Raw genomic sequence first — 104,957 nt, 5'->3', positions numbered from 1 at the left:
CGGATCTCAGACATAACCTGAGGACCTACTGTACCAGGTGGAGCAAAAGTAGGTTTACAACTGTTCATATGGAAAATAATACAATAATGAATAAGTAATAATACAAAAATAAACTGTTTCTCATACTCACAACCCTAAACTTACTTTCCCCCACCCTGTTTATTAGTATATGTTTTGTTTGGTTTTTAGTATATGTTTTACATATGTAATTTCTATGTTTATTACCTCTGTTTCCACCACAGCTTGAGGGTGGGGGTGTCTGTCCATCCAGGTTACTGCTGGGGCCTCAACACGTAGCCCATGGCCTGGCCCACAGTAGGTGCTCAACAAACAACTCAGTAGGTGCCACAAAAAACCTGTGAGATGGAAAGAGAACTTGTTGCCTCACAGCGGATAGATGGGTGGTGGGGGCCACAGACCCTCTTCTGTTTGATCTGGTGTCTGACCTCCACCATGGCCACAGCTGGTTCCCCTTGAGAAGGGGGTGTTTTACTGCGGGGCCCTGGATTCCTCGACCTTCCCCCCTCCTCCATGAGCACAGCCACAACATCAGCTCTCCACCTGGGTCTCCGTCCCCAGCCCAAGGTCCAGCTACCACCTTGTTGCCCCTGGAATGTCCTCCTGGTCCTGAATTGATCCTGCATTTCCCCACCACTGGCTTTTCCGCCCCAGCCCTTGCCTGCCCGCAGCCTCCATTGCCTTTCTTACCAGGGTCTGTCTTACCACCTCCTAACCTGTGTCCCAGTTGTCCTCATATTCCCAAAAGCAACATGATAGTCCTGGCCATCTGCAGACACGCTGCAGCCAGCTATCTCAGACCAGTGACCTCCCCTCTCTACGCTTCATTCTCCTCATCTGCCGAATGGGGCATGAGAACTAGTGCCTACTTCCTAGGGGTTGGGAGGAGGAAGTGAATATGCAGAACACTTAGAACACTCCCTGGCACCAGCAATTGCTACATTAGTGTGGGTTGTTATTGCTATTGTTTATATATATACTAGAGGCCCGGTGCATGGATTTGTGCACCGGTGGGGTCCCTGGGCCTGGCCTGCGGGCATCTCGCCCAGTCCCAATTGGCTGGACCCCAGCATCAAGCTAACCTACCAGGTGGAATATCTGCCCCCCGGTGGTCAGTGCACGTCATAGCTACCAGTCCATCGGTCAAACAGTCGAATGGTTGAATGGTCGCTTAGGCTTTTATTATATAGTATATATATATATATATATATATATATATATATATCCCATATGTATATATGGTATATATATATGTGTGTGTGTGTGTGTGTGTGTGTGTGTATTGATTTCAGAGGGGAAGAGAGATATGGAAACATCAATGATGAGAAAGAATCATTGATCGGCTGCCTCCTGCACTGAGGATTAAGCCTGCAACCTGGTAGACCGGGAATCGAACCCTGACCTCCTGGTTCAAGGTCGACACTCAACCATGAGCCACTCTGACTGGGCTGCTCTTGTTTTCATTCTTATTCCCACCACTGCCCTCCCAGGTCAAGCCCCCATCACCAGTGTTCCCTGGTTCCTGGCCTCCTGGCTGCCACCTCTGACCCCTCAAATCCATACAACAGCAGGAAGAACACATCTATTTATAAAATTATTATTTTCTTTTTCAAATGATACTAAACTTCATTTTATTTACTTTAGGCCAGCGGGCCTAAGCTGTCAGTCGGGCCTATCCTGAGGGCTCCCGGACTGTGAGAGGTCACAGGCCAGGCTGAGGGACCCCCCAAGTGCACAAATTTCATGCACTGGGCCTCTAGTCGATAATTAAGGTTAGTTTTATGTGTACAACATAATAACTTGGTACTTGTATATATTGCAAAATGACCATCACAATAAGTCTGGTTGACATCTGTTAACTAAAAACAAAATATTTGTTCTAAATATAAAATTATTTTTTAAAAATAAAATAAAATAATTATATATAAAATTATTTTTATGAACAATTTTCACCACACACAAAATTATTTTTATGAACAATTTTCACCACACATTAAAAAACCTAGAGCAGCTCTATCCACTAGAAACATCACGTGAGATATAATTTTCTTTTTTTTTTAATCTTTTTTTAAAAATATATTTTATTGATTTTTTAAAGAGAGGAAGGGAGAGGGATAGAGAGTTAGAAACATCAATGAGAGAGAAACATCGATCAGCCGCCTCCTGCACGCCCACCACTGGGGATGTGCCCGCAGCCAACGTATATGCCCTTGATCGGAATCAAACCTGGGACCCTTGAGTCCGCAGGCCGACGCTCTATCCACTGAGCCAAACCGGTTAGGGCAAAGATATAATTTTCAATATTCTAGTATCTATGTTAAAAAAGTATAAACAATTCAATTGAAAAATGGGCAGAAGACCTGAACAGTCATTTCTCCAAAGAAGACAAAGAAGATGGCCAACAGGTACATGAAAAGGTGCTCAGCATCACTGATCATCAGGGAAATACAATCAAAACCACACTGAGCCAGCAACTCACACCTGTCAGAACGGCTGTCATCAAAAAGGCAAGAAGTAACAAGTGTTATCACTTAGCATAAAGCCCTCAAGTTCCATCTATGTCAGCGGTTCTCAACCGTGGCTGCACATTAGAATCACCTGGGAATCTTCAAAATCCTGATTTCTGGGCCTCATCCTCCGGAAATTCTGTTTCTTTGTTATGGGGTGGGGCCACAACATTAGTAACAAAGAAACAGAATTTCTGGAGGATGAGGCCCAGAGATCAGGATTTTAAAAAGATTCCCAGGTGATTCTAATGTGCAGCCACGGTTGAGAATCACTGATATATGTTGTCACAAATGGCAAGATTTCCTTCTTTTTTATGGCTGAATAATTCCATTATGTATAATGGAATATATATATATATATTCCTTACCTGAGGATATGTTTTTTATTGATTTTAGGGAGATAGGAAGGTGGGGGGGGGGGGGAGAAACATCCATCGGTCACCTCTAGTATGTGCCCCAATCCGGTATCGAGCTCTCAGCCTTTGGTGTACAGGATGACACTCCAACTGATTGAACCACAGCCAGGGCTGGAGTTTCCATTTCTTTACCCATTCATCCACTGATGAGCACTTAGGTTGTTTCCATATCTTGGCTATTGTAAATAATGCTGCTGTGATTATGGGGGTGCAGATATCTTTTTGAGATAGTGTTTTTATTTTCTTTAAATATATTCCCAGAAGTGGAACTGGTGGATCATATGGTATTTCTATTTTTATTTTTTTGAGGAAGCTCCATACTGTTTTCCATAGTGGCTGCACCCATTTACATTCCCACCAACAGTGCACAAGGGTTCCCTTTGTCTACATCCTCGCCAACCCTCATTGTTTCCTGCTCTTTTGACAATAGCCATTCTGACAGGTGTGAGTTGATATCTCATTGTGGTTTTGATTTGCATTTCCCTGATAATTAGTGATGTTCAGTACTTTTTTTTATGTGCCTGTTGGCATTCTGTATGTCTTGTTTGGAAAAATGTCCATGCAGATCCTCCAAAAAGACATATTGAAGTCCTAACCCCAGGTACCTGTGGCTGTGACCTTATCAGTGGTTCTCAACCTTCTGGCCCTTTAAATACAGTTCCTCATGTTGTGACCCCCAACCATAAAAATTACTTTCGTTGCTACTTCATAACTGTAATGTTGCTACTGTTATGAATCGTAATGTAAATATCTGATATGCAGGATGGTCTTAGGCGACCCCTGTGGAAGGGTAGTTCGACCCCCAAAGGGGTCGCGACCCACAGGTTGAGAACCGCTGCCTTATTTGGAAATAGGGTCTTTGTCAGTGTAATCAGTTAGGATGAGATCGGATTGGGTTAGGGTGGGCCCTGAATCCAAGATGACTGGGTGCCCTTAGAAGAAGGGAAGACAGCCCTAGCTGGTTTGGCTCAGTGGATAGAGCGTCGGCCTGCAGACTGAAGGGTCCTGGGTTTGATTCCGATCAAGGGCACATGCCTGGGTTGCGAGCTCGATCCCCAGTGGGGGGCATGCGGGAGGCAGCCGATTAGTGATTCTCTCATTGATGTTTCTAACTCTCTCCCTATCCCTTCCTCTCTGAAGTCAACAACAAAAACAAAACAAAACAAAAAAAAGAAGGGAAGACAGTTAGAGACCTTCACAGGAAGAAGGTCCTGTGGCCATGGCGGCAGAGACTGGGGTTATGTAGCTGCGGGTAAACCAGATGCCCATGACCACCAGAAGCTGGGAAGAGACAGGGAAGGGTTCTCCCCTCTCCTCTGGGCCTTCAGAGAGAGCGTGGCCCCAATGACACCCTGACTTTGGAATCCGGCTTCCAAACTGTGAGAGAATCCACTCAGTTGGTGGCGATTAATCACAGCAGCCCCAGGAAAGCAGTGCAGCCTGTGGAGCCCTCCTCCCATCCGTGCCTCAGCTTGCCTTTCACCTGCTCCAGGGCCCATCCTGACCGCCCGCTCGGGCCAGGCCTCCTTTATGTGTTCTCAGGCTTCCCTGGACCATGAGTGTAATAACACCCAACCACCTGTGTCACCGCTTGTCAACCCCCGTGTCCCCTGTGAGAGTGAGAGCCGCACGAAGATGAATGACAGCTGTCCTGTGGCCACTGTTCTTTCAAGAACACCCATCATCCCTTGCAGCACGCCCACACCAAGGCTCAGCAATGCCAAGGAGAGAAAACAAGCTGCACCTGCTCCCCATGCCGCTTGTGTTGAAACACGCAAGACGCACAATAACCGTTTGTTGAATGACTAAATAAATGATAACGGAACTTAGCTGTCCTCAGAGCCTCCTCCCAGCTGTTTCTGAGTCTCCACAGCTGACTTCTCTAGGGCTCCAGACCAACTTCCTTGAGCCTGGCCTTACTGGCTTGATCTGTCTTAAGTCATTTAACCCTCGGCACAACCCCCTAGGGTAGGTACAAGTAAGATCCCATTTTACAGATGAGAAAATAGAGGCTCAGATATAGAACGCTTGCAGTAAGGGAGGTACTATTTTTCCCCTGTGGTAATCTTCATCGTCACCACGCATTTACAATTCAGAAAGCATCTCAATAAAAACACGGGCCAAAGATTTGAACGGACTTTTCACAAAAGAAGATACCTGGATGCCAGGCAGCACATGAAAAGATTCTCAACATCATTAGCCATAAGGGAAATTCAAAATAGCGTGGTAATCAGATGCCACTGCAAGCCCCTTGGAACAGCTAGAATGAAGACTGACCTTCCCAAGGATAGAGAGGAACTAGAACATTTGAAGTCCATGCAGTTTGTCGTATGTTGTGATAAAATTGAAAGACAACAGCAACAATTCAGTGTGGCGGGCACCGATGAAAACTTGTACTGAAGTGAAACTCTGTAAGGTGGGATTGTCTTCTGGGGATTGTATTTTGGCACCATTGCATGAATTTTATCATGGGTCTCTCAGCAATTCTAAGAATGTTTCCATGCCTCTCTACCCAGTTCCCATGCCCCTTAGTGAAATAAATCAAGCCCTAGAAATTCCTTCCAGACTAAGCAGTTGCTAGAATAAACTACATCCTCTTGAAGAAAACGTAAATATGTGGAGAGATGCTTTCTCACGATAGTTGAGACTTTCCTTGCCCAACTTCCTTGCTTGCTTGGAGCCACTTGTCCTCTGCCTGTCACGCCTCTATTGTACTGAGAGTTGTGTGAGAGACTGCTCTAGAAGTGAGCTGCGCTCATTGCTGCTTTTTTGGCTGAAAGTTTGCAAAGCTAATTTTTTCATTCAACAAATGCATCTTGAGCACCTACTATGGGCCAGATTCTGTGCTAGATTTGGGGCTGCAGCGGTGGATAGCATAAATACTGTTGTCTCTTGGGATCTTGGAGATAGAATGTGGGAGATAGATGAAGAACTCATTACATAAATAATTACATAGTTACCAGTTTAATAAGGGTCATGTAGGAAAACACAAGCTTACAATAGGGGGAAGTAATCTAGTTTGGGGATTACAAGGGTCAAACCCTTGACCCTTCAGTCCAATCTTTTTTCTAGGAGGACTTCTCTGAGGAAGCTACGTTTTTTAAAAAATATATATTTTATTGATTTTTTACAGAGAAGAAGGGAGAGGGATAGAGAGCTAGAAACATCAATGAGAGAGATTGACCACCTGCCTCCTGCATAACCCCCACTGGGGATGTGCCCACAACCAAGGTACATGCCCTTGACCGGAATCGAACCTGGGACCCTTGAGTCTGCAGGCCAACGCTCTATCCACTGAGCCAAACCGATTCGGCAGGAAGCTACGTTTAAGATGGGCTCTGTATTAGTCAGAATAGGTCAAGTTTCACTGCACTAACAAGCAAGTCCAAAGAGCAGTGGTTTAACACAACCGAAGTTTATTTCCCCCTCATTATACTCCTACATGGGTTGACAGGGACTCAGCTCCACACAGTCATGCGTGGTCTATGCTGACAAGGCACCCACCATCTTGTAGCTGTACCATTTGGAACTCATCACCTCCATTGCCATTGAGGGACAAAAGGGAGCCTGGAGAAGTGTGTGTGGGGTTTTTGGGTGCCTCTGCTCAGAAGTGAGTGACATGTTCATCTCTACTCCCATTCAAATGGCTGAAATTAGTCAAGGGAGCCACTTAATTCAATGTAGTTTTTCATTTAATAGATAGTGTGCTACCCTACAAATGTCTATCATGGGGCCTAAAAGATGAGTAGGAATTAGCCAGGAAAAAGAGAGGAGGGAAGTGCATTCCTGGCAGAATGAACAACACATTCAAAAACAGTGGAAGCAAAGAGACAATGGGTCTTTGGACTCAAAATTTAGACAATAGAGGACTTCCAATTCATACTGCTATTTCCAGCCAAAACATTGATCAAATGTAAGGAGCAAATAAAGAGATTTTAAAACATGGAAGGTTTCAAAAATGTTACATCCCATGCTCTTATATTTTCAGAAAGTTACTACAGGATGCACCCCACCAAAACAAGGTGGTATAGCAAGAAGTAAAGAAAAAGGCTCGATATTGAGGAAATGGGTCCCGATGTAAGATATAAAGAGAATTCCCAGGAGGGTGAGAGGAGGAATCCCCCCGCAGAAAGAAGCCAGGGGAAAAACAGAATTCTACCTATAGATTATCTGGCAGATTTGATCATTTAGAAAGTTGAATTGAGATACACTGTCAGAACTTCTAAGAAAGACAAGTAAAGAAAAAAAAGGCAATTAACTCCAGCTGGAGAAATTATACATCATCATAATTACACTTCTCAATTGTATCCTTCAAAGAAAAGAGAAATTACATTTCCATAAAAACAATGAAAAGAATGTGAGCCACCAAGACATCAGGTGAACGCATGTCTCAGCCTGTTGATTACTCAGTGGCACCACGTGATGGCTGAGCTGCATCTTAAACCCAGTCTGCCCCAAAATGAACTTCCCAAATTGAACTGATCTTTCTGCAGCTCTTGGGCCTTCCAGTTTCTTTCTTTCTTTTTTTAAAATATATTTTTATTGATTTCAGAGAGGAAGGAAGAGGGAGAGAGAGAGAGAAACATCCATGATGAGAGAGAATCATGGATCGGCTGCTTCCTGCAAGTCCCCCACTGGGGATCGAGCCCACAATCCGGGCATGTGCCCTTGACCAGAATCAAACCTGGGATCTTTCAGTTCCCAGGCTGATGCTCTATCCACTGAGCCAAACTGGCGAGGGCAGGCCTTCCAGTCTCAGCTGATTGAAATACAACCATGATATTTTGAATTTCCCTTATGGCTAATGATGTTAAGAATGTTTGCTTCCCACATGCACCCCGGGGCCAAGGATCGAGCCTGCAACCAAGGTACATGCCCTTGACTAGAATCAAACCCTTGACCCTTCAGTCCAAGGGCCCACATCCTAACCATTGAGCAAAACCGGGTACGGCCAGTTGTTTTTTAGTTGAATTTAGTTGCTGTTGTTTTTTTTTTTTCTGGAACTTCCAACTAAAAAAGTCCTGATAAATACAGCCCCTGCCCTAGCCGGTTTGGCTCAGTGGATAGAGCGTCGGCCTGCGGACTCAAGGGTCCCGGGTTTGATTCCGGTCAAGGGCATGTACCTTGGTTGCTGGCACATCCCCAGTAGGGGGCGTGCAGGAGGCAGCTGTTCGATGTTTCTCACTCATTGATGTTTCTAACTCTCTATCCCTCTCCCTTCCTCTCTGTAAAAAATCAATAAAATATATTTAAAAAAAAATACAGCCCCTACTCAAGGCCAGGCATTGCACTAAAGACTTAACATAATGGTCTTGTTGAACCCTGTGAGAGAGGGAATAATTATGATTCCTATTTAGCTGGCGAGGAAACTGGAGCTCACAGAGGTAAATCCATCTGCCCAAGATCATCAGAGCCAGGATTCCAACCCACATCTTTCTGACCCCATGACCTGTCCCTTTTGACCGTGAGTAGTAATTGTCAGATTTGGAGATTCAGAAGCAGGAGGTATGGTATGGGGAGAGGAAGGGGAAGGGGAACAAGAGCCAGATGCCAATGCACAGCTCCTCCAACTTTCTTCAAAGGGCACCAAGGAGGGATGGAGGGTTATAAGCAGGGGAAAGACAAGAGGAAGGGCGTACCGCAGTGTGGACGACGGGATCAATAAAAATAGTAACAGAAAGTGTTAACTATCCAAACCACAATGAGATGTTACTTCACACTCACTTAGGCTGGCTATAATAGAAAATAGTGCAAAATAACCAGTGATGTGGGGAAATCGAAACCGCAGTACATTGCTGGAGGAAATGTAAAACAGTGCAATCCTTTGGAAAACAGACTGGCAACTCTTCAAAAGATTAAACATAAGGTTACCATATGACCCAGCAGTTTCACTCCTAGATTTCTACCCAATAGATATGAAAACATATGCCCACATAGGAAAACCTGTACCATCATTAAAGATGTTTTTATTGATTTCAGAGAGAGGGAGAGATAGAAACATCAATGATGAGCCCTGGCTGGTTTGGCTCAGTGGATAGAGCGTCAGCCTGCGGACTGAAAGGTCCTGGGTTCGATTCCAGTCAAGGGCACATGCCTGGGTTGTGGGCTCAATCACCAGTAGGAGGTGTGCAGGAGGCAGCTGATCAATGATTCTCTCTCATCATTGATGTTTCTATCTCTCTCTCCGTCTCCCTTCCTCTCTGAAATCAATAAAAATATATTTAAAAAAAAGAAGCATCAGTGATGAGAGAGAATCATTGATCAGCTGTCTCCTGCATGCCACCCACTGGGGAGAGAGCCTGGAACCCAGGCATGTGCCTGTTAGATCTGTGCCAACAGGAGCCAGGCCAAGAGACGTTATGAGAGTTTAAGAAATATTTATTTTATTTATTTAGTCCTCACCTGAGGAGTGAGCATATTTTTTTTCATTGATTTTTAGAGAGAATGGAAGGAAGGGGGGGGGAGGGGGAGAGAGAAACATCGATGGTGAAATGGAATTTTTGGACTGGAACACGTGTGTTCCCCGGGGCAGGGTGTCCCAGATTCTTTGTCCACCAGAGTCGAAGAATGAATCCATAGACAGAAGGTGGTATAGCAAAGGTGGTATAGAAATTTATTGAAGAACAAGCACAGACTCCCACATGGGGAAGGTGAAAGAGTCCCCGAGTCTAAGAAATGTTATCACTTTCTCCCGCAGCGGCTGAGACCAGCGTGTCGGTGTCAGCACCAAGGGCGTGTGTATGTTTTCTTCTCTAGGGCCAGGGTGGCACCAGCCAGCTGGGGCAGCTGCCTAAACAACGACCTTGGAAGACAGCAGGGTGTCTGGTGGGCGCAGGACTCAGGCAGAGGGAGCGCCCGAGTCGGCTGGGGAGTGTGTCTTATCTTCCGCAGGTTCAGGCTGTTTGCCTCAGGTTATGGAAAACAACTTATGACAATATATTTCAGAAAACACGTCCAAACAGGAGAGGCCAGGGGTAGTACTTCCTAACAGTGCCCTGACCGGGAATCGAACCGGTGACCTCCGGTTCATGGGGGGACACAACCGTGGAACCACACAGGCCAGGCAGAATGTGTACTTTAATTGGATGAATTGTATCATATGTGAACTATACCCCAGTAACACTGTTCACAAATAATACTTGACTTTTAGTGAGTGGTTAGCTCTGGGCCAGGCGATGATTGCATTAACACTGTCAAGATCACTGTGAAAAAACAAAAAGACTTTCATGACAGAAGTCAGGGAGGTTAAGCAAGTCACACAGTGAGCCCGTGGTCAGAAAACCGGAGGCCTGACATTTAAGGCCCCTCCAGACCTGACCCATGCCCCACACCCAGCTCCACCCTCCCTCCACTTTCCTTCCCCTTAAGGCAGGGATGGCGTGTCAGCATTTTGAAAAACCCTAACTTAACTCTGGTGCCGTGTCACATATAGAAATTTTTTGATATTTGCAACCATAGTAAAACAAAGACATATTTTTGATATTTATTTTATATATTTAAATGCCATTTAACAAAGAAAAATCAACCAAAAAAATGAGTTCGCGTGTCACCTCTGACACGCGTGTCATAGGTTCGCCATCACTGCCCTAAGGCCTAAGCCAGTGGTTCTCAACCTTGGCTGCACATTAGAATCACCTGGGAATCTTTTTAAAATCCTGATTTCTGGGCCTCATCCTCCGGAAATTCTGTTTCTTTGTTATGGGGTGGGGCCACAACACTAGTAACAAAGAAACAGAATTTCCGGAGGATGAGGCCCAGAAATCAGGATTTTAAAAAGAGTCCCAGGTGATTCTAATGTGCAGCCACGGTTGAGAACCACTGCCCTAAGCCAAGTTCCTGCTTAATTGACCTGATTTCTGTTTCTTTTAAACACAGCCTCCAGCCTCCAGGCTTTGGCATGTGCTGATCCTATACCTGTGCCCAGCTGTTCTTTTCCCTCCCAACATAATCTGTGAAATGAATGTCTAAGTGTGAGGGGTAAGACTCCAAATTTCCAAGCCTATAGCCCGGGAAGGAAGGAGTACAAGGAAAGGACACCTAGAGGGCTGCTTGGGAGGAAAGATCAGGGCCTGACTCCAGAGGATTTGGCCCCTGACCCATGCATTTGGAGCACTAGGCCTGGTTTAACCCAAGGTGTAGCTGGGGACACTGGAGGGAAGATCAGGTCCGATCTTCCCCCTCAGGGGTTTGCCAGGCCTGGGTGAGTAGGTGAGAGGAGAGGTGTGGTTCTGCCAAATTCTTGCCCAGCACCTCAGGACCAAGCGATACCCGCCCCCCACCCCAAGCTGCCTTCTCCTCCCTTCCCCCCTCCCAATTCATAACCTCTTCTTAAAACCTTTTAGGATCTTTCATAAGAAGTCCTCAAATAAAATGGAATGCCGCCTCAGCCATATAAAGATGTAACGTCCTGATGCCTGCTACAATGTGGAAGGACTTCAGGAAACATTATGCTCAATGAAAGAAGTCAGATCCAGCCCTAACTGGTTTGGCTCAGTGGATAGAGCGTCGGCCTGCGGACTCAAGGGTCCCAGGTTTGATTCCGGTCAAGGGCATGTACCTTGGTTGCGGGCACATCCCCAGTAGGGGGTGTGCAGGAGGCAGCTGAAAGATGTTTCTAACTCTCTATCCCTCTCCCTTCTTCTTTATAAAAAAATCAGTAAAATATATTAAAAAAAAAAAGTCAGATCCAAAAGGCTACAAACTGTGCGATAGGGCTTAAGTGCCCAGAACAGGTAAACCCTTAGAGACAAAACTCGGATTGGAGGTTGCCAGGGGCTAAGGAGGGGGTTGGGGAATGACTGCTTAATCGGTGTGGAGTGTCCTTTCGGGAAAATGAAAATGTTTTGAAATTAGATAGAGGTGGTGGTTGCATATCATTGTGAATGTACTCCACGCCACTGAATTGTTCCTTTAAAATGATTAGTGTTGGCCCTGGTCAGGTAGCTCAGATGTTTAGAGGTTTTCCCAGTGCACCAAGGTTTTGGGTTCAATTCCTGGTCAGGGCACATACAAGGATCAACCAAATGAATGCATGAATAGGTGGAATGGTAAATGTCTCTCTCTCTCTCTCTCGTCAATAAATAAAACTTTAAAAACAAAATAATTAACTTCGTTATGTGAATATCACCTCAATTTAAAAAACCAAGATAGCCCTGGCCAGTTTGGCTCCGTGGATAGAACATCTGCCTGCAGACTGAAGGGTCCCGAGTTCAGTTCCAGCCGGGGACACATGCCCCGGTTTTGGGCTCGGTCACAACCGAGTGGGATATAAAAGAATTCCTGATGCAGGGCGTGCAGGAGACAGCCAGTCCATGATTCTCTCTCATCATTGATCTTTCTGTCTATCTCTCCCTCTCCCTTCCTCTCTGAAATCAATAAAAATATATTTAGCCGAAACCGGTTGGCCTCAGTGGATAGAGCGTCGGCCTGCGGACTGAAGGGACCCAGGTTCGATTCCGGTCAAGGGCATGTACCTGGGTTGCGGGCACATCCCCAGTGGGAGATGTGCAGGAGGCAGCTGGTTGATGTTTCTCTGTCATCGATGTTTCTAACTCTCTATCTCTCTCCCTTCCTCTCTGTAAAAAATCAATAAAATATATTAAAAAATATATATATATTTAAAAAAACTAAGATAAAAGGAAGTACACTAGGCCTTTGCTCATGCTGATTCCTTTGCCAGAAACACCCTTCCTATAGCTTTCTTGTTATTCTGATCTCAGCTCATTTCATGTCTTCAAAGAGGCCTTCCCTCCTCTCTGAATCTAAAATAATCCCCAGTCACTGGCATATCACATTATGATATTTTATTTGTTTATAGCAAATATCACTATGCGGAATTATCTTCTTTTTTTATTTATTGACTTTAGAGAGAGCGAGAGAGAGAGAGAGAGAGAGAGAGAAAGTTAGGGAGCCAGAGAGAGAGAGACATCAATTTGTTGTTCCACTTATTTATGCATTCATTGGTTGGTTCTTTTTTTTTTTTTTTTTTTTTTTTTTTTTTTTTTTTTAAATATATTTTATTGATTTTTTTTTTTTTACAGAGAGGAAGGGAGAGAGATAGAGAGTTAGAAACATCGATCAGCTGCCTCCTGCACATCTCCCACTGGAGATGTGCCCGCAACCCAGGTACATGCCCTTGACCGGAATCGAACCTGGGACCCTTCAGTCCGCAGGCCGACGCTCTATCCACTGAGCTAAACCGGTTTTGGCAGTTGGTTCTTTTTTTAAAAAAAGACTTTTAGTTGATTTTTTAGAGAGAAGAAGGAAGAGGGGAGGGAAAGAGAAACATTAATGTGAGAGGAAAACATCGATTGGCTGCCTCCTGCACGCCCCCTACCGGGCATGGAGGCCTCAACCACAACCCCGGCTATGCCCTGACTGGGAATCCAAGTGACACCTTTTGGTGCCTGGGACAATGACCAACCAACCGAGGCACACCAGCCTGGGCCATTGGTTGATTCTTGTTTGTGCCCTGACTGGAGATTGAACCTTCAACCTTGAGGTATGCTCTACGTCTAACCGACTGAACTATCCGACCAGGGCCAGGGCGTTATCTCCTTCTGTCGGGGTTCCTTTTATATCCTACTAAAATGTGAGCCTCTTATGGGCAGGGGACAGCTGTGTTCCCATTTTCAGATGAGGACCCTGAGGCTCAGGGCAATTTAGAAAACTGACTTTCCTGCCACCTGTCGGCTCCAGAACCCACGCTCCTGGCATCTGCACCAGGCGTCTGAAACTCAAGTCATCTCAGGGGCCAGGCTGGCGCTGCAAATGTCCAAGGCCGCCAGGTGGCATGGCCTGGGAGTCCCTGCCCCCTTGAAGACCTCTCAAGCAGACATTTTAACCTTTTTAAAAAAAATTAATAAACTTTATTTGTAGAGCAGTTCTAGGCTCACAGTAAAATTGAGCAGAAGGTAGAGGTTTCCCATATACCTGTCCCCCCCAATCTTCCCCACCATGGACACCCCACATCACAGGGGTGCACTCGGTACAACTGATGAGCCCACATCGGCACATCACCACCCAGAATCCACAGTCCACATGAGGGGTCACTCTTGGTGTTTGCACATTCTGTGGGTTTGGATAAATGTGTAACGACAGGTATCCACCATGGCAGTATCATACAGAGTCGTTTCACGGCCTAAAAATCGCATGTGCTCTGCCTGTTCATCCCTCCCCACCCCTAACCCCACCAACCCCTGATCTTTTTACTGTCTCCGTAGTTGTGCCGTTTCCAGAATGTCACAGACTTGGAATCCTGTGGTGTGTAGTCTTTTCAGATCGGCTTCTTTCACTTAGCAACATGCATGTATGGTCCCTCCATGTCTTTTCATGGCTCGAAAGCTCATTTCCTTCTTTTAAACATTTTTATCTTTATTGTAGAAAGTATTGCAGATATTCCCCCCTTTCCCTCTGAAAGCTCATTTCTTTTTAAAGTGGTTTTTAACTTATTGATTTTATTTTTATTCTATTTTTAAAAATTGATTTGACATATGTAATACCCTTTGTAATACTTATTATAATATTTTTTTAAAAAAAGAATAAAATAAAAATAAAAATAAAAATTGATTTGAGAGAGAGAGAGAGAGAGAGACATGGTTGTCCCACTTACTTATGCATTCATTGGTTGATTCTTTTTAAAAAATATATACTTTATTGATTTTTTACAGAGAGGAAGGGAGAGGGATAGAGAGTTAAAAACATTGATGAGAGAGAAACATCGACCAGCTGCCTCCTGCACACTCCCTACTGGGGATGTGCCCGCAACCAAGGTACGTGCCCTTGACCGAAGTCGAACCTGGGACCCTTGAGTCCGCAGGCTGACACTCTATCCGCTGAGCCAAACCAGTTAGGGCCATTGGTTGATTCTTGTATGTGCCCTGAGTGAGGATTGAATCTGCAACCTTGACATAGCTGGACAGTGCTCTAACCAAATGATGTACCTGTCAGAGCAAAGCTCATTTCTTTTGTTATTGGCTAAATAAATATTCCATTGCCTGGATGGATGTGCCACAATTTAGTCACCCACTCCCCTTCGGAAGGACAGCTTGACTTCTTTTAAGTTTTGACAATTATGGATAAAGCGGCTAGCACACCACGTGCAGGCTTTTGGGTGGAAGGCACCACGCGCAAGGAGAGGGGAGCTTCGCTCCACCACTTAAGGGAGGAGTCTCAAGAATTTGTGCACAAAGATTAAGGCTACTTGCCCTGACTGGTTTGGCTCAGTGGATACAGCGTCAGCCTGCGGACTCAAGGGTCCCAGGTTCGATTCCGGTCAAGGGCATGTGCCTTGGTTGTGGGCACATCCCCAGTAGGGGGTGTGCAGGAGGCAGCTGATCGATGTTTCTCTCTCATCGATGTTTCTGACTCTCTATCCTTCTCCCTCCCTCTCTGTAAAAAATCAATAAAATATATTTTTTAAAAAGATTAAGGCTACCAAGGTGACTAATAATATTCTGGGGGAGAAACTTTGATGCTATGCAAATGTCCTGCTTCTCTTTAAAGTTTGGCCCATTACCCTTTCCGTTAATCAGTAGAGTCTATGTGCAGCGATTATTATAGTGGTGCTCTGATGTTCATTTTCTTTAAAAAAATATGTTTTTATTGATTTTAGAGAGAGGGTAAGGGAGAGACATAGATAGAAACATCCATGAGAGAGAATCATTGATCTGCTGCTTCCTGCACGCCCCCCTCCCCTCCCCCCCCTACTGGGGGTTGAGCCCAAAACTCAGGTATATGCCCTGACCAGGAATCTAATCAGTGACCTCTTGGTTTATGGGTCAACCACTGAGTCACCCCAGCAGGGTCTAATGTTAATTTTCTATTTTCATCATTCATTTTACATTTCTATATTAGAATTCTGCTCTCGGGATAATTTGTCCCTTCTCCCTCATTTTAAAATCGATTCAATGTCTTTAAATCAGTATGAACTGTGCTCATTTATTTTATTATTTGGGTTATAATTCAAGACTGTTGGTATTTATTTTCTTGTTCAAATTGTCCCAGCTGTGGCCAGTGGGAGTTCTTTTATGCTGGCTCCTATGTCCTTTGGCTTTTTTCTTTTTTAAAGCACTTTCTGGCATTGGAAGATGCTCCAAGATCAGTTTGCATTTTCTCTGACCCAACCCTAGAATCAGCCATTTCTCTGAGGAGCCCTGGTTCTAGAAATCCAGATCTGGGCGCTGAGTTTATTCATTGCTACTAGGATGTCACTGCTTTGGGGGGCAGACAGAGCTAGGAAATATGTGTGTGTGTGTCAGAACCCATGCATGCACACATATCTGTATTTATTTTTGTGTCTATTAAAAATAAACATGTCATGCTGATAACCCCAGTCTAGCACCACATCACTTATTTGTAATGTGGTTACCCAATAGCATGAAATCTGGCTGTCAGTGTCTACAGCATGGGTACTATTTGTTCAAGGCTCGCATAGAAGTAGATCCAGAACTGTTAACCCCTGAGAAACAAATTTACTGACTGTCGTAGAGTCCACTGTTTCTGTTCAACTCAGAGGAAACCCCTAAGCTGAGCAAACAAACCTGTGGTTGTGAGCTGGAGTTGGCCCTCTGGCCTCCACTCTGAGACCCTCATGCCTGCTCTGGTTGTCAGTTCACACCCTGGTGCAGCCATGTTCCCGGCCTCAGGACGGGTTGGTGGAGGGTGGAGAAGGCGGGTGGGGACCTCTGCTGCAGTCCCCTGATTCTCTCCATGGGTGGGGGTTGGAGAGGAGCATGAGAGGCATTTGGCCCTCTCAGAGGTGCAGACACGGCTCAGTGAAATGGGTGAAGACTGGGTGAGGCGTCCTCTCCAGGCAAGAGCCCTGGCAGCAGAACCTGCCAGGCGAGTGTGCCGGCCCAGGCATGCATTAGGCCAGTGGGCTGTGGCAGGATTTCAGAGGCCAGGGCTGCCTTTTCCTGAGCAGGGACCAGGCTGGGCTGGGGTGGGTGTGGTTTGGGTAGCTGGTGTTGCCTGGGGCCCTTGATGGGGCCTGGGCTGATCCCCTCCTAAGGCCTCTGTGAGGATACAGTGGTGAGCAATAGCTCCGGAGCTAACGTTGGGCTCTTACTGCACATCCCAGTTCTGCTCCCGTCGTCGCTTTCATCCTCAACAACATGCAGAGCGGGTGCTGTTACATCTCCATTTTACAGATGAGTCCACCAAGGCTCAGAGGGGCATCACTTCAGCTGAGTCTGGCTCCAGACTGCCAGCCCTTAATATTTACATGAGAGCTGGGCAGAGAGACACACAGGGTCCCTGCCTCCCTGGAACTGGGGATCTAGGGCACAGATGTACCAGAAGAATAAACAAATAACCAATGTAGCCCTAGCCGGTTTGGCTCAGTGGATAGAGCGTTGGCCTGTGGACTGAAGGGTCCCGGGTTCGATTCCAGTCAAGGGCACAAGCCCAGTTGTGGGCTTGATCCCCAATAGGGGGCATTCAGGAGGCAGCCAGTCAATGATTCTCTCATAATTGATGTTTCTCTCTCTCCCTCTCCCTTCCTCTCTGAAATCAATAAAAAAAATCTTTTTAAAAAACCAATGTAATTTCAGATGGTGCTGTCATGTGAGATTGGGGAGGAGGGACCAGCCTGGAGGGGCTGAAAGAAGGGTGATTTGGGCAGACTTCTTCCCAAGTGCCAAGGTCTTGGAGTATGTGAGGAACAGGGGGAGGCCAGTGGGGCTGGGAGTAAGGGGGTGGGAGGGGGGCAGGGGAGAAGGAAGGAGGAGAGACTGTGCAGGGCTGGGTGTTTACTCAAAGCGACATGGGGAGCCGGGGGAGAGTCTGGAGCAGGGAAGGGGTGTGATCTGAGTTTTAAGAACTGTTGGCTGCGGGTATGGAACGGGGTGTCGGGTTGGAAGCACAGATCCTCCAGGAGGTTCCTGACATCTGGTCCAGGCTTGGGAGCCCCATTCCCTAGGGCCCCAGAGAAAGCAGCGCCGGGAGGAGGCAGGAGTGGGAGGTGCTGGGCCCCCACCCACCGACCGACCTACCGCAGCAGGAAGAGCCTCCCTCCACTGCTGAGCGAGCCACTGGAGGTGAGACCGCTGCCTGGGAGGTGTGAAGCAGCCACCCTCCCGCCAGGCTGCGGCTTCCCCTTGCAGAGGGTCACTATGGAGCACCTGCTGCGCGCGGGGCTGGTTCTGCTGCGCGCGGGGCTGGTTCTGTGCGCGCGGGGCTGGTTCTGTGCGTGCGGGCATTCTTCCAGGCTCCTTCCAGCCAGCTAGGTCGCCAGGCTGTAGGCACTCGCTGTGCACAGCGTGACCCCCACCCCCTACCGGCAGTGCCCGCTGTGCTGCCCGCGTGCTGTGACTGGTCAGAGCGGGCAGGAGCGCCCTGTCTCTCGGAGGAACAGCGGGGACAGGAGCCCGGGATTCTGCCAGGGGCTCCCTGGGGTCGCGCCCTGGCCTGCGTGTCCCTCTCCGTCCCTTACCCGGAAGTCTCAGATCCACCCCATTCTTAGCCCCCCTTTCAAGTTCATCGCCCCTGTGGCCGGCAGAGGCTGCAGCAGCCGAGGCAAAGGGCACGGTCCTGGGGCCACCGGGCCCAGCCCCCCTTCCGGGCTCTGGCCTCTGGTCTGAGGGTGAGGGAGCTGGGCCCGGCCAGGGAGCTCCTGGGAACGGGGGGTTGGGGGTGCGGGGCCAGCTGGGACTGGCCCGCAGGAGGAGCGGAAGCCTGGAAGAGGCGTGGGAAAGCCACACACACACACACACACACACACACACACACACACACACGGCTGGAAACTGGGAGAGCAGCAGCGAGAGACACACAGAGAAAGTGTGCAAGATACCCATTCATTCTCTCTCTCACTCACTGGGGGATACAAGACGGACTCGAATCCCTGCGCCCTGGGGCTGGCAGTTTGGTGGGGACTCAGCCCAGAGGAACCATAGATGAGTAAGTCCCATTCTTAGGAACAGTAGGGGTGGGGGGTGGAATAACCGGGGGGCGCACGACCCACATCCTCCTTATAGGGGTGGGGGGCCGGATGTTCCCACAAGAATCCTTCCTGCGCTGCCCGCCCTCCGGCGCCCCAAGCCCGGGTGGAGCTCCCGGGACCTATGTGCCGGGGGAGGGGACTCAGGTCCGGGCCGCCCCGCAGGAGCCGCTTCCGAACCCGCGCTGCCCGGGTCCCTCCCGACCCGGCGTTCTCGGGTGCAGTTCTGCAGGGTCCGGTGGAAGGTACGCGGGAAACGGGAGGGACCAGCGTCCAGGAACCCAACCACCGATGGGGTCCCCCTGCGGTGGCGACTGGGGAGGGGGAGGCGGTGAGAAGAGGCTCAGGCTGCAGCCGCCCCGCTGGGAACCCTCCCGCTTCCAGGGTCTCCAGGTCCTCCCACGGCGACGGAGCGTCTCTGAGCGTCCCAGGTCCGGAAGGGGCAGCCGAGGGCTCGCCGGTGCCAGTCGCCGCCGGGACGCGCTCTGATGCTGGAGCGGATGGCACAGGCTGGCAGCCCAAGGGGCGGGGCAATTGCTGGCGACCGCCTTAGCTCGGCTTTGAGGGCCAGTCTCCCCCCACCCCCACCCCTCTTTCCGCCAGCGGTCTTCAGTCCCGCCCCCACGAGCGGCACCCGAACTCTGGGCTCCAGGCTGCGCGACTGCGGGGGGCGCACGGACAGGGCGCTGGGTGAGTGTACAGCACTGGGCCCTTGGGACGCGCAGGGCTTGGTCTGGCCCGGAAAGGTTGCTCTGGCCACTCCGCGGGTCCCCTTCCTTGGAGCTGCCGGGCCTCTCCTGGAGGCGGAGAAAGCCAGCGACGTTGCCGGTGTCGTTGCACGGATGCTGGCGCGGGATGGGGGTGGGGGTGGGAGGAAACTCTCAGGCCTTGTCCTTTCTGGCCACTCCTCTGCAAGTTTCCCTACCTGAGGACCGCTGCCTGCCTGCCTGGGAGGTGCGGGGGCTGTGAGCCTGTTTACAGAGTCCCGGTCAGAGAAAGGGCAGCCCGTGTCTGCGTGTGTTTGGTGCCCGCTCCCCGCAGCGGGACGGAGCCCCAGCCTCTCCGTGGGTCTGTATTTGTGCCTGCTTCCCTGTGCACAACTGAAGCCGCCTGGCAGGCACTGGACCCAGCCAAGTCCAAACAAGTCGGCTCCCCTCCCCAGGCCTTAGTTTTCTCATCCGTGAAGTGGGACCTGCGCGACTGTGTGTGTAGCTGTTTCTGCGTGGCTGTTTGTGTGGGAGCATGAACACCTTTGTGTCTGTTTCTCTGCGAGGCACTTCTTTTCCGCCTCAGTGTCTTCGTCTGTACATGGGGCTATGGTGAGAGTCGTCCAGGGGATGAAAGGGCCCAGTCGCAGGGGATCATTATCATGCTTTCATGACACGCGTGCCTGTCTGCTGGAGCCTACGTGTGCTTTGTGGGCTTGTCGGTTGCCCTCGGGCTCTGGCTCTGTGAAATGGGCCGATGGCTCAGCGTTCTCACGGGTTTTTGCGGTGGGTGAAAGGGCAGGAACAAGCCCTGTGTGCAGCTCAGGGCTCCAGGCTGAGCATGGGTGGAGGTTGTGAAATTGTGGCCTGCACGTGGCTGTTGGTATTGCTGTATGCCTCTGCCTGTGTTGCTTTATCTACGGGTGAATGCATTTCTGTGTTTTTCGGATGGGATCTGACCATTTTTGCCCTCGTTTGTGACCGTGTACATATATATCCTTGTCGGTGTGTCACTGTATTTGTGTGTCCCTTCCTATGTGGCGGCTGCATTTGTGTGCATTCTGTCTGTTTATGATTGAATATGCCTCTGGTTATCTCGGTGATGTGTGAGTTATGAGTACCCCTCAGGCACTGTGGGACTGTGTCACCCCGTTCCCTATTATTATTTCTGTGTCGGCCTGTCACCATGGCCATCCCCCTTCCATCTGGAACTCCCCCTGCTCCCCAGTGTACCTGGGAGGTGGAGGGGAGGGGGTTGGGGCCCCTCGCCCCTTTGGCAGCGAGGATGGTTCGCGCCAAGCCTGACACTGCACCGCCTCTCCGCAGCCTCGGGGCGGTGGCCCATGGAGTCGGGGCTGCTGCGCCCTGCGCCGGTGAGCGAGGTCATCGTCCTGCACTACAACTACACCGGCAAGCTCCGCGGCGCCCGCTACCAGCCGGGCGCGGGGCTGCGCGCCGACGCCGTCGTGTGCCTGGCCGTGTGCGCGCTCATCGTGCTGGAGAACTTGGCTGTGCTGTTCGTGCTCGGACGCCACCCGCGCTTTCATGCGCCCATGTTCCTGCTTCTGGGCAGCCTCACATTGTCTGACCTACTGGCGGGCGCCGCCTATGCCGCCAACATCCTGCTGTCCGGGCCGCTCACGCTGCGCCTGTCGCCCGCGCTCTGGTTCGCAAGAGAGGGCGGCGTCTTTGTGGCGCTCGCCGCCTCGGTACTGAGCCTCCTGGCCATCGCGCTGGAGCGCAGCCTCACCATGGCGCGCCGGGGACCCGCGCCCGCAGCCCGAAGGGGGCGCACGCTGGCCCTGGCGGCCGCCGCCTGGGGCCTGTCGCTGATCCTCGGGCTACTGCCAGCGATGGGCTGGAATTGCCTGGGCCGCCTGGACGCCTGCTCCACCGTCCTGCCGCTCTACGCCAAGGCTTACGTGCTCTTCTGTGTGCTCGCCTTCCTTGGCATCCTGGCTGCCATCTGTGCGCTCTATGCGCGCATCTACTGCCAGGTGCGCGCCAACACGCGGCGCCTTCGAGCTGCTGGGGGCTCCTCGAGCCGGGCACGCCGCACGCCGCGCTCTCTGGCCCTGTTACGCACTCTCAGCGTAGTGCTCCTGGCCTTTGTGGCGTGTTGGGGCCCCCTCTTCTTGCTGCTCCTGCTCGACGTGGCGTGCCCGGCGCGCGCCTGCCCCGTGCTCCTGCAGGCCGACCCCTTCCTGGGCCTGGCCATGGCCAACTCTCTTCTGAACCCCATCATCTACACGCTCACCAACCGCGACCTGCGCCACGGGCTCCTGCGCCTCGTCTGCTGCGGCCGGCGCCCCCGTGGCCCGGGCTCGGGAGCCTCCCAGCGATCCGGGAGTGCCGCTGGGGCTTCGGACGGCCTGCACCACTGGCTGCCCCCCAGCCTGGATGGCAGCTCCATCCGCTCTGAGCGCTCATTGCCCCAGCGGGACGGGCTGGACATGTGCCTCTCCGCCGGCGCACCCACAGCCCCAGGGACCCTGGTACCCGCGCCAGCCGCAGAATGACCCCCTCTGACCGGCCATTGCCCTTCCTAAGAGCTGTTTTGAAGACGTTTTCTTTTTTAAATAATGGACTCTAATAGGAAACCCAGCCGAAGATGGTGGAGAAAGAAGACGCAGGGAAAGGTATTTTATTGGCTGGTGCGAAACCCCACAACAGTGAACAAAACTGACAGAAACCACTCTTTATGGAATTGACGTCCTGGTGGGGGCACAGGAGATAGTGGCGTGAAGAAATCATGGAGATAGTTCCCGTGACAATAGGTGCTGTGATGGTGTCAGAGGAGGCCTCGCTGCAGAGGCGGTGACATGTGCTGTGAACTGAGACATGATTGAACACCTGAAGCAAGAGCGTTTCCTGTGAGGGGACAGCAGGTGCCAAGCCCCCGAGCGGGGGCGTGCCCGTGTGTCTATGACAAGCAGGGGCTCAGGGGTGGCTGGAGCAGCGGTGGGCGTGAGTGGGGAACACCAAGGCGGGGAGGTGACTGGCCGCATCACTCAGGGCCCGTGGGCTCAGGGGAGGACTGTACTTTTGCTCTAAGTGCGGTGGGAGCCACGGAGAGTTCTCGGTGAGGGAAGGGCTTGACTTGGTTCAGTGTTCACAGATTTCTGTGTGAGGCCAAGGTGGTCGTTGGAAGAACAAGGTGGTGGCTGCACTGGCCACGGAGAGTGATGATGGGGACTCTGACCACCTGGGTTCTGGATAGATTTTGGCAACAGACAGAATTACTGAGGAATTGAGTGTGGGAGCGAGAAAGGAGTCCAGGACAGCTCTCCCTCCAGCTTAGAGGCGAGAACACCAAAGACAGGGCACCCTGCAATGGGACTCTGGGAGACTCAGCCAATTCTGAGCTGAAACACGATTTGAGCGTGTGTCAGATCCTTCATAAAAAATAAAAATGTAATAAAATAATACGACCAATTACAACTTACTGTGCCTGGCTAGTCATCCCACAGTGGTAGGTCCAGGACACACCTGTTACTCACCCTCACTGCAACCTGGCAAGGTGAGTTTCCCCACCCCCGGTTTACAGGTGAGGGAGCCCTAAGCAGTGAGTCCCTTGCGTTCGCCCAAGCTGTCAGGCTCCTAGGCCTGCAGAGGTGCAGGCTGGGTTTCTGGCTCCTCCGGAATAGGGGGCAGTTCCAGGGCCCCGTTTGTGCCCATAAAAGGCTCCAGACTGCTGGCCAAGGTCCCTGGCTGTCCCAGGCGCATTCCTGACTCCTATGAGGTGGGGCCCGATTGGGGAACTTGTAACTCAGACTGTCACACGCCTCCTGTCGGGAGATGGAGGAACTGCAGGCAGCTGCAAAGTGTGTTTTGGGGGCACTCACCCAGCCTAGGGGGCCCGAGTCTCTGCGGGCCATGCTCAGGCCCTCCCGACAGGCCAGGCACACAGGAAACCAACCTATTTCTTGGAACACAAACATACTCACGCCTGGGGTCATGACCAATTCCCAACCCAGCCTAACACTCCTCGCCCCAGGCTCCTTTAATTTTCCAGGGCAGGCTGAAGCTCACCCCATTGTTCAGTTGTTTAATGATGTGATGGCAGATTTATTTGTTTGTTCACATTTTACAAAATTCAAAAAGTGCTAGTTACCTCATTGGCCATGATCACTGTGGAGGTTCCTGGGAAACTTCCAGAGCTATCTATACTAATAAAAGAGTAACATGCTAATTAGACCAGGAGACCTTCCGGATGTCCTTCTGGACAAAGCCGGGGGCTTGGCCAGCCTGCAAACTGCCCCCAAACGGCCCCTCAGTTCCTCACCCAGGCCGGCCCCCCCCCCCCCCCCCCCGCCGCAGGGACCCTCACCCCAATGGGGGCATGGCCAGCCTGCAAACAGCCCTCCCCTTACCCAGGCTGGCCCCGCCCACCCTGAAGGGGGTGTGGCCAGCCTAAAAAACGGCCCTCAGCCCCTCACCCAGGCTGGCCATGCCCCTCAAGGGGACCCCCACCCTGATCTGGGACCCCCTTCAGGGCAGACCAGCTGGCCCCCACCTGTGCACCAGGCCTCTATCCATACTAATAAAAGGGTAATATGATAATTAAACTGGGAGACCTTCTGGGAGACCTTCCCAGACATCCCTCCAGACAAAGCCATGGTGGCGGGGTGAGGCAGAGGCGGTTAGGAGCAATCAGGCCAGCGGGGGGGGGGGGGGGGGGGGGCGGGGGGGGCGGGGGGGGCATTTCAGGGCAAGCAGGCCGGCAGGGGTGGCAGTTGGGGGTGAGCAGGCCGGTGGGGGGGGGCAGTTGGGGGAGAGCAGGCCAGCAGGCAGAGTGGTTAGGGGCAATCAGGCAGGCAGGCAGGCGAGCAGTTAGGAGCCAGCGGTCCCAGATTGAGAGAGGGATGTCCTGGCAGTTGGACATCTCCTGAGGGGTCCCAGATTGGAGAGGGTGCAGGCTGGGCTGAGGGACACCCTTCCTGTGCACGAATTTTGTGCACTGGGCCCCTAGTCTGTGAATAAATGAGCTGAAATGTAAATACATCTTCTCTCTTTTTATACAATTTTAGCACTGCTCTGTGTCTTGTTTTGTTCACTTAATAGTAGATCATGGAAATTGTTGCCCATCTACAGATTTTGGCTGCGTTAGTCTACTCAGGCTGCCATAACAAACACCATAGCCTGGGTGGCTTGAGACAATAGACATTTATTTCTCACAGTTGGAGGCTGGAAGTCCAAGATGAGGGTGCCAGTGTGGTTGGGTGCTGGTGAGGACTCTCTTCCGGGCCAGCAGAGAGTTGCCTTCTGGCTGTGTGCTCTCGTGGTGTAGAGAATTCAAGGAGCTTCCTGATGTCTCTTCTTATAAGGGCACTAATCCCCTCATGGGAGCCTCCTCCTCACGACCTAACTTAAACCTAATCAGTTTCATTCACAGCACTTGTTCTTAAACACACACACAACATTTTAAAATATTGAGGTAAATATTCATACAGCAAATGTCTTGCTCCTTTTCGCTGACAATATTACTTTCCAGCATGGATGTGCCACTACTTACTGCACTAGGACCCTAGGGGTCCTAGGAGACTCATGCAACTGGGAGGTGGTGGGAGGGGGGGCACCCCACCCCATCTTCCCAGCGGGCTTAATCCCAGACCCCAAGCAAGGACGTTGAATCCTCCAAATTCACTCTGGAGGCTGGCAGAATCCTTTCTTAGACTAATGTATGTTCAGCCTAGCATTCCCATTATTCACTTAGTTTTATATTTCAAAAAACTTAAATCGCTCAGCAGGCGTGGCTCAGTGGTTGATCATCGACCTATGAACCATTAGATTCCCGGTCAGGACACATGCCCGGGGTTGCGGGCTCTATCCCCACTAGGGGATGTGCAAGAGCCAGCCAATCAATGATTCTCATCATTGATATTTCTATCTTTCCCTCTTCCGTCCTCTCTGAATTCAATAAAAATATAAAAAATTAAATAAAAATTAAAAACCTTAAATCCATTTACTTAAAATTTAACTTTATATAAACAGCATGGCCCTAGCTGGTTTGACTCAGTGGATAGAGCATCAGCCTGGTGACTGAAGGGTGCCGGTTCGATTCCGGTCAAGGGCACATGCCTGGGTTGTGGGCTCCATCACCAGTAGGGGGCGTGCAGGAGGCAGCTGATCAATGATTCTCATCATTGATGTTTTTATCTCTCTCCCTCTCCCTTCCTCTATAAAATCAATAAAGATATATTTTTTAAAAAATAAAAATAAACAGCATGAAAAACAGCAATAGCTAACATCTGCTGGGCGCTAGCATTCGCTATCGTTTCACAGGGAGGAAACTGAAGCATGGAGAGGTCCAGTTACAGTCCCGCCGCACAGAACCAGGGGCGGCAGAGCTGGGTTTGAACCCCCGCAGGCGCTGGCCACGCGCCTCCAGGTTGGAGGCAACTGGAATATAAAGACCAGGGGAGCCCGGCCGGCTCGGCATTTCTGGCTGCGGCGCCGGCGCGGGGCCTGCGCCAGGGGAGGAGAGCTGGTGTTGGGGAGCGGCTGCGCGCTGAGACGAGGAAGCAGCGATGGAAGAGGCAGTGAAGGGGTAACGGGGCCGGCCCCCCGGACCTCGCGCCCTCGCCCGGCGCCGGCTCCAGTCCCAGGGCTCAGGCACCCGAGGGAAGGGCGGGGAGTCTCGGCTCCTTCCCTGCCGCGCCCTCTCCCCGCCTCCTTCCCGGGCGACTCAGCCTCGCCCCGACCCGGAGCCGAGGTCCCCCGACAGCGCAGGGGTCCCCGGGTCCCCGACGGTGAAGGTTGGGCGGGAGCCGCCCCCGGCCCGGCCGCGGCCGCTCGGCGCCCGGGTGTCACCACCGCGCTCGGAGCCGCCGCCACGTGCAGGGCATCCCCGTCCCGCAGCGAGCGTGAGCGAGGCCACGCGGGGGCCGAGGTGAGCGCCGCGCCGCGGCGACAGGGAGGGTGTCCGGGTGCCGGCAGGGCGCGCCCGGCCTCGAACCGGGAACGCTGCTCCCCGCGGCGCTGACCACGCGGCGCCGGCCGCGGGGATGGACGCCGTGCTCGCCGCGCGGGGGACGTGCAGCCTGGCGACGGCGGCGGGCAGGGGCGGGGGAGCGGCCCGGGCCGCGGGGACTTTTATTCTGACACCGCCGCCGCCGCTCTGCTTAGTCACGGTGACCGCGCGCCGCCCCCCTCCCCCCCCGCGCGCTGCGATGGAGGCGCCCGGCCTGGGCGGCGGAGGCGGAGCCCGAGCGCGGCCATGGCGGGGTGAGTGCGCGGCCTGCGCCTGGGCGGCGGGCGCGGCGGGCCGGGAGCGCCTCTGCGGCCGTGCGGGGGGGCGGGGGACGCGGCCCCGCCGGCCCGGTCGCTCGGGGTCCCCGCGGCCCGGCGGAGGCCAGGAGGGCGCGGCTCGAGTCCTGTCCTTTTGTTGGACGACGCGGCTCGCGGGGTTGCCCGGGAGAGACGCGAGCCGGACGAGGGGCCCTGGGAGCGCCGCTCCCACCGAGGCGCGGGGACCCCGGGGCGTTGGGGGGCTGGATCTGCGCCCCGGGGTAGGCAGTCGCGGGGCCGCGGTGGGGTCACTTCCTCCCTCCTCTGGGCTCCGGTGGCGGCTCCTGCGGGGCATGCGCAGTCCCGTCCGCCCCCCCACCCCCCCAGCGTTTGTGGGCGCCCAGGGCCCAGGGGGCTCCGTGGACCCATTGGCCACCGACCAAGAGACTGGCCAGGGGCCTTGGCCGGGAGAAGGGGCCCGCGGCGCCCGGGGTCCAGGGGAGGAGGCGCCCCGCGGGCACAGTGGAGGGGCAGCCGGCCAGCCACAGCCCGCTGACCCTGCGCCTTGGCACGTTCCGGGCTGGACGTGGGGGAGGCGCGGGAGAAGGTGGTGTAACCGTGACCTGCACGGGGCTCCCTGCCTTCCGAAGCGCTGGGGCGAGGGTCCGGGACGGGCCACCCTTCCACGAGCAAGCCAAGCAGCTCATTTCAGTTCTTGACAAGGGCGGTTATGGGAATGAAAACAGGAGGTGAATCTGAGCTGAGCCCCGGAAAGATAAGACGGAGAACCTGGGGAGCCCCTTGCAGGTCTCCCCCGCCCCCCACCTTTTCCCAAGCAGGACTTTTCAAAACACCACTCATGCCCTGGCTTTCCAGGCTCCAGAAGACCCTCCTTTCTGTAGTCATCATCTGTCATTACCCTCTTGCCGGGTTCTCCGGGTTGTCGCTCTCATTCTGCCTTTGAGCCTTTGCACTTGCGGTTCCCTCACCTGGAAAACCAACTCCCACCCACCCCCGCTTTCATATAGTCATTCTTTTTGTCTCAGCTCCACCAGAGGCGTGGACCGCCTAGTTTAAAGTAACTGCCCCCAAGTCACACTGTCAATGCTGCTGTCATTTTCTTCATGACTCCAGTTTCTACTCAAATCTTGTTTATTTTATTTATGGCCATTTCCTCCCAGGTGTCAACTCCAGCACAGTTTATGTCTGTCTTTGTCACTGCTATGTCCCCGGTGCCTAGAACAGTGCCTGGCACACGGTAGCTGCTCAATAAATGTTGGTGAAATGAATGAAAGAAAGAGTGAGCTGGACATGGTCTAGGAAGGGAAGGGCCAGTAAACCCCTGGAACAGAGTGAGCAAAGGGAAGAGGACAGGGGCTGACTGTGGAGGGCTTGGCAGGTCCTTTGGTTTTACTCATGCTATAGGGAGTTGGGGATTCTGAGCAGGGGAGGGACATCCTCTGACGTGTTTTAAGATGGACCTGTGGGCTGGTGAGGCTATGGGACATTTAGCCAGAACAAATGGATGCTGCTTCACCTGGGCTTGTCAAGGAAAACTGGTCTAGGAGTCACTGTATTTTTAAAAAGGAGGCCTGGCCCCAGGCCCTGGCCCCAGCCCTGTGCTCTCCCTCCTCCAGGCCCCTGAGTGTCAGTGGTGGTGTTGTCCCTTGTCACCTGGAACCCCATGCAGCCGGAACCCAGGCCTAGCGGGGCTGGGGTCCACACCCGATTTCTGCCCCTGAGGTCGCAGCGCCCTGAGGGCTCAGGGGACACAGTGATGTACGCCTCCACCGAGTGCAAGGCTGAGGTGACACCCTCCCAGCATGGCAACCGCACGTTCAGCTACACGCTGGAGGACCACACCAAGCAGGCCTTCGGAATCATGAACGAACTGCGGCTCAGCCAGCAGCTGTGCGATGTCACGCTTCAGGTCAAGTACCAGGACGCACCGGCTGCACAGTTCATGGCCCACAAGGTGGTTCTGGCCTCATCCAGCCCTGTCTTCAAGGCCATGTTCACCAACGGGCTGCGGGAGCAGGGCATGGAGGTGGTGTCCATCGAGGGCATCCACCCCAAGGTCATGGAGCGTCTCATCGAGTTCGCCTATACAGCCTCTATCTCCATGGGTGAGAAGTGCGTGCTCCATGTCATGAACGGTGCCGTCATGTACCAGATCGACAGTGTCGTCCGTGCCTGCAGTGACTTTCTGGTGCAGCAGCTGGACCCCAGCAATGCCATCGGCATCGCCAACTTCGCTGAGCAGATTGGCTGTGCTGAGCTTCACCAGCGTGCCCGAGAGTACATCTACATGCACTTCGGGGAGGTGAGTGAGGGGACGGGACCTGGAGCAAGGCTTGGGGTGGTATGAGAAGGACCAGGGACCAGGGGTGGTCATCACTCTCTCCCTTGAGATATGACGGGTGAAGGCAAGCAGCTGGAGAAGAGCGGAGCTTTGAGCTTCTAGTGTACACATCTAGGGCAGCTCTGGGAAACAGCCGAGGCGAGTGAGACCTTCGTGGGTATCCGGGCTCCCTGGTTTCTTGGGTCCAGAGTGGGGATAGGATGCAGCCAACATGACAGCAGCTCAGCCCTGGTGTGTGCAGAGCAGGGCCCGGCATTTCAGCAGTCAGCAAATATTTATTGAAGACCCATGACATGCTGCTGACTGCAAATGTGACCCTTAGACGTGTTTTCTTTGGTTCACGCAGTGTCATCCTATGTTCTTGGTTTCGTTTTCATTTTTAAGTGGAGGAAGTTGTGAAAGCAGAAATAATAAGCGCTTGAGTCTTTGCTGTGGGCCAGCCTGTGTTCTAAATGATTTCCATCCTTTAAATCACTGAATCTTCTTAACTATCCCAGGAGGGACCAGCAGGGTAGACATTACTCTGGTCACCATTTCTCTTCTTCCCTCTCCACCACATGTGGGGTTGACCAGTTGTCCCGAGGATCTGGACAGCTAGCTTCCAGAAAGGCAGTCTGCAAACAGGCTTTTCCACTGCCCTGCACGTTGCTTGTTGAAGGGATTGCCTGGGCTTGGAGCACCTGAACGGTGGTCACCTGCTGATGTGGGGTCTATTTTTATAGACCAGTGCCTGACAGGAAGGATTTGCCCCAGGGCCCTGTATGTCCTCGGAGCAGCCCCATTATGAGCTACTGATATAATCCCCTTTATAGAGGAGGAAAACGAAGGCATGGAATGTTTCAGATATTTGCCCAAAGTCATCCAGTTAGAAAGTAGGGAGCCAAAATTACAACTCAGGTTGCTTTCTTCAGAGCCTGCACTTCTTTTTTTTCTAGAATATTCTATTGCTATTATTTTTTCCTTTTTTTAAAAAAAATATTTTTATTGACTTCAGAGAGAAAGGGAGAGGAGAGAGAGCTAGAAACATCAATGATGAGCAGATCATTGATTGGCTGCCTCCTGTACGTCCCCTACTGGGGATCGAGCCTGAAACCCAGGCATGTGCTCTTGACCGGAATCAAACCTGAGACCCTTCAGTCTGCAGGCTGACGCTCTATCCACTAAGCCAAACTGGCCAGGGCTATTTTTTCCTTTTTAGTAAATATGCCATTTTGAAAAAGTAATATCATTTAAAAAAAAAAAAAAGGTAGCCCTGGCCAGGTAGTTCAGTTGGTTAGAACGTTGTCCCCATATGCCAAGGTTGTGGGTTTGACCCCCTGTCAGGGCACATACAAGAACCAACCAGTGAATGAATGCATAGATAAGTCAAGCAACAAATCAATGTCTGTCTCTCTCTCTCTCTCTCTCTCAAAATAAATAAATAAAAATTTAAAAGGTAATGATCTTATAATTCAAACAAAAAATGAAACAAAAAAGATACAAGGTACATTGTGTCTTTACCCAGTACTTATGTACTACATGCCTGGAACATGGTATTAACTCCTTTAATCCTCACAACCAATGAGTTCACACTATTCAAACTCCCATTTTACAGACGAGGAAACATTGTCAGAGGCAGGTTGAGTGACTTGTCCAAGGTTACTCCAGTTGAGGCATTGGGGGGGGGCACAGGAGTCAGCCTGTCACGCTAATACCCTTGCAGGTGGCCAAGCAAGAGGAGTTCTTCAACCTGTCCCACTGCCAGCTGGTGACCCTCGTCAGCCGGGACGATCTGAATGTGCGCTGCGAGTCTGAGGTCTTCCATGCCTGCATCAACTGGGTCAAGTACGACTGTGAGCACCGGCGCTTCTATGTACAGGCGCTGCTGCGGGCCGTGCGCTGCCACTCGCTGACGCCCCACTTCCTGCAGATGCAGCTGCAGAAGTGTGAGATCTTGCAGTCAGACTCCCGCTGCAAGGACTACCTGGTCAAGATCTTCCAGGAGCTCACCTTGCACAAGCCCACGCAGGTGATGCCCTGCCGGGCGCCCAAGGTGGGCCGGCTCATCTACACGGCCGGCGGCTACTTCCGCCAGTCACTCAGCTACCTGGAGGCCTACAACCCCACCGACGGCACATGGCTCCGGTTGGCAGACCTGCAGGTGCCTCGAAGTGGCCTGGCAGGCTGCGTGGTGGGCGGGCTGCTGTATGCCGTGGGCGGCCGGAACAACTCGCCTGATGGCAACACCGACTCCAGCGCCCTGGACTGCTACAACCCCATGACCAACCAGTGGTCGCCCTGTGCGCCCATGAGTGTCCCACGCAACCGAATCGGGGTTGGGGTCATCGATGGGCACATCTACGCTGTTGGTGGCTCCCATGGATGCATCCACCACAACAGTGTGGAGAGGTGAGTAGCAGGGCCAGAAGCGGGGGCTCAGAGGGCCCCCCAGCTGACAGGTCCCAAGCCGTTGGCATTTGGGGATTCCTCCTATTGCTGAGTGCCTGTCTCTACAGCCTGCCTTCAGGTAGTAGAAACCTCAAACTAAAGCTAACCCCCCGGGAGACTTCTAGTGGTGGCCTGGGATGATGTGTCTGGGCCTGGGATCTGCACACAGGGCCATCACAAAACCATACAGCGCCTCTGTGCAGACTTGGAAAGAGTTCCATCAGCTTGAAATGGATGTAATATGCTAATTTTGTTAAAACGCAACCCCTCACTGTCGTCAGCCCCAAAATTGTTGTAATAGAGTCTGCGGTCTGGTATGTGGCAAGTGCCCTCTTCGCTGTGGCGCCTGGTGCAGGGCAAGCCTGCCCTGCTGTGCACAGTGGCCCCGCGTTCAGGGGCCAAGCGTATTGGACTTGGAACTTTTGCATAGTTTAGTCCTCCCCCTTCTCTTCTCCCAGAGGGAGGTCCAGGATATAGTTCTCACCTGGAGGACTTGTTAAACTCCCCAGCCTGCTGCTGGAGCTGTGGAGGTCTGGCATTGGTGGGTGGGTTTGGAGCAAGGCTGGGGAATGGAAATTTTAAACAAATGCCCCAGAGGTTTCTAATGCCTGTGGTCTGTAACTAGGATGATGGGATGATGCATCACCCTTAATAGGCTATTTTTGAGAAAAGAAAAAAAAAAGGACACTATTAATTATTCCAGGAGCACAGGCGTGAACTGGAGTTGCCCAGGCCCCTCTCTCTCTGAGATCAAACTTTAAGAAAAAACATCCTGGGAGGTAGCGTAGTTGTTAGAATTGGGGTTCTGTTGTCCAAGAGGGCTGGGTCAGACCCCAGATCCATTGCTTTTTTGATTCCACGGGTTTTTTGATGTCCCTGATGTACCACTTAACCCCTTTGTGCCTCCATCTTATCATCTTGGAAGAGAGGTGACAATAGTGAGGACCCCTTGCCCACTAAGCTGGGGCATTGGTGAGAGAGCACACATAAGACTCAGCACAGGGCTTGGAAGTGGTCTGATGAAGCCAGCAGGGTCCAGCAGGGGTGTGTGTGTGTGTGTGTGTGTGTGTGTGTGTGTGAAACCTTGAGCACATGACAGCTATGAACCTCAGTTTCCTTATCTGGAAAAGGGAGCTACTGATAACTTGCACCTTAGAGAACAATCGTGAGGATTAAAGAGCTCGACCTAGTAGAATAGACCTAGTGGAATACTGGGCTTCAGGAAGTGTTCCTTGGAGGACGGCTGTGACTGCTGCTGTCGTTGTTATTGTGCCTTGCAGGTATGAGCCAGAGCGTGATGAGTGGCACTTGGTGGCCCCAATGCTGACTCGAAGAATCGGGGTGGGAGTGGCTGTTCTCAACCGGCTGCTCTATGCCGTTGGGGGCTTTGACGGGACGAACCGCCTCAACTCAGCCGAATGTTACTATCCAGAGAGAGATGAGTGGCGAATGATCACACCCATGAACACCATCCGAAGCGGGGCAGGTGGGTGGGGGCTGAGGGGAGGGGATCATGGAGGATCCCCCTCCCAGCCCCGGGAGTGAGACTTGGCCAGGCCTGAGTGAAGCCTGTTGTTTCCATCTTGAATACCCTGTGGCACACACAGGAGAGCTAGATTCTGACAGAATTCAAGTTCCTCTTTCCTGGCTTAGTTTCTGAAGGGTCCTTTGGGAGAGGGAGGAGGGAAGGGCTCCCCAAGAAGGTGGTGGCTGGGGCCCCCCAGGCCAGGCCCCGGAGTCACCCACTCTTCTTGGTGTGGTTTAGGAGTCTGTGTCCTGCACAACTGTATTTACGCTGCTGGGGGCTACGATGGTCAGGACCAGCTGAACAGTGTGGAGCGCTACAACGTGGAGACAGAAACCTGGACTTTCGTAGCTCCCATGAAGCACCGGCGAAGTGCCCTGGGGATTACTGTGCACCAGGGGCGAATCTATGTTCTCGGTGAGGCCCTGGGCGTGGGGACCTGGGTAGAGAAGACGAATTAAGTGGCCTCGTCTTTGGGGGGCTGGCTCAAGTCACATAGGAAGGCTTCTGGTGGTTTCTTCCTCCTTTTTCTTTCCCCTGCCCTTGGAGGCAGTGACCGTCTCCGCTGCTATCCCTGCAGGGGGCTACGACGGCCACACATTCCTGGACAGCGTGGAGTGTTATGACCCAGACACGGACACCTGGAGCGAGGTTACCTGCATGACATCTGGCCGGAGCGGTGTGGGCGTCGCCGTCACCATGGAGCCCTGCCGGAAGCAGATCGACCAGCAGAACTGCACCTGTTGAACCACTTTGGTTTTCTTGGGAAAAAAATGGTCCCATCAAGAGTATTGTTTTTGTACAAAAACAGGGACAAAAGAAAAGCAACAGAGCAAATGCGTGTCCACCAGGATGCGAGGCTGGGATGCCCTAGTGTTAGAATGACTACTTGGAAGGAAAAAGACCAGAGTGGGAGCCCGTGAGCCCGTCAGAATAGTCCCAGGAATGTCCAAGAGAGGGGGGCGGGGGTGTCCAGCAGGGTGGGTTCCTGGGAAAGAAAACCTCCCATCCACTATCCCAAGACGAGGCCTGGGCCCCACACCAGCAGACGCCACCTCCCTTTGGGGTGAAAGCAAGTCCTGAGGTCGGGCTGGTTTTTGTCCCCCGTGTCTCAGTGACTGGTTCCTAGAGGACTGGGAAGGAGCCAGCTGAGGCCTTGGGGGTGAGGCCCTTCAGGAGGTAGGGACCCCAGGATGCGCCTGTACATAGAAACCACTGGATATTTTTTGTCCTGGACAGTCACTTTGTTGATAAGTAACCCTGTAACTTTCCAATGAAAATAAAGAACAAGCTAACTAGTGTCTTCTACCTCTACTCTCAGCTCAAGATCTTGAACCCAAGGACAGAAAAGACTCTTCTCCTGAAATGCACTCGAGTCTTTGATTTAGGTCTTAGATTTGAAACCAGTTTGTTCACTCTGCCCACTGCCTCTTGATATGTAGGGCACCTTTCTCCCGTAGGCAAGACACACAGGGCTCACTCTGTCTATCACTTTGGGCTGCTTTGAAGACAGTGACCTAACTCCTGACACATCTCCCGGGCCTGAGGTTAATGTCATATGTGCACACAGTTTCTGTTTTAGGGCAAACCATCCCCAACATGCTCCCAAATTTGGTGAAAATCTATCTGGTCATTTTCGTGCACTTCAGTAACAGACTGCGCCTTTTCTTTCATTGAAGTGCCGTTAATAAAAAAGACGGGTTTGGGGAAGTTCCTTAGACAAAGGGCTCAATAGCCTGGTCTCTTGAACAATATGTGTGAAGGCAGTATGTGTTCTGGATCGTCTGCCAGTCAACCCTATTCATCTTGTGGGGGTGGAAAATAAAATGAAGTGTGGTCTCCACGATAGGCATACCTGAGATATCCTGGGTCTGGCTCCAGACCATCACAAAGTGAGTCACTGTTGTTTTGCTGGTGGAGCATCTTGCCTTCAATTTGTAAAAAAAAAAAAAAAAATGCAATGCCAGGGAAGCACAATGAAACAAGATATGCCTATATTGGGGAATTCACAGGTTCTTCCAAGTAGCTTAGAGAGGAAACATTGATTCCTTCCCTTCCAGGGAAAACCTCATACCTCTGTCCGTGGCTTCACTCACTCAACTCACCTGAAGGCTACCTTAGCTGTGCTCAGTTCTCTAGTCCCGGTCCAAGGTTTTTTATGGAACAAGGAAATACATCTATGTTGGCTGCATTGAATGAATAGGGGAGGACTAGGAATTGTAAACTTAATACCTGGATAGGCTTTTAGTATAAAGTGTTTTGACTCATTTGTCAAATAGTGCTTTGAGCCGAAACCAGTTTGGCTCAGTGGATAGAGCGTCGGCCTGTGGACTGAAAGGTCCCAGGTTCGATTCCGGTCAGGGGCATGTACCTGGGTTGCGGGCACATCCCCAGTAGGGGGTGTGCAGGAGGCAGCTGATCGATGTTTCTCTCTCATCGATGTTTCTAACTCTCTATCTCTCTCCCTTCCTCTCTGTAAAAAATCAATAAAAATATATTTAAAAAAAAAAAAAAAAAAAAAAATAGTGCTTTGAGCCCTACCTGGTTTGGCTCAGTGGATAGAGCGTCGGCCTGCGGACTGAAGGGTCCCAGGTATGATTCCGGTCAAGGGCATGTACCTTGGTTGCGGGCACATCCCCAGTGGGGCGTGTGCAGGAGGCAGCTGATCAATGTTTCTAACTGTCTATCCCTCTCCCTTCCTCTCTGTAAAATATCAATAAAATATATATTTTAAAAAAGCATCAGGCCTTAAAAAAATACTGCTTTGAGCTAGGAAGCATAAGCCTGTATACTTTACAGATGAGAAACGGGTTCAGAGAAGTGACTTGCCCAAGGTCACATGACCACGAAGTGGTGGAATTCAGATTCAACCTGTGGGTACACCAAAGCAGCCATTCTCAGCCACAACACACCCTACCTCATGCTTGTGAGAATGGATACTAAAGAGCTCCCGTGGGGTCAATGTGTATAGCAGTGAAAGTTCCAAAAACAGTGATCTGGAGATTTACATGTAATGCAATTGCTCGAAGCCACAGCACCTACCCCAGAGTTGAGTTTCCTTTCAGAGAGGTTAGATCCCGGGTCTTGAGGTCAGGTTTAGCTGACTTAGTAAAGCAGTTTAGGTATCAGCAGTTAGGTGAAGTTTCTTATCTTCAAAAATGGTGCTTCGACACCTACTGTGTACTTACCTATGAGAGCAACTGGACCAACAAAGGTATTTACATTCACTTCCCAAATCCACAAAACAACTTTAAAATAAAAATCCTGACTCTCCTAGACAGTGACCAAGCCCCAAATGACCCCTGCCCTCATGGTAATAACAGCTTAGCAGGGGAGTAGGGAAACCAGTTCATCTCAGCTTGCCTGGATTTTCCCAGTTTGGACACTGAAAGTCTGGCATCCTAGAAATCTCTCTGTCTCAGGTAAACGGGGACCATTGGTCACTCTCAAGGAAAGCCAGATGCTGAAGCAATGTTACAAACATGCTGAATGGCAAATAGATGTGGGTCACAGTTACATTCACATTTTTAAAAAATATATTTTATTGATTTTTTACAGAGAGGAAGGGAGAAGGAGCAGGATAGAGAGTTAGAAACATCGATGAGAGAGAAACATCGATTCAGCTGCTCCCTGCACACTCCCTACTAGGGATATGCCCGCAACCAAGGTACATGCCCTTGACCGGAATCGAACCTGGGACCCTTCAGTCCGCAGGCTGACGCTCTATCCACTGAGCCAGGGCGTTACATTCACATTTTAAAAGTTGATGGCTCTGGGAGCTAGGTGGAAAGGTTTGGCTGGGGATGAGGGTGGATGGGGAACATTCGGCAAATGGCTGTGGGAGTGGAGAGAAGAACCTACAGGTGAAAAGACTGGATCTGAAAGGTGAAGAATCAGGAATCATCCTGGATGGTTTCAAGCTTAAACAGCTAGGAGTAGGAAACCTTGGAGGAGGCTAGTTATGGAAGGGAAGTGACAATGGCTTGGGGTGTGTGAAGCTTGAGGTCTCACGATACAATTGTTTTAGGAAAGCGCACAGATTTCTCTAGCCCTCAGTCTTTGATGCTCTCAACAAAAAGTTATTGAATGGCTGTTCTGTGCCAGACATGAAGTGGGGTGTTCAGACACAATGAGGAGCAAGCAGGACACTGTTTCTCATAGAGCTGGAGTTAGTAACAAAGTTTACATAATCATGTTCGAAGGTAGCTCTCCAAAGGACAGAAGCATGACCCCTAGGTCAGAGGTCCCAAGAAAACATTCTTTAAAAAATATATATTTTATTGATTTTTTACAGAGAGGAAGGGAGAGGGATAGAGAGTTAGAAACATCGATGAGAGAGAAACATCAATCAGCTGCCTCCTGTACACCCCTAGTGGGGATGTGCCCACAACCAAGGTACATGCCTTTGACCGGAATCGAACCTGGGACCCTTCGGTCCACAGGCTGACACTCTATTCACTGAGCCAAACCAGTTAGGGCCCAAGAAAACATTCTTAAAAAAAATATCTTTATTGATTTTTAGATAGAGTTGATGGGCAGGGAAGAGAAACATCCATCAGCTGCCTCCTGCATGCCCCCTCCTGGGGCTGTGCCCTGACCAGGAATCAAACTGGCAACCTTTTGGTACCCAGGACGATGCCCAACCAATTGAGCCACACCAACAGGGCCCAAGGAAACATTCTTGAGGAAGTGTTTTTCTCACTGAAATCCAGAGGATTGATGCGTGTAAACTAGATGAGAGAAAGGGGCAAAATTCTGGACAGAGAAAGCATCAAGTGCAATGGTCTTATAGCATTGAGAATCAAATCTAGATAAAACTCTGAGAAGAGGAACATGGTGCCAGAAGAGGCTAAACAAAGGTTGGCAGGGGGCCAGACCATACAAGACCTGTGTCCACTCTCATTTCTCTTTAATTGTTAAATACCTAATATCTTTTTTTTAACATTAGAACATTACAGACATAGCTGGAATCTTACTATTTATCCATTTCAGTCTCCTCTAAATCTTAAAAAAAAAAAATTTGCTGTAACGTTCTGTTTACTTCCATAAATAACATAATGCTGCTTGTATTATTCTGCATCTTGCTTTTCCCCGCTCAGTAGGACTTCTCAGTCTATCTGTAATGTCATATTCCGTTTATCAGCTCCCTGATATTTAGTTTTTATCTCTTCCATGATTGACAGACTTTTAGGTTGTTCCAGTTTCTCAGAATTACAGAAAAGGCTGCAATGCCCACTCTTAATCATGTCTCCTTGGGCACAAGTGTGTATATTTCTCCAAGTGGATACTAAGAGGTGGAACTTACTAGATCATAGGGTAGGCACAGCTTTACTAGATGCTGCTAGATTGCCCTCCAAAGTGGCTGTAACAAATCATAGTCCCGATGCATTCTAGAAGTTTCTTACACATTTATACACACATTTATGACTTTTCTTTGATAGGTTTTTCATTTTATTTTTGTGTGTGTGTGTGTTTCAAATTAACCTATTTATTTATTTATTTATTTAATTAAATCTTTATTGTTCAGATTATTACATTTGTTCCTCTTTTTCCCCCATAACTCCCCTCCTTCCAGCTCCCACCCCACCCTCCGCCCTCACTCCCCACCCACTGTGTTCATCCATAGGTGCACGATTTTTGTCCAGTCTCTTCCCGCATCTCCCACACCCCTTTTCTCCCCAAGAATAGTCAGTCCATTCCCTTTCTATGTCCCTGATTCTATTATAATCACCAGTTCATTCTGTACATCAGGTTATTTATCCTCCCTTGATAGTTCACTTGATTCTTAGATTCATTTGTTGATAGATGCATATTTGTTGTTCATAATTTGTATCTTTACCTTTTTCTTCTTCTTCCTCTTCTTAAAGGATACCTTTCAGCATTTCATATAATACTGGTTTGGTGGTGATGAACTCCTTTAGCTTTTCCTTATCTGTGAAGCTCTTTATCTGACCTTCAATTCTGAATGATAGCTTTGCTGGATAAAGTAATCTTGGTTGTAGGTTCTTGCTATTCATCACTTTGAATATTTCTTGCCACTCCCTTCTGGCCTGCAAAGTTTCTGTTGAGAAATCAGCTGACAGTCGTATGGGTATTCCCTTGTAGGTAACTGATTTTCTTTCTCTTGCTTCTTTTAAGATTCTCTCTTTGTCTTTTGCTCTTGGCATTTTAATTATGATGTGTCTTGGTGTGGTCCTCTTTGGATTCCTTTTGTTTGGGGTTCTCTGCGCTTCCTGGACCTGTAAGTCTATTTCTTTCACCAGGTGGGGGAAGTTTTCTGTCATTATTTCTTCAAATAGGTTTTCAATATCTTGCTCTCTCTCATCTTCTGGTACCCCTATAATTCTGATGTTGGTACGTTTGAAGCTGTCCCAGAGGCTCCTTACACTATCTTCGTATTTTTGGGTTCTTTTTTCATTTTGCTTTTCCGGTTGGGTGTTTCTCGCTTCTTCACATTTCAAATCTTTGACTTGATTCTTGCGCTCTTCTGGTCTGCTGTTGGGAGTCTGTATAATATTCTTTATTTCAGTCAGTGTATGCTTACTTTCTAGATGGTCCTTTATCACACCATCGAGGGTCTCATTAGATTTCCTGTACATCTCATCAAGTTTATCGACAGACTCTAGAAGCCTCTTGAGAGACCTCAAAAGTGTGGTTCTGAACTCAATATTTTGTCCTGTTTCTTTGTCTCCACATTTTTTATGCTTTCTTGGTACACCCCCTAGTGGTCTTTGTGCGCAGTCTTGTTGTAGTTAAGCCTTGATTGTTATAGTAAATACTAGAGGGATTTGACCTCCAGGCTGACTGGTTGTGATAATCAGCTGTGTCTGCAGTGGAAGAACTTGTGTCCTCTAGGGAGGTGCTAATCTAGCCTTTGCCTGAGGCTATCCGGCAAATTCCTCTGTGCAGGGCTTCGGCGGGGCGGGTCCCACAGGATCAACAGGGCGGAGGAGGGAGCAGTTATGGCTGCTCTCAGTCCGTCCCCAGGGGCTCTGCCTCTCTGTCCCAGCAACCGCTGCAAACCTCGGAGGGACCGTAGCCAGACAGTCCTGCTTCTCCTGTTTGAGTCTGGGTCCCTAGAGACTCGCCCGGATCTGGAGCTCTGAGTCTGAGGCTCCCTCTGGATTGAAACAGAAAACCACGCCCTCAGCCACCAGCCCGCGCGGCGCGCACTCCACACCTTAGTATTTTACTTCAGCACTGCGCCTCCTCTGATTCTCGGTTCCTCCTAGTTGTAGAACTTCCATTCAGCCAGCCTTCCTGTGGTTCTGGATGATGTCCGTTCTGTCTTTTAGTTGTATTTTTGAAGTGGTTGTTCGAGGCAGCAAACTCCTGCGTTAACCTATGCTGCCATCTTGGTTTCTCTTGAGGTTTTCCATTTTAAGAACGACTTGTGGTTCTTGACATTTCCATTTGTTAAGTTACTGTCTCCTGCCCATAAACTAATTATTCTGCCTGAACCAATCCTGATTAGGATTGGTTTTTTATTGGTTCTGTTAGAACCAAGAATCCTGACTAATACAGACATCAGGAAGTTTTTTAAAATATTTTTTTTCTTCAAATATGTTTGTTTTGTTTTTGCATTATTTTAAAATCCATCTGGAATTTATTGATATGTATGATAAGAAGTAGGAAGATAGCCCGGGCTGGTGTCGCTCAGTGGTTGAGTGGCGACCTATGAATCAGGAGATCACTATTGGATTCCTGGTCAAGGCACACGCCGGATGTGGGCTCCATCCCCAGTGTGGGGTATGCAGGAGGCAGCCAATCAATGATTCTCTCTCATCATTGATGTTTCTATTTCTCTATCCCTCTCCCTTCTTCTCTGAAATCAATAAAAATATATTTTAAAAAAAAGAAGTAGGAGCCCTAACTAGTTTGGCTCAGTGGATAGAGCGTCGGCCTGTGGACTGAAGGGTCCCAGGTTTGATTCCGGTCAAGGGCATGTACCTTGGTTGCGGGCATATCCCCAATAGGGGGTGTGCAGGAGGCAGCTGATCAATGTTTCTAACTCTCTATCCTTCTCCCTTCCTCTCTGTAAAAAATCAATAAAATATGTATTTTTTTAAAAAGTAGGAATATAATTTTATAAGGATAGCTATTGCTGCCAAACCATATATTTTTCAAATCATTTCTTGACTAATTCATTTTCTACCTATAGTTTTCAGATGCTATTCCTTATAACCTGTCTTAATATCAGAAAGAACAAGTACCCCCCCCCCCCTTCCATTTTTCTTTCTTAAAAAAAAATAACAGTGTGGGCTATTATTGCATATTTATTCCTCTCTATGAAGTTCCATGGAAATTCAAATTTTGTAGTGGTTTGCATTAAAGTGATTGAGTTGGGGAGAGAGAATATTTTTAGAATATTAGATCTCTCCATTCATGAACTTAGTATACTTGTCTGTTTAGTGAAGTCTTCTTTTCTCTTCTCAGGAAACTTTTATAAGATCTCCACAAAGAGCTTGCAATGTGTTTGCTCATGGAAATTTTATAAAGTTTTGCTGCTATTATCAATGGGATCTTTATTCCTGGATCCTTTTAAATTGATATTTCTCATATATATGAAAGTTGTTGATATAGATATGTTGCTCTTCTACTGACCTCTTTGCTGAATTCCCTTACTGATTCTACTAGCTTGGATTATTTTCAGTAGATAATAAAATCACAAGCAAATAATGATAGTGTAATGTCATTTTCCAATTGTAACCCACTTATTGCTTTTTCTTGTCTTACTATTAGCTAAGACCCACTGTAATGTTAATGGTGGAAATAGTGGGTATAGTTGTCTTATTCCTTTTAAAAAATATTCTTATTGATTTTAGAGAGGTAAGGAGAGGGAGAGATGGATAGAAACACCAATGATGAGAGAGAATCATTGATCGGCTGCCTCCTGCATGCACCCTACTGGGGATTGAGCTGGCAACACTGACCAGAAATTGAACCGTGACCTCCTGGTTCATAGGTCAATGCTCAACCACTGAGCCATACCAGCCAGGCTATAGTTTTATTCCTAACTATAAGGCAACTGATTCTAATGTCCCAACATTAAATCTGATATTTGCCAAAAGACTTTCTGTAATCTATGCCTTAAGTTTTGCTGAAAACTTTATCAAGTTCAGGAAGTTCCCTTCTATACCTAATTTTTTAGAATCATAAATGGGTGCTGAATTTTTCAGAGGTCTATTATTTCAGAGGTCTTTTAGGTGAGTGCCAAATAACTGAATTTCTAACAAGTTCCCAGTTGATGCTGATGCCACCTGTTCAGGGAACACACTTCGAGACATAGGAGTGTAGAACAAGAACAATGAGTTAAAGGCAAATTTCGAGAAACATTTAAGGAGTAGATGGGAGTAAGAAAAACCCCAATAGAAGCATAACAGCAGCAGAACATTACGAGGAGAACTAAAGGAAAGTGGTGTCACAGACGCCAAGCGGAGAAAATGTTGAGCACAAAATGTTTTAAGGAACAAGATTATTATTTTTTTTTAAAATATATTTTATTGATTTTTTACAGAGAGGAAGGGAGAGAGATAGAGAGTCAGAAACATCGATGAGAGAGAAACATCGATCAGCTGCCTCCTGCACATCTCCCACTGGGGATGTGCCCGCAACCCAGGTACATGCCCTTGACCGGAATCGAACCTGGGACCCTTCAGTCCGCAGGCCGACGCTCCATCCACTGAGCCAAACCGGTTTCGGCAAGGAACAAGATTATTAAGTGCAAAGAGGTTCAGAAAAATAGACAGCTTCAAACGCCCAGTGGATTTGGTGATTGGGAAGTCACCTTACTGAGCATCATTTTGGAAAAATAGTGAAGGTAAAGCAATAGATTCCTTCGATAAATATTTATTGAGTGCCTCCTTAAAAAAGGAAGTGTTGCCAAGGAGACAACACTGAGTCAGTGAAAGAAGCTGAGGAAGGGAACATGTCATTTAAGACATTTGTGTGAGCCAGAGAAAGATCGGATGATAGCTGGAGAGGAACAAAGGGTTCATGGGGTGTTTGGAGTTCTGCTGTTAAGATTCAGAAGACACCATATTTATAAACTGAGGGGAAGTTCCAGTAACACAAAGAGATAATAAAGGTGAAGATGAAAGACAGGATGGACTCATGGTGACGGTGATCAAGTCACGCCCCACACTCAATGAACTGGATGTTGTCTAAGGTAACTTTCCACTCTGTGAAAGGCACTGTAGTTCTGGATGTACAGAGTCCCTTGCTTATACGATACATTGTAACTTTGCATCAATGAATATCTTCTCCTTTGAGTGTATTCTGGTTTTAAATTGTAAATGTTAGTGCACATATATATTACAGAAGATAGAATTTAAGAAAATAAAAAAATAATACACTAGAGTCAACAGACTAGGGTTGAGATCCATATCTAGCACTTAGTGCAAATCTCTGTGCCTCACTTTCCTCATCTGTAAAATGGTGATAATAGTACCTAGTACCTGGCAAACACAGTAAAAATACAATAAATGTAGTGTTATTGACTAGGAATGTGGTACGTAGTGAGAACATGAGATTACTCTATCAAGGTTGGTAAAGTTAGAATGATAAATGATAACATTTAATGTCCTCAGAGCCCTTTACCTGGGTTACTTTTTTTTTTTTTAATATATTCTATTGATTTTCTACAGAGAGGAAGGGAGAGGGATAGAGTGAGAAACATTGATCAGCCGCCTCCTACACATCCCCATCCCCAGTGGGGGATGTGACCACAACCAAGGTACATGCCCTTGACCGGAATCGAACCCGGGACCTTTCAGTCCACAGGCCGACGCTCTATCCACTGAGCCAAACCGGCTAGGGCTACCTGGGTTACTTTTGATTACTCATTGGCTGTCATCACCGGTGGGAAATCAGTACTTCCTGTCTTATTTTAGGATGGTTTTGTAGCTCCCTGTGGCCTTTGGCGGATACAAGAAGGTAGGTCTACTCTAGAAGGAGTGCAGCACCCTCTTGTGGGCCTCTGCATGGAAAGAGGAACTATTTCCAGAGAAGTTAGAAAAGGAACAAGATTGAACGAGTCCCCAGGGTGTAGAATGCCCTTGACCTTGACTTGTTATTTTTTAAATGATCATTCTTCAAACTTCTGGGCAAACTACATTTTTTATAAATCCAATACAACTGCTGCCAATGCATCCCAGAAGCTCCCTACTTAAAGGACTCTTCCTCCCGAGAGAGTCAGCACCACATCCACACCTCAGCGCTGTAACTTTGATTTTATTGTGCCACAGTTTGAGCATGGCTTCCAGGAATACGTCTCAGGCTACAGATCCCAGGACCCTCCGGGATTTAGTCAGCCGATCTACACAACTTTGGTGGTAAATCGGAAACACAGCAGCCTGATGCCGAGTTCGGCTGCCTCTTTGCCTTCACTTGCTCCCAGCTTCAGGGTCAAGAAAGATGAATTGCATCAGCCAAGGAGTTGGTGCTTCTCTCTTGAGTCTCAGTTCTTGCATGTGGGGTCCCTGTCAACTCTGAGCTGTGCTTTCCTCTGATTCATCATATTTCACCCTCCCTGGCCATGGCCCAGCTCCTCTAGGGATTCACCAAGTGAAGAGTTAGGGCGGGAACAACAAATACTGCAGTGCCTACCACGTTCCAGGCACAGTGGAGAGACAATTGGGAGCGACGACATGGCTTCTGCCCTCCGGCAGCCCACAGCCAGCGAGGGCAGAGACGGATACTTGCTTGATTGGTCATTAACATGCAACCAGAAAGCCCGAGAAGCGCTCCAGAAAAATGTAGCTTGCAGACGTCATGATGCATTTGTCCGCTTTGTAGTCATCATTATCCTTCTGTTTTTCTGCCTTGTCCACCATTTTACTTATGGGCACAAGATAAGAGCTTCACGTGTATTTGAATGTTAACGAAAAGAAGAACAATTTCCAGGTGAATTCTTGGTCACAGTGGATTTGCAAGAAACGTTCTCGTGAGTGAATGGAATTGGCCAAATCTTCTAGACCAGCGGTTCTCAACCTGTGGGTCGCGACCCCTTTGGCGGTCGAACGACCCTTTCACAGGGGTCGCCTAAGACCATCCTGCATATCAGATATTTACATTACGATTCATAACAGTAGCAACATTACAGTTATGAAGTAGCAACGAAAATAATTTTATGGTTGGGTCACAACATGAGGAACTGTATTTAAATGGCCAGAAGGTTGAGAACCACTGTTCTAGATGTTTCTCCAAGGGTGCGGGTCGCCCAGTTCTGTGCAGAACTAAGACACGCAGCCATCTGGATTTCAGTTCAACACGAGAGAGCCCCTGTGACCTCCTTCTAACTGTTACCACCTCTTGGAACTTCATGAAACAAAGTAATGCCTGTCCGGGGTGAAAAAAACTACTTTTTTTCAATTTGCCAGGTAAAATTGAAAAATTACACATTTTCAATCGTAAAACGGTGAGAAGTGCTTGATACATAGTGTCGGGCAGCTTTAGATCCGTTCTGCGGCTTCCATTTTCAGGGGAAACAGCCCCAGTTCCTGAAACGATTTCTGTGTAACACGGCGAGTTCCTCCGTGAGCTGGTTTCACCCCCGCCCAGTCCGCAGCCGGGAAGGGGGTGGTCGGAGGGAGCTTCTCGTATGTGGGGACCACTGAAGCCTTTTTGCACGGAGCACCTCAAACTGGAAGGGAGTGGGGGGACACCTCGGAGCACAGGGGGACAGCGGGGCCTTTGGGGGGGGGGGGTGAGGATGGCAGTGGCAGGAAGCCTCGGGAAAGGGGGCGGGGGGCAAAGACGCGCCACTTTCCAGGAAGGAGGAACCATCCTGGGGACCTTGGAGGAAGCGGTCTGACCTGGGGTCCCCGTGGGAAGAGATAAAGTCACGGGAGGGGACCCCTCAGGAAGGGGACGGAGACCAGGGTCCCCTTGGGAAGGGCTGTCCACGCCGAAGGAAGTGGGGGCGACTCTGACGTCACTCTCAGGAGGAAGAACCGATGCTAGGGTCACCTCAGGCGGGAGAGAGGACGCCGGGGTCTGTCCTGGGAAAGGTGGGCGTCTCAGGGGTCACTCTCAGGAAAGGGGGCGGCGTCCGGCGTTACCCTCAAGAAGGGGGGGATGACGCCAGGGTACTCTGAGGACAGGAGGGTGACGCTGGGGTCCCTCTAAGAAAGTGGAACCGACGTTGGGGTCACTCTCCGGAAGGGAGTGACGCCTGACAGCCGGTCCCCTCCGCCGCCGCAGGTGTTCGTCTCACCTGCTTCCGTCCGCGCCCCTCCGCTCGCCGAGCCCTCGGGTTCCGAAGGCGAAACGGCCCGCCCCTCGCGGGCCAGCCAATCGTGTCGCGGGAAAATCTCCCGCCGGCCTCGCCACGCCTCCTTCCCGGTCTGCGCGTGCGCGACTTTCTGTCCTGCTGCAGTGCCTTAGCGCTGCTCTAGGGGCGCTCGGGAACGAGCTCCCGCAGATTGGGTGCCCTGTCTATGACCCATTTTATAATAACAACACTATCTAGGCTCTTGTGAGAATTAAGTGCAATAATTTACGTAAAACAAACAGTGCCCGGCACATAGTAATCGCCTGGAAAACCTGGGCTGTTATTATTTGCATTTTACAACGAGGGAAACAGGCACAGAGCCGGTAAGCAACCCGCTCAGACTAACCCAATCATTAACTGGCAGAGTGGGAACTAGAACCCCGGCAAGCTGAATCCAGAGCCCGTGTGCTTATCTACCAGGCCTTTGTGGTTCCCAGGTAACAGCGACCAGCTTTTATTTCTTCTGATTATGAAATAACTTTCCCCTGGATTTTAAAAATATTTAAAACATGCTCACTGCTAAGATTACAGAACAGAAAGCACAGATCTCTTCTAATCCTCCCATTGGCGAACTGTTAATATTTTGATGGACAAGCTGCCTTTTCTATACACATATTTTTTAGTAGGATCTTATATAATGCAGAATGTTTTGAAACCTGCCCTTCTCACGTTAAACATCTTGTCATTTCAATGTAGACTCACCTTATTGTTTAATCCTCACCCCAGGATGTTTTTCCATTGCATTTTAGAGGGAGTGTAAGGAAGAAAGGGAAGAAGAGAGAGAGAGAGAGAGAGAGAGAGAGAGAGAGAGAGAGAAACATTGATGTGAGAGACATATCGATTGGTTGCTTTCAGCACAAGCTCCGACTAGGGATCAAACCTGCAACCCAGGTGCGTGCCCTTGACTGGGAATCGAACCCTCAACCCTTCAGGGACAGGCTGACATGCTAACTACTGAGAAACACAGGCCAGCACTCACCTTGTTGTTCTTAATGGCTGCATATTATTCCATTGTGCCGGCAAAGCATACTTTAATGACTCCCTAGGTTGGACATCTGGGTCTTTAATAATTCTTTAATATTCTGACCAATACCAGAGTGGGCCTTTTGTACCCGCATCTTATGGTTTTCATCCAACTGTTTCTTTAGGATAAGTACTTTTAAAACTGCAATGGCTGGGTCAAAATGCATGCACAGTTGTTATGTTTTCGATAAATATTGACAGATCACTTCTGGAAAGTTCTCTGTGTCAACTTCCATTAGCACTAACGAGCTATAAAAGTGCTTTGCCCACCCCAGAACGGTTTATATATTCATTACTTGCCAATAGATAAAAAAAGGAACTACAGTGCTTTTCATTTGCACTTCCCTATAGTTTTATGCTATGAAAGAGGGAAAAATATTACCCACATCTCAAGATTTTGTGCGTGTGAAATAAAATAGCGGTAATAATATAAAAGTATCAAGCAGCTATTATTGTGGAACAGTCACCAGGTTTACCTGGTGAGATCCTGGCCTTATTTCCCTGAATTTTTCCCAACACTGTGAAATCCTTTCTTGGCCTCAGTTTCCTCTTCTGCAAAATAGAGCCTACGAGAGTACACACCTCCAGGATTGCTGGAGAGTGAATAAAATAATCCTCCTAATGAGATCAGAGCCCTGGAAAGGCTGGGAGAGGTGGAGCTGTTTGCTTAAGACTCTGTAGCCTGCAAGCGGCTGATGTCAACTTCAGAGAATAAACTGACTCCACCCCTTCTCCAGTTTACCCAGCCCTATTCAGATTACAAGGCCTCCCTGCCCTTGGTCATCGCTGCCCGAGGAAAGCTGAACTCCCCATCCGGAGGGTTGTAAAGAGCCAGTGATGGTCACATGCCACCTCTGCCCTTTGACCAACATTCTCAGCCTGTCACCTTTGTCCAACACTGGAGACCTTTGGGACATTACGCCTGCCCTTTCGCTCGGGGGAGACCGAGGCCTGGAGGAAGAAGGCTGCCCGGGCCCACCTGGCCATCCCCTGCCACCTGGGGTGAGTATTGTTGCCCCCTGACCCCCATCCTGATACCCTTTCCCCGACTCTGCCTCCCTTGGAAATACCCTTGGGGAAACAGCTGGTTCTCCTCTCTGCTTCTTGCACAAAGTTCAGATTCTCTGGAAACTTCTCTCTAGTTTTCCAGCGTTGCTTCTCCTCTCTGGGTCCAGGCTGCCTCCACTCCTCTGGGCCAGGACATCTACTGTGAATCTTTAAACCACAGTCAAGCATACAAACCTTGATGCACTAAATCCTCTACATCCCTCTCAGATGTAAGTCCCAGAACTGTGCAGTCTGATACAGTAGCCATTGGCTACATGTGACTATTTAATGTAAAGGAAAATTAAAACTCCAGTTTCTCAGTTGCACTAGCGATATTTCTTTTTAAAAAATATATTTTATTGATTTTTCACAGAGAGAGAGAGAGGGATAGAGAGTTAGAAACATCGATGAGAGAGAAACATCGATCAGCTGCCTCTTGCACAACTCCCACTGGGGATGTGCCCGCAACCAAGGTACATGCCCTTGGCCAGAATCGAACCTGGGACTCTTGAGTCCGCAGGCCGACGCTCTATCTACTGAGCCAAACCGGTCAGGGCTGCATTAGTGATATTTCAAGTGCTTAATAGCCACATGGGATGCTAGTGACTGCTATGTTGATAGCGCATAGAACATCCCCATCACAGAAAGTTTCAGCTGGACAGCGCTCCTCAAGACTGACTCCATGAGTCTGAGATTTTTATCCGGTTTTACAGATGAGACAACTGAGGGCAGCGCGATCACACCTGAGGGCACAGAGCGAGAGCTGGGATCTAAACTGGTCTCTGGTGCCAGTGATGGATGGCAGAGCAGGTGTGTCAGCTTTTCCTTCGATTCAAGGAAGCTGCCCTCATTTTGCTTCAAAACACACAAGCTGTAATATATACATCTACTGACCCCACGGTGCTTAACTACTCAAGTACTGTGTGTGTGTGTGTGTGTGTGTGTGTGTGTGTGTATTTGCTTATTATATCCCAGAGGCAGCCAGTATTCTAATCCAAAAGCCCACATCACAAACGCTTCCCCTATCCATCTCTCTATCTACCTGGGAAGTTCTGTTCTTTAGCATAATGAATGTCAGCACCGCTTTTGATTTTGTTGTTTAGGATTTTTTAGAGAGAGAGGGTGAGGGAGAGAGAGAAACATATGGATGTGAGAGTGAAACATCAATCAACCTGGGCATATGCCCTGACTGGGAATTGAACCAGAAACCTTTAGGTACAAGAGACAATGCCCAACCAACCAAGCCACACTGGCCGGGGCAGCACTGTTGAATAGGTGAAATGGGGGGCTCATTAATTAGCCTGATAAAGGTGGGAAAAGGGGGCGCCCATGGGTGGAATTAATAGTATTAAACTATGTGGATTGGTTAACATATGAGGTGGACTCCCTAACCTTGTATGAACAAAGTAGAAAACAGTTTATAACCCAAGCCTGTTCTTTGTCCAGTCATTAATTTGGAGGATTCTGCTTGCCTGACACCCATACGACTAACAGGCCCAAAGCAACACAGAATCCTGCCTTGAAATTGTTCAGGTTTGTTCCTTGGTTTTGTTTTCATGCAACGTGAAGGTTGCAACACCAACATGGACAGAATGCTGGGAATTCATGGGATTTACAGGTGCCGATGCTCTTGTGCCTGCTAATCAAGTTTAACGTCTACACGGCAGAATTTGCCCCGAAACCTTTTATCATGACCTGGCAGCCAGAAGGTGTCAATCATGGTGAAGGTGTCAATCAGGCCTCCTGGAGGCTTCCAGGGGTGATTTGAGATTCCAGAAGAACCCGAGTCGTGTCAGACATGTTCTGTGTGGGAGAAGCGAGGTCACCCGGGTCTGCTGGCCTCCAAAGACGGCCTGGTCTCAACCTCCGTTTTACAATCCGGAGTTCCCTGTGCCAGGCCCTAGCCCACGCCTGGAAGCTGCTTTCCGCCAAGCTCCCTGCAACCCCCTCAAGTTCTATGTACTTGGGGAGGGATAGGGTCAGAGCCCCCTTTCCCGCCCCTCCCGCCCCAGGCAGGCAGTGCTGGAGAGGCGCACCTCAGGGACCAGGTGGGAAAGAAAGCCACATTAGCCAGGAAGATCAGTGAAAGCCTCGGTTTAATTGGAGACAAGATCGAAAGATTATCGATCAATGGACTGATTGATTGACCATCAAAGTGGATACACTGGAGTACCTCCCGGGGGACTTGTGCACCCCCCATGGAGAGAGGAGCCCTGATTGGGGGTGGGATGGTCCATCTCAACTGTTGCCAGTCGAGCCCAGCCCTGGGCAGGGGGAGGGACAGGCTCTGCCCAGCCCTCACCCCCTGGATGAACCGACTCCCCATCAAACAGCGCCGAGCCCACCCTTTTGGGGTCTATGGTACAGTTGATATAATACAACAGGAACAGGGATTCTCCCTTTTGGGAGATCCCCACCCTTCCTTCCCTGACTGGGTCAGCCGGGGAAGGGCACATTTATTTTCCCTTTTTGCCTCTGTAGAATAAATTTACAAACCAACCTTACAGTATGTACAAAGAAAAAGAAAGAAAGGAAAACAAGAAAACAAACAAAAAAAGGCCCACTCCGGTTGCCGGCTAGGACAGAAACTACTTTTGCTACAAAAATGAACCCTGTACAGTATCATGAGCGTGGGAGAGGGTGGTACTCCCCAGTGGGATAGACAGACGGATGGAAGGCTGCAGGTTGGGGGGGGGGGGGGGGGCTACAGTACCATGTGCTCAGAATTGAAGGGGTGGGGGCAATGAGAGAGGCCCCACCCCATCCATCTACAGAACCAGGCCACGGGGAGTAGGGGCAAGGGAAGAGGGGGTCCTTCCTTCCAAACAGTCCCCCATGGCTTGGAGAGAAATGGCCTTGCATCTGTCTGTCATATTGCTTGGGGAATAGTTAAGGGAGAGGGCGCGGCTTGGCAAGGTGGAACAAAGGAGAAATGACTTTGGTGCCAGGGTAGGGAAGGAGGCCCAGAAAGGGAATGTGGGTGTACACCATTATTGCTTCCTCCTAGGGCAAAGGGTCAGGGAGGGGGGCAGGAGGATGCTGGGGGGATGCCTAGGATGGGGCTCTGGGTCTGGCCCCGCCCCACCCAAGGTGCAGGTGGGAGCCACTGCAACCCTCTCCTATGGCCATGAGAATCATTAAGGCAGAAACAAGAGGAGAAGCAGCTGGAAGAAGGGGGTGCAGCTTGGAGCTGTCCCCCCAAAATGGAGAAAAGTCAAACGGAACCCAAAGTGGAAGGGGACGGGGGTGGCAAGTGGATCAGGCCCTCCTCAGAGCGCAGACCCCAGGCTGGTGGTGCAAATGTCCCCCTCACACCTTCCCCTCCCAGCATCCTAAGTTGTACAGCATCCCCAAGCCTGTCCCCGAGTCAATATTGCCAGGTTTGTGCAAAATGAGGTGGAAGACTTGGCGGGGAGGCAGTGAGCCTGAGAGGGGCTGGAGCTGGGGCCTCTCACATGACCCGCCCCACTGGGCCCCTGCCCAGAATGGCTATTCCCTGGCTGGATTCTAGAAACCCTCCAAATTTAGGAAGAGCCTGGAAGGAGACCTTACGCCTGCTTGGGCTCAGGTGGAGAGCCCACAGAGGCTGGAAGACTGGGCCTGGGGCCTGGGAGGGGAGTGGGGTGGGGTTGGAGATGGACCAGGAGAGCCGGGAACAGGAGCATCTACAGTTGCTGTGTTTCATCCTGTTGTTTGTTTTTTTTCCCTGTTTTTTTTTTTTTTTTCTAAAAATGTAACAATGAAAATTCCAAAAATAAAACCCCTTCCAGAACCTCAGCCCCTCCTTCCCCAGGCCCCACCTCCAACATGTGCCCCGTGGGTTGGGTTGGGGGTGGGGGGGAAAGGGGAAAAAAAGAAAAGAGAAAAAAACCCCACTTTTCTGTTTTCTTTTTTCTCAGGAGGCCGAAGAGTCTTTGAGGCAGTGAAGGAGGCAGTCGGGGGGACGATGGTGGTGAAAGGAGGCAGGAAGGGTAACAGGGTGTCGAGGCTGAGGCTCAGGTAGGGCCTCCAGCAGACCCCCACCCACCAGGGGCTGGGAGTGTGTGTGGGTCCTCGCCCAGTGTCCCAGTGCAGGCACAGCAGGCCCTCTTGGCAGCCTGATGCTCTTTCTGGGCCCCCACCTCGGCTGCCGTGGAGGGGAGGCCCCGGAGGCCCGGGGCAGCCTCTGGGGTGGGTGGGGTCCTCAAGGCAGGCAGAGCGGGCAGCTCCGGAGACAGGGCGTGGGGGCTGCTGCAGCCCATGGCATCCACCGACGCATCTGGGGATGTGGACTCGTCCTGGCCCACAGCCACACTGTCTGCTTGCTGTGTCAAGGACATTTCCTCTACGTCCACCTCGGTGGATGCGTCTTGGCCATCGACATCCAACAGTTCCTCCGCTGGGGATGCATCCTGAGCCATGAATAATTCCTGCACCTCAACTGCACCCAGGGCAGAGGACGCCTCCTCCTCCTCCTCTTCATCCAGCGTCAGCTCAAACTGGAACTTATCAGGTGGGGTTGGGTGGTCCGGCCCCTCCGGCTCCTCCTCAGGAGGTGGCGACGGGCTCTGCCGAATGGCGCTGTAGTACCAGTCCCGGTTATCTTCCAATGTGTCTAGGATCTCCTGGGCATCTGGGTGGACCAAGTCAGCCCATGTCTCCCACAGTGGGTGCACAATATAGTCGATGAACCCCACCTGTGGAAGGGAGAAGAAGGATAATGAACCTGTGGTAAAGATGGCCCCGCCATGCTGAGGGATCTAATAAAAGTTAAATGTTGATACCATGTGACCCAGCAATCTTGCTTTTCCAAATCCACCCTGGAAAAATTCTTGCATAAATAACAAAAAGGAACCATATGAGATATAAACAAAAACTGGGAACACCTCCATATGTACATCAGTTGGGGATTTTTTTTTTTAATGTGGTACCCACAGATATTCATAATAGCATTTTTTGCAACAAAGAAAAACTGGAAATAACTTCATTGCAGGCTGAGACTAATATCATCTTCCCTACTTTTAATGGATTTTTTTTTCTTGGGGGAAACAATGCTTCCGCTGAAAACTACATTTCCCAGTCTCCCTTGCAAAGAGAGGGTGTCGACAGCATCTGTGATCATGAGAGGCATCCCTGAGGATAAAGCCCCATTCTTTCAATGGCAGAAGAGAAACACTGAAAGCTCCAGGTACCTGCCAATTTTGTGGAGCCACAGAGAGCCAAATTCCCTTTCTCTAGACTTTCCTTGTATAAAAGAAAAAAGAAAGCTTTGGCCCTGGCCAGCTTGGCTCGGTGTTTAGAGCGTTGGCCTGCGGACTGAGGGGTCCTGGGTTTGATTCCGGCCGAGGGCACATGCCTGGGTTGCGGGCTCGATCCCCAGTAGGGGGTGTGCAGGAGGCGGCCGATCAATGATTCTCTCTCATCATTGATGTTTCTATCTCTCTTTCCTTCTCCCTTCCTCTCTGAAATCAATAAAGAAATATATATATATATATATATATGAAAGCTTTGTGTTGTTTGAGTCACTGTGAATTTCTAACTCCTAAACACTTAAATGTCTATCAACAGGGAAATGACCACACAAACCTTTATCTACATACATCTATGGTAACACTATACAGTAGTGAAAAAGGGTGGGCTAAATCTGTTTGTAATAGCTTGGACAGATTTCCAAGTCATTGTTAAGAAGAAAAGGCAAGTTGTATAAAATGGGTATATATTGATATAATTTATCTTTTTCAAAAAGCTAAACCCACGAACCACTGCTGGTAAGTTGCCTGTTAAAATCTATATATATAAAAGCCTAAGCAACCGTTCGACCATTCTACCGGTAGCTATGACGCACACTGACCACCAGGGGGCAGATGCTCAACACACAGACATGGAAACATGGAACAGATTGATGAATCTCAGAGGGAAGGGGGAGAGGGGGGAGGATGGAAAGAGATTAAACAAAGATCTTATATACATACTAGAGGCCCAGTGCACAGATTTGTGCACCAGTGGGGTCCCTTGGCCTGGCCTGCGGGGATCAGGCCAAAACCAGCTCTCCTACATCCCCTGAGGGGTTCCGGATTGCAAGAGGGTGCAGGCCAGGCCAAGGGACCCCACCAATGCATGAATCCGTGCACCGGGCCTCTAGTAACTATATAATAAAGCTATGAAACTGGCTTTCATCAAGGGTGGGGATGATGTGCAGGCCCAGGAGACATTTGAAAATGTCTGGAGACATTTTTGACTGTTGTGCCTAGACAGGGGAGGGTGTTCCTGGCATCTAGTGGGTGAAAGCCAAGGGCGCTGCTCAACACCATAAGATGCACAGGACGCCCCACCACAGAGAATGATCTGGCCCCACTGCCAACACAGCCAAGGCGGGTAATCCTGGCCTAGAAGGGCACACACACTGAACTGGAAAAGGTGGGTCTCACTGGGAGGAGACTAGATGTGGGGAGGGCGAGAACCTCTTACATTCACACTTAAGTGCTGAGTTTTTTTGTTGTTGTTGTTTTTTTTAAATATATTTTATTGATTTTTTACAGAGAGGAAGGGAGAGAGATAGATAGTTAGAAACATCGATGGGAGAGAAACATCGACCAGCTGCCTCCTGCACATCTCCCATGGGAGATGTGCCCGCAACCCAGGTACATGCCCTTGACCGGAATCGAACCCGGGACCTTTCAGTCCGCAGGCCGATGCTCTATCCACTGAGCCAAACCGGTTTTGGCAGTGCTGAGTTTTTATGAGAGGGCATGCCTGTCCCTCTTGTTAAATTAATCAGCACATGTAGACAAGTCAATGCATCTCATTTCAAAATCCTCTAAAAGTCGGGGACCGTATCACTGGCCAAGTTAGGATATCAGAAACAGGTTGAATCAGCATAAGGCCTGTAACGAAGGGCCAGCTAAGTATTACTGATCCTATAGCAGTTGCTGCAAATGAGTTAGAACTGTCTGAGGATGTGTGTGCCAGAGGCTCAGTTTGGTTGTTCTGTGGAGGAGAAAATGCTGCGTATTTCCCATCAAGATAGAAAAGAATGCCCTGCCAGCATGGCTCCGTGGTTGGGCGTTGACCTACGAATCAGGAGGTCATGGTTCAATTCCTGGCTCTGGTTGCTGGCTGGATCCCTAGTGTGGGGTTTGCAGCAGATCAATGAATCTCTCTCATCATTGATGTTTCTCTCTCTGAAATCAGTACAAATACATATTAAAAAACAAACAAACATCGAAAGAACAAAGACTTGAAGTTGTGGAGGAGCAGGTCAGGACCTTCTAGGCCTGAAGCTCTAGGCGGATGGGGGGGAGGCTGGTGCCCTGCACTGTACCTGAGACTTCTCCACCGAGGCTGTGTGCTTGTCGCACATGGGGCTGATCTCCATGCCACGCTCCCGCTCGCGGTCGCCCTGCTGGAAGAACTCGGCCATGATGCGGTCTGTCCACTGGCGGTACAGGTCCAGCGGCTTGGTGGGGTTGCTGAGGTCCGCACAGTGCACCATGTTCCTCAGGACCTGCACGGGCACGGGACCTTCAGAGGCCATGCTCCTCCTGTCCCAGTGGGAGGCGTCAGGCTTCCTTACCTTCCCCCCTTGTGGGGAGAGTGGGTAAGGGGAAGATGCAGAGAGACAGAGCAATAAAGAGGAAGATGAGTGGGGGAAGGAGGGAGGAGATAAGAAGGGGTTAATGGAGGAAAGGGCAGAGGGAAGGAGGAAAATGGAGGGAGGGAAGTGTGGGGGAGATGGAGAGAGGCAGGGGAAATGGGGGAGAGGGGAGGGGAAGGTGGGGGAGAGGAGAAGATGGGGGGAAGGGAGGGGCAGGGAGGGGTTGATGAAGGGAAGGAAGAATTGGGGGAGATGGTAGGAAGTGGGGGGAGATGGGAAGGGAGGTGGAGATTGGAAGGGGAAGATGGGAAGGGAGAGAGAAAAACAGACAGGAAGATGGGCAGGAAGAGAGCTGGAGAGCAACCCAGGTCTGAAGGGTGGAGGGGAGGGGAGGGGACCAGTCTTCTCATATGATGTGTGAAGGGGGCACCTGGATGCGGTCGGAGTAGTTGTCCAGCAGAAGGACCCCTGAGCTGGTCACTTTCTTGGTTTCTACCATGGTCTTCAGGTCAGCTAGGAGGGTCATGTGCTTGGACATGTCGGTGGCCAGCACCTGCGGACAAGGGGGCCGTCACAGGGGCCACTGGATCTCCCCACCAGGCCGCTGTGCGGGCCGGAGCTTCTCAAGTTTTCACTGGGCACGACCTGTCCCCACAGGTCCCGCCAAAAGACTCCCCCCGCCCAGGGGCCTTTCGGTCTCAAACTCAGACCTTCCCACGGTGCCACCCCTCCAAGCCGACCTTTCCTGGCCTGCCCCCGCCCCGCCCACCATGTCGATGACCATCTTGCGCAGGCTCTGCCGCTGGCGTTTGCTGAGGTTCTGGAAGATGTCACAGTTGTCCTGCTGCAGCAGCTTGAAACCCACGGCCAGGTGGTGGTTCTCCAGCACCGACTCGTCATTGTACATGAGCGCCAGCTCCGAATCTGCCCAGGCGGGGCGGGAGGTCAGGGGAAGACAGCGCCCACAGGTGGGCCCGCCCACCTCCACTCCAACAGCCCCCCCCCCCGTGGAGGGCCACTCACTGGTGTTGATGAGGAACTGGTTGGAGACCCCGGGGTGGTCCACGTCGTGTATGGCAGCCGCGAAGAGGGCTGCGAGGATCTCCAGGTCTGTGAATACAGCCTGGAGGCAGAGAGAGGGAGTCAGAGAGACACAGGGTTAGAAAGATGGGGGCTCAGAGAGAAGGAGAGAAGGATCAGAGAGAGGAACGGGGTCAGAGAGAGACGGAGGTCAGAGGCCCAGAGTCAGAGACGGGCAGTCAGAGAGGGGGGTGAGGGAGGCGGGGTGAGGCGGGCGGAGCTCACGTCCAGCGCAGGTGTGGCCAGCAGCACGTGGGTGGACTGGAGCACGTCGGCGGCGTGCAGGCTGTTGTGGTAGGCCACGTCCTGGTGGTAGTGGTCCTCCAGAGTCAGCATATATGTCACCATCGTGTCCACCGGGATGTGGAACTTCTTCAGGAGGTCCCGTTCCTGAGGACAGGTAGGGAGAGGCGGCGACCCCCACTAGCCCTTAGCTCCCCGCCCTGAGCCCCTCCCTCACACTGCCCCTCGCCCGGCCCCACTCAGCCCCCCGCCCCCCCCCTACCTGGAATATGGTGTACATGATGCAGCTGAGGGAGCGGCCCCTGGCATAATCTGACACGTGGAAGATGTTCAGGCCCCACTTGTTCAGGTCCTCCAGCTCCTGGAGGAGATGGAGGCCAGACATCAGGAGCCTGTGAGGGCTTAGGTCTGGAGGTAGCGCCTCCATTGCTGACCCGTGGGTGGCATGGTCAGTAGTATCGAATTTACAGCCCAGGGCCCACTGGGCGGAGAAACAGCAAAGCAACCACAGCGGCTGTTTCTGGAGTGATTATCATCTGCCAGACACTGCACTAGGCGCTTGGTCTCATTTGACAGGGGCAGAGAAGGGATGTGACTTACCCAAGACCCTGTAGCCTCGAGCTAAACTGCTCATGGGGGCCAGGAGGAAGGAAACATGGGCTAATTTTCCACGTCTTCCCAGGATTCAGAACAGTGCCAGCTTAAGAGGGTGGGGGCCCAGCAGGGGGCCCAGCACAGCGCATGCTCTAAACACGGGGGGGGGGGACCCAAGGCAGCACGGGCCAGGGTCAGCTCACAGAGGGCTACAATAAATGTCGGCGGCGTGAGCCACTGAGAGAGCAGCACGTCTACTGTACAAACCAAGGCGAGGGCCCCTCGGCTCAAGGTCTCTCGGAAGAGTCAGACGCCAAACCCAGGTCTGGCCTGCAGTCCACACTGCTGGGGTTCTGCCCAAATCCCCTTCACCGGCCACTGGCCCACCTCCTCGCTGCTGGGACTGTTGCTTCTAAGGCTCACGCTGCCCCATTCTCCAGAAAACTGCTTTTGCCCCCACAGGAGCTACATGGAGGGGATGATGCATCCCCCCCGGGGCAGCCCCCAGCCAGTGATGACACAGGGCTACAGAGGCCGGCGCGCTCCCCTCAAGGTGGGCTCCCCTCTGCGGTGCTGCTCACAGCTCCCCGTGAGACCCAGCTGAGGCCAGGCTCCAATGGAGACCACCTCCTTGCTTAGCTCCTTTTGCTCCTGCTCCCAAGAGTCTCAGAAAGTTCATGTTATGCCCCTGCCTTTTATGACAGACCTACATTAGGACCTGTTCCTGCTCACCGAAAGAAATCCAAAGAGGATTTTTGCCTTTACAAAAAAAGGTGAAAAGCCAAAACAGAAACCAGTGCTTAGCGTTTGTTTTGCAGCAGCGGTTACACAGGCGGCAGCACCCTGAGCAGCGAGCGGCCCTGCCAAAGTCCTTCCCAGGACCGCCCGGGCACCTGGGCATCCAGGCACCAGAGCTGTGAACTGTGCCTGTGAGCACCTGTGCTTTACCTCAGTTCATTTTGTGCAACCATTAGCGAGATGTGTCCTAAGTGTCAGAAGAGCCTAAGAGAGCTTGTAAGGGTGTTACACTTCATGTAAAGCTGGATGTAATGAAGTGTTTTGATCATCCTATATAATAAAAGGCCAATATGCAAATTGTCCCCTCGACTGGGAGTTCAACCAGGGGGCAGGGCAGGCCAGCCAATCGCCCGAGGCCCCTCCCCCTGGCTGGTCCCACCCCCGATCGGGGCGGACCTGCCGGACCTAACCCTTGCATGAATTCGTGCACTGGGCCTCTAGTAAACCAAACAAAGACACATGAATTAACGCTAACGGCTTCATTTTACACCATGTGGGTTTACGAAAGGTTTCATGGGAACGCTCTGGGGACCCGTCCACCCCAATCCGCATCCCAGACTCACCCAACAAACACCCAGTCCTTCCCCAGGAAACCCTACCCCTCTCCAGCCCAGCCCCTGCTGGGCCCCCACCCACTTGGGCCAGGAGCTCCTCTTGGTCTGTCTTCACCCCAAAGCGGGGTATGCTGGCGTCCGTCAGGCTGCTGCTGTGCGTCATCTTCTTCACGCCCGTGATCTGAGACATAGGCTGGAACTGTGGCTCCGGGGGTGGGGGCTGCTGGGAGGGTCTCGACCGAGGTGCCCTTTCTCCATCCCTCATCATGGGCGATGGGATCTCCACTTCATTCTGCTTGTCTGTAGAAGATGGAGGAGAGCAAGCATGGGTCCCCCTCAGAGATCCCCTCATCTGGCCCTCAGCCCCCATCCCATTAGCTTTGGGAAGTTTTGCACAGGACGGAAGACCCCTTCTGGGTGTCATGCTGTTGGTTACTCATAGCTGGAAACCAGAGGGGAGGTCGGAATTTTTCTGGGAAGTTGGTGGGCTGGGGTGGGGACTTTGGGGCCTGCCAGGAGCTGGGAAGTGGCCCCAGTCCAATCGCAAGGTTTGGCAGGGGGGTGGCATGGAAGTCAGGAAGTGGGGTGGGGATGTTAGAGAGGCTGCCTGCCCTGATTGGAGGTGGCTGGGAAGACAACTCCATGGTGACAGAGAGTACTGGTGGGGGTGGCCAGTGCTGGGAGGAGGGAGAGAAGGGTGGTTTTTGGCTCCATGGACCCCCAGCCCTACAGGGTAACACCAGTCTGCCTGGCAGGTAGGCCCTGGAGCCTTTTTCCTGAGCTTTCAAGGGCCTCCAGAGCCCAGTGAGGGCCACCCATTGTGACCTGCTCCCCACCCCCCCCTCACCCCCCCCCCCCCCAGTCAATGACAGGGCCCTACAGGGGGTCATTTGCCTGCCATGCTCCCATTGGCTGGATCTCAGAACTTGGCACAGCCACATCCCCACTGGTGGGAGCATTTGAAAATCAGAACCTTCTCTTAAACTTGGGGTGGGGTAGACATCTCCTGACTTTGAGAACCTCTGGTGATAAATTGTGAGGGTGAAATCCTGCATTTGTGAGGAATATTCTCAGCTTGGGCTCTTGAGTTCAGAGGGTGGGGTGAACTGGAGATACCCAGGAGCTTGAGGGTTCCGATAAAGGTGGGGTACTCTGCATTAGGGTGCCACTGAGAGGAAATGCTCCTCAGTTTGGGGAAATCTCTTCCGGTTCTTAAGCTTTAGAAGTCTGTTGAGTTCGATTATCTAAAGTTTGGGGATACTATTGAATGTGGGAGACTTTTCAGCTTGAAGGTTTTTTATTTAAAGTTTGGAGGTTGTTTGTGGATTCTTCAGGGCAGAAGTTTCCTTACATTTGAGAGCCCTACTGAGTTTAGACATCTCTCTTGAATTGGGGGGGCTCTTCTTAATTTGGGGGACTCCAAGTTTGCAGATTCTATCGACTTTTGTGGGCTTTTCAGCCTGGAGGCATTTTCTTATCTTTTTTTTTAAACAAGTATTGGTTGAAGAGAGAGATGAAGACTGAGAGGGAAAGAGAGAGCGAGAGGAACATAGACTTGCCAAGCCCCGCATTCATCGTTCGTTCGTTGGCTCCAGCAGGTGCCCAAGTAGGGATCGAGCCCACAAACCCGGTGGCGCATCAGGACCACACTCCAACCCACTGAGCCACCCGGCCAGGGCTCAGCCTGGAGGCATTATCAAGTTTAGGAATCCTATTTGAGTTTGGGGGTTTCTTGGGGTCATGAGTTTCAGAGTTCCATGGGGGTTCCCCTGAGTGTGGGAGAGCTTTTCCGTTGGGAGAGACGTTGAAATGTGGTGTTCTACAGAAGTTAGGGTCCCACTGGATTTGGGGGCATCATGAGTATGGGAACTCTTGACCATGGTGGCTTTGACCTTTGGAGAGTTGAGTCAGAGTCCACCTTGGGCAAAGGTGGGCAACAGGACCCGAGGTCTGGGGGGGCCCTCCAGCCCAGGTGTGCACCCCTGCGCGGGCTGCCTTCACTCACCCAGGAACGTGGAGGAGATGTACTCAGAGACCTGGTTTCCTGACCTGCTCATCTCTGACAGGTGTGTGAGCTCCCGGTTTAGCATCCTCTTGAACTAAGGTGAAGGAGGCAAGAAGGAAGGAAGGATGGAGTCGAGGAAAAGGGGGGAAGTCAGCCTCGCCCAAGAAACTTCTGAAGACTCCATGAGTCCCTCCTACTTCTCTGTTCAGCCAACAGAGCCCCCAGCAAGCTGCCAGAGGGGAGGGGTCAGCCCTTCCTCTCCTCCAGCTCCCGATGGGAGTCCCCAGGCTTGGGGAGTCCCCAGGCTTGGGGAGACTGGGCATATCTGTCCTTGCCTGAGAAAGTGGGGCTCCCCTGTCCATACTCTCTCCCTCTCCCCCCAAGGAGGAGCCAGAGGGGCACCTGTGGAAGGGAGGGGCTCCTAACAGGGAGCCAATGAGGTATCAGGAGAATCCCATTGCCATGGAGATGGGAGTCTCCTTAGCAACTCCCCTTCCAACCAGTTTCTGGGCTTGGGGGAAAGGCGGGGTAGGCTGCAGGCCCCTTAACCCTTGCCTTCCCAGAGCTACTCCTGGCCCCTGTATCCCCAGACGGGGACCCCACTCCCCGGGAGTCCTGGCCTCCGGCACTCAGCCCAGTTGGGAAGGAGGGGACACAGTTCCCAAGTTCTGGGCGAAGAGAGGTTTGTCTGGAGCAGGGGAGAATGGTGAGCTTAGGAAGCCCTATTCGGTCTCCCAGCAGAGGGGTTTCCCCATCATTGCCCCCTCTTCCCTGGCTCCAGGAGGCGGACAGATGCACAGATGAATGTAATACGCCCGGCACTGGGCTTGGGGGCCTCTCCTGGTGCCCCCATGCTACTTCACACAGCATCTGCGGTGACATTGTGCAAGGAGGAGAAAGGGCACCAGCTCCCCGCCCCCCAGCTGCCAAAGCACCCCAAAAGCAGAAGCCGGCAGTATCCAGAGATGCAAGAGGGACACTGGGCAGGAGGGTAGGCCTAAGTGCCCACCCTGGACGGGCACTTCCTCCGCCCAGTGCTGCCCAGAGACCCTGGGCACATAAAGAAAGAGAGAGACACACACGCACCCGCACACGCACACGCAAGATGGACCCACAAAATCACAAACTGCACACAGATTTCTGTTACACAGTTCACACAGCCGCAGACACGTAAATCAAGGGGCATGGACAACAAGGTGGTCACTGACACTCGAGGTCACATGCCCCAGAAAAATCATGTAGTTCTGGACTCACAAACATGTCCAACACACAATACAATCGGAGCCCTATGATCTCAGACAGGGCCACACCATGCCCCAGGCAAACAAGCATATAGTTAGGTGGCCCCACACCACTGCGGACACACATGTGTGTACTGACAGCCACACCTAGAGAGATCCACACCCCCAGCCACCCACCGTCTACACCCAGCCCTGGGCCACACACAGAGACACAGTCATAAGCATTCATTTCCAGGCCGCACACGTGCACAACTGAACACACAAGTTCAGACCACAGGTTGATGGGTCAGAGGTCAGGGGGTCTCCTGCCCATTCACCACCCCGAGGTCCCCTACCTGGTCCCACCAGCCCACCAGCCATGGCTTGGAGCAGGTCTCGCAGAAGAAATCCACCAAGGGCATCTTGGAGTCTAGCCCCGCTCAGGGCTGCCGCGCACAGAGGCAGAGCTTGGGGCGTCCTGGGGTTCACAGCCACAGTGTGGGGTGGGGGTGGGGTGCTGGGCAGGTGGGCAGTGGAAGGGGGAGCCGCGGAGGGGCCTGGGCCGGCCCAGCAGGGCTGGGGGCTCCCTTCCCCTCCGCGCTCCCGGTGGCAGCCCTGGTTACATGGTCTGCCGGCCCCTGGCCTCTGCGGGCCCCCCCACAGCCGTGGTCGGAGGTGGCCAGGGACCCCTGCCCATGGAGGGGCAGGGCGAGGGTCCCAGGAGGCAGCTTCAGAGGCTCTGGGCTCCGTTTGTGCGCCTGTGTGTGCGTGCTCACTGCAGCACTGGCAGGCTGCATGTGATGTCAGCTGGTGCCGGGGGTGGGGGGGGGGGCGTTAAAGGGGCATCAGAGCCCACAGACCTCGGCCAGGCCCAAGTGGGGCTGCCAGGATAGGCAGGGCAGCACACACCCCCATGAGGACATGCCTCCTCCAGGGACACACCCAGAGACAAAGACACACACCCAGACTCTCCCCACACTCACGGACATACGAACACTCACGGACACACCTTCCACACTAACACAGCCAGACACTGGGCACACTGAGCCCTCACAGATATCCAGATGCTTTTAGTGCTACCCTGACCACACGCACACACACACACACAGTCACAACTCTGACGGGTAACACCTCTGTAGGTAGATAGCTGAGTAATAGAGATACAAATGCCTTCAGACACGCCCCTTCCAAGAACACAGACCCACACCCAGACATGGAGACACACGCCAAGGGACAGACACTCAGATACGGGACACACTTATAAACACACACTCAACACACCCACAGACACTTTCAGACTATACCCATGTGCCCTTAGACACAAACACACCCTGACAAATCCATAAGGGAGCACACACACACACACACACACACACACACACTCACAGATTCACATTCAGAGATACAGTCACATGCTCAGATGCTCAACGCACCCTCAGGGACACAACCACCCTCAGACTGATATGTTCCCAGACAGATCTCCACCCACAGGCGTATGCACTGCCCCCAACAGACACCCCCACCTGCACACTCGTTTCCTGAGCTGCTTCCTCCCACAGGGGCTGCCACTGAGCCGCACACTCCAGGAAGCACCAGACACTCGGCCTACTTTCTGAACGGTGACCCTGGAGTTGTGCAGGGCACGGTCTGCACAGCTGTCCATGGGAGCCTTGCACCCTCCCCTGCAGCCCTGCAAGCACACGCATACGTGTGCAAGCACACACGGAGAGTCACAAACACATGGAGACACACACCACAAATGTGGACCAACTCACACCTGTAGACATACACATGCCCCCGGCACAGACCCACGCACAACCCTGCATAACCGCCTGTGCACACCCACACCACCCATAGGTACACATCTGTTCTCCACTCCGGGCCGTCTCTTGGAACACACCCCCAACCCACACTGCTAATGTGTAGCCAACAAATGGACAGCTACACAGACTCACAGCCACAGGTACTTACCCATAGATGATATAAGCACACCACCCCGCCCCAAGAAACATGATTGTGTATGGACAGATGTGTGTACACACACACACACACACACACACACACACACACACCAGGCTCCCTAGGTCCTGGGAGAAGTAAAGATCTATAGAAGCTGTGCTCCCACCCTATAGCCCTAGCCACAGATTGGCCCTGCCCACTGGGACCACCCTGTTGTTAGCCCCGCCCCAGAGGCTCTGCCTAGGAATAGCCCCAACCCACAGCCCCACCCAGGGACGGGCCCCGCCCTGCCGGCCAGCCGAGGTCCACACACCTTGTGCGACGCCATCTCGCTGACTGAGCGGTAGGTCTGCATGGTCTCTAGCTGCTCCAGACACCAGTCCAGCTCCTCCAACGTCTCGCGGGCCAACTGCTGACATGTCTCCTCTGGAGAAGGGGCAGCAGGGTGGTGACGGGAGGATCCACAGGCAGGCCCTCAGAGGCCCCGGCCGGTGGCCAGGTGAGTGGGGTATTGGGAAAGGGGATGAATCAGCTACCCTGGGCGAGGGACCCCACTGGGGCAGAAAGAGGGGCCCTTTTCCACTACCCCTGGGCTTACCTGACAGTGTGGCCTTGCAGACTGGGGTTGGGCCACTCAGTGGGGATCGTCTGCAAAGAAATGGGGCTCCAGTGCCAGCCTGGGCCCCTCCAGATCCCTGCCCTCCCCTCCATGAGTGGTGCCGATACTCCTTTTGCTGAGCGCTCAGTGTGTCCCAGGCACGCTGCCATGTACTCTGCAGCCTCTCACAGAACCCACAAGAACCCATTTTACAGACAGGGAAACTGAGGTTCAAGGAGGTGAACCAGCTTCCTGGAGACTACATGGCTGATCAGCAGTAGGGTCAGGTCTTGTGTCTCCAAAGTTCCTGCTTCCTTCCATGCCGCCCTGGCACCCCCCCACCCCTGGCCCCCAGACCTCCCAGAGGGACCAGCAGCTCTCAGCCATACCCCTGACCCAAAAGAAGAAGTACTCCTATTCAGTGAGCACTTACTATGTGCTGGGCAATGTTTTAGCACTTTCCATATATCATCTTCTGGACTCCTCACAGCAGCCATCTCGTGGGGCAGCTATTAAATTCTTATTTTATGAAGGGGAAACAGATACACCACAGGATCCTATCTGTCCAGCAAGTTAGCGTAAGGGCAGGAGTGGCCCCGAGGCCGGGGTGGCTGGCCGCCTGTGGTCTCACCACCCTGTATCTGGGACCCTCGGTCTTTATGTATAAAGGTTTCTGTGTCTTAGGCATTTGAATGGCAAGAGTTGACTGGCTCAGAGGGAGCTGTTACCTGAACAGACAGATCAAGTGCCTGCCTGAGGTCACAAGGCAGAACCCAGCGTGGACCCAGCTGTGCTTAGCTCACGATCATGGCTGTTGGGGCCCAGCTCAACTTACTTGTTGCTGGGAATGGGCACGTTGGTCAGGAGTGAGAAGTTGCTGCGGACACTCCGGAGACTGGCCAGCACCTGGGATCGGGACGGCAGTGAGGAGAGGGGACTGGGCCCTGTCCCCACGTGTGGGGGAGGTTGGGATCCTTTCCCTCCTTGGGGGCAGTGAGGAGAGGGGACTGGGCCCTGTCCCCACGTGTGGGGGAGGTTTGGGGTCCTTTCCCTCCTTGGGGGCGGGGTCTCACCTGGGCAAATGGCGTCACGATGAGGTCCTCAGCATACCTGTAATCCAGGACAGGGTAGGTCAGGGGTCCGCACAGTGGGACCCAAAGGACCTGGGAGTGGAGGGGGCGGGGCGCCAGAGAAGCAACTCTCCTGGGGGACACTCCGTGGGGGCCGGGCCCAGGGAGGCTGGTGGGCAGGGAGGGGGCTCCTTAGGGCGGGGGGAGAGGGCACTCACACCTCACAAGAGTGAACACGCTGCAGGGGCCAGTCCTGAAGGAAACGGTGGTCGGGGAGAAGGGCTCAGGTGTGTGGGGGCAGGTGAGAGCAGTGGGTGGGGAGGGGAGTAGGGCAGAAAGGGGCCTGGGGGTGTGTGTGTGAAATGGGTACCTTGATGGGTAGGGCAGGGCTGGAGGATCCAATGAGAGGGGAGGGGGGTGAGCAGGTCTGGGGGTGCTCACACCTCCGTAGGTGGCAATGATGAGGGAAGCTGGCTTAGGAAAGGCTGGCAGAGGGGAGGAGAGGCTGCTCAGCAGTAGTGGGAGGAAGCAGGGGGCGCTCAACTGGGGGGTCTTCCCTCCTTGCTACAGACACAGGCTGAGGTGGGGCCTGGCCCCAGCAGCCAATGGGCAAGTTGGGTAGGTGGGGACTGTATGAACAAGGGTAGGGGCTTGAACTGAGGGAGGGGTGGGGTGGGGGGCAGAGGTAGGGTGGGCACTCACTGGATGGACAAGCTATAAGGGACTGAGCCTCTGACAGGGGGAAGGGGGGTGTTTACCCTCCCCTGGGGGCTTGGGCAGCGGGCCCCCTCCTTGCTGGGAAGGGCAGCCTGTGAAAGGGCCAGGCCTGGAATAGCTGGCAGGTGGGGTTAGGGAGTGCTCACGCCTCGCTGGTGACCGATGAGTTCCGGGACATGGTCTTGGGCGACATGTCATAGTCGCTGTCGGAGCGGTAGAGGAAAGACTCGCGGCGCTGGCTGGTGGCCGCCCCGGCGTGCAGCACCAGGCCCGGGCTCGCCTGCGAGTCCAGCGGGCTGCGGCCGGGGGACGGTGTAGGCCCATTCTCCGCCTCGAAGCTGCAGGGGCGGCAGGAACCGGGGTCAGGGGGCTGAGATGGCTTTGGGGAGGTTAAGAGGAACGGGGGGAGGGGAGGGGCAAGGGAATTCCTGGCAGAATGAGGGACAGATAGAGGACACTAAGAGAGAGACACCCCAAAAGAGATGGCAGACAAAGAATCGCAGGGATCAACAGTACTGAGAGCCTCTGTGAGCCAGGCGCTGTGGTACATTAGTGACCAAGACAGACCATGACCTGTGCTTCACGGGGATGACATGGGAGGGCTGGACTTTCAACACGTTGGCCTAGCAACAATGCACATGCCAAGTTATGGGGTTCTCATTGACCCTGCTTTTCCCACTGTACCTCAAATCAGCCTCACCACTCAAATCTATGCAGAATTGGCCCACTTCTCAGCCCGTCTGTGGCCAGCCCCCCTCATCACTTGCCTGGACCAGTGCATTCTCCTCTGCCCTGGTCCCTGGCTCCTGTCTTTGCCCCTCGGTCTGTTTCCCCCTCAGCAGCCAGAGGGAGCCTGTAAACACTTGAGTCAGGCCATATCCCTCCTCTGCTCAGAACCTTCAATGGCTCCCAGCTCACTCAGAGGAAAAGCCAGAGTCCTCGCTGCAGCCCACCAGGCCCTGCCTGGGACCTCCCACTCCACCCGTCACTCATTGTGCTCCAGCCACAGTGGCCTCCTCGCTGTTCCCTAAACATTCCATACACATTCCTGCCTCAGGGCCTTTGCACCGGCTGTTTATCCTGCCCAGATCCCCAGTGGCTCTCCTTTCACCTCCTTCAGGCCTCAGCTCAAAAGTCGACTCCTCAGGAAGGCCTCCCCTCACCAACCGCTGTCATGATATTTCATATTTCCCTTTCTTAAAAGCATACTACTGCCCGGCTGGCATGGCTCAGTGGTTGAGCATCAGCCTATGAACCAAGAGGTCACAGTCCAATTCCCGGTCAGGGTACATGCCCAGGCTGCGGGCTCAGTCCCCAGTGTGGGGTGTGCGGGAGGCAGCCAAAGCCAATCAATGATTCTCTCTCTCTCTCTCTCTCTCCCCCTAACCTTTCCTCTCTGAAATCAATAAAAATATATTTTTTAAAATACTACTTATTGGACATAATCTATATTTTGCTTCTTTACTGTTTGCGTTGTCTTCTAGAAGTAAGTACTGCAGATCAGGGATTTTTGTCTGCTTTGTTTACTGCTGTACCCCTTGGGCCAAGAACATGGCCTGGAACTTAATGAATGCCCAGTCAATGTTTACTGAATGGATAACAAAATGTATAAATGAATGAATGAATGAATGAATGAATACGTGAACCCATGGACTGGATTGTGGCCTACAGAGAATTAAAAGTAGGTGGATGACAGCAAGTTACTGGAGAGCTGATTTTAGCTGTTGTGGCTGAAGCAGGCCAGCCCGACAAGGTGACATCTGAGCAGGGCCAGAAAGACAAGAAGGAAGGAAGACCATGGGTCAGGAGGAAGCACTCCAGGGTGAGGGAACAGCAAGTGCAAAGACCTGGGGCAGGATTCCGTTTTTGTTTGAAGGCCAGCAAGGAAGCTGGGATGGCTGGAATGGAGATGCAGACCAGGACAGAGACACGGCTACAGGGAAGGGAGGCACGGGGACGCCGGCCTGGGGCACTGGCAAGACCGAGACCCTCAGGATGAGGCAGGGGGACGCTGGCCATGCCACTTCCCAGCTGTATAACTTGAAGAAAGTGACTGAATTTCAGTTTCCCTGTCCACACGATGATCAAAACCACCACGTCCCTCGGGTCATCCGGGTGACCAGCATTAACACAGGTAAAACGCTCAGAACCATGCCTGGCACAGAGTTCAAAAAACATTGGCAATTCCAAGTCTGTCAGCCCCACATAGGCCACTTGGGGAGTGGCCTCAGCAAGGCAGGCGATACGGAGAACTGAGTATGAGAATGGGAGCTGTGTGCCTGCAACATGCGCTGTGGCTTTGGGAAGGCCTCTGACCTCTGGTCACTTACTCCACTGCTAAAGTGAGGGGCTTAGGCTAGTGGGCAGACTTCATGCTATGCTCGGGGGGTTCAGAGGAGGAGGGGGAGGAAACGGGGCCCTCCATTTTCCGGCCCTACCTACTGCAAGCCAGCGTAAGATTATTATTTGAATAGTCCCTCTGCTAAGAATCAAGCCTGAAATCTCTTAGAACCGGACAACGGCAACCATATATGGAGCCTTTTTTCTAGGCTACTTGTGCGGTGCGGAGAGTGGAGAGGGAATTCACTGATTCCCTCTTACAGATGAAAACCAGGTTCAGAGAGGAGAATGATTAGCTCTGAGTCACACAGCAAGACCATGATGGGGTCAGAATTCGAAACCAGAAGTCTTGTGACTCCTCAGACCAAAATGTTAGCTGCTGCCCTCTGCCCACCTGATCCCATCAGAGCATATTATTATCATTAAATAGAATGTTCAGCCCTAGCTGTTTTGGCTCAGTGGACAGAGTGTCGGCCTGTGGACTGAAGGGTCCCCGGTTCGATTCCCGGTCAGGGCACATGCCCGGGTCGCAGACTCAATCCCCAGTAGGGGGCGTGCAGGAGGCAGCCGATCAATGATTCTCTCTCATCATTGATGTTTCTATCTCGCCCTCTCCTTTCCTCTCTGAAATCAATAAAAATATATTTTTTAAAAAATAATAATAAACAAAATGTTCAAAAGGGCCAGACAATCAACACAAAAAGCAGAGTGGGGCTGGAGCCCTGAGTAATCAGATATTCCAATTTTAGTAAAGAAACCTGAAATATTAAAGTACAAAATTCAAACTTTTTAAAAAAATATTTTATTGATTTTTTAGAGAGAGGAAGGGAGAGGGATAGACAGTTAGAAACATCGATCAGCTGCCTCCTGCACACCCCCCACTGGGGATGTGCCCGCAACCAAGGTACATGCCCTTGACTGGAATCGAACCTGGGACCCTTCAGTCTGCAGGCCGACCCTCTATCCACTGAGCCAAACCAGTTAGGGCCAAAATTCAAACATTTTAAAAAGCACACTTCAGCACATCACCCGAGCCACTTTCAAGGGCTGTTTTTCCAGGCAGCCAGCTTTGGCCTGTGCTACAGACTTTCCTAAAAACTCTCAAAGGTCCAGAGGCCCCTGGCAGGTGGCAGCTGGCCTCAGCTTGCCCTGTGCCTCCTGCTGAGCACCCGGGCCGGCACTGGTGGTAGCTGGCATCAGTTTGTAGTGTGACCCCTCCCGTGACCCCTCCCAAGCACCTCCCAGACCAACAGAGGCAGCTCCCAACCTCGGACATCTTGGTAGCTCCTGCCGGGTGGCCGGGGGCCAGGCCGAGGCAGCCGCTGACCCTGGGTTGCACCGGAGGCCCTCCAAAGAGGCCCCAGCACCAACTCACTCAGTGGCTGCCTCCAGACCACAACAGAGCACCCCTGATTATCTCCACGAAAGGCACCCCCAAAGGGTAGTCTCAGCAAGCACCAGAGCCCTTTTGGGGTGAATCCTGCTCTGTGGTTGTGGCCAGTCAGCCTGAGGGTCAACCCTACTCAGACAACCCTACTCAGACATGCCTACTCAACTATAACAGGAGGGCACACTCACCCCACACAAGGACACTCCTAGAGCACCCAGCTCAGGTGACCAGGCAGACTGCTCCACTGGGCCCTACAGGTCACCTATTACATAAGGCCGCCTTGCCAAGACTGGGAGACATAGAAAATCTACCTAATACATAGAAACAACACAGAGAGGCAGCCAAAATGAGGAGACAAAGAAACATGCCTCAAAGGAAAGAACAGGAGAAAATTCCAGAAAAAGAATGAAATGGAGGCCACTAAGCTACTAGATACAGAGTTGAAAACACTGGCTATCAGGATGCTCAATGAACTTAGAGGAAAAATAGATGAACTAAGTGAGAACTTCAGCAAAGAGATAGTATAAATAGCATAAATAAGGTCATAGACACCATAAAAAAGAACCAGTCAAGAATGAAAAGTACACTAGAAGGAATCAAATAGCAGGTTACATGAAGAAGAGGATTGAATCAGCGATTTGGAAGACAAAGTAGAGAAAAACACCCAACTGAAACATCAAAAAGAAAACAGAATTTTTAAAAATGAGGACAGTTTAAGAGACCTCTGGGACAACATCAACCATTTCAACATTCACATCACCAGGGTACCAGGAGGAGAAAAGAGAGCAAGGAATTGAAAACCTGTTTGAAGAAATTATAGCTTAAAACTTCCCTAACTTGGCGAAGGAAATAGACATATAAGTCTAGGAAGCTCAGAGAGTCTCAAACAAAATAAACTCAAAGAGGCCCATAACAAGATACATAACAATCAAAGTGCCAAAGTTTAAAGACAAAGATAGAATCTTAAAAGCAGCAAGAGAAAGACAGTTACCTACAGGGGAGCTCTCATAAGACTCTCAGCTGAGCCCTGGCTGGGTAGCTCAGTTGATTAGAGCATCCTCCCCATACACCAAGGTTGCAGGTTCAATCCCTGGTCAGGGCACATACAAGAATCAACAAATGCATGCATAAATAAGTGGGACAATGAATCGCTGTTTCTTTCTCTGCCTCTCTCTCACTAAAATAAATAAATTTTAAAAGTGAAAAAAGAAAAGACTGTCAGCTGATTTCTCAACAGAAACTTTGCAGGCAAGAAGGGATTACCACACAATATTCAAAGTGATGAAAAGCAAGGACCTACAGCCAAGACTACTCTATCCATAAAGGCTATCCTTTAGAATTGAAATAGGGGATAAAGAGCTTCCCACACAAGAAAAAGGTAAAGGAGTTATCACTACCAAATCAGTACTAGAAGAAATGTTAAAGGTACTTCTTTAAGAAGAAAAAGGGGGAAAGAATATAAATATGAATAATAAAATAGCAATAACCACGTACCTATCAATAATCACTTAAATGTAAATGGATTAAATGCTCCAGTCTAAAGACATAGAGTAGCTGAATGGATAAAAAAAACAAGACCTAAACAACACCCACTGTCTATAAGAGACCCACTTCAGATCAAAAGACACACACAGACTGAAAGCAAAGGGATGGAAAAAGATACTACATGAAAATGGAAACAAAAAAGATGCTGGGGTAGCAATATGTAAACCAGACAAAATAGACTTTAAAACAAAGGCTATAACAAGAGACAAAGAAGGACATTTTTTTAAAAAATATTTTTATTGATTTCAGAGAGGAAGGGAGAGGGAGAGAGAGATAGAAACAGCAATGATGAGAATCACTGACAGGCTGCCTCCTGCACGCCCCCCACTGGAGACCAAGCCCACAACCCAGGCATGCGCCCTGACCAGGAATCGAACTGTAACCTCCTGGTCCATAGATCAGCATTCAACCACGGAGTCATGCCAGCCGGGCAAAGAAGGACATTTCATAATGATAAAGGGATCAATCCAACACTAGGATGTTACCCTTCTAAACATTTACACACCAAATGTAGAATAAAGTAAATATTGATGAATACAAAAGGAGAGATCAAATACAGTAATTGTGGAGACTTTAACACCCCATTGACATCAATGGATAGATTATCCGGACAGAAAATCAACAAGGCAACTGTGTCCTTAATGACCCTTTAGACCAGATGGATTTAATGGATATTTCTACAGCATTTTATCACAAAGCAGCACAATATACATTCTTTTCAAGCATACATGGAACATTGTCCAGGACAGACCACATGTTGGGTCACAGTCTCAATAAATTTAGGAAGACTGAAGTCATATCAAGCATCTTCTCTGACCACAAGGTATGAAACTAGAAATCAGTTACAAGAAAAAACAACACAGAAAAACACAAGCTCATGGAGGCTAAATAATGTGCTATTAAACCATGAAGGGGATAACAATGAGATCAAGGAAGAAATCAAAGAAACCTTGAGACAAATGAAAATAAAAACACAATGGCCCAATGGCCTGGTTGGTGAGGCTCAGTGGTTGAGCCTTGACCTATGAACTGGAGGTTGTGGTTTGATTCCCCATCAGGGCACATATCCCTGTTGCAGGCTTGATCCCTGGGTGGGTGGGGGTGGGATTTGCAGGAGGCAGCCAATCAGTGATTCTCTCTCATCATTGATGTTTCTGTCTCTCTCTCCCTCTCCCTTCCTCTCTGAGATCAATGAAAATATATATTTTTAAAAACACACACAATGGTCCAATAATCTATGAAACACAGCGAAAAAAGTCCTAAGAGTATTACAGGTCTACCTCAAGAAGTAAGAAAAATACCAAATACACAATCTAACCTTTCAACCAAAAGAAACTCAAAAATGAAGGACAAAGTCCAAAGTGAATAGAAAGAAGGAAATAATAAAGATCAGAGTGGAACTAAACAAAATAAAGTGTAAAAAAAAAAACCCACAAAAGATCAATCAAACAACAGCTGGTCCTTTGAAAAGATAAACAGAATGATAAGCCTTTAACCAGACTCATCAAGAAAAAAAGGAGGACCCAAATAAATAAAATCAGAAACGAAAGGGGAGAAATGACCATTGATGCCACAGAAATACAAAGGTTTACAAGAAGGAAATACTATGAACAATTATATGCCAACAAATTGGAAAATCTGGAAGAAATGGATAAATGTTTAGAAACATATAATCTGCCTGGTGGGTGTGGCCCAGTGGTTGAACATCAACTTATGAACCAGGAGGTTACTGCCTGGGTTCCTGGTCAGGGCACATGCCCAGTTTGTGGGCTTGGTGCCCAGTAGGGGGTATGCAGGAGGCAGCTTATCAATATTCTCTCAACATTGGTGTTTCTATGTCTCTCTCCCTCTGAAATCAATATATATATATATATATATATATATATATATATATATTTAAAAAGAAACATACAATTTTCCAAGACTGAGTCAAGAGAAAACAAAAAAATCTGAACAGACTGATAACTACTAAAATCAGATCAGCAATAAAAAAATAAAAAACTCCCAACAAATAAAAGTCCTAAGAGTAATGGTTTCACAGGTAAATTTTACCCAACATTCAAACATCCTTCTCAAACTATTCCAAAAAATTCAAGAGGAGCCGAAACCGGTTTGGCTCAGTGGATTGAGCGTCGGCCTGCGGACTGAAAGGTCCCGGGTTCGATTCCGGTCAAGGGCATGTACCTGGGTTGCGGGCACATCCCCAGTTGGAGGTGTGCAGGAGGCAGCTGATCGATGTTTCTCTCTCATCGATGTTTCTGACTCTCTATCTCTCTCCCTTCCTCTCTGTAAAAAATCAATAAAATATATTTAAAAAAAAAAAAATTCAAGAGGTGAGAAGGCTCCCAAGCTCAGTATACTAGTACAAGGCCAGCATTACCTCGATTTCAAAATGAGGCATTACAAAAAAGAAAAAGTATAGGCCAATATCCCTGATGAACATAGATGCAAATAGTCTCAACAAAATATGTGCAAACCCAATTCAGCAATACATTCAAAAGATCGTATACCATGATCGAGTGGGATTTATTCTTCGATGCAAGGATAGTTCAATACATGCAAATTAACATGATACAACCACATAAACAAAATTAAGGATAAAAATCATATGATCATTTCAATAGATACAGAAAAAGCATTTTATAAAATCCAGCATCCATTTATGATAAAAACTCTCAGCAAAGTGGGAATAGAAGAACATACCTCAACATAATAAAGACCACACATGACAAACTTACAGCTAACATCATACTCAATGGTGAAAAGCTAAAAGTGTTTTTCCTTAAGATCAAGAACAAGACACAGATGTCCATTATCACCACTTTTATTCAACATAATGTAGGAAGTCCTAGTCACAGCAATCAGACAAGAAAAAGAAATAGAAGGAAATTGGAAAGGAAGAAGTAAATCTGTCATTATTTGCAAATGACATGATACTGTATAGAGAGGACCCTAAAGATTACACTGAAAAACTATTAGAGCTGACAAATAAATTCAGTAAAGTAGCAGGTTACAAAAATTAATATCCAAAGTCAGTTGCATTTTTGTGCATCAATAACAAACTATCAGAAAGATACACTAAGGAAAAAAATCCTATTTTCAATTACATAAAAAATACCTAGGAATAAATGAAACCAAGGAAGTAAAAGACCTGTACTCAGAAAATTATAAGACATTGAAGAAGATACAAATAAATGGAAGCATATACGGTACTCTAGGAGAGAAAGAATTAACATTGTTAAAATGCCCATACTACCCAAAGCAATCTAGAGATTCAAAGCAATTTCTATCAAAATACCAATTACATTTTTCACAGAACTAGAACAAATAATCTTAAAATCTATATGGAAACACAAAAGACCCCTAATAGCCATAGCAATCTTAATAAGGAAGAACCAAGTTGGAGGTATCATTCTACCTAATATCAAACTATACTACAAGGCTCTAGTCATTAAAACAGCATGGTACTGGCATAAAAACAGACGCACAGATCAATGGAACAGAACAGATAGCCAAGAAATAAACTGCCTATATGGTGAGTTAATCTCTGACAAAGGAGGCAAGAATATACAATGGGGTAAATACAGTCTCTTCAATACATGATGTTGGAAAAACTGTACAGATACATACAAAAAAATAAAAGAAGCTAGACTACTTTCTTGCACCATATATGAGAATAAACTCAAAGTGGATGAAAGACTTAATTTTAAGACTCAAAACCATAAAACTCCTAGAAGAAAACATAGGCAGCAAACTCTTTGACTTTGCTCTTAGTAATTTTTTAAATTTATCTCCTTGGTCAAGAGAAACAAAATAAAAAAATAAACAAATGGAACTAAATCAAACTGAAAAGTTTTTGCACAGCAAAGGAAACCATGAACAAAACGAAAACACAACCTACCAGGCCAGAGAAAATATTCACCCATGATACATCTGATAAGGGGTTAATATCCAAAATATATAGAGAACTTAAACAACGTAACACCAAAATCCCCCAAACAATCCAATTTTAAAATGGGCAGAGGACCTGAATAGACACTTCTCCAAAGAGGACATACAGATGGCCAGTAGACCTATGAAAAGATGCTCAACGTCACTAGTCATCAAGGAAATGCAAATTAAAACCACAATGAGATCGCACTGCACACTTGTCAGAATCGCTATCATAAATCAAACAACAATTGCTGATGAGGATGTGGAGAAAACGGAACCCTTAGAATCTTAGCAGTGAAAAATGTGTTGTTGTAAGCTACTGAGATGACTGCCTGCTAAGGGCTCCCAGCTAGCCTCAGGATGGGGGTTGCTTGCTCGGAGAGGCCACCATGTGATTAGAAGGTTGTAACTTTCAGCCCCACTCCTGGAGCCCCATGGAAGGGAGAGGGGTTGAGTTAATCATCAATGGATTGGCTGATGACTTAATTCAGTGGTTCTCAACCTTCCTAAGGCCGCGACCCGTTAATACAGTTCCTCATGTTGTGGTGACCCCCAACCATAAAATTATTTTTGTTGCTACTTCATAACTGTAATTTTGCTACTGTTATGAATCGTCATGTAAATATCTGATATGCAGGATGTATTTTCATTGTTACAAATCGAACATAATTAAAGCATAGTGATTAATTACAAAAACAATATGTAATTGTATATGTGTTTTCCGATGGTCTTAGGCGACCCCTGTGAAAGGGTCATTTGACCCCCAAAGGGGTCGCGACCCACAGGTTGAGAACCGCTGACTTAATTGGTCATGACTACACAATGAAACCAACTTCAAAATCTCTACATGACAGGGTTTGGAGAGCTTGTGGGTTGGTGAACAGATGGAGACAATGGGAGGGTGACACACCCGGAGAGAGCATGGAAGCTCCATGTTCCTCTACCATACCTTTCCCTATACATCTCTTCTCTCTGGTTGCTCCTGAGTTGTATTGTTTATAATAAACCAGTAACCTGCCCGGTCAGTGTAGCTCAATGGTTGAGTGTCAACCCATGAACTAAGAGGTCACCGTTCAATTCCCAGTCAGGGCACATAACTAAGCTTTGAGCTCGATTCCCAGTAGGGGGTGTGCAGGAGGCAGCCAGTCAATGTTTCTCTCCCTCCCTCCCTCTCTCTCTAAAAATCAATAAAAACATTAAAAAAAAAAAAAACAAACCCAGTGACCTAGTAAGTAAGCTGTTTTCCTGAGTTCTATGAGCCATACTAGCAAATTTCCTAACCTGAGGAGGAGGGTGTGGAAACCTCTGATTTATAGCCAGTCAGTCAGAAGCACAGGTGACAACCTGGACTTGAGACTGATGTCTGCAGTGGGGGCATTCCTGTGGGACTGAGCCCTTCATCTGTGGGATCTGCACTAACTCCAGTTAACTGTCAGAATTGAACTAAACTGCAGTTCGCCCAGTTGGTGTCTGCATAGAACTGGGGAATATTGGTTGGTGTGTATAGTGGTGGTGGTGGTGATGGTGGGGGAACCTACACACATTTGGTGTCAAAAGTGTTCCGTGAGAGTGAAAAAGAAACAGCAGTTTCCTCATTTAGTTCTGATACCCCAAATAACTTGGATGAGTTCCAAATAAATTATCCCGTGCACTGGAAGGTCACCAGTTTGATGCCCAGTTAGGATACATGCCCAGGTTTTGGGTTTGATCCCTGGTCAGGGTGCGTGTGGAAGGTAACTGATCCATGTTTCTCTCTCATATCGATTTCTCTCCCCCCCCCATTTCCTTTCCTCTCTCTCTAAAAATTAATAAAAACATTTTTAAAAAATCAATTGCTTTTCTATACACTAACAATGAAGAACCCAAAAAGGATATTGAAAAAAAATTCCATTTACAGTAGTATCAAAATGAGTTAAGATACTTAGGAATAAACTTAACAAAGGAGACAAAAGCCTTCTACACTGAAAAGTAGAAAATGTTGCTGAAATAAATTAAGAAGACAAAAATAAATGGAAAGACATCCCATATTCGTGGATTGGAATCTTTAAGGTTAAGATGTCAATATTACCCAAAGTGATCTATAGATTCAATGGAATTCCTATCAAAATTCCAACAACATTCTTTGTAGAAATAAAAAAGTCCTTCTAGAATTCTTATGAATTCTCAAGAAACCCTGAATAACCAAAACAATCTTGAAAAATGACAAAAAAAAAGTTGAGGAGGTGCACTTCCTGTTTTAAAAACTTATTGTAAAGCTACAGTAATCAAAACAGTGTGGTACTGCATAGACAGACATATAGACCAATGGAATGGATTAGAGAGCCCAGAAATAAACCCTCACATGTATGGTCAAATTATTTTTGGCAAACATGCCAAGATCATTCATTGGGAAAAGGACTGTCTTTTTAACAAACAATGCTGTGGAAACTAGTTATCCCATACAAAAGGATGAAGTTGGATCCTTACCTCACACCATATACAAAAATTAACTCGAGAGAGAGACCAAGATGGCGGCGTAGGTAAACACCGGAGACCGCTGCCGCAAACAACCATTTCAAAAATACAACTAAAAGACGGAACGGACATCACCCAGAACCACAGGAAGGCTGGCTGAAGAGAGACTCTACAACTAGAAGGAAAGAGAACAGCAAACCGAGGCTCAGAGGAGGCGCAGTGTGGAAAATACAAAGGTACCGAGGTGCACGCGAAAGCGGGCTGGTGGCTGAGGGCGCGGTTGTCGTTTTCGGTCGGGAGTGAGTCTCAGACTCTGGGCTCCAGATCCGGGCGAGTCTCTAGGGACCCAGACTCAAACGGGAGAAGCGGGATTATCCGGCATCAGTTGGAACCTGAGGGCAGCTTTCTCTCCGAGGTTTGCAGCGGCTGCCGGGGTTCTGAGAAGCAGAGCCTCTGGGAACGGGACTGAGCGTGGCCATAACTGCTCCCTCCGCCCGCCCTGTTGATCCCGCCCCGCCCAAAGCCTGCGCACAGCCATTTGCCGATCGCCTCAGGCAAAGGCTGGATTAGCGCCTCCCCAGAAGACAGACGTTTTCCACACAGCTGATTCCTACAGCCAGTCGGCCTGGTGGTCAAATCCCTCTAGTGTTAACTACAACAATTAAGGCTTGGCTAGAACAAGACTGCGCACAAAGACCACAAGGGGGTGCACCAAGAAAGCATAAAAGATGCGGAGACAAAAAAACATGACAGAAATGGAGGATATGGAGCTAAGAATCGCAATTTTGAGGGCTTGCTATAAACTTGAGCAGAGCCTCACGAAAACTAATGAGACCCTCGATGCTACGATAAAGAAATTAGAAAGTAAGCATACACGGACTGAAATAAAGAATATTATACCAAATAGCAGACCAGAGGAGCACAAGAATCAAACCAAAGATTCGACAAAAAACACCCAACTGGAAAAGCAAAATGAAAAAAGAATCCGAAAGTGTGAAGATAGTGTAAGGAGCCTCTGGGACAGCTTCAAGCGCACTAATATCAGAATAATAGGGGTGCCAGAAGATGAGAGACAGCAAGATATTGAAAACCTATTTGAAGAAATAATGGCAGAAAACTTCCCCCACCTGGTGAAAGAAATGGACTTACAGGTCCAAGAAGCGAAGAGAACCCCAAACAAAAGGAATCCAAAGAGGACCACACCAAGACACATCATCATTAAAATGCCAAGAGCAAAAGACAAAGAGAGAATCTTAAAAGCAGCAAGAGAAAGAGACTCAATTACCTACAAGGGAATACCCATACGACTGTCAGCTGATTTCTCAACAGAAACTTTGCAGGCCAGAAGGGAATGGCAAGAAATATTCAAAGTGCTGAATACCAAGAACCTACAACCAAGATTACATTATCCAGCAAAGCTATCATTCAGAATTGAAGGTCAGATAAAGAGCTTCACAGATAAGGAAAAGCTAAAGGACTTCATCACCACTAAACCAGTATTATACGAAATGCTGAAAGGTTTCCTTTAAGAAGAGGAAGAAGAAAAAGGTAAAGATACAAATTGTGAACAACAAACATGCATCTATCAACAAGTGAATCTAAGAATCAAGTGAATAAATAATCTGATGTACAGAAAGAACTGGTGATTACAATGAATCAGGGACATAGAAGGGGAATGGACTGACTATTCTTGGGGGGGGGGGGGAAGGGGAATGGGAGATGCGGGAAGAGAATGGACAAAAATCGTGCACCTATGGATGAGGACAGTGGGTGGGGAGTGACGGCGGAGGGTGGGGCGGGAACTGGGAGAAGGGGAGTTATGGGAAAAAAAGAGGAACAAATGTAATCAGAACAATAAAGATTTAATTTAAAAAAAAACAAAACAAAAAAAAAAAACAACAACAACAAAAAATTAACTCGAAATGTATCAAAGGCCTAAACATAAGATTTAAAATTCTAAAACTCTTAGAAGCTTCATGACATTGGAGTTGGCAGTGATTTCTTGGATATGACACCAAAAGCAAAGGCAACAAAATAAAAATAAATTGAACTTTATCAAAATTAAAAGCTTTTGTGCCTCAAAGAACACTACTCAGAGTGTGAACAGGCAATCCACAGAATGGGAGAAAATTTTTGCAAATCACATATCTAATCAGAGGTTAATACATAGAATATAAAAGAACTAAAACTCAACAACAACAAAAAACAAGCCATTAAAAAGTGGGTAAAGGACTTAAGTGAACAATTCTCCAAAGAAGATCTACAGATGGACAAATAAGCACATGAGAAGACACTCAACACCGTTAGTCATTAGGGAAATGCAAGTCAACCACAGTGAGATACAACTGCACACCCACTAGGATGGCTATTAAGAAAAGCAAAATATTAAGTGTTGGTGATGACAAGGAGAGACTGGAGTCCTTGTGCATTGCTGCTGGGAATGTAAAATGGTACAGCCACTGTGGAAAATGGTTTGGCAGCTCCTCAAAAATATAAGTATAGGATTACCATGTAATCCAGCAATTCTACTTCTAAGTATATACACCCCAAAGAATTGAAAGTGAAGACTCAAACAGTTTCTTGTACACCGATGTTCATAGCAGCATTGTTCACAAAAGCTAAAAAAATGGAAACAACTCATGTCCATCCATGGGTGAATGGATAAAGTTTTATATATACACTGAGTGGCCAATTATGACCACCTGACGTTTGTAGGCAAATTAGCTATAATTTCGCACTGAAGTTGCTAGAGGGCCAGACCATTATAAATAGGGAAGCAGGCCCTAACTGGTTTGGCTCAGTGGATAGAGCGTCAGCCTGCGGACTGAAGGGTCCTAGGTTCGATTCCAGTCAGGGCCATGTGCCTTGGTTGCGGGCACATCCCCGGTCGGGGGTGTGCAGGAGGCAGCTGATCGATGTTTCTAACTCTCTACCCCTCTCCCTTCCTCTCTCTAAAAAATCAATAAAATATATATATTTAAAAAAAATTTTTTTAAATAGGGAAGCAGGTTGTTTACCACGACAGTAGAAGTGATTTTTTCTGAAGGTGTGGGTAAACAATGCGATTTAACAGCCTTTGAACGTGGGATATATATTATTATGAGTGGCCAGATTATTATGACCACCTGACGTTTGTAGGCAAATTAGCCATACACTGCATCATATGGGATGTGGAAGCCGAAGGCCTGTTCGAACACCTTTGCTGTCTGCAGTTACCAAGATAAGACGTCTCCAATTCGCACAGGAACACAAGGATTGGACAGTTGAGCATTGGAAAAAAGTCATGTGGTCCGATGAATCACGTTTCCAGTTGCATCATGCTGATGGCAGAGTGAGAATTTGGCGGAAACAGAATGAAAGCATGCACCTCACATGCATGAGTACAACCCTTCAAGCTGGTGGGGCAGTGTTATGGTTTGGGGCATGTCTTCCTGGCATGATTTGGGCCCTTTAATTCGTGTGGAACAACATCTGAATAGCACAACATACTTAAGTATCGTCGCTGATCAAGTTCATCCTATCATGTTGATGGCGTATCCCAATGGAGATGGCTTTTTCCAACAAGACAATGCGCCATGCCACGGTGCTTGTATTGTGCCGGAGTGGTTTCAAGAACATGAGGGAGACTTTACCTTGCTTAGGTGGCCCCCACAATCACCAGATCTCAATCCGATTGAGCATTTGTGGGACGAAGTTAAAAGAGCCATCAGGCAGCTGGTTCCACAACCATCAAATCTCACAGAATTGGACAGTGCTATTGCTCAGGCATGGTGTCAGATTCCTCGCATCACCTTTCAACATCTCGTGGAGTCAAGAAGAATCGCCGCAGTATTGAAGGCAAAAGGTGGCCCAAGGAAGTACTACTGATGGGGTGGTCATAATAATCTGGCCACTCAGTGTGTGTGTGTGTGTATGATGGATGAACCTTGAAAACATTATGCTAAATGAAATAAGCCAAATACAAAAGACAAATAGACTGATAGAATTGCTTAGAGAGCCCAGAAATAAACCCGTCACATATATGGTCAAATGGTTTTTGACAAGTGTGCCAAGACGAGTCAATGGGAAAGGACAGTCTTTTCAGCAAATGATGCAATTTGTTGCGTAATTGTGCAATTCTACTCATATGAGGTCAGATTTATAGAGACAGCAGTTAGAATAGTGAGTGCTAGGGCCTGGAGGAGGGAAAAGGGGACTTACTGTTTAGTGGGGACAGAGTTTCAGTTTGGGATGAAAAAGTTCTGGGGATGGACAGTGGTGATGGCTGCATAACAATGTGAGTGTACTTAATGATTCTGAATTGTACACTCAAAAATGGTTAAAACGGGCCCAGACGGTGCGGCTCAGCGGTTGAGTGTTGACCCAGGAATCGAAGTCACTGGATCAATCCCCCACCTGGATTGCGGGCCCGATCCCCAGTAGGGGTTGTGCAGGAGGTAGCTGATCGATGATGTTCCTCTCTCATCAATGTTTTGATCTCTCTATCGTTATCCCTTCCTCTCTAAAAATCAATAAAAACATATATTTTTTAAATGGTTAAAATGTGAAATTTAGTTATTTATATTTTATCACAATTTAAAACTTTTCAGTCCCAAAACACCAATCTGAAAGAATATGTACACCCCTATGTTTATAGCAGCATTATTTACAATGGCCAAGACCTGGAAATAGCCCAGGTGCCCATCAGCAGATAAGTGGATAAAAAAGCTGTGGAACATTTACACAATGGAATACTATACAGCTATAAAAAAGAAGGATATCTTACCCTTTGTGACAGCATGGATGGGCCTGGAGAGTATTTTGCTAAGCAAATAAACCAGCCAGAGAAAGACAAATACCATATGATCTCACTAATATGTGGAATCTAATGAACAAAAATAACTGACAAACAAAATGGAACCAGAAGCATGGATACATGGAACAGACTGGCTGGTGCCCGAGGGAAGGAGTGTGGGGTGGCTGGATAAAGAAGGTGAAGGGATTAGCTAAAGAACGTATAGACATAGCCCATGGACATGGACAATAGTTTGGTGAAGGCTAAAGGGGGTGGTGGAGGTGGGCAAAGAGGGGAAAAAGGGAGACACCCACAATAATGTCAACATTAAAAAATGTTAATATAAATCTCTTGCCGAAACCGGTTTAGCTCAGTGGATAGAGCGTCGGCCTGCGGACTCAAAGGTCCCAGGTTCGATTCCGGTCAAGGGCATGTACCTGGGTTGTGGGCACATCCCCAGTAGGAGATGTGCAGGAGGCGGCTGATCGATGTTTCTCTCTCATCAATGTTTCTAACTCTCTATCTCTCTCCCTTCCTCTCTATAAAAAATCAATAAAATATATTTTAAAAAAATAAAATAAAATAAATCTCTCTATATAAAAGCCTAAGCAACCATTACTGCCAAACGACCTGAATGACCGGTCGACCAGTGCTATGATGCTCACTGACCAACAGGGGGCAGATGCTCAATGCAGGAGCTGCCCCCTGGTGGTCAGTGTGCTCCCACAGCCAAACCCCCATGGTCTCTCCTGGGCTACCCCCCACCTGCTGGCCCCTCCCCCATAGGCCTCAATCACAGGCCAGGCCAAGGGATCCCACCCGTACACGAATTCGGGGCACCCTGATCAGTAGCCTCTAGTAAATAAATAAAAAACAATTTGCGAGCCGTAACCGGTTTGGCTCAGTGGATAGAGCATTAGCCTGCGGACTCAAGGGTCCCAGGTTCGATTCTGGTCAAGGGCATGTACCTTGGTTTTGGGCACATCCCCAGTGGGGGGGTGTGCAGGAGGCAGCCGATCAATGTTTCTCTCTCATCAATGTTTCTAACTCTCTATCCCTCTTCCTTCCTCTCTGTAAAAAAAATCAATAAAATATGTTTTTAAAAAAACAATTTGCAAAAGAACTTCATGAAGATGTATATAAAAAGGGTTAATTTAATATGTGTTCATCTTTTTAAAAAAAAACACATTCTTAAGATGGAATACCTAATCATGAGCTTGAGCCTCTGATGATAATGCCCACTTATTGAGCACCTGCTGTGTACTGTGTCCCAGGTTAAATCCTTTTAGGTGTATAGTAATAATAACAAGACACTGAGTACTTGCTGTGGCACTGAGTGCTTTATGTATATGAACCCAGTATGTCTCCTACCAACTCCGTGATTCGGATTCTGTTTACATCTTGGTTCAATGAAAAGACAGGCACAGAGGGGTGGCGAGGGATTGGTAGCCTCATTACCTGAGAATCATGTCCTGTCTCCCAAGGCCCAGCCTGGATTTTTTGACTCTGCTGAGTGCCACTGTGAAGGGGGTGGAGCATACCTATGTAGAGAGGACCCCTCCCCTGCCCCAGGAACTGAAGTGCTGTTTAGGGAAGGTGAGACCCAAGCCCCAGAGGGCAACCAACTAGCATCTCGGGTAGATACTGCAGCCCCAGGGGACTCGACTCACTGCAAGCAGGAGCCCAGAGGCAGGGATGGGAAGATGCTCCCTGGGGCCCCACTGTTTGTGCTTCCAGGAGCGATGTCCCTGAGGCTGCAGAAGGGCATATAGGATTAGGCCTGTTGAACTGCAGCCTGCGAATAAGGGGGTCTCAGCTACTCCCCAGAATTGGACCCCCAGGCTGTGGGGAGTCACCCCTCCCTGGCCTGCTACTGATCAGGGTGACCCAAAATCAGGCTAGAGGCTGCACTGGAGATGTCCCAATGGGGCCCAGAGCCACAGACTAGTGTTGTCAAGGACAGCCAACAGGCCCTGACATCACAGCCACGTGCCCAGACACTCCATCAGAAGGGAAACGACCTGCCCAAGGCTCCCCCTTGGGATAGGCTGACCGCTTGGTGGCATTCTCAGGTGAAGGTGCTACCTGCTTCCACCCCTCTGAGGCCTCTAGTCCTGTCCCCCTGGGCTTTTGAACATCAAATTGGGCCTCTGGAGGACTGTGCAGTCCAGGGGCAGATCAGAAAGTCCTGCTGCAGGAGCCAATGGGAAGCAAACAAGCTGGGGTGAGGGTAGGGCTGTGGCAATGAGAGGGGACATATCCCAGTTGGTAAAAACCATAACAACAATGACAGTAGCCAGCTGCTCTGGAATGCCATGTGCTCCAGCATTGTGCTTTGCCTGGACACGGACGCATCCCCATTTTCCGGAGAGAGAGAGAGAAACTGAGACACAGAGGATGAATAATGTGACTAGTGATAGAGCAAGGATTCGAACCCAGGGAGCCAGGCTCAAAGCTACAAAGCACGCTAAATCACTGGGTGTCTGTCTCCCCCCGACGCAGCCTGGCAGCTCCCCAGGCTCTGCCTCACGCCAACTGACACCCTTGTCGGAGGTGCCAGGCAGCCTTTATGGAAGGACCTGGCATTTGCTTTGTGAAGGTCACATGGAGGTTAAGGGCGGGTGCTGGTGTGTATCTGCCAGGCAGGCGCGTGGTGCCAGTGACACAGTTGTTAGTGGGGTTAAGAGTAGGAGGAGGGTCTGTGCATGTGTGAGTCAGAGGGGGTGCTCAGGGGCATCCGTGTGCATGTAGGTTGTCCGTGTGGATTTACACATCTGTGTGTGTGAGTGGGGTCTGGGTGTTCACAGCGCTTGTGTGGGTCTGTGTGTCTCCGAGTCCTGTGGGTTTGGGAGGGTGTACCTGTGTGCGGTGCATATGTGCCGAGACTGTGCCTGACTCCTGAGGGGTATGAGGTGTGCAGGTGGGAGTCAGGCCTGGGTATGTGTTGCAGTGAGAGTGTGTTCCTGCAAGCAGTGTAGTCTATACAAGGTTTAAAAGGCCAGGGTTTCTGTGGTCTGTGTGTCACGGTGGCCATGGGTCAACCCCGATTGCCCTGTGTGTGGGTGTGCTGTTTATGTCATGTATGGCCGTGTATGTGCCTTGTTGGGGAGCATGCGTGTGTCCAGGTATCTGAAGGGGGTGCTGGAGGGGAGCAAGAACATTGCTGGAGTACCCCAAGAATTCTGAGAATTTACAAGCTGCTCCTCCGCCCCTGTCCAGTAGCTTCTCATTGCCCTCCAGGAGTTCCCGCAGGCAGCTCCTCCCACACCCACCCGCCTGGCTTTCAGCCTGGCAGCCCCAGCAAGTAGGGAGGAAGGGTAAGGCCTGAGGGACCTGGCTGGAGGCCCGCGGCCTGGGAGTGGAGCCCAGGTGACGCTGGACACGCATACTGGCTGCCAGGGTGAGTGCCAAAGGTCCAGGTTTAGGGGCACAAAGAGGGTGAAGGGATCCCATCTGGAGTGGGCAGAAAGGGGGCAGGACCCAGCGCCTATGTTCAGAGCCACCACCTGCAGGCAGCCCTCGGAGGCACCCAGACGTTTAGAAACAGGGAAAGGGGCGGGAGCTGCGGCAGACTCTGCAAACCACTTTGGAGACTCCGGACGGCAGCCCGGGCACCCCCACCAACGCATCCAGAGCCCTCTGGTGGGAAAGGAGGGGACTGGCCGCGGGCCACCCACCTGACGGATCTGCCCGGAGAGTGCCAACAGGTGTCCTCGTCACTGAAGGAGAAGTGGACCAGGGACTCAGGGCCCGCGAAGGGCAGTGCGAGGGCAGGGCGCCGGGGCCTGCCGGGCGGCGGGCTGCTCTGGAGCGCGGGGCTGCCGAGCGCCCTCCGGGCGCGCATGGAGACGGCCGCACGCACCGCGGGGTAGCGGACGCCGCTCTCCGGGCCCGAGATGTCCCGGGCCGCCCGCGGCGGCGCTGGCACCGCCTTCACACCCGCCCTCCGGGTGACTTCCCAGGCCATGGGCGTTCGGGTGTCCTCCAGTCCGCAGCGCCCGGGGCTGGGCTCGGCGCCTGCCTCCTCCTGTGAGCCCGGCACAGCTCTGCGCACCCTTCCCGCCTGCCTCCTTTCCCCCGGGCCCGGGCGGGGGGGCGGGGCGGGTTGCCCCGAGCTCTGGTTTCCCAGGCTCCGGGCCCACCGCCCCCCACCCCGCCCCTGCCCCTGGCCCCGCCTTCACCCCCTCCCCATCCTGACGTCGAGCTGTGCCCGCGGGAAGTCTCAGAGCGCCCGGCGCTCCTGGAGGGACAAGACGCCCTCCCGCGCCGGCGGAGTGCGGGGTCTGGTGACCAAAACCAGGGGGAGGGACGACGGATGCTGGGGGTGGAGCTGGGGGTCGGAACAGAGACAGGAGAGACAGAGAGAAGGGGAGACAGAGACACTGAGGGAAACCAGAGAGAGGAACTGATTCCCTGCCCCTACGCCCTCCCCGGCCCCACAAGGGGCTCCCAACGGCCCCGGCCCTCCTCCTCGTCTCTCCCTGCCCCCATCTCTCCCGCCGGGTCCCCGTCCTGTCCCCGCAATGCCCTCTCCCAGCCTATGTCTCGGACTCTGGTTCTAAACGAGTGCCCAAGGCGAGTCAGGATAAAGGAGGACCCCCAGCTCCAGCCAGTGCCCGCCGTCGGGCTGCCAGGATAAAGGGACGCTGGGAAGCCAGCTCGGATGGGCCGCCAGCTTGCCAGCCCCACAGCCCCCCAGGTAGAGCCGGGAAGGGAACTTCAATTTGCCCTCCGCGCCGGGTGCACGCATTGACCAGCGAGCCTGACGGCAAAGCAACCGCGAGTGCATCGCTGGCCCATTTCACAGGCCGGTAGACTGAGGCCAACACAAGGGAACAAGCGTCCAAAGATCAGCCTGCGTGGCAGGTTGGTTCCCCCAAAGCCTGACCGCAGACTCAGGTCTGCGCAGGAAGTGGGAAGAACGTAGCGTTTATTGAGCGCCTACTGCATGCCCTATCAGATGTCTCCACGGCAACCCCGCGGGCAGGGATGATGTTTATCGCTGCCTTGTGACGGAAGAGGAAAGATGAGGCTGGGCAGAGGCAGCTGCGGACTCCAGACCCCGACATGGAGGCTCGAACCCACCTGGGCGCACTTACCCAGCCCACGCCTGGCGGCCGAGATCCTGGAAGCTTCGGAGAAGCCGGAGGCGCCTGCGGAAAGTTGGGGACGGGCAGGCGAAGAAGACGGGCGAGGAGGGCGGCGAACGTGGCCAGCGGGGCGCGCGCCGGGCCAGGGACTCCGGCAGGAACGCCTCGTCCTCGGCCGCCGCCGCCGGGAAGGCTGCCAGCTGCAGCTCCGGGATGCAGCCCAGGCGGCGCGGCCGCGCCATGGCCGCAGGGGACGCGGGGCGGCCCGGCCTCGGTGGGCGCTGGGGAGCAGCGCCGCCCGCCCGCCCCGGTGGCCCAAGCAGGCCGGCCGCCCAGCCCTGGGGCCCACCCCGCCTGGCCGCCTTGGCCCTTCCGGCTTCCCGCTGGGGCCGCCCCTGGGGCGGGGCGGGACGGGGACGCCCGCAGGGCTGCAGCGGGGACACCCCACAGACCTCAGGGCCCCCGCCCCCGCAGTCCCTCAGTTGTCCTCACAATCGCCGGAAACATCTCTACAAACACCTGGCACGCCCCCAAAATCTCTGGGGTGCTCTCACAACTTCCTGCGGTATTGCGAGACCCCACAGACTTCAGGGGCGTCCCCAACGTTCCTCAGCCACCTCCACAGTTCCGGAGAGTGCCCCCAATCTCCCCGAGATGCCCCCACACAACCCAAGGATACCCCCAAATCTCTGGGTTCGGAGAGGGCCCCCACAGACCCCTGGGGACACTTCCAAAGCTACCCAGATGCCCCCTAGTAGTGTCCTCATTGTTAGTGAGACATCCTCACAAACCTCAGGGGCACCCCAAGAATCCCAGGATGCACCTACAAATGACAGTGGTGCTTTGAGAACCCCTGAGAAACCCCTTCACCTAGATCCCAGGACCACTGCTACAGTTCCCCAGATGTCCCCACACCCCTTAGAACACTCCCACCATCTTTGAATCATGCAGAGACCCCCAGAGTACCACTGGAATCCTCTAGTCACTAACCATTCCCACAGACATGGGTATGAGGGGCTTCAAAGCCTAGGGTCCCTCACAGTCCCTCAGTGGCCCCCCAACCCCTGAGTGGCTCCACAGCATTCCTGAGATGCTCCTACAAATTCAGAGACACCCCCCCCCCCATAATCTCAGGAGTACCTTTAGACTCAGGGAGTGATCCTATAACATGGAGATGCCACAAAAATCCTGGGGTGCCCCCAAAACCCAGGGATACAACTAGATTCCTCGACAACTTCTAAGACAGTTCTACAACCCTAGGCTACTCCCAGAATCAAGATGCACCATATCCTTGGTAACCCACCAGAATACCTCCCTTATTTTATGACATCCCTAGGAGATCTGAGTGTGCTCACAGCCCCAAGACACTCCTTAGAATTTCTGAGGCACCCCTTAGAATTGGGGCCCCCACAGCTCATTAGGTGGCCCCAAGAACCCAGCCTCCCCTCAGTGCTGACTCCCTCGCAGGCACAGTAGGGACTTTCTCCCACCACCACCCCAGGTGGCTCTGCATGCCCAACCACTTGGCTCTGGGGGGCTCATTACCCTCTTCCACGGATGAGGGAACTGAGAGTCAGAGAGGTGAACACCCTGGAACAAAGTCAGGCAACTGGTTATGATTCTGGAGCTTACTCCGACATGTTTGTGGCTTTTTAGGGGTTGGGAAAGCTTGTTTTAAATAAGTGGGCAAATCTCTATCTTAGGCTACCACTTCTGTAAATACCTTTCTACCTGTTGAAAGGGGTCTAGAGTCAGATGGCCCAGGCTTAAGTCTGGCCTCTGGCACTTAGTCATTTGACCTTGGGACAGTCACTTCATTTCACTAAGCCTCAGTTTTCCCATATGTAAAATGGGTATAATACTACACATCTCATGGATGGACAAGTAAAAGGTTCTAGACGTAGTAAGCACTCACTAAATGCTAGTTACAATTATTATTATTATTTGACAAAACATTTATGAAGAGCTTATAAGGTGCCAGCCGCTGTACTAGCCAGTGATGATGATGACAATGATGCCGATCATAGCAACAAACCTTCAGAATGCTTTCTGGGATTCAGCGCCTGTAGCCATGATCTAATTTAATCCTCACAAAACACCTGCAAAGTGATGCTAGTGCTGTCCCTACTTTACAGATGGGAAAACTGAATCTTGGGGAGACACAACCTGCTCCAAGTCAGTCAGTGAGTGGCTGATCCAGGCTCAGACCAGTGTTTGTCACCCTGTATTTTATTATTGCGTCCCTAAGGAGTAGCCTTTTCAGACATCCTCCCTTCACCTCCTCCAAAAAATGCTAATACCACAGATATACTGTATATTTGTTTATGTACTGTGTGAATATGGGGGCTTTGTACATTTTTTTTTTAGTAAGAGTGGAAAGGGGGGAGGTGAAAAGAGGAGAGAGAGAGAGAGAGAGAGAGAGAGAGGAGAGAGAAACATCAATGTGAGAGAGAAGCAATGATTGGTTGTCTCTCACACATGCCCGACTGGAGGTTGGGGATGGAACCTCCAACCCAGGTACTGCTCTTGACCAGGAATCGAACCCTCTACCCTCCAGTGTGCAGGCCGATGCTCTAACTACTGAGCCACGCTGGCCAGAGCTGTATATACATTTTTTTACACATCCACCCCAAGAACCAAATTTTACACCCATGGAGGTGATATCATCTCATTGGGAATGCACGGTTTCCCAACCTGGGCACTACTGACATTTGGTGCCTGTTAATCTTTTGTCCTGGGGGGGGAGTCCTGTGTGCTTGTAGTAGAAGCAGAATCCCTGGCCTCTACCTACTAGATGACAAAAGCACCCTCTCAGTCATGACAACTAAAATGTCTCCAGCCATTGGCACATGTCCCCTGGGGGGACAGATTGCTTCTAGCTGAGAACTCCTGCTCTAAACTCATGAAGACCCATCACTGGCCACCAGTACCTCTTGGTCCAAGTACAAACAGAACTAGGAAAGACATTCACGTTTACCTGCCCTTAGACTTCCCTGAATTGTTTTGCTGATCCCGCACATCAGACTTTGGGAATAGATCCCTTACAGGCCCATTTCACAGATGGGAAAACCAAGGCCCAGAGAGGGGAACTGACTTGGCCAGGGTCACCCAGCTCGGAAGGGACAGACCTGGGTTATAAATTCAGTTTTCTGGCTCTAAGAACTGGAATTTTAGCCACTAGGTCCTTCACAGGTCAGTTCCCTTCCAGCCCAGTGAACTTTGTCCCTTCCTAGGAAGTCAGAGGTAAACTGAGGCCTGAAGCTAACCTTGGCCGAGCTTGCAAGGCCCTGACACAAGCTGCCCCATCTCCTCCCTGCCTCATTTCCCTTCACTCACCCCTTGCTCACTACTTTTCTTCCAACATATCAGACACATTCCTACCTCAGGAACTTTGTACTGGCTGTTCCCTCTGCTTATCACCCTCATCCTTCAGGCAGCCACATACCATCCCCCCTCTCACTTCATTTAGGTCTCTGTTCAAATGTCATCTCCGCAGAAAGGCCTTCCCTGTCCCCAGGGTCCCTCTTTTCTTCATGTCCCATGTGTCACCATCTGGAATTATCATTATTCCTTTATTTGCTATGTCTTCCTCACCCACTAGTCTGAGAACTGGAGCCACAGCCTGCATCTGTCTCTTATATCTTATGTCACAGCCTGAAGATCCTCAATCAATAGCCCTGTTACAGATGAGGAAACTGGGGTTCAGATGGTTAAGTCCTTTCCCAAGGTCACAAGTCAAGGGCAAAGGCTGGATTTGAACTTTTTACTCGAGAGTGAAAACAGTGGGTCCAGATGCTCCCCTCCTCCCCCAAACTCTGTCCTCACCCTGCCAGTCTGTGGCTCCTGCAGACCCAAAGCCCTGGTTTCTACAACTCAGAGGGGCTTGCAGTCAACCTGTTACTGGTTAAAGAGGGGACACCCTGGCAGCCAGGGCCTGGGCTTGTGATGTGGAGAACACCCCCTTTCTCTTTGCTGAAGTCATTTTAAGGAAGTGCAGTTCTCAAAACACCAGCTCTTGATCGCCCAGACCTGACGTCAGCCATCTCAGCCTTAACACGGCAGATCTTATTCAGCCGGTTTGCTGATGACAGAACGGAGGCCCAGAGAGGCCTGATCTCTGGCCCCAGGTCACACAGAGCAAAAGGGCAGGGGCACAATCTGAATCTCACCCACTGGTCTGGAGCCGAGGAGACCTGGTTTTTAACCCCAATCCCGCCCCTCCTGGCTGTGTGACCTTGGACAAGCCACTTCGTCTCTGTTTCCTCGGCAGGAATGGAAAGCCAAAGATGCTGGGAGTTAAAATGCAAGTTGGTGTTAGGAGGCCCTGACGTGGATGTGGACAAGCCTGCGGCCAGACGGAGCTCCGGGTTCTCAACTTTTCCGCCAAGTTCCTCTCTATCCGCCAGGCGGCGGTGTCCAACGCGCTCGGCTGCAGGGTCGGGGATGGGGATGGCGGCCTGGTCCCACCCACCCGGGGAAGGAGCAGACCTCATCGGTAGCCTGCGGTCGGCCGGCTTGGCGCCCGCATTCCGAGGCGCTCAATAAGCATGAAATAATAATACGGGGCGCCGCGGCAGTGGCGGCGGCGGCGACTTTGCTCTTCAGGGACAAGTGCGAGCGGCAGGTCCGGACTCTGAGCGCACACTTAGCCTGCCTGTGCCTTTTCCGTCGTCCAGCAGGGGGCGCGCGGAGACATGTGCTCCCAGCACACATCCAGGGACCTGGGAGCGCCAGAGACAAGGGGAGGCGAGGACCCACATGGGCACAGAGACCACCGGCCAGAGAGAGACCCCAGTCGGGCTGCCTCCACCCCCTCCTGGGGCCAGGCAGCGACCCCCTCGGTGGGGAATGTTTGAGGGCGCAAAGTGGGGCAGTCGATACGTTGGCTCCACTCTCAATTAAGGCAAGCTCCCCCCGCCCCCAACCACCAGAGTCCTTCTCTTCCTCCAGCTCCATCTGCCTCTTGACAGATCGTGGCGGTCGGTGCCATGACTCAGCCCCGCAGGGCGCCAGGAGCACAGTCTCATACATCCCCAGGTCCGGAGGGGGCTGTGGGGTGAGGATGCCATCTCGGATGGGGGCAGGGCCCTCTCCCTGGGGGTTCCTATGACTCAAGTCTGGAAGGCTCTTTGGACCCCCTTTGTGGTGGCTGCATGAACTCCAACGTGGGAAGTGGTGGAACCGCTGTGTGTGCACTGCTAAGACCCCCTGTCTGGAGAACTGGGCTGGCAGAAGGCACGTTCTAAAAAGCGAGGTTCCCATTGGAGGCCTCTCAGTTCCCCCTTCCTCCCTCTGCCTGGCACCAATGCCCTCCCTCGTGCCACAGCCCCTGGAGGCTACACAGGCTACAGTGAAACAGAAACCTGAGCCTCTGAGGGATGTGGTTGAGGTTCCTGTTTTTTCTTCCCATCCTGGAGGAGCAGGTTCTATGCAGGCCCCACCTCTGCTCTGGAATCCAGGTCCCTGAGTAACTAGCTACTGAGCACTCACTATGTTAAGTCCTTTACACGCATCCCCAATCTCACAGACCTCTTAAAGCGACCCCCAGAGGGCAGTGCTGACAGCAGTCCCACTTTACAAACGGGGACATTGAGGCTCGGAGAGGGCAAGGCCTTGTGCCAGGACACACAGGCCGTCAGACAGACCCTGTACGGGCATCTCAGCCCTGCCATTTCCTGGTTGTGTGAGCTTGGGCAAAAAGAAGGGTCTTTGCCATTCTAAGCCTCAGTTTCCCCATCTGTCCAACAGGAATACCTCAAAAGGCACAGGGGGATGAGGACTTGTGAAAAATTCCCCCACATGGAGCCCGCCCGAGAGCGAGCCATTAGGAGACAGATGCCACTAAGATGATGATTATTAGCACTTAGCCACGGTCCCCGTCCCCCGAGAGTCAATACTCCAGTGACCAGTCTAGCAGGAATCCTAGTGGGGGGCCTTAAAAGGGGTTAGGGTCCATGGGGGGGTGGGGGCTAATGGGGGGGGGAATGAGGACACATTTGTAATTCCTTAACTAATAAAGAATTTAAAGATTTAAAAAAAGGGGTTAGGGTCCAGTTCCTCCTACTGCACCCCACCCCTTCCCTGGTCTCTCAGGACAGTGACCGCTGGCGTGCTGCCCTTGGTCTTGGCATTTCCTGTTGATTCAGTTTTGTTTTCCTTCAGCTCCTCTCAGTTCCCTTTGGGAAACAGCAGGCTGTGTGTGGAGCCTATGACAATCGCTTCCTGGGAAAAGGTTCTATGGCTGGATGTGTCCCACATTGAGGTGGGGGGAGGTGGCCTTGGGGGCGATGGTGCCTGCTAGAGGTCCCCAGAGCTAGAATAGCAGGGCAATCGCCTAAAAGGACCTCCCTTGGGAATTCCAGGAGTGAGAGGCTGAAATGTCTTAGTGATGTTCCAAACAAAGGGGTACTCGGGGGGGGGGGGGGGGGTGCCAAGCAAACCGCACAGTCACAGCTGTCAGTCACACATGCCACCAGAGCGCACACAGTCAAACCTCAAGCACCATCAGAACACCGGCTGGGTAGAGGACAGCACATCAGGCACTCAGGAACACACCGGAAAGTCAGAGCCTGACTCCCGGACACGGGGCACACGGGCAGCGGAGAGCACGTCGCAATGTCTCAATCTCCTTCCTCAGGGAGAACAGGCAGTCCTGCTGACACAATCACATTGTCCTGGGAGTGTACACATTGCAGTGCCACCCTCACTGCACCCCAGGAATGCACATGGTCACAGTCGCTGTCCCAGCAGCACACACACTCACAGCATCCCAACCACACAGCCAGTAACACAATTACCACACCCGGGGGGCACACACAGCCACACAGTCACAGTATTCCAGTAGCACAGTCACCGTCCCAAAAGCACACAGTCACAAAATCACTGTCCTGGGAGGCCACACAGTCCCAGGTTACAATCACAGGACCTCAGGAGCCCTACCCAGCCAAGGCAGCCACAGCTGGTCATACCCCAACAGCTGGAGCAATGTCAGGTCAGTGAGAGCATACAGTCAGAGGCAGCCTAACACACCCCCTCACTAGCACTGTCATCAGGGGAGGCAAGTGTTCCTTCACCCTGTGCTGAGACCATGCACCCCTGGGCACATCTCCCTCCTCTGCACAGCTACTGAACCTAACTCTCTCCTGCCCTGAGAAGGGGGCTCCATCTAGCACACAGCCCCCAACACCGTGCTCCCCAAAGAGGCCCTCTCTGGATTTCTTACTCCATCTGCTGCAGGGTGAGTCCACAAATACCCCCATTCCATATAGTCCTCCACCCCCTAGAACCCTGAGAACCCCTCAGCCTGGAAGAAACACTGGTCCTAGTAGGTGCCCCCCTAAAAGAGTGCCCCTAGGACATCCCCAACACAGTTAATCTAGCTTTCAGTACAGTGCTTCCAAGAAAGTCCCTTGAAGTGGTGCCCAGCCTAGCCAATGTCCTGCACTGCCACCAATTAGGGATACAGACCCCTAAAGCTGCAGCCCTCAACCCAGACCCTGTTATTGCCACACGCAGCATGGCCCCCCTAAGTCAACCCGAGGATGGGCTTCAGTAATCCTCGGATACAGTGCACTACCAGGGGCCGGGTCCCAGCTACTCCCGCAGTAGAACTCTCCTACCCCTACCTCCGCCAGTCACACTGACCCCCAGCCGCATTACAGCGCCCCCTGCGGCCAGCGGGGCGAGTTGCATCATTCCTGGGCGCCTATCCGCTCCGCGCGCGTCCATCGCCGGTAGTCTTACCGCCTGCAGCTGCCTCCGCCCGCGCCACTGCTGCCGGTGCCGTGGAAAGACGAGGGCCAGGACATGCGGGACGTGCGCAAGCCTGGCCGGTCGCCGGTGTCCACGGCGTCGGCGCGCTCTATGGGTCGGTGTGGTGGCCGCTCCGGCTCTGCGCGCTCCGCGCTGTCCGAGTAGCCGCGTTGCTGGATACGGATAGGGGTTCGCGGCTGCCGCCACAGGTGCTGGGGAGGCGGCTTCAAGGTGGCCTGACCCTCCCGGGGCCCGGGCAGCGACAAAGACAGGCTCCTCTCCGAGGAGACGGCCGGGGGCTCCATGTCGCCGGCCCCCCACCTGCACCCCAGGGTGCCCCGGCCTCTTCTCCACGCTGCACCCTACTCAGCTGCGTGAGAGCCGAAGTGCCCGGGGCCTCGAGGGTGCGCCCGGCCTCGGTGGGGCCATGGCGCCCCGGGGATAGACCCGGGGGCGCTAAGGGCCGATCGCCCCCGGGCCGGGCGCCCAAGCTTCCAGCCTGTGCTTGGCGCTGTGTTCCGTGCCCGGCAGCGCTCTCCGCGCTTGGCGCCCGGTTCGGCGCCAGCCCCGGTTCCCCGCCCCGTCCCGCCCCTCCCCGCTCCCTGCTCCCCGCCCGCCGTGGTTGTCAGCACCGCCCCCCTCCTCCTCGGTCCCGACCAGTGGGGGGCAGTCACCCGAGGAGGGGGGGGGCCCTTCCCGCCCACGCAGAGCCCGGCTCCGGGCTGGGAGGGGGCGCGGGAGCGCGGTTCTCTCCAGAGTGCCCAGCCTAGCAGCGGCGCGCACCGGCAGGAAGGAGTTAAACGGTTAATCCGATCGGGAAGACATCGGAGTGGTTGCCGGTGCGTCAGTCAGTCCGTCCATCTTGGCGGGGCGGAGCCCGGTGCTCGCGAGTCCTCGCCGCTACCCCTGGCCGGGGGCCCAAACGAGTGGGAAGTGGCCCCGGTGCCACAGACGCGGTCCCTGCGGCGGGCAGCGGCGGTGTGCGGGGGATCTCCTGTCGGTGGGTCGGAGGATGGGGATGGCGTGTGCCCGGGGCGGGATGTGCAGGCATGCGGCCCCTTCCGAGGGTTGTCTGTGTTTTGGGTGTCTTGGAAGTGTGTGTGCGCACGTGGTTGGCTGCCGCGGGCTGCCTGTTTCTCTGGATTTCTCTGTGTGTGTATCTGCGTGTCTGTGGGTGAAGGCTGTGCGCACACATGTGCTGCCTGCTGGAAAGTGCGCGGTCCGTCCTGGTGGCCTGGGCTTCTGCATGTGCTCCCACGCCTCTGGGTGTGTACGGTGCTCGCGGAGTTGTGCACGGGATTCAGCCTCTGTTGTTTGACTGTCGTGTCTGAGAGAGTCCGTGTGTGTGTGTGTGTGTGTGTGTGTGTGTGTGTGTGTGTGTGTGGTTGGCCTGGGACCGCTTTGGGGTGTTTCTAATGTGTCTTTGGTTCCCGTGTGGCTCCAGGAGGACATCCTGTGGCCAATACCCCGGCTGCCCCCCACCGCTCTAAGTTCCGCTGCCTCTTTTAAAGCGCATCTGCAGGAGGTAAACTGAGGCAGGTCTCCAGAAGCCGCGGAACGCACCCCCATGCTCTTTTCAGGCGAGTAAACAGCCAGGCTCCTCCCCGCGGCCCCCCGCCGGCAGAGCCCCCCTTCCGGCACCTAAATCGGGAGTCTCCGTGACTCACGCTCCCGCCTCCCCAAGCGCCGCGCCGAGCGAGCGAGCTTGAGCTGAGAGCAAGCGGGATCCAAGCGTCCCCCCCTTACCCCGCCCTGGCAGGCCCTTGCCGAGCCCTGGTGGCAGCCCCGCAGGGGGACCCCGCTGCCCCACCCGCCTGGCAGAGGCACTCACACGTTAACCGACTTAGGTGCGAGTCCGTGAAAGCAGACCCTTGTCCCCCGTGAGCCCCCCTCCCGGGCTCCTCCAGGCTGGCTGTGCGTGTTTCACCGCCCCCACCCCCGCACTGTTCTTATATTAAAAAAAAAAAAAAAAAAAAAAAAAAAAAAAGCCCGTCTCCAACCTCCACAGCCATTTTTCTCCCCAGCAGAGGGGGCTCCAGGCGTGGGCGAAGGTGGAGCAAGAACCGGCTCCCCATCAGCAGCAGTGGGGTATCCCAAAGGTCAGAGTGTGTCTCCCACTCCCCTCAGGGACCCTCCCGCAAGTATACACTCAAAAGGCCTCTAGGGGATTTGCAAGGGCTGCCGGTCCTTCCAAGATCAATTGAGGCTCCTGGGCTGGGCTGAAGTTTGGGGAATGTGGCCAGAGCTCTGGAGGCAACGTAGGATGGGGGTGGGGGTTGGGGTGGGGGGCGAGTGTCAGGCCACAGGGGGCTGCAGAAGGAGAGCACAAGCCCGTAGGCCAGGCTGTAGTTGGAGTTGTAGCCTGAGGCTGAGGTGGATCAGCCTCCTAAAGTGTAGAGGTGAGAGGGATTGGGGTGGGGGGCGGGGCGGTACAATAGACCACCCCAGGTGGGCATGACAGTCACTTCTTCCTCCCTCTTGTCAATGAACCTTTGTACCATTCTCCAAGCAGAGTCTCTAAAACCTTCCAACTGCGTAGATGAAAGGGGTGGGGAGATCAAGGCTGCAGAACACTGTGGCCTGGGGAGGGCAGTGGAAACAGGGGCCGGAAAGCAGCCAGGACCAGCTCAGCTGTCCGGCTTTTGAACTCATCCTTGGGCCAAAATGGGGGTTGGAGTGCCCTGGGAGGACCCCCGATGAGAAACAGCAAGAAAGTGCAATGTAAAGTTTCGAAGATATCTCTCACATCTCCCCAAGGGAAAGAAAAATGCCAAGCCAGACCTCCTCCAGGATCCCACCTTCCCCTTCAAGTTCTGGAAGAAACAGAATCTTCCTAGAAGGGTAAATAGAGGTGCACAGCAGACTGATCAGAGGCTTGCTCCATGGCCTGGCCCAGCTCTCTGAATGTGGGGGCACCATTGGGAACTAGGGCTGAAAGCCCTTTCCGAAACCCTTGCTGACTCAGGCAGCTGCAAAATGGAAGAAGGGTTTTCTGGAGGCTGTAATGGGGCACCGTGGGGGAGGGGTGTCACAGCCTGACCCACCAGACGCCGGGAGACGGTTCAGCTGATTTTGCAAAAGGCGGGGAGCCTGGAGCACAAGAAAGGGCTGCTGGCTGGACCTAGCCCAGCTCGCCCTGTTCCTCCACCCTACCTTCCAGCCTGCTCCCCCTCCTGCCTACCTGTCGGCTCTGGTGATGGAAATCCGCGGAGGGATCAGAAGTGGCAGCGTGGTGGGCCGTGGGAGCACAGGGACCCCAGGGTCCCAGAGCTCAGGGTCCGCCCAGCCCAGGCCAGGACCAGTGGAGAGGCGACGGCGAGGGCGTCGTAGGAGCTCGGCCCCCAGCATGTTCCTATGGCTGGGTTCAGGGGTCTCCCCCGGCCTCTAAGAAGGGACAAAGGCGGGATGGGTGCAGGGCCTGGCCAGGCAGCTAGCTGTGAGCCCCTCCCCACAATATTGCCCCTCCCTCGCCATCTGGGAGAGCTTCAGGGGGGTATAGGCTCCTGTGTCCTCCACTCAATCAGAGCCCCTCGCTGATCCCTCCCACAGAAGATGCCTTCCCATCCCTTACTTCTGAGGGGTTCCCCTTCTCAGTCACAATTTTTGTGGGGGTCCCTCTTGAAGTTTCAGCCCGGTGGCTCTGGGCCCTCATGACTGTACCCTGTCCCTCACATGAGCTCCCTCGAACACCCCCTTTTTAGGATCTCTTCCCACCTTCCACGTCTAAGCCAGCCCCCTCTTGGTCTTAATGTCTGTGGCCCCTCTCACATCTGAGACCCACAAGACCTCACCCACAACTCCACCCACAATCCTTTCCGACTTCAGAAGCCCCTGCCTTCTGCTCTTGGGCAGAGAGACTCAATCCTGGCGGCAGGAGAATAATGGAATCAAGGGAGTAAACTGAGGCACGAGGAGTCTAGACTCCTGGCGACCACTTAGTGAACAGCTGTGGTCACTAGAGGGCGCCCGTCCCCCCCACTCGTGCGGCCCAAACCCCGCCCCCAGCCTGGCCCCGCCCCTCACACCTCGTCCACGGATAGGACACTGCGACTCCTCTTCATCCCGCCAACCTAGTGCTCCATATGGGCTGCGGGGACCATGCCTGCCCGAGCCAGCGCCTCCTGCAGGACCAAGACAAAGGCATCCACCATTAGCAACCTGGGGCTCCCCCTACCGGCCGGGCCTGGAATCCGCCCCGCCTTACGTCAATTGCCTCTCTCGGGGCGTGATGTCAGGAGGTTGCTGACGCACTGCCCGTCTGTGACGTTCCGCCCGTTGCCAGAGCGACAGCTGACGCACTTCTAGGCTCCATACTGCGTCAATGCGGGTGTCGCTAAGCACACACTCCGCTCCCTTCCTCCCGTGGGGTCTAACCCCGGCCAGGGGATCGATTCATCTATTCCGCAGCGAAGACGCGGAGTTCCCAGATTCGGCCACACGCAGCTCGTGATCTGAGCGGGGGGGGGGGGGGGGGAGTGGCGGGAGAGGAAAGGCTGGCGGAAGCGTCGCCTCCGAGCTGTTGGGCCTTTAAGCCTAAACCCGAAATAGCTCCGATGTGCGGGGGCCGGGCGCAGAGAGACGCCGGCTTGGGCACAGATGGGGGACGCGCAGGCAGAGGCGCACGGAGACAGACAGGGACGCGTGGAAATAGAAACAGACAGGGACACAGACGCAGCTCCGGATGCTGAGTGAGCTCTGCTGCAAGCGATCCTTGGCTAAAAGCTTGGGGGAGGGAAAGGCTAGCTCATTTCTTACCCGAAGGCTGCAAATTGCTGCTGGGTGTGTGGCTGTGGCTCAGTGACATAAACACTCAGAGCCTCACTTTCTCCTCTGTGAAATGGAATGATAACTTCTACGGGGTCCATGTGAGAATGAAATGAAATCAGACCATATTGAATTCTCAGAAAACAGTGTCTGCACCCAGTAGGTGCTAAATAAATGCTGGTAACATCTGAATTTGTGGCAGCGTGGTGGATCTGAATTTGTGGCAGCGTGGTTGGATTAGAACCCAAATCAGATCATGTCCCACTCTGCTCAGAGCTCTCCATGGCTTTCACCTCACTCAGGGGAAAAAGGCCAAGTTCTCACTCAACAGGAGGCCCGCGAAGTCCTGTAGGATGTGCCCAATCCCCTTCCTGCCCTCACATTCCTCCCACTCTCCCTCTGGCTCACTCTCATCCGTCCACCCTGGCCTCTTGGCTATTTCTGGACACACCAGACACTGTCCAGCTTCAGGGCCTTTGCACTTACTGTTTCCTCTGCCTGGAACTCTCTACCCTTGAATAATCACAGGCCCCTCACATCCTTCAGGTCTTTGTTCATAGCTCACCTTTTCAGGCGTTTCTCTACTGCACCTCTGTTTAAAGTTGCCATGCCCTCGGGATTCCTAACCCCCTTATCTTGCTCTATTTTCCACAGCACTGTCACCTCACAACATACTACGTAATTTATTTATTACATCTATTGTCTGTCTCTTCCCAAAATAGAATATCAGCTGCAATAGGACAAGAATATTTTCTTTTGCCTGGCTGGTGGGGCTCGGTGGTTAGGCGTCGACCTGTGAACCAGGAGGTCGTGGTTGATTCCGGGTCAGGGCACATGCCTGGGTTACAGGCTCCATCCCCAGTGTGGGGGTATGCATGAGGCAGCCAATCAATGATTCTCTCTCATCATTGATGTTTCTCTCCCTCTCCCTTCCTCTCTGAAATCAATAAAGATATGTTTTTTAAAGAATATTTTATTTTATTCATTACTGTATCCCCAGTGCCTTTGAATTGAATCTGGAACATAGTAGGCCCTTGGTAAGTATTTGTTCAGTGTCTGGTTGTTACCTGAGGACTCAGTAACATATTTATAAAGATCCTAGTATACCTATTAGGACTAGCTACTCACCCCCTATTTTGGCTCTCTTTTCTTTTTTCTTACTTTATTGCATTAGCTAGCATTTCAGTTCAATGTCAACTAGTAGAAGTGAATGTAAACATCATCTCACTGGCCCAGTATTTAGCATGAGGCAAGCCTGCAACGGACAGTTGTTGAATAAACTAATGTATAAAGATAGCTTAAAGGTCACCCCCCACCCCCTTCTCAGCCAGACTGAATCAGTCCCCATTCTGGGTTCCCATTGCTGCCTATTCTGCCCCTATTAAATCACTCATCATTTTGGGGTCATTATCTATAGTCCCTATTAGAAATTTGTGAGAGCAAGAAATGCTACCTATTTCATCATCTAGCTCCCCACACAGAGTCTCAATGAAAGCTGGATGAATAAGAGACACAGGAAGAGAAAGGCGCCCTCTCTCTATATGCAGTCAGATAGATGTGCAGAGACAGGCAGAGAAAGGGCTATGCAGCAAGGGCCATGCTCAGGTTCCAGAATTACACTGACAGAGCTGCATTCAAATGCCGGCGCTGCTACTTATTAGATGGATACCCTTGGGAAGGTTGCCCGGCCTGAGTCTCACTTACCTACTTGAGGGGGTTGTTGTGAAGATGAAGTAAAGCCATGCATAGGAGGCTCTGAACACAGTGCCTGGTAAACAGTAGGCTCTCACAAAACAGTAGCCACTGTTTCATATAGTAATAACAACCTCTAGCACTGTTGTTGAATCCCATGAGGCTAACATGGGAGACGGCAACACATTCACAGAGACCTCACTTCCTCCCCTCCTCCCCTCCCCACACCAGTCTCCTTGCTGTTTCTCCAACACTCCAAGCATATTCAGACTGGAGGGCTGTTGCCTCCACCCAGAAAACCATCCTTAGATAGCCTGCGCTCCTCCCACCGCCCTGGTCTCCCTGACTCTTGTTTTAAATGTGTATTTTGATTTCAGAGAGAAAAACAAACACCCATCAATGATGAGAATCATTAATTGGCTGCCTCCCGCAAGCCCTCTCCTGGGGATTGAAGCCCTCTACCGGGAATTGAGCTCACAACCCAAGCATGTGCCCTGACCGGGAATCAAACTGTGACCTCCTGGTTCAGAGGCCCACGCTCAACCACTGAGCCACACCGGCTGGGCTTATTTTGCTTGTTTTAGGCTTATAACATTCTAACAAGACATTGAATTTACCTCCTATGTATTTTTTTAATTTACCTTCTATTTTTATTAGCTTTTGCCTGTCCTTTGATTAGTGCATGAGGTCAGATGTTGGTCAGATGCTGCTAGGACAATACTAGCATATAGTAGGTACTCAACAAATAGCACTTGAGCCCTAGACGGTGTTTCTAAGTGGTTGGAGCATAGGCCCACACACAGAAGCATCACAGGTTCCATACCCTGTGATGTACCCTTGCAGCTTCACTCCCCGGCCACAGTCAGGGTACGTGCAGGAGACAACTGACCAATGTCTCTCTCCTACAGACATTGATTCCCCCCCCCTTTCCTCCCTCCCACTCTCTCAAAAAATCAATTGAAAAATATCCTTGCATGAGGATTAACAAAAAAGTAACTCTTGAATGAATGAATCTGGTTGACTCCATCTTCTTTGGGTCTCTGCTCAAAGTCATCTTCTTCCAGATCCTTCCCTGACAGATGCCTCCCTCAAAACCTTTGCCCCTCACTCAGCCTTTTCTTCTTGGCTCTCATCATCCCTGGCACCTCTTCATGTTTCTGCTTTCCCCAACCCCTAAGTTTCACGAGGGCAGGGGATTTTTCTGTCTTGTTATAGCTTTATCAAATATCAATCCATGGACATGTAAACTGTGCAGTCCCACAAGGCCTTACACTTAGAACGTTTAAGGCTCTGCTGGCATCCTGAAATTCTTCATAATTTTGAACAGGGACCCTGCATTTTCATTTTTCCCTGGGCTCTGCAAATTTTCTAGCCAGTCCTGGAAATATCCCCAGTGCAAGGAACAGCCCATGGTAGGTGCTCAAGGACTTGTGGAATGAAGGAAGGAAAGGAGGAGTGGACAGCCAGAGGAGCCCCACAGGCCAGGGACGAGAGGGGAAGACATTCAGGCCACCATTGTCTGGATACCTGTGCCCATTTGAAACCAGTCCTGGCAGAAAGCTGGACATGGGAGGCAGGGCCTCAGCCTCTAAGCCTGCTTTCCCCTCCCCCGGGCAGCAGGCAGTCTGGGGATGGGGCGGGAGGGGGAGGCCAGATGGCAGAGCAGGCCACTCTGGGCCGCTGGCACCAGGCTCAGGCTGAGAGGCCTTTTCCCCCACCTGACCTGTCAGGGCCAATCAGCAGCAGTCCAGCCTGGAAGCCTCTGGCTGGGCCTGAAAGAAGAGAGCTGGCTCCACCCAGCCTGATATCCCACCCCCACCCTCACCCTCACCTCCCCCCCTCAGCAGGATATGGGGATGGGTGGCCAACAAGAGGGAAGGCAGTGAGGATCAAGGCCTTGTCCAAACCTTGGCCCTGAGCATCCAGGCCAGACAAGCTCTATGCTTGGTGTTGAAGTGGGGCTGGGAAAAACTTAGAGGCCACGAGTATGTGTGAGCATGAGACTTTGTGCACAGCGGTGCATGATCAACTAGATGGGCAGGATTTTTTACGAGTTTGAGTTTGTGTAGTTGAGACCAGACCATACCTGCAGGAGGGTAGGTGACCAGGTGATGCCACATCAGTCTATGTGGGCACGAGGTTGGATGTATATCTGTGTGATTGTGATGAGTGCATGTGTGTGGGTGGGGGGTGGGAGGTGGGGAGTACGTGCATGTGGATGCAACAGGAAGCAGCTTTTCACAGTGGCTTGAAATCTAGAATTTGGGTTCAAATCTTTGCTCAGCCACTCACTAGCTATGTGGCCTCAGGCACATTATTCAGGTTCTCAGTCTAGGG

The 104,957-nt window shown here is 51.1% G+C and overlaps 3 protein-coding genes across 7 annotated transcripts; 2 read left to right on the top strand and 1 right to left on the bottom strand.

Annotated features, from left to right (window-relative positions):
* Positions 1-18,689: 18,689 nt before the first annotated feature.
* S1PR5 (sphingosine-1-phosphate receptor 5) lies at positions 18,690-24,241 on the top strand. The gene is made up of 3 exons (XM_070413938.1): positions 18,690-18,841; positions 19,485-19,571; positions 20,915-24,241. Exons 1-3 carry the CDS (start codon positions 18,838-18,840, stop codon positions 22,105-22,107), a joined length of 1,284 nt encoding a protein of 427 aa, XP_070270039.1. The 5' UTR covers positions 18,690-18,837; the 3' UTR covers positions 22,108-24,241.
* A 2,495-nt stretch (positions 24,242-26,736) lies between these two features.
* Positions 26,737-34,440, top strand: KEAP1 (kelch like ECH associated protein 1). Of its 2 annotated transcripts, XM_070416020.1 has the most exons (6): positions 26,737-26,815; positions 28,456-29,141; positions 30,883-31,568; positions 32,888-33,093; positions 33,373-33,549; positions 33,713-34,440. In XM_070416020.1, the coding sequence occupies exons 2-6, from the start codon at positions 28,503-28,505 to the stop codon at positions 33,877-33,879; spliced, it is 1,875 nt and encodes a 624-aa protein (XP_070272121.1). In that variant the 5' UTR covers positions 26,737-26,815; positions 28,456-28,502; the 3' UTR covers positions 33,880-34,440. The 2 variants fall into 2 exon arrangements, with proteins under 2 accessions (XP_070272121.1, XP_070272120.1); XM_070416019.1 differs by lacking the exon at positions 26,737-26,815 and having other exon boundaries at positions 27,196-29,141.
* Positions 34,441-50,554: 16,114 nt separating this feature from the next.
* Positions 50,555-96,689, bottom strand: PDE4A (phosphodiesterase 4A). Of its 4 annotated transcripts, none has more exons than XM_070416014.1 (15): positions 96,156-96,689; positions 67,033-67,224; positions 66,173-66,209; positions 65,935-66,005; positions 65,100-65,149; positions 64,815-64,927; positions 61,323-61,416; positions 59,400-59,617; positions 57,634-57,732; positions 57,354-57,518; positions 57,072-57,171; positions 56,818-56,972; positions 56,479-56,601; positions 55,776-55,958; positions 50,555-53,151 (listed from the first exon to the last, which is right to left on the bottom strand). In XM_070416014.1, the coding sequence occupies exons 1-15, from the start codon at positions 96,467-96,469 to the stop codon at positions 52,471-52,473; spliced, it is 2,595 nt and encodes an 864-aa protein (XP_070272115.1). In that variant the 5' UTR covers positions 96,470-96,689; the 3' UTR covers positions 50,555-52,470. The 4 variants fall into 4 exon arrangements, with proteins under 4 accessions (XP_070272115.1, XP_070272116.1, XP_070272117.1 ...); XM_070416015.1 differs by lacking the exon at positions 96,156-96,689 and adding an exon at positions 88,422-88,799; XM_070416016.1 differs by lacking the exon at positions 96,156-96,689 and adding an exon at positions 87,000-87,176.
* Between the last annotated feature and the right edge of the window lie 8,268 nt (positions 96,690-104,957).

The sequence above is a fragment of the Myotis yumanensis genome, unplaced genomic scaffold (genome assembly GCF_028538775.1).
Source record: "Myotis yumanensis isolate MYYU_CA2020_CCGP unplaced genomic scaffold, mMyoYum1.0.hap1 SCAF_5, whole genome shotgun sequence".
In the NCBI taxonomy this organism is placed as follows: Eukaryota; Metazoa; Chordata; class Mammalia; order Chiroptera; family Vespertilionidae; genus Myotis; species Myotis yumanensis.
This window is presented reverse-complemented; position numbering and strand designations above follow the sequence as displayed.

What these genes read in the sequence shown, in the direction of transcription:
- S1PR5 (XM_070413938.1), top strand. An exon ending in GCGCACGGACAGGGCGCTGG is followed by an intron (nt 19,572 to 20,914) that starts GTGAGTGTACAG and finishes GCCTCTCCGCAG; the next exon opens with CCTCGGGGCGGTGGCCCATG.
- KEAP1 (XM_070416020.1), top strand. Translation starts at nt 28,503, where the DNA reads ATGCAGCCGGAACCCAGGCCTAGCGGGGCTGGGGTCCACACCCGATTT. An exon ending in CACCATCCGAAGCGGGGCAG is followed by an intron (nt 33,094 to 33,372) that starts GTGGGTGGGGGC and finishes GGTGTGGTTTAG; the next exon opens with GAGTCTGTGTCCTGCACAAC. An exon ending in GGGGCGAATCTATGTTCTCG is followed by an intron (nt 33,550 to 33,712) that starts GTGAGGCCCTGG and finishes CTATCCCTGCAG; the next exon opens with GGGGCTACGACGGCCACACA.
- PDE4A (XM_070416014.1), bottom strand. Translation starts at nt 96,469, where the DNA reads ATGGAGCCCCCGGCCGTCTCCTCGGAGAGGAGCCTGTCTTTGTCGCTG. An exon ending in CATCTCCTCCACGTTCCTGG is followed by an intron (nt 59,618 to 61,322) that starts GTGAGTGAAGGC and finishes CATCTTCTACAG; the next exon opens with ACAAGCAGAATGAAGTGGAG. An exon ending in TCATGTACACCATATTCCAG is followed by an intron (nt 57,519 to 57,633) that starts GTAGGGGGGGGG and finishes ACCTGTCCTCAG; the next exon opens with GAACGGGACCTCCTGAAGAA.